The 124,892-nt window shown below is 38.2% G+C and overlaps 3 protein-coding genes across 3 annotated transcripts; all 3 read left to right on the forward strand.

Annotated features, from left to right (window-relative positions):
* The first annotated feature begins 3,387 nt into the window (after positions 1 to 3,387).
* On the forward strand, positions 3,388 to 65,322 carry LOC139458043 (mucin-2-like). Its single transcript, XM_071239360.1, has 6 exons — positions 3,388 to 3,453; positions 45,812 to 45,981; positions 46,575 to 46,695; positions 47,431 to 47,588; positions 51,998 to 59,506; positions 65,193 to 65,322. Exons 1-6 carry the CDS (start codon positions 3,388 to 3,390, stop codon positions 65,320 to 65,322), a joined length of 8,154 nt encoding a protein of 2,717 aa, XP_071095461.1.
* A 15,478-nt stretch (positions 65,323 to 80,800) lies between these two features.
* On the forward strand, positions 80,801 to 82,281 carry LOC139458051 (glycine-rich protein 3-like). Its single transcript, XM_071239367.1, has 2 exons — positions 80,801 to 81,119; positions 82,271 to 82,281. The coding sequence occupies exons 1-2, from the start codon at positions 80,801 to 80,803 to the stop codon at positions 82,279 to 82,281; spliced, it is 330 nt and encodes a 109-aa protein (XP_071095468.1).
* Positions 82,282 to 96,623: 14,342 nt separating this feature from the next.
* Positions 96,624 to 97,415, forward strand: LOC139458060 (keratin, type I cytoskeletal 9-like). The gene has a single exon (XM_071239374.1). It carries the CDS (start codon positions 96,624 to 96,626, stop codon positions 97,413 to 97,415), a length of 792 nt encoding a protein of 263 aa, XP_071095475.1.
* The last annotated feature ends 27,477 nt before the right edge of the window (positions 97,416 to 124,892 follow it).

The following is a 124,892-nucleotide window of genomic DNA, read 5'->3' on the forward strand; positions in this document are numbered from 1 at the left end:
TTTCAGTAATCGAATACTTAAATGCATTTATTAATAAGTTAACATGTAATATATTTGAATGGCGTTTTCCTTTTACCGTAAAATGACCGAGAAAGGTTGTATAAAGTTTTTAGCGACAACAATATCTTGGCGGGGAACCCCAAACACATTGTACCATGTGGTCAATCGAACCAGAATTCGAACATTCGGCGCTAAGAGCGAACACAACATTACCATGCCCCACCGCCTCGTTTTACTGTTGAGCATTTTCAGACCTTTATTCGCCTATTAAATGTATTCGTGTATCAGATATGATTTCCCTTGAACAACGCAGCATATGGAACATTGGATGACAAAGAAAGGGCAATTAGACTTCGTTCTTATTTTGTCGTGATCCACTACATGTTTGATTATTTAATATATTATTTGATAAATTACTGTAATTTACCCAGTATTGTATTAATCAGAAATATCAGTTTACCCATTTTTCATTTGTGTATTAATTACAGTCAACTTTAAACTTGGCTGCCTGCTAACAGTTGGCTATTTGTGTGTTGGCTTCATCGTCTCTTTTTCTGACATGTTAATAATTTGTTTTGTGTGGTTATGGTAGGGCTCATGGGATCTTATTTAACACATTCATTAGCTTAACATAAGACGCGAGCCCCGAATAGATAATTAGGGACTTGTTTTAATAGTCTGTTTGCGCTTATCGTTTATTAGACCAAACAAATGTTTGAGCTGTTGGATAGTCAATAGATGCTGAGCTATAAAACATATACATTTTTGAGTTTGTATGAACATACCTGAAGGATCTAATTTGTGCGAACATATTTATTTACATGAACTTGATAGTTACTCTATATTCGAATCAAAGGAAGATAAAAGGCGCCGAGTTTACATGTCCTATTGTTTGCATATTCTAATAAAGAAGTATTCGTAAAAATACTAAAGAATATAAAGCGTTTCAATGAGCGCGATGAATGTTTATTTAGTTTCCAATCTCAAATACTGAAACGCGCCTGTCAGTGTTACATCATACATGCGCATGCCATTACCACAACGCCCTCACGGGGACGCTTTCCCCGACACTGGTACCGAGGGCGTTGCCAAGGTGACAAGCGCCTTATAGTTGTTGTTTCTTATCACGCTTTGAGCTGCGACATCTTGGTGAGGAATCATTGCATGGTCATTTCTTGAAAAAAGTCAGTTGATAATTTCAAGGATGTCATTATGCATAACGATAGATTTGAGGCATTATAACAGACGTTTGAAGATTTAATTCCCATGCAGGAGAACTAAACATTTAAATTTGACAAATTTGAGTTCGTTCGGAAAGAAAAGTCAAAGTCATTACTTTTTAAAATGAGCATTTCACAATTTACACAATTTACCAATGAAGGTCAGTCTTGAGGACGATTTTCATGTCCACCTTATTATTCGCCATGAATATAATAGTCATTTAACTATTGGGTTTGACATCTCTTTGTACATTATTCTAGTTATGTCACGGCGTAATGTGGGAGAAAGCCCAAACTATTGCAGGCTGTAGACGTTTACCACTTCGGTCAAACCCACGAGTACGGGTATGGTGCCAACAACCTTGAAACATAACCTTGGAGAACCGGGATTCGAACCAACGATTATAGGTTTATGGCGTGCCCAGGGGACGCAACTCTACACAGCGAATTACGAGCCTTAGACGACTGGGACACCCCTTTGCCCCAATGTTGGACAAAAGACCTTGCTGTTTACTGACATACCTGTTTGACGTAAAAGCCTAAAATTAGAAATATTTCTGGATACGTATTCTGATTTTGATGCTGACGATGTCCTACAATTCAGGTATTCCCATTACAGTGATGCATTCTCAGTTCTACTGGACAGCCCCAAACCAAAACGTTGCTGGTTTTTTGTGGTCATCACGCAACTCGGGCGGTCGAGTATCGAGAGTTCCTAAATGACATTTTTTAAAAGTCTGTCCCCAACATGAATCGCTGCAGCCGTGAATCATAGACTACAAGTTAAAACGTCCAAGATATGTAAAAATATATTTCATTAATTTCAATTTCATCTACAGCTCGTGTATTGCTAGGGCAAAAGTGAACGCTAATGTTAATTAAACTGTAACCTAGCATTGTAATGTTGTTGCTTGATGTCATAGCACTGTGTGATGTCATCAATGTAATGTCGCTGCACGCTGAAATGCATAAAATCCGTAAATGCGCGCGTTTTTAATCCATTCTCTCAAAGATTAGTATATTAACATGATTAGTATACTTGTATGATTTCTTTAAAGTTGAATGGTGTATTCATATGTGATATAATGTGGCTAGACAACTATCATTTATGCTTTTATGCAAAACTGTTTAATACTCATACACGTCTTTGCCCATTGCGTGCATTTGTCAGGCCGTTTAAAACTCATACGCGTCACTGTCCATTGCATGCGTTGGTCAGGCCCTTTAAAACTCATACACGTCACTGTCCATTGCATGTATGGGACAAGCTATATTGCCCATTACACGCATTGGGCAGTTGCACAGATTGGGTGTAAGATATACACGCTGGTATTTCTATTTATAATCGTGTACTGATTATCATTTTATTGAACTTCTATTTCATCCAAACCATGACTCCTAAGTATGATTATGTTATTCTTAAATCACGACCAATGTTAAAAATGTATAATAAACGACCACACGACCACATACGATGTTAGTATCTACACCTCGAGGTCCGTGTTGTTCTGTGACGTATTGGAAACCATATCTACTTTAAATGAGACGTATTTGTATAACTGTTTTACTGAGAAAATTATGGTTTAGAACAAATTTACAAAGCGCCAATTTCACGCGTTGAGATCTCCAGCTTGGAAATAGACAAATTGATATCAAACATAAAAAAAATGATAGAGACTAGAGATGGTGGTAGGCTTTCTGAGAATGACGTACCATCCAGCTGCAACAGAGTGGGGACAAGAACTGGAGAAGAATATCCACATTGCAAAAACTGAACGAAGTGGTTTGTGCATGTCGTGCCTTAGCCGCATCAGACAGTGCATTACTTCTCCAAACATCCCTTTAAAAATAGTGCATATCACGAAATTTTATTCCAACAAAAGTCCTACTTGTATTTCTATTTACGTCAGCCTGTATCCTACTTGTCAATAACATAACTCAGACACGTGTCTCTTACTCTAAACCAGAAGATTGATCTAACACACCAACTACCCAACTTGACAAAAAGTCAGAACCTTTGATGAACGGTTGCGGTGAGTCCTAATCCACGGCAGTGTGTGGCCAGATGTGTTTCCTCACATGGTACCAGTTCCTGTTGCTGTGGAGCATGCCTGTCAGTCTCTCGCCCCCATATCAGGCACCGTAATGCTTTGATGAAGGTGCGAGAATGACGGCTTCTCTCGCCATGTTGAGTTCAAGGGGCATGACGGATAAGTGTGCCATCGGGACAATGGTACAGGTTTAACAGCAACAATTTGATGAACGTTACCATAACGTGTTATATGATTCTATCATAAGAAGGGTTTTTAAAAAGGATAAAGCCCACTAAATAAGATGTAAACTTTTTGTTAAAAGATGTGAAACAAACATGCCTGTATTATTTTTATTGTAAACGTAATATAGATTGTATACGAATGCATTGTATGGGTTCTTCGATTTTATACGTTAAACTGTGGAACTAACACGAAGTCCTTTATCAATAACGAGAAAACTAATCTTCATATGCGTTGTCATGTTAAGTGAATAGCATTTGAATTTTACTATGACTATGGTAGCGACGAGCGATGCTGTACGTGATGTCTGCTGATGATTCAGCTTATCATCACAGTAGAAATTCAGCAGCTAACCGCAGCGTTAAATTGTATGAAACTAACTACATTGTTCAACTTTGATTCGAAGCGCATTATTATATCGTTATGCAGATAACCCTTGTAAATAACAAGTCTCAACATCCCAGAAGAATACATACTAATACAGGGGCTATTCTTGGGACCGGTGTGGGTGACAAGAATGACCAATACACAAAGTACAAATTGCAGGTCTTCTCCAATATACTGATGGACCCACCACTTAATGTCCCGGGATGGGTTGGTGTAGGGGCTGGGGTTGAGAGCAGCATTGGTCAATGCATCAACACACTCAACACGTTTTTTCTCATTCCAACTTTAGAAACATGCTATGTACAACGTATAAATTCAACACGTGCATACATTCCCCCATCCACCTTTAAACAAATATTACACAAAAAATATTAACAGCGTATAAATGCTCCACCCTCCTTTTAAACATTCATTATGTACAACGTATTAATTCCACACGTGCAACGGTATCTCAACAACCTCACATAAAACCTATATAAACTTATTTGGGAATTAAGATGAACATGAGAATTTATGTATTTCTTCTGAGAAAGGAAGAGCCAGACAATGTTTTCCCCCAAAACAAACGGAACATCCAGTATGTTTAGCGAACAATTACTTTTTGTGTGTTAAACATGAGGACAAAATAGTTCTTCCATTTTATTCTGAGACTTTATTAAAAACATTTTAAGTCCCAGACTCGACAATATACCCAGATATACACATGCCACTATATAGTTGGCTTGCTATGAGAGTTGACCTACTGAGACAACAGCATGAACACAGTTATATTCTTCGTACTTACATTTCCGGCCGCCACTGGGTTGTGTAGCACACTAATTAAGTCTGTCCAGATCAAACAGACATAAAGGAACTGTAACTAGTTTATATTCGTATATCCTTGGCAGGGTACTTTATGCTGAATCCAAATCAGTTAATTATGACATTGTCCTTTGCACCTGTCCCAAAATTATTTTTTTTCACTTCATGGGTCCAGAATGATTTTAATCAGGATGTATCTTATCAAACCTAGAATGCGGGATAAAACGGTTGCCATATCAACAGCATGATTAACTTCTGTACGTGATGGAAGTTCATCGAGAGAAGATCAATAGTTACACACGGTACGATAAAGTTGTCTTGCATTTAAAAACAGCGTGATAGATATATAAAGCAACATTCTTCCGAAGCCGAAGACTATTCCTATAATAATAAGTGTCAATAGATACGCACACGTTGGCTTTTCTTGGAGAAACGAAGGCGAAGACACGCCCTAGTCTGGAACATACGTTCTGGTAGATATGGGTATACGACCACGGCATTACGTGCAAGTACAGTTGGAGCTGCAGGGCACCATTCTGTTGTAATCCCCAGGTGGTTCGATGTAAACACTGCCTTAGTATCTGCACATACCACCTTCCAGCTCGTTCTCCGTCCCACACTCGCGTGTCGCCGACCGCGCGATGCTGATATACCTAGAGATTAGTTCCTGATCCTCTCAAGTGCCTCAAGGGACATTACGTTACATTACAAAAGCAAGATGGCAATGGCTTGGTGTTTTGCCGTGCTCTTAAGATTCGTCAGATGCCGTTGCCTTGTTGGGATGGGTAGGCCTGAGGGCATTGTAGTAACATTGGAGACAGGGAAGGAGAGGGGGTGATGGAGGAGGGACAAAGGGATAAAGGATGTTTTACTTGCACTCGATGCAGAAATAGGGAATGTGACTCTGCGGAATGTTTTTTGGAAGAAAGAAGTACTGGCGTTTTACTACGATTTAAGCCATGAGGAGCTTTTCTTTTGACTTTTGAACTTCCGGTCCTAGGAACTAATTTTGTCATCTCTGAGTACGTTGACACATTGCGACTCCGGTAAATGTTATAAAAATTCCAGTACATAGGTGTGTTAACGTGAGAGGGAACCAAATTGAACCTTTATGTAAGATGACTAAAATAAGTTATGTCATAATCAGGTTATTATTGACCGAGAATGTATCGGAGTTTTGTTAATAAAAAACCCGATTCCACTACAATTGCATTGAACCATTTGACAAATAATGTTAAATTTGACATTGATACGAAATATAATGATTGATTGGGACAACCCGCTGGTATACAAATTGTGACTTACGCTATAAAATTAACGATTGGTTCAGAATCGACTCAAAACGTCACGTTACTTTGAGAATTTCAAAATATTATTGTTATTAATGATAACAGTGTTTTGGTTTGTAAACATGCAAGAGATGTCGATGTAAAACGACTAGCACCATCTGTAAATATACATACCATTTCTTCAAGAACGATATACACTGTGCGCACTAACCTTTACCTAATATAACATAACTTGGACGTTGTTGATGAAATAATTGTTTCCTTCTATCTAAAATCCGGTTTGCTTTCCAGAAAGGGATGCCACATGGTACTCTCATACATTGCGTTTTCAATCACACGCATGAGTGTTTCTGCTCTACACGGAGACATACTAGGACAGGAGGGGACTAGGACCCGATATAAGCTTGGAGATTCGTGAACATTACAAGGAAAACAATAAGAAATCATTACTGTTATTAAAGACAATAAAAAACAGGGTATTTAATTTTTATCTGTATTCTCTTTTCTTTTCGCTTGTTTCACTTTTGGATATGCCTATCCTCTCCAATTATATGTACTTGACCTGTCCTTCCCTATATTTATCACCTGGCGGAGGTAACAAAGGAATACCTATCGAATTAGACTGATAAAAACAACGTGTTCGTATAGTGAGGGGATGTGGATATCTTCCAAGACTTGATCTGCTACATGTGACACCCGACTTGGCGGGATTCAGTGTAATATGCTTGTAATAGTGCTGCAACACTGTATAATTATACGTAAGTAAAGTGCAGGTTGGTTGATCCCTGGGTAATCGTCTAGGGATTATCCAGCATCATGCATGTACGACCTCGTGGTTCACTAGCCTCTGTTGTCCAGATTCATGACATGCCGACTCCAGGCTCCTTGTCTGGGAAGGTGGCGAACCCAGACCAGAAGGGTCGTGGATGGGGGAGGGGGGAGAGAGCGAGCGTCAGGGGAAGAGGAACAGCGAATAACACAACCGAACAGTGCAGTAGAGGAAGGAAAAAACGATCAAAAGGGCATGCATAAAATACATGCACCGAGGTCCCCCTTTGTTATCTTTTTATCGAGCTGATCTAATAGATGATCTCTGAACTGGTTTGGTCATTCCAGTAGGTACCGTGTTCTTTTGAAATGCTGAGTGTTTCGGACTATAGTTGACATTCTTGGATACATGAACTGCATTTTAAACATGTAATACATTATTGACATCCAGCTATCAAGGAGGGGGCGTTGTTGTTGAACAGAAAGAGGAAAAACAGTTGGATGGGTCATTTAAGTGTGATATGGTCACAGACAAACATGTCCAGTTACGCTCCTACGGGGATAACACTTTAAATTTTGGGGATATTTTAAAGAGGCCAGTCTCTACCTTTTAAAATTAATCTATACCATTTCAATTCACAATATATGGTTACTTCTGATCTTATACACTAAAGGAAAGAGAATAATTAAAAACAAAACTCAATAAATAAAACGTCATTAATAGTTACATTATTTTTAGTATGGTTTTAAGATCTCATATGCAGCAGTGAAAATAATTAATTTTAAGGTGATCCAAACAGACAAGTTCTGTAGGGTGTGTGGCTGTGGGGATGAGAAAGGCAAAAAACATCCCCGACAGCTCGACAGCCACAGTACCCGAATGACTAGCTGCAGGAGCTTTGTATAAAATGACCAGTGTGTGTACAAACGGTCAAGTGGGAAACTATCGCTTCTTTCAAATGAGACACAAACAAAGCTTTGACGCCTATGAGGAAACAAACATACGTTTTTCTGTGACTGGTCGGGATCGAAGCATTTCGTTAGATGGCGTCCGAGCTCGCAGACAAGGAAAAAACCGCCAAATGTCAACATCAGAACGTCATTACGATGTCGTCGGAAGCAGCACGTAGGTTTCCGTGTAAGGGCAATTGCTACTTCCTTTGTTCGCAGTTAATGCGTCACAAAGATTGGAATCTGTGTACAAGGAGCCGGAGGAGTGGGGTAGCAATTCCCCTCTCATTATCGTTACGCCGGTATTCTTTGAAGCTTCGAGTACACCACGCAGAGTACATAACCTGGTTCCTTCAATATTTCATACATGTAATAAACGTAAAACAGTAAGTACCGGTTTGGGCAAAATAGTCCACTATACTGAGAAGACCTACATGTTGATCTGAAACATCTGACACATGATATGGTCTTTTTTTTTACAGATTTATATAGTTATTAGTGAATGGCTATAGTTGTCCATTCAGATTGATGTGTGTTTACAAGTTTGCCTTTCCTCTTCCAAAAAATATTTTAATGATTCATTGAATGATTGAGTGAGTCGGGTTTAACGCTTTTAATGATTCAATGACTAAAAAGGAATAGTGTCTAATAAAGAAACTCGAATGTATAACAACCTTTGATAGGTTTGACGCATACAGTATAGTAAAATATAATGATTAATAACAAGGAATGCAATCTGGTGACTGGCCACATCTTACCAAGGCCCGTATTCTGATGGGGTCGGGAGTCTGGCTGCACTATGTCAAGACCGTACACGTGTATCTAACAAGGTTGATAACAGAAGCTGACTGACATTCAGGCGGACACTCCTTTGCCTTATACTGCAGCACATTCTCGGTCTGTTGGAAGGGACTCGTGTTATTAAGCTTTTAGGGATCGCTGCAGTGGACGGTCCTGTAAATTCACAACAACACATAATCACAACTCGAAATAACGTTTTTCTCATTGTATCATATGGCTATTTGTCAACGATACAGTTGCAACCAAATACGGCGATCTATAAACAAGTGTACGTATAGGAGTAAACTCGCAAACTATACCTGGTTCAAATGCGGCTATTGTTGGCATTATAAAATTCTGAATCGACAAAACCTGATACGGAAATGGATCGAGTTGGCGCTACTGTGTTAGATTAAACATATTGTTGTTTGCTATGTAGCAATGTCTACTGGTCCGGCATTGTGTTCATATCTATCTTCACGTGGAAGGAAATGGCGACTTTTCATCCTTACTTCTGAGTGCAGTGTAGAAAAGTGCTGGTGTCCGGAACAGGCCAAAACACCATAGAACATCCAGGCTCTGTCGACATCAGCAGTTTCCCTTCTGTGTTCAATACGTGGTGCAGGATTTCCAGAAGCCGCCTATTGGACGTATACATTTAGCTGTTCTACATCACAGTTTAATGTCATTGTTTGCGTTTCATCTGTTGCAAATAAGAACACAAACATTTCTGCGAATTTGCAGTTTTAGACCATTATTGTTGAACCTGCCTGTGAAGCATATTACATGTAAATAACTGATTGGACTTGGATAAACGTTTATGAAGGGGAAATTGACTACTGTTTGTTTGCATAAAAAATAACATTCTTTCCCCCCGACGTCAGGTTTTAAAAGTTCCTGCTTGAGGTGCATTTAAAGTCACATGATCATTGTCTTTGCTGAGCAAACGAATATTTCTTACCGGTTCTGTTTAATGATGAACACCTAATTGAATGATGACTATTGCCTACATGCGGTGGAAGGCCGACGCATTACGTGAGTCGAATTCTATTAATTCCAGATAAAACACACATTGTAGGGGAAACTATTGTGTGGCCTTCGGCCGTTGTGGAGACTTTATTGGTCGGGCTTGTTTTGTTCTGTAATAGAAAGTATCACATGAAGAAATAAGTTACAAGAACATCATATCTTTAGGGTCTAAAAGTTTGCACGGAAGGATTTAAACGTGATAAAGAAATAACGTACTAACCATAAAGGGTAGATACCTACTTATCTGCAATATGATATAAGAAATTGATTGATATATATATATATATATATATATATTCAGTAATTACCAGGGATAAACAAGTTTACTTCATTTGTTAAGCATGATGTAATTACTCAGACTTTTAATTGCATATTTTATTCAGCACTATCGACAAGAGAAAAACATCCAAAGACTTGTATATAACCCAAATACTGGAATATAATCCAAATACTTATATATAACCCTAACACTTGTATATTATCCAAACACTTGTGTATAATCCAAATATTTGTATATGATCCAAACACAAGTATATAATCAAAATACTTCTCTATGATCCAAACACTTGTATATTATCCAAACACTTGTATGTAACCCAACACACTAGAAAGATTGCGCTATTTCTGATCGTATTTTGATCAGCTTTTTCTCTGTTGCTTTTATAACTTTCAGAAACGCAAGTACGAACACGCCTGACATGTTCTCGTTATGCATTCCTGTAAGTGTGTGGCATATCATATTATATTATATGATTCTGTACCGTTTGTGGGAATATAATCACTGTTCACATAATTCATATTCACCTTCAGATTCAGATATTAAATTCCAATTCTGTGACATCTTTGCCTTTCGCAAGGACTAACTACTGAAACCAGTAGGGCTGTACTTAATCAAAGTGCTAAATCCATGCAAAACATTAAACGGCAGTAGAGACTATTGCAATCAACGTGTGTTGAAGCCATGTGATAATAAGTACCTAATAAACAACGTCAACGACATTGTCTCGATTTTACAAACAGATTCATTTGGCTATAAAAAGCAAAATTGAGAGCAAAAATATATGGATGGATCACTGAAGCCATGCAAGTACTAAACTCCCGTGAAACGTCAACACCACAGGATAATCAGTCTCCATTTGACAGATACATTTGGGCATAAATAACAAAATAGCGTGCAAACATACATGTATATGAATGGATCACTGAAGCCATGCAAGGTCTTAAACAGCAGTAGTTACTGATGTGATCAACATTTGTTGTAGCCAAGTGAGTACAGGGTATTTTAAGCCTGGGGCAAGACGGCGGCACTGGAAGCTGCGGACATATCAACGGATGCTAAATGTAGAGCACACGCACAGGCAGTGGGAGATCACGTAATGGCCGACAGATTATACATGAACTATTCGGAAACAATCCGCTACGCGCTTCAACACTTCCCTGTTGTAATCAATCCCCTATAAGGAAGTGCAAGGAGATGAAAAACGCTTGTGTAAATTGCACATTAGAGTCGTTATGCATATATTTAGATTAACCCGCCTGCCTTTCAAACATCAGTATGTCATTTTGATTATAAATATCCGCGTAGTTCACACTATGTATTGAGCTATATAATTAAAAAGCACATTTTGTCAATGACCAGTTATTTGTGGGACTTTGGGCACTACTGATCTAATTTAATCAGGAAGGAGGGGGTCGATAATTGTGTCTGACACACCTGAAACAGGTGAACAGGAATTAATTCGCAATCATTAATGTTCATGTACCTGGGCAGGTTCTGATTCTTGGGTTTAATCGTGTCATGTTTAAGGCTGTGGGTTTGATGTTTATCATGCAGTAGACTGTTGTTGATCACATCGGTTCGGTTTTCACAAAATATAGATTTGCTCAAGGGATTTCCGGACAATATAGCATGACATGTTATAAGATTACACAGTTGTCTCCAATTGTTATTGGGAGGAGATGAAGACACGACTACGATGGATCGCATAAGGAAGCGCTACAGGGACAAAACCGCCATCCGTGTTACCACAGTCTAGTAAAACATTACCCCGTAACAGGCAGCATGAAGCAGTCCAATACATGTACATGTTCCAAAATATATTTCATTAGAACAAATGGAGCTGATAGTGTTATCACTGTTCATAGAAAGTATCATTTTTATTGATAAAAAAATTTGATGAAGGTAACACAAGATAAAATACTGTATCATGTGCCTCAGAATATAACAATTGTTAGATTGACTGTTTTCCATTGTTATGTTTTATATTTGTATTATTTCAAAATTGCAAATTGTAATTTATTCTTTGTTACCTAAGATAACCGATTTACCATGTTCCAGTTAATTCTGCACCATTAGCTAATGTTCCTGAGACAGTTACAGATGCTATATCTTCAATTTTAAAATGTTTTATAAATTTGTTATGTAAGTGCAACATTGCATTGTCGAGAGACTGGAACCGAACATGCATTTCCATTACAAATAGCTCTAAACGGATCATGAAATCAAGATATGTTACAATACATTTCACTGGCAGGAATAAATCACTGCAGTAGATCAAGTAGGATTTAAGCCTTGTTAGATGTGTGAAAAAAAGGTATGGCATGTCAGTTGGATAGTATCAATCTAGACAAATAAAATTAAACGAATGACTCCGTGTTGACCCGCTTCTGTTGTTCTGTTGATACAGGTTAGCTTCTGCTTTGTGCTCTAGGCTTTTCGCATATTGAATGAAACTGCAAAATCTAACACCTGTCAGAGAATCACTTGGACGGAATTTTCGATTTTAAGTTACTTGACAAGTTAGCAGTGAACTTGCACTTGACCTATTCAAGAACTCCCGTGAACGACTGGTGTCAAGTGGCTGACATTCCCCGCATGGGGAATTGCATCTTGGTATTATGTACCCAATTCCTCGTCATTGTGATAACTATGTTGGATACAGCGACACACTGAAGATTCAGACCATCATGTTATACAACACATGCAGCATATGACGCCGTCACGGGGACACTATACACACAAGGGTATTGATACGAAATACCCTGAATATGCCCATGTTGTCGCGTTAGAATGATATATTACAGTTCCCCAGGGCAGTCATAACGTATGGGCACAGAACGTCACTGTACTGCTGTGTTATATACGTTAGATATAGTTTCTGTTCAGAACATCGTTAGCAGTAAACGCAACGTTACTTTCACAGCGAAACCAATGCCGTAACAACACAGTAAAACCGATAACCCGAACACAGTGAAGTCTATAACCCGAACACAGTGAAGCCTATAACCCGAACACAGTGAAGCCTATAACCCGAACGGTAACGGCATCGCTGTCACGACGCATGCTAATGGTATATATGTAGAATCTCTGTCAAGACGTATGCTGACAGTATATATGTAAAATCCCTGTCAAGAAGTATGTCATTGGTATATACGTAGAATCTCTGTCAAGACGTATAGCATTGGTACAGATGTAGAATCTCTGTCAGGAAGCATGGCCATGGTATATATGTAGAATCTCTGTGAAGAAGTATGCAAATGGTATAGATGTAGAATCTCTGTCAGGAAGCATGGCCATGGTATAGATGTAGAATCTCTGTCAGGAAGCATGGCCATGGTATAGATGTAGAATCTCTGTCAGGAAGCATGGCCATGGTATATATGTAGAATCTCTGTGAAGAAGCATGGCCATGGTATAGATGTAGAATCTCTGTTAAGATGCATACCAATGGTATCTATAGTAGAATCTCTGTGAAGAAGTATGCCAATGGTATCTATGTAGAATCTCTGTGAAAAGCATGCCAATGGTATCTAGTAGAATCTCTGTGAAGAAGTATGCCAATAGTATCTATGTAGAATCTCTGTGAAGAAGTGTGCCAGTAGTATCTATGTAGAATCTCTGTGAAAAGCATGCCAATGGTATCTAGTAGAATCTCTGTGAAGAAGTATGCCAATAGTATCTATGTAGAATCTCTGTGAAAAGCATGCCAATGGTATATAGTAGAATCTCTGTGAAGAAGTATGCCAATAGTATCTATGTAGAATCTTTGTGAAGAAGCATGCAAATGGTATCTATGTAGAATCTTTGTGAAGATGCAAATGGTATCTATGTAGAATCTCTGTGAAGAAGCATGCCAATGATATCTATTTAGAATCTCTGTGAAGAAGCATGCCAGTGGTATCAATGTGGAATCGTAGATTCCCGTTTGTAACATGTATCCATACAGTTAGTAAATCACACATATGTTTACATAATAAACGATGTATGTCGAACTAATACACACTTTTGCTAAAGGATCTGCATGTATGATACAACACTGAAACTACCACACTTCAGTTGTTGTAGCTTTCGGGCGTCTTGTAGCTCAAGGCCGCCTCCGTGGTCTTGCTGGAGCGTCTAGCCGAAGAGAGGAAGGTCGGCGGTTCGATCCCCGGCAGCGTCATACCAATAGACGCTAAAAGATGGTGGTTGTTGTTACGGAGCCTGGCGCTCGGCAAAAACGGGATGAGACAAGGACTGGTCCGTATGCTGCGTCTGAGTAGATTATCCATGTTAAACTGAGACATGGTATCTCATAAGGCTAGCACATTAAAATTGACATTAGTCCGGGATGGTACAGACAGACAGACATCCTCGTCGCTATATAAATGCAATTATCTTGAACGTGACGTTAAACCCCATTTCATCTTACCTCATGTCACGTAGCAGATATTCCTCTATATGTCCTTGTATGATCCCCTGTTCGAGTCAAAGTGAGAACATTATATGCATTCAGTTTCGAACAAGTTTGTTTTTTGGATCACATCGCCCTAATATATCTGTCTCTAGTGACTGGCTTTAAAAAATATAAGACTAAAATGAATAGAACTGGAGCGACGGAGAACGGATGTATTGATTCGGGAAGAAACTGACCAGAGCCTTGTTCCACAAAGCAATCGTAGCGCTACGACTGTCGTAAGTCAGTGTTAAAAAATGGTGGCTACGATCGTCTCTGCGCTAAGACCGTTCTGAGGAACGGGGCTCTTCTGATCAATGAAATGAAATAACACAAGAATCACTACATATTACACAAGAAGTGACAAATAACTCTCAAGAACTAACAATTTCGCTGCACTGCTATCGATGAGAATAACTCACATATTATCATTTGGGGAAGAATTTCACACATTTTCTAAAATATTATGAAATAGCAAACCACAGACCGCAACAGAGGAGACACGTGTGAAATTTGGAGGCTGTCTTCAATAAATATTTCTGGACGAACATTTCGATCAGTCAACACCTATTTATGGCTCCGAGTGGATGCGTATGAACTTGCACTTGAACATTCTAACGAATTGTTACGTCTATCCGATAGATCGTTGTGGCCTCTACTTAAGAGAAATACAATACAAGATAGTTGATACTGTACCGTGAGTCACATGGGTGAGGCATAAGACCACACATCATTGTCAGCAAACAGCATCAACTATTCGGTAACTGCTTGTAAAAAATAGGCCTGTGTCCATTTATATCGCCTGTCTATTTTTAGGAAAAAACAGCATTTATACCCTTGTACATGAAATATTTTCGCATCTTCTTGTATAAAAAGGAAATAATCATTTCAGGTTTGTTTGTATTTGTAAACTGTAGATACAGGTAGGTATACGCCAAGGTGATGCACGTGTACACGTCGTTTTAGAGGGTATCATATAAGTTGAAAGCTTTAAAAGTTTTCTCTGTACATGATTGTTTTATGCTAATAGGAATTCTTCATAATAGTTATACTTGAAACGTGCATTCCTCGTGAGGGCAATACACACACGACATGATATGGCTACGGATTCCAGTGTTCATTGCTCTGTGGCTGTGTACCACAGGTTGCAGGTATACTGCCGGGGAATTCACTTGTACGTTAAAGGGAAAATGAATACCATATGTATTTTACAGTCAATGTATATAATTAGGAAATATGTATATTGACAGAAACATTCAGTCAATATGTATACTGACCGATTCACTCGGGAAATGTACATACTGGCTACAATTTTCAATTGATTCATATTGCCTGGAACATGAGACCGGATTTCACACAGATTGACTGAAATGACTTAATTTATTCTCCTCATTTGGATCTGTATTTGAATTTGGATCTATTTTGATCTCATGTTGATCATGGTAACTTCTCTTAGTATACAGTTTACACAATGTGATGGAAGCAATCTGATGTCATCTTCCCCAAGCAAGGGTATATTGGAATTTTTATTAAATTATGTGGTTTCAGGAATACTCTTTGAAACATTTCTGCTCGGATTCGCAAAATGAAAACGAGGTAATTTGGCCTAGAATTTAACTTAAGCGTCAGCTCTATCGATTGTCTGATATTGTTCAGTAACAGTCAAACAGCCAATTCCCTCCCACTGATCAGACCCCTGAACAAGAAATAAATGAGACCATCTGTTTCCTATTTATATATAGGCATAACGGTTCAGAGTAACACATTACTCTCCACAAAACTGTATGAAAAGAGGGTTGACTTTGCCTTTATGTCGAACAATAGCCAGAAGCTCAAGCCATTCGGAGTACAATCGACCAAGCTCTTCATTCGAAGATTTCCAAGAGCGTCATACGACTTTTGCTCAAAAGTTGTTTAAACAGGGCCATACTATTGAAGGCCTCGGTAAAGCTTTTACACAGTTTTACGCTAGACATATGGGGGATATGATGCATCAGTGGCAAAAATGATGTGCTGTTCACTATTTTGAATATGTGTATGTATTTGCCTTAGGTTATTCAGATGAATAACTGACTTGCCATTGCATGTTTGTGACGGGTACCTCGGGTAGGCCAGATACGTTACGGATATGAATTAATATTTCTTATTACACATATTAAAAATTGGTGATTACTATATTTACATTCCTGCATAAATCACGAAGCACAATCCGTATAATTACAAAATTGCCATTTGATCAAAGTGTCGCTTTATTTAACCCACAATCGTCATGTTCGTGGCACCAAATTCATTGTGGCGCACATCGTGACAGGCACAAATACACGTGACAAACTACAAAGGCAGTAAGAAGGCGATGTCCGATGCAATTACCTATTTTGACTTTTACGTTTGTTCCCGTGTTTTTTTCAGGTGAATAATTGATTTGCCTTGTGCATGTGTTTGGGACGGGTCATCCGGTGAGCAGGATACGCTCACCTTTTCGCGAACACCTGGTATCATAACTATTTGATGAAACATATCGACTCTGCTTTTAGAGTATGGAACGAGTTTTGTTGCTTACATTTACACATGATATGGCCATGGATTCGAATTATTCAAATTCAAATGTTTATTGTATGATAGACCATAGGCCAAAATACATAAAGTGTATACAATACAGTACAGGGTAATTTTACAAGCAGAATCCCATGTTTTATTTCTGTCCATTTCTGGTCTTGAAGGCGTATTTGAAATATAGCATAACATATATTAAATGAGGATTGACTGTGTATGGTTTTCGGTTCACTGAGGCATAAATCGAAAAACTGATGTGCAAACTGTATGAATCCGGGTAGCAAAAGTTTGCACATCAACTCATATCTCGATGAACCGAAAAAATACACAGACAATGCTTATAATAAAATTCGACAACGAAAACATGTTTTATCTACACTAGTTCATAAAAAAACAGTTGTATGTATGAAAGAAGACAAAACTGACGAGATTGATAAACATTCCGGGTGTAGGGATACATACTGTAGCGTGACATGAATCAGGGGATTGTTTAATTTATGCATATAACTTGACACGCCTACAAAGTCAGTAGCCAATCAACGGAGAGTAGAACTGCAAAAATCAGACTGTAACGAACCGGAACAAATATGTTCAAGAGAAGACATGAAAGTTGTTGAACCGAGACGAACGGGAACAAACAGGCGAGCGAGCCTGCTTGTTTGCCATTTCATTATTCCTCGGCCTTCAGTCTCAAAGAGTTGTTTGGACAATGTATATACATGAATTTCGCTTAATGTCATGTACATGAATATACACGTGAGCAGAAAGGGAATTCCCCCGACTGTATTATTGGGATTCCCCGACATTCGCAGTAATAAAAGTAGTCAGCCTCGGTGGGCATGGCTTAATTTTTTACATACATTGGGAAATGAATGCAATCACACGTGACCAATTCAGCTATTCAGAATGCAGGAATTTCAATGAACACAACGAAAATTTAATTTTATCTTGATAATTTGAGGTTACCATGAGGGTGAATAAATTATTGGACTGACGGTCGCATTACATACTTATTTGATATTGCTTTCGAATATATCTTAAGGATGGACATATAAAAGTGAAATGATACAGATCTTCGATATTGTTTAGATTACAATATGTGCATAATCTTTCAGATTTTGGAAGTTTGTGGTGTCTCCCGGTATCAACATTTAGCCTTGTACATCCAACTCGAGCACGACCAAAATCGGTATCAAATGTACACAATGTCGAAACTATTAAATATTTCTCTGCTTCTGGGCTTCTCTTATAACGTGTATAATATTCATATCTAGTACTAGATGATAATATATTGGTCCTTTCTTGGAAGTACGTACATAAGTTAAGAAATCTAACTATCCATCAAACATATTGGTAAACCCAAGTATACCCAAGACTTGAACTAAACAGAGTAAGACTAACATTACTTACCCAGTTCTGTCTACCTACTGAAACAAGATTAATTAACATTTCGTATGCCTTACACGGAAGTCTATTGGATGGCATATGAAGTAATTTTAGCCAGTATTTATGAACAATGGGTACCGTCCACATGCTCTAAAGCCATTACACTGGGAGTGTTAATTCCTGTACCAAGACACTATTTACATGCTAAATTTTGGATCCTTTCTACTACCTCTAATCTTTGATGTCCCCATATTTCGTATCCATAAAGAAGGGTTTAATTTTTTAATCAAATATTTTGAAAAATGTTCCGAGCGTAATTTTTCATTATGTCCAAACCAATTCTAAAGCATTTGTTATTTCGTTTTGGATCTATTTGTACATTCGGGTAATTACAGGATCAACTCTTACTAATCTGTTTATAGGGAAGTAAATATACACACTAGTACTTTATTAATAGTGTCAGATTACATCTATAATTACTATCTAAATGATGTTTTGTGGAGGAATACTTCAAAACACTTCAAAGAAGAAGTGACACTTCTTTGTACTATATATTGTCCAAAGTAAATATTTACTTTTCAATGCAATTGTGTGAATGGCGCTTGCTCCTGGTAGAGCGGGAAATGCTTAATATCCTTTTCGCAAACACACGATGTCGCGGATTTTAACTCATCCATTCGTATAATACGTATAATCTGTTTCAGAAGATACTCGAGCCTGAATATTCTCTTGTGTTGGCGTTATATAATGATATACGTTTGATGGCTTACACACAGTATAACGAGGGATTCGAGTCAGTACTTCTTGTTGGCCGTGAATTTCATCGCCTTTAGATACGCGTATTCAGCAAGGTTATTCAAACTACAAATATATTTCATATAAAAATATATCACATTTCTATTGGAAGCTTAAATAATAATATTTCTCTTTAAAGGATTCTTGAAACATCAAGATTGTTTCTCGTGTAACGTGCACATTCTTTGTGAATGTAATACCAATAATATGTTGAGTACACGTGGCATAGACACGGATTCGAACACATCAGAGGCCTTGACGTTTGAAACACACCATTGACACCACATTCATCAGATTCTCACAGTATGCAATTACATGTCAATCACAAGAGCAACACATCATAAATGACCATCGACAAAAGCAGCAAGAATGAAACCAAAGACATCTGCTTTGATGTTGCCTCTCACTGATGCGGTTCACCACATTACGTAAGTGTTAGCGTTTTCCATTAACAGTATTGTAACAGTGGAAGATGCCTCGTGTATGACAGTGCTAATCCTCAATAGACAACTGCATCTGACCTTGACGTACAGGCATCGGTGATAGAACGCATGATGAAAAAGAGTACAAGAATGCCATCATCTAAACACACAAAACCAAAACCAAACAGCTGATTTTTCACCTGATATCCTTTCTTTGATGTGATGACTCCTAGACGTCCAACTTTTACATGCAAGGTGCCAGAGTGTGTTTACCACTCCAATACCGTTTTGTTGGTCAGCTCTGCGAGCGCACTATAAACACTGCGTCACAAATGGTCATCGATGGGCATTTCGGACAGTGTTGGTTTTAACGTCAGACTTAGTTTTTACTCATTTTAGTTAGAGGAGATTCGCGCATTCTAAGACAAAAACTAACATTGAACGCGAGATATGGAGGCCCGAGAGGCTCATGACGTCAGTAGGGACACGGGATAGCGTATTCTCAAGGTCAACTCACACTCGGGCATTCAGGCCTGGGGGACAAGGGGCTCCAACTGGGTCACGGCCAAACAAAAACGTCCCCCCAGGAAAAAAATATTTTCATCATTGGTAATCCAGCCGAGTACTTGTCATTGCGTTGTATGACTGTATTCTCTGACACGCGTGCAAGATACTCTGTCATGGGACCTGTATATTGACATTATTTCAAACCCAAATGACATGTTGGAGGCTTTGGTATTTTAGATTTAAATTTGCATAACACGGTCTTTAGATCAGGCTTCATGGATACAAAAAAGATCAAACTCTTTCATCAAAATGTAGATTTTTGTATTAATCATTGAGAAGATAAAAAACAAGGACATTCACGAATTTACACCACTAACTAACTTCATTTTCATTATACTTGATACATTAAATTGCACCTGAACACTGAGGATTTCGTGCAGTTGATACATTCACCATTAATATGTGAAACATGCATTTCAATATTATTTCAATACTTAATCATCAACATTATATCATGATGGAAAAAATATATAAAATCCAGCACAATGCCTGATGGAAAGTATAATATATATCTATGTTCATATCAACCAGAAACTTTCATACACGGTGTGTTAAATTCTAAACTACTTACAACGTGTGGTACACCTGGCAGCCTTGCAAACTACGACGCGCAAACACATCTTTTTTGTAATGACTTATCCTTACCGAAATGTGAGTTTTCGACAAAGAGTCCCCTCTCGAATACTACTATTGCAAACGCAGTGAACCTGGGCGAGATTGTGGTTGTGATATTAAATTGCAAATAATGTGGATACTTTTGTTTCATGACAAAGCCCCTGACTGAAACTGAAACCGCTTCATATTAAATCAGGTATGCAATTGAACTGTGTTCAGGAAGGGTGTACCTGGTACACTGGCTTCTCGTTCGTCATTTTACACAGTTCTGTTTCACGCGTGTTGGACTTTTTGTCAGTAGTCCCCTTTGTAATCCCGCATTAACCTTTCACCAATGTCTAAGCATCATGATTCAGACTAAATCAGCTCACTTTCATGTACATTAGGGATATCGTATACTTTTCGAAAATTCATATTCATTACTACTGTCTCTCTGGCTATTAAGTTATTAAACATGTAATATCAGACATATTCCCTTTGTATATCAATTCAAATCAGACACCAACCGTTAAAATATATATACAATTTACCCCAGTATTCTTAGGAAAATATTAATTTGAACTTTTGTGTAAGGCATGTGAGAATTTAATTTTATTACAGAAATGAAAAAACACACAAACAAAACAAAACAAAACAAAACAAAACAAAACAAAACAGACTCATTAGTGTTTAATCATAACATATGAAGGTTAATATCGTCCGTCGGCAAATTGTGTTGTATGTCCGTTCGTGGGATCATCAAACGGAATATGATATTAATCGATGGTGACTCTTTGTGCCTTTGTCTTGCATCACGGTTAAATCCAAATTAGCGGTTAGATATCACGAAAAAAGAAAACAGTCAAGTGAAAATTCAAATAGGATTTTTGCATACGAATACATTGCTGCTAGAAGTATGGTAATCCGTGTTTGTTTTCGCAGTTGATTCATTTCAAGGAACTTGAGTAATGATATGTTACTGTTAAAACATTGCTCCCCTATTTGCATAATAGCATGCTATTTAAGCTTCAAATGCTTTTAAGTGTTATCAAATATGGAGTATCAATGTTAAATACAAGCTTGCATAGCATACACGTCTTTTCAACACCAGTTGCCAAAAGCTATGACATGCATGCAGGAAGATATCTATTTCGGACGTCCATGAGGTTGACAGTTAAAAACTCGAACACATCAATATACAGATTGTAAGGATGTGAAATGGAAATAAGAATGCATGTGATCGTGTTTTAATTGAATAATTCAATGCATTGGCGAGCAGTAAGGCCATGTGCCAAGGAGCATGTTGGCATGCCCGTCCATATGCAAACAGATAACCTTGAAGAGACAACCACGTGGTCTGTCTGTTCGATAACAGTCGTCATAAAAATAAACACTTGTCGCATGCTTCTCGCTGAATCTGACGATTTTCAAGCATTCCTTCTGAAACGTTTGTAAAGGTTACTTTCATGTATTTACTTAAAGTCCGTCGACATTGGAATACCTTTTACCAAGGATTCTGGTTTCAATATGTTTTGGTTTTTGTATCAAAAACATTTAGTATAAGAAGCATTGGTTTACAATAGAAGAAATACGCATCAATGTGGACGTTCATAGATATTTGCATGCTTTATGTTATATGCCGCTTATAATATACAATACATACTATACATGATATATCTTGGACTTACCTTGTAAGACAGACATACTCTATAACAAGTTCTCTCATAGAATGGTGAGAATCCTAGCAACACATCATAATGGTATTTCGTCTCTTTCTTCTAACGTTTTTTACCTTAATATTCTCTATTTGTTTCCAGTTAAATAATATTTTCTAGTGTTTTCTTAGGCAAGTTGCTGCCTTCAACGAACGAAAATAATCTAGCATATTCTCACAAAAAATTATGATACATTCCGGATCAACAAACCTATTTATCAAACACATACCCGACATGATTATGTAAGGTGAGGTTTGAATCCACGTACAACCCATGTTGTAAATAATGAATATGCTGCGTCCTGAGGCCAGTCCAGGGTCAAGGGTTGAATGCAGGCCCGATTGATTTCGAAAAATTATAAAGATCACACGAATTCAAACGTACTATGACAATTGGTAGACGTTATCGCAGAATCTCATAAATTATGGATATTATTTGTGTTTTCTCGAAATGTCGAAAGATGGAATTGAAATTTAGTGGATAGAAATCTATAAGAAGTTGAATCATGAAAGCGATATGAATGTGAAACTTATCTTGATTCTGTACACGATTGCTGACGTAGGTTTTGTTAATATGCTGAGAACATAATCTCGTCAATTAGAAATTAAAGTTGGACGTTACAACAATATGTAAGCAACAAAACCGTTTCCATATTAGCTTAAGGATAGCTGCCTTATAGCAGAGTCCATTTTACGATTCTGACTATGCCTCGCGTTGCTAAAAAAAAAGATACACGATGAATACCATTTTATGTTAGTTTGTCCAGAACACAGTGTCCATAGACAGCAGCATATTATAAAATATAACTGGGCATAACCAAGTATGTACAATTAAATCAACTTCTAACTGGACGCTTATTAAAGTGTCCATTCTCGTTTCACTCCTGACATCATATGTTTTAAAGCGACAACACCATTTCCATTAGAAATATCTACCAAAGCAGAGTGCATTGTGTGTTTCCGATTACAGCAAATGTTTAAGAATAACTATAAATTAGTGATGATACCAGGTGTTCGTGTAAAGAATGCATATATATACATGTCCATCATACGTACATGTATATTCAGATCTGAATCATACTGCCAAAATGTGTTACTGTGAACAACATTGTGTGATTCCAATTACAGCAAATGTTTAAGAATAACTATAAATTAGTGATGATACCAGGTGTTCGTGTAAAGAATGCATATATATACATGTCCATCATACGTACATGTATATTCAGATCTGAATCATACTGCCAAAATGTGTTACTGTGAACAACATTGTGTGATTCCAATTACAGCAAATGTTTAAGAATAACTATAAATTAGTGATGATACCAGGTATTCGTGAAAATAATGCATATATATACATGTCCATCATACGTACATGTATATTCAGATCTGAATCATACTGCCAAAATGTGTTACTGTGAACAACATTGTGTGATTCCGATTACAGCAAATGTTTAAGAATAACTATAAATTAGTGATGATACCAGGTGTTCGTGTAAAGAATGCATATATATATACATGTCCATCATACGTACATGTATATTCAAATCTGAACCATGCTGCCAAAATGTGTTACTGTGAACAACGTGCAAGTAACGACTGAAAATTGTGAACCTTTATTTTTATCTGTACGACAGTCAATCACATGTGATTCACAATGACTGGCAGGTTGTGTGTCCCATTGCAAACGGCGTATCAGTGCTTTCAACGCGGATATATTTGTATACGTCTTCTCAGATACCATAAACGTCCCTATGAAAGTTGAACGTGACTTAATGTGTGTATAATCTGTTGACTTTGATAAACATCCGTCTCTCTGTCGGTCAGGCAGGGTCGGACAGGATGACCACTGTTGTCAATACATAGGTCAACAAGAGATGGACGTTGTATTTGATCAGTCAGAATATTCAATAAGAACTGATGTCCTGGTGCTATACACTATGTAGGGGATGTAGGGTCATCGCGAAGACTATGTTAAGTACGTCACCCTCACTGGACATATTGATACAAGGATTATCCTGGCCATCATGTGTGATACGGGTATGATACGAATGACGTCAGTCGTACTGCCACACATATCCTACCCCTACCTGACAACACTAGAGGCATGTGCACCTGTTATCCTACCCCTACCTGACAACACTCGAGGCATGTGCACCAGCTGTTGTACACCTACCTGACAACACTAGAGGCATGTGACCTGCTGTTGTACACCTACCTGACAACACTAGAGGCATTTGACCTGCTGTTGTACACCTACCTGACAACACTAGAGGCATGTGCACTAGCTGTTGTACACCTACCTGACAACACTAGAGGCATGTGCACCTGCTGTTGTACACCTACCTGACAACACTAGAGGCATGTGCACCTGCTGTCGTTCCCCTACCTGACAACACCAAAGCGCATTTTATATTGGTACACATTAAATCCTATACGAAATGCCAAAAATAAAATAACATTATCTAAATGTAACCTTGCACATGTCTACATCTGTAATTCCGAGATTCGTGGATACCACTTGTCTGATGGTTGCCTGGTTAGATATGTATATCAATGATTTTAAGATTATGTGCTGATATATGTGGGGAACATGCCAACAATCGAAAGTAACCTCTACTGCAGAAATATATGTCCAAGTTTTAGGTTAGCTGTGAGTGATTTTTTAAATATTTCAAAATATAATATTTGATCAACTGTATTTTCAAAAATATATGATCAATGTTAACGTAACGTCTCAGTACCTATAGAATTCTACTTGAAAAATAACATGGTAGACACATAGATAGTTATTATGACATTGAACGTGATGATAGCATATTTTCAAGGTTAAGTTGCATAATGTTAAAATATATTTTCCTTCTGCTTCGAAATATCACGTCTATGAAATGGCCATGAAAGCGTTTGTAGACCAAGAGATACCACGACAATTGTTTTATGCACAATATTTCCTTAAAGACCACACTCGATTTTGAGGAATCCATCATCTAAGGATACATATACTGAGTCATTATTTCAATTATTACCTATTATATTGTCTAAATGAAAATGGTTGCATGTGAACATGTTACATAAACTACTTCAACTAATACGTAAGGGCCACCCAATAATTTGGTTTTACTATAGTAAATCTGTCGTGTCATGATAGATTAACAATTGTTATGTGAAAGAATGGGGTGTTCCTTAACTTCAAGTAGAATAGAAGTAACATTGATCATATATCTTTGAAAATACAGTTGATCAAATAGTATTTGACAACAATGAGTAGCCACAGATACCATATGAACATACATGATATAAGCCTTTTACATTTAATTAAGTTCTTGCAAATCCCTATTCGTAAAAGATGCATAAAAAAGAAATAAAATGTGAGCTCTAATTGTTTTCCGTATACCTGTATGAAACCATTAAATCCTGTAAATATACTTGCGTATTGGCGAGGTTAAAATTGTTAAAAACGTCTTACCATTAGTGATTTGTTTTTACAGCTTAGGGTAACAGAGGATGTAAAGAGAGGTAGCATTTACATGGATGTTTGCAGGCACTGGAGTCAGGTAGGCAACCATAATGAACACAGGCAAAAACTCCCCTGCTGGTGTTTGCCGCAAATTCCAGGAAGACAGTTTGCTCAGATTTGCAACAACTCAATACGTTTTCATAGCAACCAAAGGTGAAGTAGGGCTTGTATGCAGCCGTTTTGGAATTAAGGGGCTCTGACTTGTTGAACAAATTAATTGTTCACTGGTTCATTTGAGCACTGATTCATTGAGAGTTGAGCCATGTGATTGAGCACGCTGTGTCAACTTGGAAGCACCGTCGCTGTTGCCTTTGTTGGGTCACAGTTTGACGCAATTCTGAAAGATGTTGTTTTTATCATGAAAATTAAACACAAATCTTGACTGCATTCAATGCATTGTTTATATTTTCATATTCACGTCTGCCCCGATTCGGGATAAGCCGTGACTAATGAAATGAAGCCTAATCCTTCAGTGAAACGTCCGAGTGAGTCAGCGGATTCCTGAACAAGGAACAGGCCACTGGATCCAGGCTTGAAGCCCCCTGGAAGTGGACACATCAGAATACCAGGACCACCACTGAAACTTTGAAAGAAAAAAACTGGTTGAAACGTGAACACACAATGCCATTTAGAAAATGGTCATATGTAACAAATGTTATATTTGGGATAACCGTGGTTGGAGCGGTTTGAAAATAATATGCCAAAACATTGATTGCTTTACCTTACATGACAGAATTGGCCGTATAGGCGTGAGAATCTGAAACATTTTTTTTCTTCAGCAACCTGAATCGTACTTCTAACGGAAACAAATGCCTCTCTATATGCGTAGATGATTACGTTGAATAGCGTAAAACCGGCGAAGGATAATCAAAGTCTTTCAAGTTATGCCAAAGTCAAGTCACTTGGTAAAAAGTCATGTTACGTTCGTGTGTGACTCGCGTTTCCGTGAATGGAGAAGAGGGTAATGTATTTTAAGCAAGTTGTTAAACGCAAGTCAAATACAGCATATTTTTTAACACTTTTCATTGACTCTAAATTCGTATATGTTCAGACTTTTACTACCAGGTTGCAGGAGTAGGTTTACACACTGAACGTGGTTGTATTTATGAAGATAAAATTATGTCTTACCTAGTTTCATCGTCATGTCTTGGGTTGCTACACCACCATACACAAGGAGCATGCATCGTTGCATAGCCTGGCGATACACATGAATTCCCACGTGTCTCATTAGAAACTGTTGTCGTGGTGGCCTCTCCTCGCCTTCTGAGCCTCTGTGTAGGGCAGCAATAACCAAGCACACTATACAAAAGAACGCAGGGTAGCATCTCAAGTTTGTATAATATCTAACACAAATTGAGTACACAGCAGTCTTTACGTTCTTAGAATGTCCATTTGCAATAACATGTCGTTTTTACTTACTTACTTACTTGTGAAACAGTGAGTGTCTTCAACGTTAGGTTGACATCGCCATACCATAGGTCTTGGTCACACAGCGCTGCCTCACGTGTATTCCTGAACTGTGTAGGAGAGGTACTTGCAACATGCGGCGAAGTTGGCCCGTCGTTGAGGACTTGGCATTACAGAGACCCGTCGCTTCTAAAAAACACACACCTCTGTGACGTCATTACCATAGAGGCCATGGTCCCATCATGGTGACAGAATCTTGCAGATGGTCTTATCTTAACAATATCGGTCATTCGCATACTGTCATCCTTTTATGCAGTAGCACACACATGTGCTCAAGCAAGCTGTCATTGACCTCTGTTCATTAATGAATTATGCATTCTTCTGCAACCCTTTAATGGGTATTAGTACTGGAATATTTGAATCTGTATAGGTACCCTTCAGTGAGGAACGATCCATTCTGGTTTAATCAGAACCAGTCAGCTAGTGTGCAAGAATGCATGAATTATAGTGTCCTTTGGCGTGACAGATGCTTAACTACAACGCATGGTACAAGATATAAACACACAAGTAAACAACTTGTTATGACACTCAGCGTTTGATGGATTTTGTCATTAAGAAACCTTCAATGCAAGATTAACCACCAAGATCACACATTGTGCTTTCTTGATGATATAGACATTTCCAAGTAAATACGAAGTTGAGGTTTCTTAAAATATTACAGCTGTTTCATACAGGGACAACATTCTCTTCAAGAAATTAGAAAGCGCTACAACGTTATCATAGCACGAACATCGAGTTAGGAATATAAAATCAAACTGATAACCTTTTCGTGAGCAAGGTATTGCATGTATGTTCATATTTACTTTGTTGTTGGTACTCAGCAAAGTGAATTATTTTCCTATGCTTTACAGACTACAGGACGTTGCTCCTTTATCCCTGCCTAATTTTAGTGGCAAAACATTTCAAGACTGAAGCAAGGATAATCTCTCTCCAAGCAGTGAAGAAACAACCAGAATCTCAAACAGGCGAATCGTACTATTTAACTATCTTGTAATGCTTTGATACAACATTGCCATCGAGCAATGGAGATATGGCAGCTATGTGTTTCACCGTTTTAATATAGTGCAAATGATCAGGAGACTTGTGGATCTTTCCCCATGTTGTCAAGCAACTTATTAACGCATTAACAGGTGTTAAGGGGGCAGAAATCTACTCAGCTTTGGTGTTTACTGAAAGACTAGAGGAGGTCTGTCGACAAGTCTTCGTTGTCATGGATTATGCACATGAATTCACTGGAACCTGAAAGGATTTTAATATGTTTAGAAAGGCCAATGTCAAAGCGCAAAGGTTCCTTGGTCAAGCATGATGCATCACTGTCCTCAGAGGGTGAACGGTCGTTTAGAAGTATTTTTTGTCGCCGGTGGAACAATTTAGGATGAACAACAAAAACAAATCATTTAAGCAGGAATAACATTTACATGTCCAATTTGATTCCTTGCGTCAACCCAAATCGAAAACCACATCCATAAGAACAACAAATAACAAGCTCAAATGATTAAAGGATCAAAGATGGAAATCTAGACAACACCTGAGGGGAATTTAATCAAACAGTGTGGAGCAGGGGAATATGCATGTGTTCAATATGCCAATTTTAAAAATATTATTAACTATTCCATCATGTCATCATATTGATCTCATATGCTAGTATGTGTTATTGGGGTTGACTTTTCCACCTAAGGTGTGCTGCCAGCTTCGACAATATTTCATACATACGCCAATTTCTCTGAATGTTTATACATCACATTCATCAACATTTCAGAATGTAACTATTACGTTATAAAAGAACATCCCGCCTCTAAATATGTTAATGTTAGTGTAAGTCATTGAATTTATATTCAAATTATGTTAATTAAAAATAAATACCTTCTGCATGTTACTCAAAAAGATAACTGAAGATATGTAATGCTGCACTCCCTGTCCTACTAGGCTCTCTTACCAACATATAGATATGAGGAAACCTTCTTTTTCATTCGTAAGGGTATTTATATCAAGCTCTGATTTTGAACCTACAGTGCTAATTTCGCAAGCAAAGCGAAACCCCCCGCAACTTCAACCTGTCTGTTTGCACGCTTTCTCGCCTACAGCGGCTCGGGGGTGCATTCAAATCTAGTTTTTATCCCTGCTCAAACTATTTGACAACGGTTAGGAAATGTAGCCTGCTTGTGATGAAATGCTTCAGTGAGTACATCACGAAGTTCAAAGATTGTCTCCGAAGTAAGCATTTGTCTGCCTACATTCTCCCTCCGACTTCTATAGACTGGCAAAATATCTTACATTATTCGTATTGGAGTTGCGAATGAAACAGTATCGAGTGCGAAAATAATGATTAATCTAGTCCTCCAATGAGTTTGTATTTATATGCAGGACTGTCATTGACTGCAGGTTAATTATAGATACGTGTTTGCTAACAATGGAATAGTGGAAGACTTCACACCCATTGCGAGGTCCCAACACATGGCGGGGCGGTGCAGATGTATGATAGTTATATAGTGGGGATTCGGGCCGAGTACTGGATCCCCTCACATGGCAGGATTTTACAGTTCGGACCAGTTGCAGACAGGAAGGATCCGAATGGACATTACTTCATACATCTCGATCGTTCTGCCACATCATTCAAACCTATGTACAAATAGATCGAACCATACTCACTTCTATCAATGAAAACTGCCATCTTCATTCCAACAAAGAGAAAACCACGTCTATCAATAGGCATCTTCATTCTAAGAAACTGAATATTTGCCTTTATGGAAGGCTTGTTAACTGACTGAGCTGTATATACGATAAACATCATCTGCCACCTCTGTCTCAGTGTTCTTTGACTTCAGTCCAAAACGGATAGCAATATATTAAAATTAAAAGCTTTAACACCTAGATCACGTCTTTTTATGTGTGGAGTCTTGATAGTGGTATTCACATTATTAGAATTATCATAAAGATATTCATACAGTTATATCTGTCTCCATAATCAAAATCAGCAACAACAATATTACACAGTCTACACTCTTCAAACATTTTAATTACAAAGCAGACACCAGTGGATGGACGCCTATTACCTGCCCTATGTAAAGAATGTGTATTAGTTAATATTGAAGACAGCTGTTTGAATAGGAAATTAGGGATATCACGAAACTATTAAATAACAAATGTGCATTTAGAACTTACCATGATGAAAATCCTCCCTTTACAATTTAGAAAAGTAACTCAGCATATTAATCAAATAACTAATGTTTATAAGTTTCTTGTCATTATCCACATTTCACCCTGTATGGATTCAGGTTAACAAAATAAATGGTCCCACAATTCGCCGGCCTGTACAACAAAGGGTTTTACCTGCTTTGAAATCACCGAAAGACACCGCTGAGCCTTACATATTTAATATCCTTTATTAACCTTTCCGTCCTCAAATACAATGTCACCATTTCACGAATGTGTCGATACACCAAAACGCCATCATGATAAACAAATACCAACTATTTACCAGTTTTCATTCTAATGGTTCTAATCGATTAAAAAACGACACGGAGCCTGGTTTAAGAAACTATTATGATTCCATTCCGAATAACTAGACATAGCTGAGAGTTGTATATAGCACAAGAAACAGCCTCTGAAAATAACGTGTCCCTATTTCAAGTAATGGCATGCCAACCTATGATAATGCCAAGGGCAAGAATTCAGATTGTGAATATCAGTCTATATGCATTCCAGCCAACACGTGAAGGATGTAGGTGGCCTCGTGAAGGGAAGTACCACGCTGTGAATGTAGATATGCAATAACTAATCGATATTTTCACTTGCATAGGGTGTCATCACGGCTCATATTGTCCGAGCTTGGGTCACGTGTTGTCAGGACCTCGTTATCAGTAAACATAGAGGGGGCAGTAAATATGAGTAAAGGGATTAAACCTCAATGAAGTGTAATTTCCGCTGTAATTAGATGAAACGTCCAGCACGTTGGTCTGCACCTAAAAAATAATACGTTATTTGGATGTTGTTCTAGTGAATACATTTTGATGTATGTTGATGGACGTCCCAAATGTTTGTTTTTGTTTTTTCTTCATTTTTTTTCCATTTCGCTTTGTCCAGTAACCGATCTTTTCCAGACCACAAGATTCCGTTAATACAGTCTAAATACTTTTTCATGTCTCCAGAATGTATAAAACGGCTAAAAGTAATTATGAACATTAAATCATGTAAAAATATATTCTTAATTCATTTGCATTACAAAATGTTAAATTTATCGAGATATTCATACTTATATCTCTGTGGTATAAGAATAATTTATTGTCTATGATGTCACCATGTGTTCGCCAAACGTTTCCCCCTACCCCTAACAGCATTATATGTTGATTGTTAAAGTTATTCTATTTTCTAATAAAAAACAAATGCAACATATACCACATAACATATTGCGTTAAAATATATTTGTAGTAATGGTATATACAGCAATCGAATATTTCATAAAATAATTACCATAACCTATTTTATTATTCAGCTATATACAAGACAGCATAATTTAAAACAAAGAAACTATGCTTTGGAAATATATACTCAATGACAAGAAAATGAACAAGGAAAGACTTTCGTCGTTAATGTTTTTAATGTTTAGATATTCGTGCGTTTTCATGATACATTTACTGACTCTCCACTTTCTGTGGAAATATGAAAACACCATCAGTTAGCAATTTTCAAAATACAAAATTGAGAGTACTTATTCATGCATACGTAAATTAGAGGGGGGTAATCTAAAATCACATAAAATAAAAAAGGAAATAATTGAGAGGTGAGCGATAACGTGCAAAGAAATCTATTTCTTTGAAAAGAAACAGCAATGAAGCAAATATATCATCAACATGAACATTGTGCTAAAACAAATAATTCATTATTCATATTTGTGGTATACCGAGCCCAAACTAACACCTTACACGAGGTAGATTGACTTTGCATCACGTTTGAAGACGATAAATAATTACAAGAAAGATAAATAATTACAAGAAATGTAAATATATTCAGGCTAGTTTCTTTGAATGTGTTTCCTCCGGCCTGTCCCTGCCTCAGTACGACTACATTATGATCTCTTCAGATCAACAGGTACGCTGCTATCGAATCATGTGACGTCACAGATCTAAACGCCACTTACAGGTCCACACTCACGCATGCGCAGATGTCAGTGTATCAGAGGATGTAAACAGAACGAGCACATGGGCACCGGTAGAAGCATCATTGATTAGACTGATACAATATTAGCATATTTCACGTTGGTTGCAGACTCGACCGCGTGTGTGGGAAAGCTCCGCTGAGGGAGCATTAGAATCGAATGTCTCCACTGTGTTAAAACTGTCTATTAGACTTCGTCTCTATCAGAATTAGAAACATCATTGCAAAGAGAAGAGGCTCGCTCCGCCAAACATTACATAACAACTTGGAGATAAGGGGCTGGTGTCATTGGCAACTTGGACTTAGGAGAAGAAGGAGGTGTAGGCAGGTGGTGGATCTTGGTGACTCTCACATCCACATCACTTGGACTTAAGTTCAGAGAAACTTCTTCGTAGGAGACATTCACTTTCTGTACCTTCTGTAGAGAAGAGTTACAGAGGGTGAGGAAGATGTTGTTACGGACTTTCCTCCTTTCTGTGATAATTCTTGGATTTGTGGTAAGTATTCCATTGGACTTACCTTAATTTGGGAATATCACTCGCAGGTTCACGGATTTAATTATGCACTGGATTTTTATCGCTGGCCCTTCGGAGAGGTTATATGTTCACATGCTTTCACACTGCAGTAAGTACAACCTGCACCCACTTAAACTTGCAGCCTGGTTAACGCACTGTATCGCTGATTTGAAGGGATGGATTACTCGCAATATTCGAATATATTTCAGTATTAAATGTATGGTATTTCTTTTCAAACAAATGGTTTCATGTTAAAACTGTTCAAAACTCTACAAGCTTAGTATTTTTACACTATCACCGGATACTAAAGACAATCACCTTAGTCCGATCATTAGAGTCTTAACCAATTGCTTGTTTGCTTGTAGATGCTTTTAATACATGAAATGTGTAAACTTAACACCATACGTCCTGCAATAAACAAAGCACCGAAGTAAAATTATTTGAAGTGTTTTTGGTAAAACCAGTTTGCTCTGTGTCAAAACTTCACAAACTAAGACATTTTTCTCTTTCTTCACATTTGCGACATTATGAGAGGATATGTCCAACATTCCTTAACAAAATAATAAAACCAAACGAATAAGGTTATGTGGCGTTTGATCTCTGAGAACCTGCACATACAAAAGACGTGATTCATTCAAATCAACTGTAATAATATTAGTCTTTCTTCAACTTAAACACTGTATAAAAATTGAAGTGTACGTTTGATGACAGCAGAACAATGAATGCTTGATAGGCATTACTTTGATAGCAGAACAATGTATTCACCTCACAGTGTTAAAAGGCATTTTTTCAGTTATTGTTCGACCTTAGCGTTGATCCAATACGGACGTGTCCAACTTTTGCTTCTCTGCCAACGCACACATGCACAGCACAGCACAGCGACTAACTGCCAGGTCGTCTGGTTGTATCAGATCTGACCTAACATAGCTTGCAACTTTAACACTTACCAAACACTCCTTGCGACGCCGTTAAACTCTTTCTGGACCCGCGCACATTATGACCTTCGGAAGTGGCATCATCGATGTTCGGTGCAACTGTTGTCATTAATCTGCTAAGCGTACGTTGGTAGGGTACACTGATGTCAGATTTCCTAACGTAAATAAAATATAGAGTGGATAGTGTGACTGGAAAGCCGTTCGAAACAATAAAAAATAGTGTTGAACAGAAAAACGTTTCATATCATTAAGTATACCAAATATGATATATATGCTCAGGTACACTTAGTAGAGTGTGTATACTTGCTTTGCTGTTGTCTGACTTCCATTATAAATCGTGTTTTCAGGCATCTGCAAACACAATCCATGTCTCATTTCTGAACGTTTCAGCAGTTGGCATTGGTGTTATGTAAAGCAGGCTGCATTTCCGCTCCTTCCCAACACAAAGCACGTGTTTAATTTCAAAGCGTGACATGTATTTTATAAGTTATTTACCCGTTTCTTTCATTGTCAAGTGCAACTGATGAAGAACATCGTATATTCTTTGTTCCGATAATGAGCTGTTTACATAGCATTAGCGTTGGCTTTATAACGAGCATGTGACCTAACATATGATTACGTGTGTCAACGCTCAAGCCAAAAAAACAAAATCAGGGGGATTATTGTTGGAGTTTCTCAAGAGCCATGTGTAATCATCTATAAATAGATATACTGTACGTCTAGTTATGTGCATCATTATTAAAACTAGGGATTAAAACAACTATTATTAATGTGTGAGTATGATTTTACGCTGCTTTTAAAAAAAATCCATCAATATAACGGAGGAGAATGTCAGAAATAGGCTTTACATAGTGTTCCCATGTTGTGAATCGAACCCGGGTCTTCGGCGTGATTAGCGAACGCTTTAACCACTGGGCTAACCCATCGCCCTCTATCATTAGCGATTAACGCTGCATTATCGTATCAAAAGGCAAAGGTCGTTTACATGAATTTTATCATTGCAATCACAAATGTGAAATAAAGCCAATACATTATCAAGTATGCATTACCAGCAGTTGAGATAAGCAAAAATTTGATCAATTAACATGAAATCAAAGTCATAGAGAACTGTGTAATCGATAAACGTGAACTGAGAAGAACGGGCTGTGTTGAACATTACATCAGAATGTCGTTGATGTCAACAACTATGTCGCCATACAGTTTTCAGGCGGATAACCACACTAATTAGGTTTGCCCTTCGGGAGGGACTTCCTGTGTTAAAACTACACTTAACGTGTTAACTGCTTCTTTTTGCATATGCAATGGCGGATAAATTAATAGCCGGATAAAGATGTTTGCGTCTGTAAGGCAAAACCACCGACGGTGGATTAAGTGCATAACGCCATACAAGAAGATACGCAATTTTATATATACGTCAACGCCAGCCAGTAACCAGTTTCAATTGTCCACCGAAACAGATTCCATCGGGCGCAAAATAGCGCCGAAAATTATATAAATGGATAACTGAAAATCAGTGATGACACCAGGTGTTTGCGAGACACAAGACGGATGATCAAGATACATCAAGATGACAGGTTATTCATACGATTAGATGCATGCAACATGTTTGATGTTTTCTTATAATCTCGGTATGAATTAACAAGATTTCGTTTTGTATAATTTTGTTTGAACACATTTCTGGTCTCAGACCTATAACATTTTCTCTCTCAACATTACATTCAAAACGATAAATATACGTGTCATAGGAAGGTAAAACTAAAAGTGACTTGGCAGTTCATCTTTTAATCTTGTAATCTTGCATTTGATCACCATGTTTATGTAACGAAAATAGAGCAATGTATAAAAAATGAATGAAACCTAGCACAAAAAGTTTTAGTAATAATCTTCTTATACGATTTACGATACTAGGAATATATAGCTTGTACGCCATACAGTAAATCAGCGCAATACAAGCTTAGATTGTGAGTTGTGAACTGTCCATACCCTCATCAATTGATTGCATCACTTGAAAATTGATGCTGCTGCAAATGAAATACAAATCATGTTACAAAGAAATCAAATAGAATTAGAACGAATGTTAGAGTTTATATGATAAATAATGGTTGTGGAGGACAACAAGTGCATTAAAGTTGAGGCAGCAAAACATTTAAGAATTTTCCTGTTGACATTACACCTTAGGTGTTTAGTCAGGAATGCTGAACGTGTAATCCTGTTCAACTTATCCAATCAGAGATGGGGGCAACTGTTGGTTGTGACGCTCGTTAGGAACACTCACGAAGGGAGGGCTTCCTGCCTAGGGGAATTCCACGAAGTTTCACTTTAAAGTTAGAAATGCAATAGAAAGTGCAGTAAATTAACATCCTCACAGCTAGACAATGGCTTTTATTGTTCTGTGGCGAATTTCAGGATCGTACTCGGGAACTTATTTCCCTCTTTGATTATAAATCTCTATGGTGAAACATCAGATGCACTTATTGAATTGGATTTCAATGAACGAAAAACAAAAATGTTAATAAAGTTTTGTTTTAATGACACAACCAATGAAAAGGGCAATACCTCTCATTTGCTAATCCTATGAATTGATTGATAACAGTATATGCTATTATAATTGACATAAACACATATTGTAGTAATTAATTAGTTATAAGTTACTTATTATATCTTGAAAGATAAAACATTTAGGATTGCTAGGGAAATCAGTTATTTGAGGTGATTGATAAGTAGTAATATTTCAATTTTAATTAAGTCATCTACGGATTTATGATTTAAAAATTCTGGATCAACGATCCTTTGTGATATCTTCGTTATGAACTGGGTAGATATTGTGGGTTTGTGTGAACTCCTCGTGTTAAGTCTCTTTTGGGATTCTGACTGAATCGTCATCTCAGCCACTGTTTGTATTAAACAGACACAATTTCAGAAAAGGTGCGAACAATTTATCAAGAGCCCATTGAAGTTTGTGATAGAATATAAAAAGCCTCAGTTTATTTACAAATGAGATATCACGCAAGGGGGCGAAATATTAACGACACAAAAAATTCACATGGCACAGCCGTTTGTATTACCATAGGGAAATTGAATACACGCAACCGCATATTGTTTAAACATCTGTCATAACTGATAGAAATTTCAAGGTGAGGAATATTAGAAGTAGTCTTTTTTTGGACCAAGTGTTTCTTCTCAACATGGTTTGAATATCAGGTTATGTCAACCATGATGTTTACTCCTTTCAAGAACTAAATAATTGTATTGATAAACAACATTTGGTACTGACAACATGATACTTATAGGATGACTGCAACATACAACGTGAACATCCTGTCTCGTACCTATAAACATAAAACGTGTTTATTGATTCAGGATAACTTTCTTTTTTACCAACTAAACATCAACTTCGTAATTTAAAATAATTTTATGTCCTTAATATACATACTGCGATTTAAACCATCTGCTGATAATATTCTGTCAAATTCTAACCGTTATATCCACATGGATGGAGTAAGCAAGCTAAGATTCAATAAAATTCAATAAGATTCAGTATTTGCTGATATGACTGTCGACTGTGTGTCACACAGGGTCGCATATCTTGTCCGAGTGTCCAAGCACGGGAATGACATGGGGAGACCAGGTATGCCTTTGATTGTTTGCAGACAGGGGACAGTATAGTGCGGCATCCGCTACAGGTGAACAATCGATTGGCGTTTCATATGAACAGGTAACCCCAGATACCAAACTGACCCCAGAAACTTGAGCGGATTTCAGACGAGGAGGCCTAAAGCTTGTCAATTGTAGCCCCTCAGTGATGTGTAGCAAGCGTGATTGAGCCTCGTTAAGTGGCGGCCATTGTGTAGATACAGTATTGGCACAAGGATTTGAGTCGCGTTTCTTGATTATTCGGACCGAGTAGTCGTTTGTTGGCGAAAAGAAATAGTAAAATAACTTTAAACGACTAGAACCCTATCACGTCTTGTGGTTAGTTGAGTAGGAGGTACACACTGGTAGTTTTTAGGTTTTATATAAAACAAAGTTAGTGTTCCATAATTGTAACTAAGCGTGATGCTTCAGATTTGTGTAGTCGGGATCTGTAGGCTTTTATGCTAAAAAGTTTATTTAGCCAAACTAGAAATAATTTTTGTCTATCTTAGCTGATCATAAAGCTAACTTATATTTTTTATTTTCTAAAGTTGGCCTTTTCAGTACAATGATGGTTTGTACACTCCGTTTGCTTAATACAACAGTTTGATAAGGTCTTTGAATGATTTCGTGCGTAAGGCATCTAAAATACATAACAAATGCTTAGATACTAACTAACAATGAATGCATAAACCTCGCAACAAGACATTATACCTTAATATTAAGTTAGTTACATGTAGAGTTTGGTTCGGCTTTAAATATCTCAATGTTTCTTTTGCTGATTTGCGAAATTTTAAAAAGAGATTTAATTTTCAACCAGTATCAAGAACAAAGTGGACACGAGTTATGGATATTAACTTCTTTATTCACTATAAAGCAAGGCTGACAACGGTATGAGGACCTATACCGAAACGTCGCCTTTAAGTAGATAAAGACGTCGTTATCCAAACGTGTCTACTTTGTCATCCGTCAACTTCTTAGTAATGAATATCAAACAATTTAGTGTCAAGAAAGACAAAAAAAGAGACACATAATGAATTAGTTCCCGGGCGGAATAATTCTGATTATCTCTCATTACACCAACAACTTCACTCAATTAAATACACAAGGCACATTCCACGTGGCCAACTCTGGGGAGGTATCATCCAAGCGCCCAGTGCAGTCAACACAACCGATACAGATGATCGGATCTATGTTTGTCATGATAATTTAAACTAGCTCTGATCATATTTTGATCCGACGACAACAATTAACATTGGATACAGGAATGCTAGGCGTTCTGATATGAACTCTGTTATTTGTGGGCGTGTACCCAGCCTATTGTAGAAACTGGAACATGCTGCCTTCTTTACAATAACGCCCTCTTTAATACAATCAGACTCATGTATTTTAAAGACACCCATTATTTATTATTGTTTTTAGTGACAATTTGAATAGACATTCTTGTTTCCTAAAGCAACCAAACATGATCATCTAAACTGGGCAGGTCTTCAAATTGTATGACTGAAGGGTGAAACCGGTAGGGAGGACATGATCACCCTTTTCGCGAACACCTGGTGTCATCACTTTGCCTTTTATTTGCCCTTTAAATCTGTTTCGCCACAAAATCTAGTATGCTTTATCTCTTGCATTGACAATGATCTGTTTTGCTTTTACTTAAACTATTAAAACAAATCTACATAATGTCTATGCTTTCTCTTAATCGTCAAAGAAAGGTTTGGATTTGTGAAATGTGAAGAGGTACACATACAAATACTACTAATTAAAGTTTATGGCATATTTAAAATACTTGCATATTTTCATTGGTTATTAGCTGGTGATATTTCCACTGGGACACAGTTTCAGATGTTTCTGTTATTGCAATTAGGGTTTCATATTGAAAGAACAGGAAATTTAATCGTCGGTTGTTTATAGCAGACAGCACAGGTACCCAAAGCATTCCAATTGTCATTTACTCGATACTATGTGCTTAGCACGACTAAGCTTCCTGCGGTGGCAGAGCGTATTTACATAAGCCGCTTGAGAACACCTGACACTGCTGCACGTCCTTTCTATCCATGCTCATGAAATGCCATCTGAATCAACAACAACCATTATCACGTGGCAATTTTTGAAACCATCTGGAAGGAAGCTGTATATCAAACGCGAGATTGTTGACACAGAAAATCGCAGCTAGTGCAACGCTTTTTATAGATCGATGTCCAAATCTCTCACGTTTTGATGAAACATTAAATATGAATTATACAGCTTATAAGAATGCGGTAGGGGCCATTATCAACCTGAAAGTTTGACTTGTTTGTTTGAAAGACTTAGTAATAAATGCTTTAGTCGGTAGACTTATCCAGTTCAAACAAAAGTAATCCCTAATTTCATAAGAATGACCCGCCGGGACATGTTGGCGGTCTTTGATGTTCTTGAAGGTTGAAACAGACGCTAATGGTCTTGGAATCATATGTGCCTCTATGTCCTGCGCAACTGTGGTATTTTTAGACAGTGGCCAGAATGTCTGTCCAGTAGTCACCCTATCGTTGTCAGACGTTCACCAACATTTGACCAACAATGAAAGTATGTGGTCAAACTTACTCACCAAAGTATGACCCATGACAAAACGCTGTTGTTGGATTTACTCTCAAGCGTATGACCCACCACAAAACATTGATTCATTGCGAACAATTGTAGTCATCCTGCGTTAGCAGTGCTTTGTAGAATAACAGAGAATTTGAAGATAGATTGGAACTTTACAAAATGTCCCAGATACGAAGTACATGTGAATCACTAAACAATTTAATTCGGAATTCTGAAACTGTGAAACCATACAATAGAGACGTATTGTTCTCTATTCCTTAAAATGAATACCCATCGCGGGTAAATACTTACTTTGAAGATATCAAGTAGCGTTTACATGTATGTGTAAAACATTAACGTATGATGTTATATTTCGATCAATAATGGCGGTACATATATCCGTCAGGATTTGCTGATATAACATATGTTATAGAAAATGTAACATGTCCTTAAATGAGATGAATCGAGTGTAGATTTGTTTGATCCCGACCATATGTAATAGTACATTAGATTACAGTAAAACATACAGCACTAAAATGCAGAATACTCGGATATAACTAACCATGTTATCATTCGAAGTTATTTGATGGACATATGTGCCTAGTTAAGTCATTAAGACACGGTACTGCATCGTTGCTTACAACTGTTGCTTTTTGATTTACATATTGTAGAGAGTTGTCACCCTGAATGTGAAATATCTTTTATAAAACCGTGTTAAAATCTGAATTCAACAAATACTGACTCACTGACAGTTTATGCAGGTGATTCATTTCTATCTTGGCCTCGAAGTTAGGACAGTAAGCTCACACCTTAAGTTAAAGAAAGGTAGATTTAATATTTTAAAAACTTTCGAGAAAACGATGGCCATATAAACTTAATGTGTGCATCGTGGATTACACTTAATGCTCGCGGCAGACAACTGCTGTTCGCGTCAACATCACTGCACGCTGAAGGAATTTCATGTCAAACACCGACATATTGTGCGGGGCATAATAGTGTATTTATGACTGATATTCTTACTCTAAGTAAATATAAAATTGCAAAATACTGTCCATCCCATTTGGATGCTATTTACTGTCATTCAATTTAAGAAAGTCCAATAAATATTTGTTTATGTTACATCTGTGTTTAGAATGAAGATCACTTCTTGGTCTCCAAAAACCGTCCCCCCTCTTTGTCGGCTATTTCATATTTGCTTCCAAAATAGTATACATTTTCTAAAACCAAAAATGTCTCCATAGGCCACATGTGGTCCTGTGGATCACTGTCTTTAAACATAGGTCCCCGCAAAATATTCCAGTCACCTTTCAAAGTCAATAATCTCCTTGCTACCCCATAACAAAGTGCAGAAATCGATGATTTTTAACGCCAAGACAAATTTGTTTTATCCTCCTGCGTTGTTTATATAAAATTGATGACATCACATGTGTTTGAATATGACTTCGCAAGTGTTATAGCAACACGAAACGTGCTGGGCAAAGTTTATCTTCCCTCAACTCATCGAAATGGAAGAAAGCCCCACGGCGACCGGCTATCGAGCTATGATGCATACTGTCATTTGTCGGAATGCTTTTCTTCAAGGCTTATCGATTACATTGCTTCTTTACCTTCAAAGTAAGACATGGGGATAGGATTACAGCTTCTTTATGTTCAGATTTCCCCTTTAAGTTGACCTAGTACTTACAACTATTTCTTATTTACTTCTTATTTCGCTAGTTTGTCTTTGACTGTGTAACAAATTTTAAGAATCTTAGCATAACATTTTAGTATACAAACATCCTTCATACTTATCTATGAATTGAACTTCATCACTCCTGTCTTTATAAATGGTACACAGTAATAACGTACCAACCATAACAACGTTTGTCTATGTTGACAAGAATATAACCCAATCCGTAAAATGCAATGACAGGATCATTAAAGGTATTCGTAAACAAGTAAGAAAACGTACAACTTTATGAACAACAACTTCTGGTTTATTGTAAATAGTGACGTTTTGATGTAGATTCTTACACCGCTATTAAGCTGGAGTTACATAGAAACGTCGCTATTTGCAATAACCCAGAAGTTGTTATCCATAAAGTTATACGCTTTCTTACGTACTTCCAGCGTGATAACGGTATCCGAACTATATCGAAACGTCGCTACTTTACAATAAACCAGAAGTTGTTATTCATAAGGTTGTACGCTTTCTTACTACCTCGACAACCTCCAGGATGCCAATCATACAGTTATTCGTAAAGAACACAAGCCGATGGAAAAACTGATGTAACGTAACCTAGCATGCTATCGTATAAAACATCATAACAATAAGTACAAATAACAGAACGATGATAAATATCAATAATGCGTGCGTCTTCATCTTCACGTTCATTTACACTACTCCAACGTGATGACACGGATCCCAGTGGATCAACACTAAAACCTAGATACAGAGAGTTTAAGACAACGCCGCATTGACGCAATCAATGTCTCATTCCACCTGATCTCTCGTCATCAAACAGAACAGATTGGCGTCAAATCCTCGCAGTCGACTGCCGTCTAATTGTTTCTGAAAATCTCATTTTTGGATTTGATTCAGAAATTTCTGGCGAAAACGATTATATTCAATTGGCATGAAACATTGGCAGTCATTCTATTAAATATTCACATTATTTTACAATTTATTAACCGCGATATAAGTGATCTCGCTTGAATTCAGATGTTGTGCTCACAAAGCATGTCTTTACTTTGGTTTAAGGTTGTATAGTTTAGACGATGTGAAAGTGTAAAAGTTAAACAACACTTTACGAAGAGCAATTTATTATGATTTCGTTATACAATTTAGTCTATGCAGCATTATTATCCATACACTGATTAATGAAAAGAAATAATGAACATGATGACGAAATATTTGTCAAAATGAAGAAAGCATCACCTGTGCTACAGGTATTTTACAATTTACGAAACCATCACCTGTGCTACAGGTATTTTACAATTTACGAAAGCACCTGTGCTACAGTTATTTAACAAATAAAGAACGCATCACCTGAGCTACAGGTATTTAACAATTTATAGGCAATCGTGAAGAACTGAGTCATCTTCAAAGAAAACGACACATAAAACCATAGAGGTTTTTTTTTTCTTAAAGTAAAGGCCGATTTGCTTTTTAAATGAATCACTAACCTTTCTCTTGAATTCTGCGGAACGTATTATCGGGATTATAAACTTAGTCACGAGAATATTTAAATTCTAAGATGTGACAATCGTTATTTGAGACAAAGCACCTGACAATTCGCCTATACCCATTACAATTTGCTCATCAGGCAACAATGTCTCACACGCGAACAATCATAAAAAAGGGAAAAGGCACATCGTCGATTGTTTAATCTATATTTTAGTCATGCAACAAGTGTACATTAGTGGCATAAAAAGAAAAGAAAACCGACAACTCTTTTCCAAAGAATGTTAGCCGAATGGAAGTATTTGTTGATTAAGTTCATTGATTTATATTCTGACAACATGTGACTTCACATCTGTCCACAAATCACCGCTCATTTACCCTCTTAATTGATTTTTTACTGGTGCGAGTAAACATCTTGTGTGGCTGAGTCTTAATTTATTTGCAATTTGCCATTAACCTGTGTCGTAAGGTTTTTTTTTCTCCGGCAAAGGTGCTTCGACCAAGGGATTTGCGCATGCATGACAGGTGTATGACACACAGAACCAGTCAACGCGATTGCAAGCACTCTACAAAAAAGCCAAAAGTTTACCATGGACAAGTGAAATGCAAATCGTTTCAATACACTTCACTCGGGGTATCTTAACATAGAAGATGAAGGAATGCAGTACAAGTGGACGCAGGTTTCTATCAGACATGACCGCAACATGTATTTGCCACGAATTTCGTATATAATTAATGTTGATCAACATCAATGTCTAGTGTATAGTGACATACCTATAAGCAAGTGTTTCGTTCATTGGTTCGTCGGGGACAGCCTTAAATGGCAAGCAACAAACAGCTGGCAAGCCACGATATCACTATATCCGTGTAAAGCTGTTTAGATGTCATTTCTAAAAAAACCAAAACGTGTTGAACTTCACATTCACACAATGCCAATATCACAAGCTGAATAATGTCGTCATAGAGTTATTAAAAATATGAACGTTTGGCCGAAAAGAAAGTTAGGATTATGTACAAAGATTCTCAACCAGATACCATGCAAATGAACTGGCTTTAAGACAATTATAAACCATATATACATGCACATGGTTGTATGGCTAGTAAGTACCTTGCCTGTGCTCGCACTCTGCTCTGTTTGTTGTTTAACGCCGCACCCAGCCATATTCCAGCTCTATGACTGCGGTCTGTAAATAATCGAGTCTTGACCAGACAATCCAGTGATTGATATCATGAGCATCAATGCACGCAATTGGGATACGATGACATGCATCAGCCAAGTCAGCGAGCCTGACCACCCGATTCCGTTAGTCGCCTCTTTCGACAAGCATGGGTTGCTGATTACCTCTTCTACCCCGGATCTTCACGGGTCGCATTCTGCTCTGACATCTAATGTGACGCTGCATGTAAAGACAGAGGTTCTATTGATAATGCAATTTAGCACAGTAGTTACTGTTGAGTATACAGTATTGCCAATAATATGCTTTGATGAAAATATCTTTGTCACATGAAGCAAATTAAGTGATAGCATTCCCCTTGTTCTAAACATGTCTGTAGACAAATGAAAAACAGTGGATTAATGTGAAACATGACAAAAAGATGAGGACGATGTTGCAGTTTCCAGTCCTCTCTGAAAATGAGTGAGCCAGCGAGTGAGTGAGTGGTTATGATGCACTTTTAACAATATCCCAACGCTACCACTGCTATTTGCACTATACATAGGCTTCACACATTACATCGAAGATAGAAATCAGACCGTATCTTCGTAGTGGTTGCCTTAACAATTATTCTCCCCACAGTCCGTTCTTTAAATAAAAGGACAAAACCATTTCCATAATCGTCAGCTGTACGATTCCGACTATATCACAATATCTAACAGCGAAAAAACCCTTTCCGCAATCATTAGAAAAATCTTGGAAATGATCAAACCGTTGGTATAAGATGATTAGCCATCTCGTTGTCAATGTAAATATGTACAATAACAGCCACAAAAACATTTCCACGATCACAAGAAATCTGTACTGAAGTCCACTGTACGAGGTGAGGTGAAATTGGGTCTAACGTCGCGTCCAAGATTATTGCACGTGTGTGTGTGTGTGTGTGTGTGTGTGCGCGTGCGTGCGTGCGTGCGTGCGTGCGTGCGTGTGTGTGTGTGTGTGTGTGTGTGTGTGTGTGTGTGTGTGTGGCTGCTTGTACTAGTCCGGACAGATGCCGATTTATAGTGCTAGCTCACTGAGATACCATGCCGCAGTTTAACATGAATACCCCACTCAGACACAGTATACTGACTCCGAGGCGACCAGTCCTTGTTTTAGCCCCTTAATGCCGAGCGCCAGACAGGGTAACAACAAGTACCATCTTTTAACGTCTTTTGGTATGACGCGGGCGGTGATCGAACCCCGGACCTCCCGCTCTCCGGGCGGACGCTCTACCCTTAAACCACGGATCCTCTGTACGATTTCGACTGTATCATGAGCATGTGTTCATGAATCACTGTCAATTATTGATCATACCAGGTGTTCGCGAAAAGGTGGGCGTTTCCTGCCCCACCGTCACAAACACATGCTAAACGGTATCAAACACAAGATATAAATGATGTATTGATATATTCCTTTACTCTGCAGATACATCATACGGACGCCAGAGGAGTCCTTACAATCCGACTTTTGAGTTTCGAGAACCATAAAGGCCGTACCTACGATGGAAGTTGCTGCGATCAGACCGCCAAAAGCGGTAACACCTGCCCCGATCAGTGTGATTACGTCATGAGGCTCATCATCTCAGGGCTTGGAAGGTAAGGCTTGATCTAACAAGGACCTTGTTCTTCTTTGACATGAACAAACGACTCCAGAGCTTCCATTCTTTATTTAATGCCATGTTCGTGTAGATATGTGGTCTACTAGGATGAGAGCACATGTTGCCAACGTTTGCATTTGGTTATTACCACAGGCAATAGTAAATAAATATAAATCATATAATATTAGGTCTATCTGTAAATATACATGCCCAGGTTAAACTACAGCCACGTTTTGGCGGTTTCATCTGCGGTCGTTTCTTGCTGCTATTGTTTACTTTACTCGATGGTGAACATGGTCGTTTCATGAATTTATTGATACATTTGTGAAAACTATTTGCCATAATCATCATGCATAATCATTATATCACGCTTTATAATCAAGATTATGAATGCATGTTCAGACTACACTGCTATTGGTGATTTGACATCGATATATACTTTATCATCAGTATTATCGTTTTGTAGCATATCATAACGTTACAATGTTTGTTAGCTAAAGTAGGGATCATGACTAATAAAATCTCTCTGCTACTCATGTGGTACATGTTCGGCGTGTCTCTACGATACTAAAATGACCGAATTTGTTACAGGGCGAATGACCATGTATTCCTCTTCCACCGACCTCTGAAATATGATGCCAATGACATTTCGTTCCAAGATGAAGGGACCGACATGGTCCTCACTATTCTCTTCGATGAATGGCCTAACATGGTAAGATTTCATGAAATACATTGACCACCCATGTTAACGTTGGTATGCATGAACATTGGCATGAGACGTCTTGTCATATTTAAAAATTGAAGCACGTTCATATTTGTACAAAACTTCCATCAAGTAGTTCAGACTCACATAGAGTGTTACCCGCAAAGCTTCCTCAACTTCCATATCAAAGATTATATTTGCCTCTATGAACCTGTGGCAGATCCTTTAAAGTCTTGTCCTCTTTTATCGTGAGGCAAAAACATGTGTGCATGTCACGCATATGGTGAAACGCCTCCAACGGCTGTTTGAGACACCTCCATGATTACGGAATAGCAAAAACATTATGATGCCTATTGTTTGCCAGTGATTAGTGTGTCAATATTCACCTGAGATTAACAGCTGTGGTGATTTGATAAAACAAGCAGTCATTATTCAATGCACACGGAGCTACTGCCCCGGTCTTAAGCACGGCTCATTCCGCGAGTCAACAGATTTGTCCGCTATCTCAATGTACAAACGTGATGTTGGTTCGTCAGACGTCCTATCGACAGGTGGTCTGGCTACTGACCATCATTCTATTGATAAATGATTCACACTGCGTTATGATGCACCAAGTGCCATTTTCACACTATTTCGTGATGTAGAAAATATCTGATGAATGTTATATGAACAGAATGGTAAACTATTTACTTGAGAATATTGTCAAATCCTCGATATCCTATAACCAACGATGTTGTGTTGCAGGGTCATGTGAAGATGAACGTGTTCTTCTACGACTACGACGATTACGACCACACGACACTGTTAGTGGATTGGTTCGAAAATGAGCTGACCAGAACTGTCGAGAAAGGGCATTTTCAGAAGGCTGTCGCACAAGGCAACCGGCAGTCAGACAAAACATCGTAAGTAAACCTTCAACACCTTGACCTACTCAAGACCTCCATGAGGTATCATCAGTTTGATAGTTGATGTATTTTATCCAGTGAAACGTTATCTTTTGTATCTAGTGTACGTAATTTACATGATTAAAATCTTGTATAAAGCCACAATCAATGCTGCTTTATAACTTACCAACTCATTAAACCATGCCTACAGCCATTACACACACTGCATACCAGTACTAAACTGCAAATGATGACGTTTTAGGATGTATTAATTAACGGAGCTTCTGGGCTGAACATTTTTGTTCAACAAAATCAGTTTTTAAACTGTTTGTAAGTATCTTGCCTCAGTACTGAAGATAATCGCTGTGACAAAATATCCAGGTGACACAACCAAAGAATAAATAACATAACGTTCAGCGTACATTTGATTAATTAACACACCAGTACGTGGTGACACAGCGCGCGGGTCACAATTCAGATGAAGTTAAGGAATGTAAGTCGCGGAGAGTAGGTGGTTGGGTGGCCGTGCATGGCAACTTGACTCCTAAGAGTATCAAGGACTTTGGTCCTGCCCCACACTAAATCACACGTAGGCAAGTGACTTTGTTCGCAATATGCCTCTGTTCACCCAACAGTGAATGGGTATCGGTAGGATGAGATTGCAATGTGACTGTCAACCTTCCAGCACCTCACGGGCAGCTTGGGTTGTATACTCCCCAGGGAGCGGAGAATGAAAATCAAGTTCATACTGATCTATTGACCGGGGTCATAATAATGTAGTGCCCTGAGTGCTCACTTAGATGGCATTATTATAATTACTTTATAGGCATTATTGGTATCGTTGTCTCAAGACGAAGTTAAATTAAAACGAGAACGCAAGAGAAAAATCAGTCTCGATTATCTGGCGAAACAGATGACATTGCGCAGTAAAGGCAATATAGTAATAAAAATTATATCAATGGATCACTGAAAAGCGGTGATGACACAAGGTGTCCGTGAAAACGGTAACCATCCTGCTCTACCGGTAGCACCCGCCACCCACACAATTTGCTATAAAAACAATTTCAAGTAAAGTGTTAAAGTGTGTGTCTGCAGATTGAGAGAAGAATAATGTCGTTTCGTAAAAGAAAATAATACCAACTACTTTACAGCTTAATGAATACAATGCACAATGCAATGCAAACACTAAAACATCATGTCCACAAATCAATTAGCATATATTACAGAAAGAAACAATTGGTTCACAGTTAGATTATGCACGTGCTAAGAAAGTACACATAGTGTTAATTCCTAAAGTTTGTCGACTGGTACAATTTGTTGAAATAGAATGGGGATAGATTGTGAAACGTTTCTGTATTTGCACCGTTTACCTTGTGGAGAAGCATGATCAAACCGGAAACTTTAAGTGGCAACAAACATAATTACTAATGTGGTATCCGTGTTAACGATCTGATCCCGGTCCGCAATGCGATCTTTGCACTTCGCCTAGGGTAGGCCTACGTTAAAGTATGGGAGTTACATTCATCTTAGCAGTAAGTTCGTCTTGTGGAACAGGGCTCTGGTCTACGAACAATAGTACATGAAGACGTCTAATGCCATGGCTGTATTCAAATACATGACACGTTTTTGAGATACTAAAGAACCAGACGCATAACATACTAAAAAATGATTCATGACTGGACGTGGCTGCGTTGTGGTCCCCCAAATATGTTTAGCTTCTCCTTTTCGAAAAAGAATTCTGTCTCAAGCAAAAAGCACCATATCGACCTCTAATCTCAAATGGTCGGTCTTAACGATTGGATTGTATATGAATATTGATTAGAAGTGGAAATGTCTTTCGAGGCCCTCACGTGAGTACTCAAATGAAAGGTCAATGTCGGTGAACGCGCCCTTGCAGATTCTAATGCTTAATCTAATTAGGCCGATTACGTTTGTTAATCCTTCCTAAGAAACTAGGTAAATAAAGGGTTAGTCAACTGGGCTGCGAGAACTTTCGTTGATCCCGCGAGATTAGAGCTCAATCAGAACATATCGTAAAGTGGTAACGTGATCTCACTCTGGGCATCCTATCGACGACTTGAAGTTCGAATTTACATTGTACTGAACTTGGAGAATGTACTGAGGACTGTTTTTAGTTGTTTAACTGCCCAACGCGACATGTCACTAAGCCCAGCTGTCTGCGTGACGCGTTGAAGGCATCTTGTTGCTTTGTTCTCGAAACCTGACCCAGTATCAAGACTTTGTATGTTGTATTCAATGACGATCCTAAGTGTGTAATTGACATTGACAAGATCTCATTGTATAACACATTTTGATTTTACCTCATTGTTACAGTGCACACACACAGACACACACTCACATACATCCACATCCACATACGTTCAAATACATGGTGTTTGTAGACTACAACAGCCATCCACATATCCCAAGCCAAGTTAAACATGTGCTGCACATGACGTACGGACAATCTGAAGACAAAGACCATGTTCAAGCTGCTGCAGCATGATGACATACTCAAAATCATTTCTAACCAAATATTTCTTTTGGAAAGATGGATTCACTGCTGTTTTGAAATAAATGTTTTCTATCGAGGGGCTTTGGTGTAGCCAAGTGGTTAAAGCGTTCGCCCGTCACGCTGGACCCTGGTTCGATTCCCATTATGAGTACAATGTGTGAGGCGCATTTCTGGTGTCCCCCGCCGTGATATAGCTGGTATATGCTAACAGCGGCGTAAAACAATATTCACTCACCACTCACTCACTATATCTATCAATATCGATCTATATCTGTCTGTCTATCTATCTAACTAGATCTATGTATATATCTTTATATATGTACACACACACACACACACACACACACACACACACACACACACACACACACACACACACACACACACACACATATATATATATATATATGTATATATATATATATATATATATATATATATATGCTGCATGCTTTGTTGTGATGTAAAAAGAAGTGACTACCTACACGTGTACTAACACTGAGGCAGTTATGACATTTTCATATTGATAATCTGCTGTAGTCATCCTCGACTATCCTATCCAGTATATTATATCGCAATACTATTGAGATAAGTACCCTGGACCGGCATAGTGTCATTCGAATGATCGACTCATTCATATAATACACTAGATTATCAAGGACGTGCTCTAGTGATCGGTCTAAACTTGTGACAGATGTCGACACCAAATTATAGGTTGATGTTCTGTCAAATTGTGATACAGTTCATACGCTGAATAATTCACTATTTTTGTCAGTCAAATATTAATATGGCACTGTATTTCAATACAAACATACGGTATCACATTGTTAACGTTATGTCGGTGGTTTCATGCCTGGCATATTGTTTAGAATGAAATACTTCAGGTTTGTTCAATATATTTTCAAATATCGGTACCAGGATTAAAATGTATAACAAAATATAGTGAATTGATCGTTAACAAATGATAGTTTCGAATGAGAATATTATTATGTCTCAATAAGTGACTTTTGCCTACCATAGCAAGCATAAACTATGATTAAATTTTATTTTAATGCCTCTCAGATCTTCCCTACAGTTCCTTTCCTAATATGGTACACACTTTTTATGCTATAGATCACACATAATATATGTAACTACGTTAAGAGCCACTTTGTAAAGGATGTATATAATTATGTACGCTGATGGAACGTATTAAAGGAAATACAAAGAACCGATTTCATCTGTCTGACATGACATACACAAAGCGCCCCCAGTCCCATATTTTGCTTAGTTACATGTATCATATTTTTGGTAATCAGCAATAGACTTTCGTTCCTTGAATTCTCCCGAAAAAGTATTTGGACTATTACCATTACCCTAGCATGTTTCTATTCTTCATTCACACTAAACGTATATCAATATAGATGACACAGGAAAGGCGTATAACATTGGGTAATTATGATTTCTGCGCAGAAATTCATTAACTGATGGCTATCGTGGCTTCCATGAGAGAAGAGTATAGAAACACTATACTCCTTTTTTCAGTTTTATATAGGCTGATAGTAAAAGTAGGATGGAAGATAACAAGAAACAAATACATTCAAAACAGAATTTCACAATTACATAGCTTGCATATAAGTACATAAAATTGCCACTGTATCCAAATATGATAGTTATAAAATCACACAAATTATTATTTAATCAGTCTGAAAAATCAGTAGAATTCATTACATTATAACGATGTATTGTCACACAAGGCTACAATATGTCTTGTCAGAATTAGAAATAGATTTTGTAACTGATTTTTATTTCTTTGAGATAATAAAATGTAGATCACATATATTGTTTGTGACAATGTCATCAACAGCAAACATTACATTACTAAATGTTTATGTAAATACATGATCTAAACAGGATTTCGCCTCTATTTCAGGCTTGAATTCGAATGGTCCGTCCATTGCTTCACCTCTAACGACTGCCTCCAACCTCCCCCAGAATGGAAAAGTTGGCCTTGGGACAGAAAGGAACAGGAAACTAAATCTGGCCTCTACATTCCAAAGAGCACATCCGAGAAGACGCCGCATCCAACTACTACACTTGAGCTAACGAATGATGCCCATACTCTTCAGTGGAAGAATGGTGAATGGAAGAAATCACACAACACCGACGAAGGTACCGGAGCTGACAATCACGACTTCGATGCTCCCGCTATTGGATCAAGAGACGAGAAGTACAGAAATGTAAGACGGAAGGTGTATGGCACATCTGAAAAGACAACTTCCATGTACGAGGGCATCAGTGCAAAGGCTGTAACAAACATTGCTATTGCTCCTGTCGCCGCAGACGCCCATAGATCATGGCCAGCATCGCAAAATGTAAAGGGGCAGTCACAGCATAAAGGAAATGCACTAAAGACATCTATAAAGGCAGGAACAAAAGTGAACAGGCAGGGATTTCGGAATCCTTACACGAGGCCATCCAATAGCAGAGGTTTCATCAAAAAAGTTACCCCTGCCGTGGGTAAACACGGAAAAGACGCTATAAAGGTATCCAGTGTACGTAAAAGTAACACAAAAAATCAGCATACCACTGACGTTAATACCATCCGTCCCCATAACGTCAAAGGGAAGAAGAAGTCAGGCTTGGCAATCAAGCATGGTATTTCACCATTCAGCAAGCCAAATGAAAATGATTCTAGTGCCAGGAAACAGAACGTACGTTACATGACATCAACTACTGATGCGTCGATGGCACCAAATTATTACTCAACTGGCCGTTCTAGACAACCTATATCCTTGGGAAAGACGCCCGTTCCAAAGACACGTACATTTAAGGATGCCGTAACAAACCAGGCTGTTATATCATCTGATAAACCAGTTGATAGATCTACAATTGCACCATCATCAACAAGACGCAATCCTTATCACGCTTTCAAAACAGCCAGTAGGAAGTGGATACATCATTCATCAACAGAGACAAGCACCGATAGACTACCTCATACCTCCTCCAAGCCCCAAGGTGCTACGACCACGACTCCATCATATACAAGGAAAAACATTAAAGGCCACACAACAGGAACAATGTTGAAGAAACCAGTAACTACTGCATCTACAAAGGCATCTGACCAAGTGAAGAAAGCTAATACAGTCAAACAGAGTCCATGGAGAAAACCAACCAAAGCAACGAAGCAACCTCAAGATACATCAGCTGTAACTGAAAAGAAGCAATTCTTCCCAAAAGATAAGTGGCAAACCCAGTCTACAAAGAAGTCTTTGGCAAAGAAACATGAAATACTCACGCCTAGTACCCAGTCCTATTTCTGGCATGCGTCAACAACTGATAAGCACCGTAAAGAACACACAAGAAAAACTAAGACTGTTACATCATACAAAGACCAACACACTACTAGAACCTATGTTTGGCGTGGTTCGTCTCGTAAACCAAGACGCAAGGCTGCTCCAACTGTTCCCACTCAAAATGTAACACCATCTTTCAAAGATCAAACAACAAGGAAACGGTTCGGCGAGAGAAAGAGAAAATATTTCAGTGGTGTCCTAAAGAACAGATATGAACTTATGTATGAAGCTGAACATGAAAACAAGGCAGACAAAGCTAAACCAATGGTTCGTTTACCATTCAAAACGACAGAGAGGGGTGGCTCAAAATCAATCTATGTTCAACCAACCACAAAACCTAAACCAATAAAGACGGAAAGGAAGGCAATCCCCGCAGTTGTTGTTGGACATATATCAAAACAAAAGGTATCAACACAAAGGCCACAGTCTGAAAATCATTCCAAGGCAACAGCAATGTCTACTAAGATTAAACAGTCCATTCGCAAGAATGCGCCCAGAAGACCATTCAAGCCGTGGTCCAGTTCTGTAACAGAACAAACAGAACCTGTTTCTACTACAGCGAAGGCAATAACATCAAATATAGCAAGAAAAACACTCAAGGATAATATTCGTAAAACGAAAACATCTTCATTGCCTAATGTTCAAGCAGTCACTACACGAGCATTTCAATCATGGGCTGCCTCAAAGTCAACAAAACAAAGTATCCAGACACATCCACCTACAACCAAACGTATGAAATCTACCTCATCTGTGCGCCCCTCTGAAAAGGTCCCCTCTGTAAGCAGTCCCTTCAAGCCGACAACACAGACAGTTAAGGTTCAAATGACAACAAAGCCCAGTTTGACGAAACCAACTGTAGAAACGGTGTCTCATATGAAGAAGAAAAGTCCATACACACCACCAAAATCTGCCACAGGAAGCAATGGGAAGAACATGCACAGAACAGTCAGACCAACTGTGAAACCTCTCACAGCCACTGTCAATAGTCCCTTTGCACCTGTAAAACCATCAAAGGAGACAGACGTGCAAGAAGATATGCTGAAGGATCTCAAAAGCATGGTTCAAAATAATATGAAGAAAATGATAACTGATGATACCAATTTGAAAATCCGCCAACACACCAAGAAACCCAAATATACAACCCTAACAAGAAGCAATATTAAAATTGAAGAATCTCCATTCAAAACAACCAAAGTCGTTATTGGGAATGGTGAGACTTCTACACAAATGTATCCCTCAACAACAATGAAACAAAAATGGTGGGAATGGCAGACAACAATGGCTGTGGCACTAACAACCTCTAGATCAGCACCATGGACTCACTTTACACGATGGTGGCAGAGACCACAGACTGTTCCAACCCTGCCACCTCTGAAAGTCTTACCAGCTGGTGTGAATGAAGGACAGGTATTAGATGTTGTTGATGAGTACAAAAGAATGGAGATTAAGACACAGAAGACGAAACAGTCAAAGATCAGCCACTCCCTGATGAAGAAGGTACCCACTAGCTCAACCAAATCACAGAAGACTCCTAAATCAAAGGCAAAAGTCAATTCATTTGTGAAGCTGAGATCTACAACAATGTCTCACCCGACCCATGGCACTACCCGAACAACAAACAAGCCCCAAACAACACACAGGAGAAGGGTGAATCCAACTACAAAGAAACTTGTCAGTATAACAGAAACTCCTAAGAAAGCTGCCCCTGGAGTGACGGCATCAACACCGAAATATGTTCCCACAACCAGAAGGAACAGACATAAAGGCACTCGAATAGTGTCTACCAAAGTTACTAAAGTTTCTAAATCAGGAAAAACAACATCTGAGAAAATTGACAAAACTACTAAGATGAGTGGATTGAACCCCTTCACTAAGAAGACAAGCAAACAATTTACAACCAGTTTTCATACCACTGTAACACCTCAGCCAGACAGCACAAAGATCACAAGGTGGGGGATACGGAAGCCAGGGATGAGAAACAAAGCTCAATCCGCAGCTCCCTCAAAACGGATCACAGACAAGCACAACCAAATGACTGGACATCCAACTACTGGCTCTCCAAGATGGGGAAAACTGAAACCTGCAGCCAAGAAACCATCTCCTATTGAAAGCCCCTTCAAGAAAGAAACGCTATCGACCTTAAAAGTTCAGAATACACAGTATCCCCGAACAACAAGATGGGGGAAATGGAAACCAACCACAATCACTCCTAAAGGTACAGATAACAGACAAAGAAAGATATCTAGGACTAAAAGTAACATTAAGGAACCGTTGAATATCAAAACCTTCAACAATAGGCATACTACTACACTACCACATTTTGACACATCAAGAAATACAAGAAAATGGCGTTATATGACTGGAGAGAAAAATGTCCACAAAGGAAAGACAACTAACATATGGGAAGGATTGATGAGCACAAGAATAGTTACTAGCAGAAGAACAATCCCAATGGGACCAGCACCAACCCAGAAAACACCTTTCCAACTGAAGAATTTGAATAAATTGAAGAACTGGGAAAGAGATAACCAACCAAAGAAGACAGTTTCGCAACCAAAGAAAAATGATTCTGGACAAAAAATTAGACACAACCCGAGAGGTCAACATACTACAAGAAGAAATTATGCACCAACGCGCATGCCAGTTTTGCGCAGCACGTCAAGAAAAGTCACACGCTGGTGGCAGAGAAGAACATCATCAGCTTCTCAGACTGTGAGGACGACAGCAGCCAAGCCAAAATTCAGAAAAGTTACTCTTCCTCCTTCAGTGAATAGATCGACAAGGTGGTGGAAACGAATAAATCGAAAAGAAACGCCAAGAACAACACCTGCAACCTTTGTTGGTACATATACTAGGACATCAAGTGGAAGGAACACTGTATATACCCTCAGACCAACACGATGGTGGCGGAGAGTGAAGACCACAACTCCAACAGTTTCGTCTACAAATGGTGATATACCTGAATTACGTTTAACGCCCATACCAACAAATGCACCAACTAAGACCTGGCAGAGGAGGAAAGGAAATGACAAAACTACTGTTGAAACAAACTCGGGTAGAAAATCAGTATTTACCAAACCTGACTCAAAGAAGTTTGCAAGATACACTGGGCGTCCAACACGATTTTGGCAGAGACGAACCACCACTGCAAACACTGAATCTCCTACAACCAAACTGAGGAAGATGAAAACTGAAAGTGTTACTAAACCAGCAAATGCTATGTATTCAAAACATAGCACAAGGTCCTGGAGAAGAAGAACCACCACCCAATCAATGCCGACTTCCAGATCAAAAACAGTGATCACTTCATCTATCTTCACACCAAAGACAAGACCGTCGTGGGGAAGACATACCAGAAAACCAGTTGTGTTCCAAAAGACATCTCCATCCTCAACCAAGACACTGAATACCAAATCACCCTTGCAGGAATCTGAAGAAAAGAACAAGAACTCAAAATCAGATGTGAGGTCAACAATCTCAGCAATGAAGGGTATGGATGCAACATCTAAATATGATAGAACCACAAGAAGAACAACACCGACAAAATCATGGCAACGGAAGATGCAAACAACACAAACAGTGACGAAAACGAAACCACTGACAAAATCAGGGCAAGGAAGAACACTACGAAAATATCCATCCACAACAATGAAATCTGTGACACAATCCTGGCAACGGAGAACACAAAGAAAGCTTATAAAGACAACCACAAAACCGCAGACGAAATCATGGCAAAGGAGGACAAAGACGAATCATATGAGCACAACAACAAAACCACAGACGAAATCATGGCAACGGAGGACAAAGACGAATCATATGAGCCCAACAACAAAACCACAGACGAAATCATGGCAACGGAGGACAAAGACGAATCATATGACCACAACCACAAAACCGCAGACGAAATCATGGCAACGGAGGACAAAGACGAGTCATATGAGCACAACAACAAAACCACAGACGAAATCATGGCAAAGGAGGACAAAGACGAATCATATGAGCACAACAACAAAACCACAGACGAAATCATGGCAACGGAGGACAAAGACGAATCATATGAGCACAACAACAAAACCACAGACGAAATCATGGCAACGGAGGACAAAGACGAATCATATGAGCCCAACAACAAAACAACAGACGAAATCATGGCAACGGAGGAACTGGGCAACAACAGCAATAATACCACAGACAAAATCATGGCAACGGAAGAAACTCACAACCCCTGAAAGAGCACGAACACGGTCAGTGACTGTGAAGAAACCGAAACACCACACCACAACTCACCAATCTGCCACGAAATGGTGGGCAAGGAGAAGAACCACAAATTTTCCTGAGACAACTTCAAAAACAGATTCTCGAAATAGTGGCAAATCATCTGATGCATTTACCAAAACGAAACACATGTGGACAACCGTGCCACTGCCAGATGCAAAGAAGGGTAGAGGTGTTGTTACCACATCAAAAATTAACAAAACAACTGATAAAATGAAGGGATGGAACATATTTGAATTTCTTCCTGAAGTTCTCAGTAAGATGTACAGTGGTCAGTCAGTAGAAGAAATGAAAAAAGAGAAGAACAGTTTTTCTATTACTTCAGCTGCTGCAGGTGCAACCCCAAATCCAAACCAACTTCCGAAGTCTACACCAGCTGTCGTCACAACTCGACCTTTGATTGTAGGCAATCACGTCACCAAGAAAACTGCATTGAAACCCTGGGAGAGGAGCAAGATGTTGAAAACGTTGATGCCAACAACCATGACTCGACTACATGGTGGCCGATCTACCACCCAAGTGCATCAGCGGACGTCGTATAGAACAAGTACATTACCTACCAACAGAGGCAGGAATTCTAGTACCAGACAGCACATAACCTCTACAGTTAGACCTAAAGATGTTTCAAAGGTTAAGCAGACAGGTATCAACCATACAACTGTCAAAGGTGATAGATCTACAAGCAGAAAAGGTATCCAGACTGAGACTCGATTAAACAATAAGAAACTGACATCAACGACGAGAGGAAGTAATGTTCACTTCAAAACAACACAGAAAACTCCACATGTATCAAGTACCAGAAGTAAGGGAGGTATTAAAATAGGAACCACTACCAAAAGAGCCATGAAGCCTTTGTCAACTACACCACAACCAACAAGAAAAACAACAACAACAAGATCTTCAACCACTCAGGGAAAGGCAACATCAAATATTAAGCCACCATCAAAGAAGAAAACAACATTAAGCAGTATACTGAAGACGACAACAAAGCCAGTGAAGATAGATTTGACCCTACCGAACTGGATATCTTTCCCAACTAAAACAGAAACGACAACCAAGGGCATGAAAAGCAAAAAGAACAACAAGAACAACAAGAACAACAAGAGCAACAAGAGCAACAAGAGCAACAAGAGCAACAAGACTAAGAAGACGAAAAATATTCAGAAAAAGAAGACACAACCTAAAACAAAAGTAGCGCCGACCAAGAAGGTAGCTACAACAAAGAAGACACCTCAGAAGACACCGAAGGGTAAGCCTGTCATTGCAAAACCCAAAGACGTAAAGAAGAAGTTTGACTTGAAGGCACTTATGAAAAAGAAATTCGACGCAAAGAAGAAAACAGATGTAAAGAAAAAATCAAATGCAAAGACGGAAACAGATCCAAAGAAAAAAGATGGTAAAAAGATTGGCATAAGTGTTGATACAAAGAAACCTGTAGCAAAGAAAATTGACACCAAGAAGACGATAATTTCAAGGAAAATAGTGCCAAAGCCTACAGTGACACTATTAAATAAGACTTCTGACAAAGGTCCTAGAGTTATTGTTCCAAATGATGGATTGTTTGTGCCAGGACCAACAAAAATAGTAAAAATAGTGACATCTCAAAAAGATGAAAATGGGACAATAACAGAAGAAGAGGTATTTGTAGCAATACCATCAAATTCTGAAGCTCAGCAGATAGGGCTTCAAGTGAAAAGACTCAATATACAGACTGTGTTCAACCGGTACTGGCCGGCCATCTTAGGTCTGACGATAGGCACAGTGTTTCTTGTGGCAGCCGTTCTCACATCAGTGGCATGCAGAGCTCAAAGGTGGGTAGTATCAACTGGTTTCACATTGTACTAATAAGTTTGTCCATATTTATGCACAACGTACCAACATATAAAACTGATTGCGGATCAGTAATATAGACATAATTTGATTATCTAAGCCATACTCAGCAGAGATACGAAAATACGACCTACGATTAACACCAAATTAGAGTGCTATACTTCAATTGTTTGATAGGCATTACTTAGAAGTTGATGGCTGACAAAGTAGACAAAATGTATGGACAACAACTTCTTTAATACTGTTAAGGCGACGTTTCGGTATAGATCCTGATACCGTCTTGCTTGAAAACGGTATAAGGATCTATACCGAAACGTCGCCTTCACTGTATTAAAGAAGTTGTTATCCATAAATTGTGTCTACTTTGTTGTGCTATGCTTCCTTAATCAGGCTGTGCGACACGGGTGGCCCAGTCGTCTAAGGCGCCGCGATTCGATGTGCAGAAACCTATGATTGTGGGCTCGAATCCCGGTTCGCCCCAATTATGTTTCTAGGTTTGTCAGCACCATACCCGTGCTCTTGGGTTTCACCGAAGTGGTAAACGTCTAAGACCTGCATCACTTCGGGCTTTCCTCCCACATTAAGCTGATGTATAACTGGAATACTGTTAAAAGCGGCGTAAAACCCAACTCACTCACACACTCACTAATGAGGCTGAAAATTGGAATGATACTGTTGACATGAAACATCCTAGTAGCCTATGCTAGTATGTCATACGATGTAGTTCTTAAGATTAAAGGTATCCTGGTTGATATTTTAAACAGTAAAAATAGTGTAGTAATGATACACAGATAGTAATGATGATCTAGTACCAACACAATCTGCAGTCGTGAGGTTTGAAGTATCATTTTGTATATTGTTTAATTGATGGATAATACGTGATAATGTTCCTGATAAAGACCTGACGTCTTATTGATATTGGAAGTTTGAATGGTGAAATTGTTTTAAAAAGCGCAATTAACGAAAATGCTTTCGATAGGGTATGGATTCTCACACATATTTGTCAGTAACATTCTAACGTTAATATTTATTTAGTCATGTTTCATTTCAACATTTTATCACACACCCCTTGCAGCTGCTTTGTTGTGTGACACGATTCCATTGGCTTTAGGTTTTGATACATATGTTCCGTTCATACATGCCATTACTGTGTGCTTCTACATATTATTAACATGAAGCAGGCGTCCATCTGCGGAACTGCTTCATACATTGTGCTTCTGTTTCAGTTTACTCGACTACAAATGGCGATTTTTGATTGAAATGTTGGTGAAGGGTAATTCATGGTGACGTTTTATTACGCAATGTCATATCTTTATGCCATAATGTAATACAATGGCGCCCTAATTTACCTTGTACCAGGATCCTATAATCGTGGTTTCGGATCACATAGTCTCTCTGATCATGAAACATGGTGTGCAACAGCAAACAGTCGGTTCATGAGAAAAACAACTAATACCTGAATGACTTTAATCCCTGAATCATTTGACAAGCCATGATCTGAAACACTGTCCAGGGCGTTAAAGCCAACTCACTAACTCCCATTATTGCACTCCATATCCGCCCTGATTACGATCCTCGGTTTGTCAGTAACTCGTTAGTTTCGCAGCATGGGAAAATACAACACTCGTACCACTTCTGCATTTCCTCTCTGAATAATCTGACACGCCATGATATAACTGAAACAATGTTCAAACTAAGCTAAATCACCTACCCCATTATTGTATTCCATATCCTTTCTGATTATGATCCTACGTTGTCAGTAATATCGTGGGTTTCACCAAAGTGAGAGAAAGCAAGACCTGCCTCACTTTGGGATTTCCACCCTGAATAATCTGACATGCCGTTGTGTACTTGAAATACTGTTCAAAGTGGCTTTAAACCCATTTCCCGCTCACACGACAGGTAGATCGAATCACATCGAGTCTACAGTAGACATTACATTTATTATGGCTTGTACCAATGGCCACGACCACAACCACACCAACGTCTTCAACTACCGCTGAAAGTACGAAACGTCCCCTTTACTGACCTAGCTATCGCGAGATTAACTTTTACTATTACAATATGTGAACTCCTACCAAAAAAACGTAATGATTCGTCCCCCGTAGCCACACGCTTAAAAAAAACAGACACGGAAAGCAGATACTAGTAATCCATTTGGTTTGACCTAACGTGCAAAACTGCACATATACTTATAATAATATACATACAAGTATTCTTTTCCCAATGCTTTATGTATGGTTGAGTGCAGTATAGAGCATTTGCTTCCCGGATGACGAAAAACTCGGAGGGGATTTTTGTAGCAGGTTTATTTTTAGGCGTGGAAAAGCGTCTGTCCTGTTTTTCCCCCGATGTATCCTGAACAGCATGCTGGGTCAGGCGGTCTGTAATACTCGATCAAGAGGATTCTGTTTACAACCAATATTTCTTCTATACAAGAAACATTTTCGAGTAGCCACAAATAGCAATGGAGTTTAGTATGCCCAAGCGTCAGTGACGATATATCTCTATATATCATATTTTGAGAAAATGTGAAAAATTTAAATCATTCTGTCAATGACGTTTTCACACAAAACAACTTACTCATTTCAAATTTCTAAGATGGATCTTTGTGTTTTGAAATGGCGTTGTTATGGTTATGTATTTACTTGCATTATACACATATGGTCAGCCACATACACATATATTATTCAGTCTTCCTTTTTCTTCCTCACAGCACATTAATGTGCAAGGTTCGCAGAAAATAATTGTGTTACTGAGAAGAGGTTCAAGCCTGAAAGTAACACATCATTGATGATATAGCTCCCGTTGACGTGATATAACTGAAATATTTTTCACAGCAGCGATCTTATTGAAAGTATTTACCTTAGAATGTGTTGCTTTGTCAGGTATTACAGGTCTGTATTTTCTACACGCTCGGATACATCAAAATATAATGTATAACCGTGTTAGAGAATATTACTAAAATGAGAGGATAATTTGTTACTGAAAATTCCATGAGATGTCATGATTATATATCTATGCAAGTATCCGCATCATAGAAGATACGTTTCATTAAAAAGAAAATACAATTGTGTCATTATTGAATCATATCCAAAATATACGATGAACATCAGGAAGGGTGTGAACCGATTTTCCTTCTGATAGACTATACACGTAATTTCAAACCCGTGTCTTTGTAATATAAGTAGAAGACTCGCTAGGGATGCGATTAACGTTGTATACGTTTTTGTTGACGTCATCAATCTCTACTATCAAGCACCCCTTAACCACCGGAAATGTATTATACTCCATTATGTCTAACGCATACCATTTCAGTTGTAAAATTTTTCGTTGAGATATTTTAAGCTATCTCTTCAGTCTGGAGTCATTTGTCTCCAATATTCCTAAATATTCTTGACTTTGAATCTTAATAATGTGTCCCAGCCCTTGAAATTACCAAATGTTGTAACCAAACCCAGCCCTGCCCATTAATATTGAACGCTTGGTATCTTGTTTGTTTTTCATTTTGTTTTCATTGACATTTTATTGAAAAACAATATCAAAACTGTTTTCATTCCTCTGTGGTGCGATTGTTATGACGTATATAGGACGGTAGAAAAGGTATTGTTTTTTACTGAAAGGTAATTTATATTTGTGATGATACCATAGTATGCTTTAATTTACGTCAGCTAAAGCTAAATACATTGATTAATCGTTGCATTCTCCACATTTTGAGTTAGTGAGGCATTTAACGTTGTAAGACGTTGAGGAAAGTAATATTTTTACTTGGTAACTTCTGATCTGTGCACAAACCAGATCACAACGGCTTAAATATATATTATACCAGTGTAAGCAATAGATTTAGCCGAGTTCGTGTAATCAGGCCTGTGTGTCCTATGGCGTTAGTTCCTCGTATAACAAATGTTTAACACCATGTAAGGAGGAAAAAACCAGTTAATATAAATATAACTAAGTGCCTAAGTGTTGCTATTTATACCAAAGCCACGACAGCGCGGCGGTACAAGCATTGCCCCTTTCATACTCTTGACATTAAGGAACAGTGTGTCATTCATCTGGTAGAATATGTAATTGATCAAATAACCTCTGCCCTGCCTTGAACATTGCATCTTGGATGACTCAATTATTAAAAGAACAAAAGTGCGTGTGGAATTTTAGGAACGTGAGAAGTATAATGTGACCAATGAAACAGTTTAAACTGTTGTACACGGGGAAGGTTTACATGAGTTACACACTCTCTCCTTGTGCAGTAGTCTTTAACAGGATGAAATATTGTAGGCGGGAATGCTTCTCATAATTTAGATATGTTTAGCTGCATTTTAAAAAGAATGTTTACGCTCTCTCTAATCTGGTTAAGCCAATATAAACATGAGTATTGCACATTCAATGTCAATAACAGAGCATGACGAACCTGACATCGTTCAGATCAAAATGTTCGTTCTTCTTGTGCATGAGTTTCTATTAATAATTTTATATTTCGTAACATTTTCCATACTTTTTTTCAAACTGTTAATAACCGTAATGATTCTAAGTTATTGTGTACTTCATTATTACATATTTCTTTACACCAGAAAATCGTATCACTGTGTGTAAATGTTTATTCGAAATATATTGAACATTTTGTGCCCCTAAGAAGGTAAACTCGTGTTTTAAATGAAATTGAAGCCACCTCATTCACTTATAGTGTAAATGCATACGTATGATAGATAGTTTATACTATACATTAATAATTGAGGAATACTTGCAATGGTTAATGTTTGGCTGATTTGAATGAATGAATGTCAGGTAATGTAAGGCACATGCTCATTCTTAGGCTCGCTTGGTAGCTATATCGTATATGCTTGCTTGGAAATAGAAGTATGGTTATCATCGTATTGCTTCAATAATGATAACAATAAATGGTGTTTGACACCAGCAACTTTTCATCTTGGCCCATCAGCAATGTGTTTAGTCAGGCACAAATAAACATTCAAAAGGCAATTCTAGTTAAGTTTGGCGAATATTTTCAAAAATGTGTTAAATAATATGAAAAGAGATCAAACACTAAAGACTGCTATAACAGCATAAAACGAAACCAATCATTTCATACGCTCTCTTAATCACATGTAATGAAATATATGCGCGATTGTATGTGGCTTCTCGCACAAAGGGCACTATTGTGTGGATTAGAGAGATAGTTTTATTGAAATTGTCACTTTTATCGACTTAGTTCCAATATTGTATTTCAAAAGTGAGTTACGTGTTGCTAGTTTTAAATTCCGCAATGACGTTATATAACCATTTTAAGGATGAGTTTTCTTTTCCTGCAAATACTTGTTGTCATACCTTTGCATTGTGACTCTTTTCATGTGAAAGAGACAGGGCTGAGAATACATGCATTATTTAAATGTCCGTCTTTGTCTTAGAGTTAATACATCAGAACACAGAAAATAATCTTTGTTATTATGACCCTGTCACACTCTATCATACATATGATAAAAAGATTAATATTTGAAAGTATCATATAACATTACCTCAGTATAGCTTTTCAAAGAAAACAACCCAAGGCATAACCCAACCACCTCAAAAAGCTTAGTCTCAAGTAAAACGCAAATAACAAATAAATCATATCACGACAACGAAGACCAGAAGTAGGATGTCAGCTAATGTTTTCCCCTACTGTTTCAGATTATATATCCAGCGATCTCGGTACAACGACCAGCCCCAACATCTGACAGAGCCCCCGGACACCAGCGAATACTCGTCCTCCGCCGCGTCGCTCGTGTCGGACGCGACGCGGTCGTCAATACGCTTGTAGCACTGACACCACGTCATGTCAGCAAGTGTGTGTACATGTGTGTGTATGTGTGTGACAGGTGTATGTTACGCGTAAATGTACATATAAGAATGACAGAGTAAATGGAATTGTGAAATAAACTGTGAATACTGTAGCACTGTAGCCAAAGGCATCTCTACCCTTGCTCAACCTATCTGATATTGATGCTGTACATGCTGTACGATTATTGTGTAAATTATGACCATGGAAATAAGAATGAAATGCGAGCTTACATGTACATTAAGCGTGTGACTGGTTCAAGATAACATTGTACATCTTTTAAGGTATTATGTAATGAAATGAATAAATCTGCTTAGTCAGCGCTGTTGATCATAATTATTCTGAATTGGACGAATCCGGTGTATATTTCAACAGAAGAGATTACTGAGAGAGTTTTCAACCAGTAATGTATGTAAATGTATGTAGATATGTACATGCCAACCACAATAAGATGATATGCAGTTGCCGTATTCATCAATGACTAAATGTAAATACCATGTCCATCAAAGTGTAAATAAGGATGAAAATGTATTTTTGAAAATAAAGCTTTTCTTGTCATTACTCACTGTTTTGTGCTAGTTAAGTGACGAATGCATGTATTGGTACTATGCTACGATTTCTACTATATCAAAAGGGGCAATCGGGTAGTCTAGTGGTTAAAGCGTTCGCTCGTTACGCCGAAGACCCGGGTTCGATTCCCGATATGTGTACAATCTGTGAAGCCCATTTCTGGTGTCCCCCGCCGTGATATTGCTAAAGGCGGCGTAAAACGATACTCACTCACTCACTACTATATCAAAAAGCATGTGTCTATCAAAGCGTATCTTACCCTACCAGGGGTACCCGGCACAAACACATGCAAATACTAGTCAATTGTTCGATTACAAAAACACGGGGACAAATGGTACAAGATAAAACACGGAACTGCAGCGGACATGATTTTTTGTCACTGATGTGTCTAATTTGGAAATGTTCTCCACGTGTCTAGCATAAACTTTTTGAAAGTTTTACTGAGGTCTTGAATCTTGTAACCTTGATCACACAACTTTTGAGAAAGAGTCACATGACACTCTTAGAAAGTTCATGCTCCATTGTACCTCAAAAGGTGTGAAGGGGAATCCCATTGAGGCGAACTCCCTTAATTTGATGCATCGATTATGTCGATGGAAATTTAGAAGTCCAAGGGTTCCGTCGATATATGGTCATATATCGAATATACCCTTATCTTGAATTATTGAGCACTCAATATTTCAGGTGTTCCAAGAACTTAAGGTTAACGAGGTTGAGCTGTGGCTGCATACACAGTCCATCTTCTATACACAGATTCGTGAAGGCGTTTACATATACTGATGGCGCCTTTGATTTGTTACTTTCAATTTGATCCTGCTGATGACCCTGCTCTGAGGCTGTGTAATTGGGGCGTATTATTTCTGCGAGTCACTGTACACACGGGACGCTCTCCATGTCTACAAGGAAATTGATAGAACTTGTCCAAATATGTAGACTTGAAAAACGAAGCAATACAAACGAAGGACAACCTGAGACAGGATTTGTACAGCATTATCTGTGTTATACCAATATCACTGTCACAGTCTATCTGACTAGCAACAGCGACAAGCAGTATCCTGTGATTATTAATAATTCTAAACGTTAAATTCATTGTCGCTTTGATGCTATATGCGTTTCATTAAATTCAGCATTCTTCTTTTCCCAATGTAATTATTGTTTTGAAAGTTCTAAGCTTTTTATTTAAGTCAACAGCCTTTCTTCTTCCCTGCTGTAGTAGAATGATGTCATCTCGGGAGACATTGGATATGGCGAGATCTGTGACAAGGAATCCTGTGTACTAGTATTCATTATTTTGGCATGCAAATCAAATATCTTGTTGAGAAAGCAATGGTAGAAATCTTACGGATTATTCATATAAATAAGTACAAGTAATAGTATGTTTACCTATGTATATATATAACTAAACACTTTAATACACACACACACACACACACACACACACACACACACACACACACACACACACACACACACACACACACACACACATATATATATATATATATATATATATATATATATATATATGTATGGACTAACGTGATATCTGTGTTTGATTGAAGTATGTTTTCGAGACCTTTCATTTATCAAAATGGCGATATGTAGTGTTGTCTTTGAAGCGTACGTAAGCTACTAATAGAAATTGTTTTCTTAAAATACTTAATAAAAACTTACGATTGTACCTGTATAGTTTCTGCTATGTAAGAACGTCTCTCACCTGCGTGTTACGCCAATCTGGTACATGTACATCCTATTACAGAAACATTTCATGAAAATGTGAAGACTTACATTGTGAATACAAACATAAGATATATAATGAAGCATAATCAACTCTCCTTGATCTCTGTTCTTGATGTTACATCTTAGAGCACAATTATGATATTGACGGGACTGAACGTATTCGTGTATCTCAGGGAAGTTCTCAGCTTGTTTCTCAGCATTATCATACTGATGCTATCCAATGTCTTTGTTCATAGAATATTCAAAAGACTATGTCCAGTACCTTCTCAAATGTCGTCGTAATATCTAAATGTCGAAACGAGTTTCCTTAAGTTTCAAATCAATTATTGCAATCGTCATACGCAAAACACATAAAATTCGTTCATTTAGTTAAGGACTTCATCAATAATCTAACATGTTCTTGGAATGTAGAGTGTTTATTTATTGAAAATGCATGTGTTGCACTATAGATTTTATAAGTCTATGTAGATAACGTACGTGTTTTACATTAGCGATCTAGAACTTCGAATTCATTCTGTAAAGGAGCAACGCCACAATCATAAATCAATATTTAGATAAACACCTCCACTGTTCACTGTCTGAACTATGAAATGAAATTCCTTCACCTGTAAAAATCGTCGTTTGTATTTGTTGGTGGGTTCAAGCTGGTGTTCTGAGGTCAAATCGATGACCAACGCGAGGCACTGGTCAGCAATGTTTGTCGTGCGTCAGTGTGGCTGCTATCGACTAGTTACACATGAGCAGTGGTCATTGCCAACAACGTTAGGGCATTCTTCCACCCCATACCCACAGCAAGTAAACAATATCACTGCACAGAACGAGTGAGGGAATATTGTTTCAAAGTGATAAAAATGATGGCCCTTAACACTCTGAAGCTAAATAAAGTTCAAACGAGGACATTCTTTATTTCATTATGTGTGTGAGCTACCGCCACCTTTGAGATACAGAGCACACGGCATTCAACATTCATATTGACCCCTTGTTCGACATTCAACATCTTCAGATTTAATTCTCAAAAGCTAACGTGCTTCATATTTAATTATTGATGTGAGCTCTTTTTCGCAATTTTGACTTTTATCCGTTAGGAAAAGTTGCATTTGAACATTTGAATCACTTCATCGATAACACAGTTCAATGACGACTTTACCCATCTTCAAAGATTGTTTTTCACACTTTGACAACATGTATGCTGTTTGTAGGACCATGTTCACGATTAACAAACCAGTGTGAGACATTAAGTTATGGATCAGGAACCAAATACTGCTTCGAAAGAAAACTAAAACATTTGCATGTCTGTATTTTATTCCCTGTTATTCATAGAACATGGTATATGCTTGTGCTCGGTAACCGAGGAGTTGCTGAATCTAGGAGTCTAACCATGAAGGATGTATAGTACAAGGTTAACAGTTTGCATGCATCAAAAACAATACTATTCCATGCTTACATGATGCATTTAAACCAAATACACAACCATACAGCATATTTCTTCAGGCATCAAAGTGACGAGGTAGTATCTTTTGATGAACAGCCATCTAACTTAGAGGATGGTGCTCTTTCCTGGTGATCAGTGGAACTCAAGAGGGGAAAGGGAATCTTGAAGAGAATACATCCTCTATACCGTAATTGCAACTGGAGATATTATTAGTGATAGCCAAATATCTCATTTTTCTGTTTTTCAATGTTAAAAGATCCGCTCAAAATCTTAAATGAATGTTTGTAAATTTTCTGTCAGATAAGACTGAAAGATATTTCTCTTGTTCTGATAGACTGTATAATAGATATTAACGTGAATTAACGAGTGCTAGTTTTGAAAGAAACCCGCATTGATACAAGTTTCTTTAAATAGGTGTGGAAAAGGAAATAATTATCAACCGTTTGAGATATCCAAACAAATCCAACACCATGAGGAAAAAGTAATGAACGGATATTAGAGGCCCATGTGTGGCATCCACAGTTACCTGAATACACTAACATGTTATATGCCTTTTTAGGTAATCTGTCTTCGTGCATATAAGCTACTTTAAATCAGTATTTTATTGTTCTAATCTTAAGAAGAGAGTTTATATAAATCGGAATACCGACAAATCATGATACGTAGTTCGACATGTACATATAGTACACAATATGGTGGATTTATTTAGAAACAAGCGTACTATTTTCAGAACAGAATGTGTCGTTGATTCGAACAAAATACATTTAACGCGCTGCTTAAATTATGTTCTTGTGATTTTAAACCTGAGACTTCAATCATACTCAATTTCATGATCGAAAAAACTAAGACATAAATACATTTTATCACTTAGAATTTTGTTGGGATATAGACTAATCATAAAGTGATTGTAGCTCTGATATTACCATCCCCTGTTTTGTTCGTTACATAATGGTGGGACTAACTTATTCTTATGAAATTGAAACTAATCTAAATAACTCCATTTGCCATTACGGGTGTTGAGTAAGTTAGTTTTGTTTAACATCTATTCGAACAGTATTTCAGTTATATAAGGGCGTATCGGCTTGATGTTGGAGGAAAGCCTAAAGTGATGCAGGTACATATTTAGACGTTAACAACTTTGGAAAATGCACGAGCATGGAAATGATGCTGATACAAATGACGGGAATAGTTGTTAAGAAATATTTAAAACTAATACTTGAAATACGGATAGTTACATACATATTAGCTAAAAATGTATAATCTGTCACTGCTAAACATAACGATATTTCTTTTGTTTCTGAGTTGATATACTTCATCTTTATAACCTTTTTAAACATGTAAAACACTGAAGCTTACATTTTATTCAAAACAACAAGGAAGGATCAAGAATCGCTCACACACCAGGTACAGAGGCCGTACACAACCTTTTAGGACAGTCTTAACAAAAACAGAGTGGAGTACATGTGTTTAAGATAGATAAAGTTTTATATGACATGCGAACAGATGTCTTTAAACAATTAAATGCATAATATTATGCATAACAATAAAGGTATGGCATATATAACAGCTGTAACAGTAGACAGTATTATAATTACCTTAACTACTAGTTTCTGATAACTGTGAATTATTATTATTATTATTATTTTTTTCAAAATACAGATCAGATCGAAGTGTCCAAAACACATGATAAAGTCAGTGAGCGTGTTATCGTTCAATTATATTCTGATATACCTCAGACAATATACCAATTTTGTATTTGAGTAGTTTTCAACAACACAAGAAAATTCTGAACATGTATTAATCATTCCATAAATGCAAGGCAATACTGGATATTGGAGTCTGTTTGTTACCAAAATGTTTTACATTACATACTATGTCACTGGTACTTTATCGCTATAACACCACGGGCTATATCATCACGAACATATATGTATTTCAACATCTCAACAGACATCGTGAGTTGACAGGTCGTAAGGAGGGGTTTCACTTAAGCGTCGTAAAATTGACTTGTGACAGTTTGTTTTCTTGCATACATGCATCTTGGGTTTATCTTTGGAAACCCAACCTCTTACATTCAAACTTCTCTCAAAAGCAGTTTATTAGATTCATCTTTGCTTTCTAAGAACTACACAGTCGCTCAAAAGAACGTATACACATGAAAAGTTTATTAAAGAAATTATAAATGTTGTCAAAACGTAGCCGAAACACTGCAAACCTAATGTCCAATCCACACCCATTGACACCTGTGTCAAATAAATCACCGACGAATGACTATTTCTTTCATTTTTAGCCACCATCAAACATAGGAAAATGTACTTTAATGAAACGTGAATTTGTAACATGGTCCTGTACTGTTTTGTATGCACTTCATGTATTTGGGTCTACGGTCTTTCATACAATTAACATTTTATCTGAATTGGGAATTGAATTGATAGAAATGAGCAATTTTCCACGTACTCATTTACTCTCACGGCGTGGCAACTGAACATGGGAGGACGGCCCGAAGTGATGCAGGTCTTTGACGTTTACCACTTCGGTGAAACCCACGACCATTGGTATGGTGCTGACAAACCTAGAAACATAATCAGGGCGAACCGGGATACTGACCAACTTCAGAACTTCTGGGACGCCTATAGGATGCAAGTCTGCACGGCGAATAACGGCACCTTAAATAACTAGACCAACCGTGCCCCCTCCACGGAGTTATTTTCTATACAGTGTTGACGCAATAGGTAATTTGATAATGTCATTGATTGGAAAGCGGTACAGATTGTAGATGGACATTACTAGGCCAGTTATAGAAAGACCAATGTGAAATACCTTTGCAAAAAGCAACACGATATTACGTCACACGTTTTTACTGACGTTTCAAATCAATAACATGACGCCATCAGAACAAAAGGTTGACTTCAGTTTAACTGGTTACATTTCTTTGACAAATAAAACTCGACAATGGGTTATGTGGGAAGGTTATGTGCTCAATCACTTGGGGCTGAAATTCCGTGATTTATCGCTGCACATTGACATTCCCTATGTATATTATGATAAAGTTTCCTCGACTATGGTAGGACCAACTGCTGGACTTGCATTATGGACCAATCAAACCATGCAAATATTCGACTCTTCGCGAAACCCTTGAGCTCCTGGGTCGTTGATTAATGCATAACGTTTATGTTAGAACAGGTGGAAACGTTAGTCCTGTGAAGAACTGGATCTAATGGTCAGGCTCGCTAATTTGGTTTGATGCATGACATCGTATCGCAATTGCGTAGATCGATGCTCATGATCTCAACCACTTGATTATCTGGTCTAGATTCGATTATTTACAAACCGCCATAATTGTATAGTAAGTTATTTTCATCTATTGTAATTTTCAAAAGGAAACTGGATACATGGCTAGGTGTGATATAGGGCGTCATCGCGATAACGTTACGTTCGAGACGAAGAGTCGGGATGCAGGAGGCATAAAAGGTCATAACTGAGGTAATCATAAAGAAAAATATAAAAATGAACAATGAAGAAATATATGAATATTCTGAACATGACTTGATTATGAGGGTTCTCTCATCATTTCCCCAGCGTTTTTAATATACTAACGAATACTGGTTATAAGTAATTTTCATTCCAGGTTAGATCATGTAAATTCTAGGTTTGGACCATCCGTTAAAAACGGAAAATTAATTTGGCCTTGCCAAATGTATGTTAATGTGATAATTGAACTATAAAGAATTCATGTCCAGCTATTTATATTTTGCACATTACATTTGCACAGAATTGAACATAAATATTTATTACGTGTTGGCAATCATAAAGTCGTTGCGAGTACAAGATGATAAAAATACCAGTAAAATACATTCTTGAGCATTTAGTGACAAAATGACCAAACAGTGAAACCCTCTTTCCAAACGGTACGGTTCGCAGTGAATGTAGTAACATTTTTCTAGAAGGAGGAACACGGGAATCTGCTATCTGCACATCAATAATGTATAGACGACATACACTGAAGTTTAAAAGTCTACATAAAGCACTGGGTCGTTGATAAAATGCATCATTTAAACTCACTCTATCGACAGACGTTCATTGGTTCGTGTATTGCATTTATCCACGTGAGTCATATTAACCTGGGCTCCTTCTTGCCTCTTGTGCAACATAATCAATGGCAATAACAGTTCACACATCGTTCAGCTTCCATCAAACAATAACAATCTGCTTCTCAAGTGAATCACAAAATATCATAACAATCTGCATTCGACAAGTCAAGAAATAATTTGTATTAAAGATCAAGGCGACGTTAACTTTTCAAGGTGATATTTTTAAATGTGTCTCACCTGAATTAGAACAATTTACTTTTTTCATCTCTCAAATATGAGAAACATATTTCATATCTGCTTGAAACATTTTAGGACCTTTTGAGGTATTTAAGATTGGATTTTACAAGTCACACAAGGGATGACGACCCGCCACGTACCCAGCATCGCTACCATACCATGATTCTGAATCAAAAACAATTGTAACAATACATGTTTCTGATCGCAGTTGTAAATTCACATACGATGACATACGTTTCACCGTTAACCTTGACACTGAGACAACACGGAAGACGATCGGTTGACCAAATAAAGTGTGAAAGACCTGTCGGCAAGGCCATCCTTGATGTCTCCAGTCATCAGCTTAACACTTGGGGGGTAATCTGTGGACATCCCGAGGGGGAACGGTCAATATTCCCATGGATTCTCGGGGGACGAATTGCTTACATTTGGGTTAAAATTGTATCTTTTGACGCATTGGTAAACCAAGTTAAGAGCGATAAACTCTCCTCAAAACAACACTTAACATAAGGCAAAATGTCCGTGTGTATTTTTTTGGAACCCATGGCTACAATTTCCTGGTTTAAGGTCCACATGACATTAAGATGTAAACTTGACCTTCGGAGGGATTCCGTCTCCCACAAGAACGTGAATTTATCTAATTTTCAGAGAAATCTAAAAAAAACCGTACTGTCAGTTTAACGCACGTATGTGCAAAAGGGAAGAATGAATGCGATGTTGTGGGGATAGAATTGTGTTTTTCAGATGTTGGAACATCGCAATGTGAGTAAAAGAAACAATATGTAACAAATCCTTGGTTAAATCTAAAGTCGGGATTCCATAGCGATAGCAATAACAGAAAAGAAGTGAACCGTTGGTGTTTGAGAGAGGTTTTTCTTTTCACGTGAGGACGATCACACGTTTCAATGGGACGTAGATTATATATATTTTAGTAACTAAATTACATAAACTCTGTACTTCATTATTACTTCTGGAAATAATAGTAACAGCCGCAGACCCAGATTACATAAGTTCATATGGTAAGATATAAATTGCAAGTGATTCCATGGCATTTAGTGAGCCATTGAAGTATTTATGTTGTGCGTCTATGTTTCAATAAACCTGAAAATATTAGGCAACAACAATTTGCAGATAACTCTCAACGCTTGTGTCGCATTGTTGCGCTGAACTATGTTATATTACTGTATCGTTGTGTACAGTTGATCAGATAAGCACTCAATGCTTAAAGTTATTATTCATATTCAATGTTATTGTGCGTTCTTGGAGCTTTACACCTGAAATCCGATAAGTACACTTTACGTAAATCCGCGTAATACACATCGTTTTTAACGTTAAGAACCCAGAAACGCAAAATATATTGAAGTCATATTGATAATTAACTTCATCGGGTTTGCACCTAATTGACTTTACAATTTGACACCAGGTGTTGGCGAAAAGAGTACCGCTAGAAACCGCCACTCACGCAGTTGTCATAAGAAACGTTTGTGTAAATGGTGAGGGAACTCCATGTAAAGGTCATAGTGTGGGAGAGCATTGCGCATCATGTTGCCAAGCGACGTGTCAAATTTAGTAAATTTATCTGAATGTCCACTACAACATTTTTAGAATGACATAACCAGACCTTTCATGGTGAGCCCTTGATTAAAGAGATTGCTTGTTAACAAAATGGTTATTTCTTTGAAAAGCGAATGAAGTGTCCATGGTCCTAAAGTACCGAAACAATTGAGAAATGTAGATGTCACAAGTTTGAACAGATGGTAGGGGATAGCCTGTCTTACAGACCCTGATACAAATATATATACAAATACAGCCCATGCAAGTATAGTGTTTGGCGAGTCTAGATCAGGTCTGATAGTGAAGAGAGTCTCTGGGCTCCATTTTATTATATTTTTATCAAGATAATTGAACTAGTGTTTTTTTTCTGTACGATATGTTCATTTCAGAGACTAGATGCTGGTCTAGATAGGGGAAATCGGGAGTCGAAATCAGAGACACGGCCATTATTCTATATACATGATGAGAACAGTCGCAGCTGCACATTACCTTGGCTTGGTTCATAAGGTATCAATACTTCATTGTATCTTAATCAAATTAATGTAACACTGTTGCAATGGCTTTTGAATTCGCTAACACTGATTGTTTCTTGAAGTGGCATTGTCAAACCAAATTGTTTAAAATATTTAAAGGCTTAACAAAAATGTATGGCCGACCATTTTACATTGGCAAAATGAATAATAACAGTAAGAAGACGTCAAAGGATAAAGCTTTACACGTCTTAGTTTACGTTGGGGTCAGGTTAAACAAGAACAGGTGTGAGCCTTGTAGTGCTCGGCACAACATAATTTAGCTCGATGTACTTTAGTAAAGAACAATACCATCTGAGCCCAAATTTACCCCGCTGCGTGCACATACGGGTAATTATTAACATAAGCTAGGCGTCAATATTAGATGATTACCACTGTTTTACGCTAAACCATCGTTTATGATGTTAAAATAGCATAATGAAGGATAGTCCTTATCATGTTGACAATACATTCTGAAAACTTATCCTCTACATTAAAGTGGCTACAGTTAATACAATTTGATGTTTTAAAATTATTTAAGTGCAAAGGTTAAAACGTCAATTAGAAACAAGGATTTGTTTAAATCGGAACTTGGTGTTCTTGGATGATATCATTCTAACAGACGTTGCTCCATTTTGGCATACATGGTGGTATAATTGGTTGATAGTACACTCCTAAACCCTGTAGAGGTTTATAAAGTGCACATGCTTACCCATTGTTGACACTCCAGGAATAGCGGCGTTGACTTTGTGCTTGCCAACTCCATCCCCCATGTCTGCCTCGGTTCACGACGTTTACATCTACTGTTGCACCGTACTCAGATTAGGAGCCACCATCACCGACAAGTAATGTTGTGCGGCTTGTAGACATTTTCTGACCTACTGTACTAACACGTACACTTGTACAGATTTATATTATATATATTTCATTCACAAGGAAAATTATTTGGCACACGTTTTCACAAGTTTGGTTGCCCTCTCCCAAAATAGTTACATGATTAGTGTTATATAATCTCACAGTATATACAGAGAGAGGCAGCAGAAAACAGTTTAATATATATTTACATCTGTTAGTGAGGTCGGTATACTTATGGACAGAGTGAAGCAACTGAACAGTTTCGTTGTAGCTGAGATGATAGCTCCCATATAACAATGATAACATATCAGGACTAGCTTGCTTTTACAAATTTCAATTATGCTATTAAACATTATGTCTTGATAAAATGGACACGCTATTAGGCAGTGATTAACGTTTTCACAAGGGGAACTTCAGAGACAGGGCGGTCTATTAAATCAATTCTTAATAAGTTATAATTATCCTGAGAGCATGAGTAGTGTAAGTTTGTAATCAATATATTGTAATTCCTTAAAAAACAGATAAAATACGAAGGCGCACATTTAGTTTGTATTTTGATTTTGCTGTTAAAAGAGCTTAGAGTACTGGACTTTCTAATTGATGGGGGCAATTCATTCCATAATGTTATAGAATGAATACAATGACTGATTGAATAATTGTGTTCCACTGAGTAGTATTGATATATTTCGTACATTACATTTGTACTCAGACCGTGTGTCAATAGTATTTGGTAAATGTTCCCCTTTGGTAAGAAGGGGTGACACAGTTGTTAATTATATAAAACAAGCAAAGCTTGCGATACCTTCTTCTTTCTGCAAAGTTACTTGTACAGGCGTACAATCGAGTGCACACTGATCCATTGGCCAGGGTAATTATGCAGCGCTTTGAGCACTCATGAATCCTACATCCTGCAGGGCATGAATTTGGCGCATTATAAATATGCACGTTATTAAAATAGATTGTACTTTATTTACATATAATCTAATATTATATATGTCATTACAGGAATAGGTAACGCAGTATTCCTTCATGTGTTATTAACATGTGTGAATGTGGTTTTGCAACATTATTTCAGCTGTATGACGGTTAGCATTAGGTGTGCGATGTGAGTTTAGACCGCGAGTGACTCCTGTAATGGCTTGACATACTGCGCCCATGTGGGGTGTCGTTATGAATAGTTAACACAGAGGTAATACTAAATCGTGTTGAACATCACAATTTCTGCAATAAGCTTGTTCACAAAGACACTTTCATTACACGTGTCAATGTATCTGGTGTCTGGCACGGTTGAAGCGCCGTACGGACCAGACTTTACCATGGAAATATGGCAGAATGGACACCATTTATGTCAAAAGTATGTATTTGATACACACATATCAGAATTGCCCCTCACTTTTTTAAAAGTGTCATCCGTTAAACACTGGGAAGTAATCCACTGCACACAAGAATACCGTCCATCGACTGCCGGTTTGGGTCTTTTATTGACCATGACATGACCACGCACTTGACCATGCCCGGTCTGACAACATTCACCACTGAGTTCAACTCACATGGCTGCCAACTAGAGTACACGGTGCTGTTTAATGTTGTAGCGACCTATGTAGGCCTTGGACGCGAACATTTCTCTACAATGCCAATAGATAAATACGTCACTTTCTTGTTGATTTATGAACTCTTATATCCAGTTGGTACCACCTGCTTCAACATACATACAGTTTGGTGTATGAAGGAAATAGACAAGAGCATTAAAATGAAGGATTTGTCCTCGCGGAAACGTGTGGAAGTAGTGTGGTTTTACGCCACTTTTAGACTCGTTTCAGGCGGGGCAACAACAATACATTGCTTCGGAAAGAGTGTCCATGAGGGGAATCGAACACAGGCCTTCTGCGTAATTAATCGATTAATTAATTATTGTGTTCACTTTAACAACAAAACTACCCCAAAATCCTCGTGGCTTCATCCTTCTATTCTCCTGGAGACCAAGAACGGTGACCCCGAAACTTCACACAGCCATTTGATAATCCGAGTCGCAGTCGTCACATGCGCAGTGAAATGAGCGAATGAAGGTTACACCACAGCTATAGCAAGGCGGTCTGCAAAACAGATGGACAGTATAAACAACGATCCACCTGGTACACGATTCCATTACACAATTCAAAGACTGTCATCTTATCAAATATTGTAACTACCGCTTCCGATATTGGTCTGTTTTTGCAATAAGCTTACTGGTGATCTAATAAGTCCCGGAATCAACACTCGGAGACATGTCTGGGGTATTGGGAACACATTCTGGACAGATACAGAATGGGGTGATGAATAATGTCAACCCCATTAACATGGCCGCTTGTCTCGTTCATCGTCGCGGAATGAAATACTTCACCTAACAACTAACATTAATATGAAACCGCCTGGATGAAAAAAATCCTTTTCAAATTCATTTAAACCGTTGAGTGATAACACATTCTGAGAAATGATGCTACTTCTTTTAGAAAAAAATGCCATGATAGATGATGACACTCAGCACCAATGAAGCATGTCGGTGATGACCAATCCTTTTTTAGTGTAGTATTGCCGCCAGCGATCACGTACATCCTGCCGATGCTGTGCTGTGTCATGCAGCACGTGTTTGGTTGCACCCCGGGGTGGGGAGGGGGAGCAGGAAGTGGGGCGCCCCCGAGTGTAGTAATAGGTATAAATACGTCCAACCCACCCGGCTCTTCCTTCCCGCATCCTCACCCTGCGACATCCAACTTGTCGATATTACAGTAAGTATTGCATATGCTGTGTGGCTCGATAAATATCAATATGTGTTTTTGATGTCGTCGACTCCCATGATTTATACGCTACGCCAGTGAAGCAATCTGTGTCATTTACAATTTGCTAGATGCAACAAATACATTTTAATATTATTAGTTTATGTTATATGAACTGAGGATAAAAAGAAACTGATTTAATCATATGCTTGATTTTCCATTGAAAATATCTGAAGTTAGCGATATTATATCCAAAAGGTGACCCGTACTGGCGCTTAGTCAGAACTAAAAAATAGAATCGTTTTATTTAAAAAAATATAAGTTGATTTAAAACTTTTAAAAATCAAAAACAAAATTCGTATAATACACAACTGGTGATGGGTATATTAGATATTTTATCTTTCCAGATCAATAAACTTGCTTTTTTCGGCAATAATTTAGAACATTTCAAACGTGGTCATGCGGTTGCAAATTCCTGTCTTTCCCCTGTTTTCATTGAACCAGTTTATTGTTACACAAAATTACCCAGCCATAGATTACATTTTAACAACTGTTGCAGGAATGAGTGATGGTTAAATAGACAAAGTCATATCAACAACATTTCTTCCAAATTTTAATATTACATAAAGGACAAACTCAGTATACTTCTTTTGCCCCTCAGTTTATATCATATTCATGTGGTGTGTGATGTATGGGGTGTGTATGTGTGTGTGATGTATGGGGTGTGTATGTGTGTGTGATTTATGGGGTGTGTATGTGTGTGTGATGTATGCGGTGTGTGTGTGTGTGTGGTGTATATGTGTGTGTGTGATGTATGAGGTGTGTATGTGTGTGTGATTTATGGGGTGTGTATGTGTGTGTGATGTATGCGGTGTGTATGTGTGTGTGATTTATGGGATGTGTATGTGTGTGTGATGTATGCGGTGTGTGTGTGGTGTGTATATGTGTGTGTGATGTATGCGGTGTGTATATTTGTGTGTGATGTATGCGGTGTGTATATGTGTGTGTGTGTGTGTGGTGTGTATATGTGTGTGTGTGATGTATGGGGTGTGTATGTGTGTGTGATTTATGGGGTGTGTTTGTGTGTGTGATGTATGCGGTGTGTGTGTGGTGTGTATATGTGTGTGTGATGTATGCGGTGTGTATATGTGTGTGTGATGTATGGGGTGTGTATGTGTGTGTGATGTATGCGGTGTGTGAGTGTGGTGTGAGTGTATGTTTATGTGTATGTGTGTGTAGTGTATGCGGTGTGCGTGGTGAGTCTGTATGTTTATGTGTTTATTAGTGTGGTGTATGTGGCGTGTGTGTATGTTTATGTGTATGTGTGTGGTGTGTATTCTTGCATGCAATGCTTCAAGGCAATAATAAATTCTAAAAGGAGTAGCCGAAAAAAGAAATGTTTTCTTCAGAACATCCAGCATATCTTGCGAACAATTATTTATTTTGTAAAGCCTTTGGCAAAATTATCTTCTTTCAATTTCTCGGCCCCTTATCTTAAAGAGCAGGTGAATAGCATCGACAATGCTGTCTTGAGATAATTCGTACTTATTTCTAATGAAACAGTTGATGAAATAATGGATACTTAAGGTTAACCAATTGGATTCGTGAATATTTATCAATGGTATTCCGGAAAATTGCCAAAGATCATACTATCGACAAATATTTTTACTATAAATATTACATACAACAGCGTTTCAATTTGCCACAGATCCACAAAAAATGATGAAGGTTATCGCCCTTGTTTTCTGCCTGGCCGCCGCCGCCATTGCCGAACCGATAAACTACGGATTGTACGGTAAAGGCGTTGGCATCCCTTATTCCGGTCATTACGGATACGGCATGGGTGATCTGTACGGCATGGGTGGTCTGTACGGCATGGGTGGTCTCTACGGAGGTCTGTACGGCGGCAAATATGGCGGTCTGTACGGAGGCAAATACGGCGGTATGTACGGAGGTCTGTACGGAGGCAAATACGGCGGTATGTACGGAGGTCTGTACGGAGGTCTGTACGGAGGAGTGGGACTCGGTCTGGGAAAAGGTGCGTATTCATTTTTATGAATGCAATTTATCATGGAAGTAGCAGAATTTAGAATAAAGTGTCGAATCGCAATAAAAGGCGACTATGCTTGTCGTAAGAGGCGACTAACGTGATCGAGTAGTCAGGCTCGCTGACTTGGTTGATGCATGTCATCGATCCCAATTGTGTGGATCGATGCTCATGATGTCAATCACTGGATTGTCTTGTCCAGACTCGATTATTTACAGACTGCCGTCATACAGCTTGAATATTGCTGATGGCGGCGTTAAACAACAAACCAACCAACCAACCAACCGTCTATGTCAATACCTACACTGTTTATGTCAATACCTACACTGTCTATGTTAATACCATTACTGTCTATATGCAGACCTGCACAACCAATGTTAATACATTCACGACTAATGTGAAATTATACATATTTTTTTCTTGAAGTTGGACGGGCAGAGATGACATTTGAATCTCTTACACTGCTTGTACCAGAAAGTGGTCATTGTCTGTAAACCAGTAGACAAGCAGCCTAGCTTAGTGTATTCTGACTCAATATCTGCACTTTTAAGAGAGGAGTAGGCAGCGAGTTGGGTTTAACGCCTCTCTAAACAGTGTGTCAGTTTTTATCACGGTGTGTCATGTTAGTGTGTGAGGAAAGCTCAAAGGCAGATGCAGGCAGGTCGTGCAGCACTTTGGTAAAACACACAAGCGCGCCAGAAACCTATGATCGTGGGATCCAAGATTCGTCCCGATCATGCTTCTAGATTTGTCAGCACTACACCTGGGCTCAATAGTATCGACAAACGTCTTAGACTTGCATCACGTCGGGTTTTCTTTGGGTTTTCCTCACACATAAGAAACTGAAGTGCACTTCAAAGTTGCGTAAAACCAAACCATTCATTCACTATGTATATAGGTAAATGTGTTATATACATAATTACATCTGAGTTAGAAGGAAAACAAATGGGACTTGAATGAAACTAGTTCCTCTTTAAAAGGCAGTAGATTAAGTAGGTTACTTACGTCTGAGCTGATCGGTTTGATATATAGACGTCAGAAGAAGGATTATTTTAGGACTTAAGCAAAACATGTGTTCTTCAAAATAATATACTTTGACAATTTGAAGTGAACTTTAATATTGTGTCCCATATTTGTTACAGGTTACTACTGAGAGATACGTGACCTTCTTCTCTCGACCTTTGCCCATATTTGTATGTACAGCCATCTTTATATGTCCTGACAAATAAAAATGTATTGATTAGAACTCCATGTACGTTGTCAATGGTTTGCTTTCATACTGGACCATGTCTGTGGTCCAGTGGATAGAGCGTCTTCTCGGAGAGCGGAGGGTCGGTGGTTCGATTCCCGGCCGCGTCATACCAAACCACCATAACTCTACCTGGCGCTCGGCATTCAAGGGAGATAGGGACTGGTCGTCTCGGAGTATACTGTGTCTGAGTTTGGAATTCATGTTAAATTGCGGCATCGGAACTCAGAGAGCTGTACGGTATTAGTCAGGACGCACGCACGCACATACACTAATTTACGAGAAAACACGTGGCCACTATATCAGTACTGGTCGTGTTTTGAATGAACCTTCAGTATATGAATGACTTTGGTTTTAGACCTTTACAGAACATTTCAGTGTGTCAGCTTGATGTGGGAGGAAGGACCGAAGTGACACAGGACGTTTACCACCTTATTGACACCCACGAGCACGGTTTGGTGTTGACAAACCTAGAAAGATAATGGGGGCGAAGCGGGATTCGAACCCACAAACATAGGTTTCAAGCACGCCCAAAGGTCGCAGCTCTGCACAACGAATAGCAGTGCCTTAAACATTCAAATCATACTTTTTGGCTTTTGTAGGGTCAACTCATGCTGCGTCATGCATGCAACACATTTGACCACTAGTTGAAGTCTTTTTACACCGAGCTCAATTTAGCTGCCTTTGAATCATTGACTCTAGGTCAGACCAATAGGTGGTCGATAACACGAACACAGGGTATTATGACATTATCATGTAAATAAAGGTTGAGGTCACCACATAGGTGGCCACTGGAACCTATATTGTCACGGCGTTGGACCACGCTTTACCATGTGTGGAATCGAACCAAGATATCTATTGTGACGAGTCAACACTTCCCCGCCATGCTACCTCACTTATGCTTGATTGTCCCCTCGATACTGCAGGGATATTATACTCGGCTATTTTATTATATTATCATCTTCACAAAACATATGATGCATGATTTTTGCAATTGCACAAGAAGACACTGTGTAGAGTATGGTGGTAAATCATGACGCGAGCCTGTTCAACGTGATGTAAGGGGAGTAACTCTTGGTATCAAGAGATGCGCTAAAGGCGGTTGATGACACTCCTCTTCTAACAATTTGCTTCTTCGGAACGGAACTCAATCCAAATGTAATCAATCATATACACATACATTGATGCCTCGGAAACCGTTGTTTTCACAACCCGCGCATGTGTAGACTTACTGATTATCGTGAAGTATTTGCAGCAGAACATGCAAGCATGGGATGGGTAGGTAAGCATCAGCTACTGATTCGATGCAGATAATTATAGATTACATATAAATAAGATGACATAAAGTGGCAGTGAGACAAGCGAGCATGCTAGTAAATGTATTCTTAGTGTTTGAACATAATTATGTGTGAAGTAAATTGCCTGCAGTGCACGATCACGGGTTTTTTACTATGGCTACAACTGCCTTTCACTTTATGTCTACACGTGTAGCATATAGGTATGTATAGAACTCTACACTGTCTATGTCAATGCACACACTGTACATGTCAATACCTACACTGTCTATGTCAATACATACACTATGTCAATACATACACTGTCTATGTCAATACATACACTATGTCAATTCCTACACTATGTTAATACATATACTGTCGATATCAATACCTACACTATGTTAATACCTACAATGTCTATGTCAATACCTATACTATGTTAATACCTACAATGTCTATGTCAATACCTATACTGTCTATGCCAATACCTACACTATGTTAATACTTATACTGTCAATACCTACACTGTCGATAACAATACCTACACTATGTTAATACCTATACTGTCAATAACTACAGTCAATATCAATACATACACTATGTCAATACCTACACTGTCTATGTCAATACCTACACTGTCTATGTCAATACCTACACTGTCTATGTCAATACATACACTATGTCAATACATACACTGTCTATGTCAATACCTACACTGTCTATGTCAATACCTACACTATGTTAATAACTATACTGTCAATACCTACACTGTCTATATCAATACCTACACTATGTTAATACATACACTGTCAATAACTACACTGTCTATGTCAATACATACACTATGTTAATACTTATACTGTCAATAACTACACTGTCTATATCAATACCTACACTGTGTTAATACCTACACTGTCTATGTCAATACCTACAGTGTCTATGTCAATACTTACACTGTCTATGTCAATACCTACACTGTCTTTGTCAATACCTATACTGTCTATGTCAATACCTACACAATGTTAATACCTACACTGTCTATGTCAATACCTACACTGTCTTTGTCAATACCTATACTGTCTATATCAGTACCTACATTATGTTAATACATATACTGTCTTTGTCAATCTATACACTGTCTATATCAATACCTACACTGTGTTAATATATACACTGTCAATAACTACCCTGTCTATGTCAATACATACACTATGTTAATACTTATACTGTCAATAACTACACTGTCTATATCAATACCTACACTATGTTTATACCTACACTATGTCAATACCTACAGTGTCTATGTCAATACCTACACTGTCTGTGTCAATACCTACACTGTCTTTGTCAATACCTATACTGTCTATGTCAATACCTACACAATGTTAATACCTACACTGTCTATGTCAATACCTACACTGTCTTTGTCAATACCTTTACTGTCTATATCAATACCTACATTATGTTAATACATATACTGTCTTTGTCAATCTATACACTGTCTATGTCAATACCTACACTATCTTAAGACATATACTGTCAATGCATACACTATTAATATCAATACCTACATTATGTTAATACATATACTGTCTTTGTCAATACATACACTGTATATGTCAATACCTACACTGTCGATATCAATACCTACACTATGTTAATGCATACACTGTCTATGTCAATACCTACACTGTATATGTTAATACCTACGCTGTCTTTGTTAATACCTACACTGTCGATGTCAATACCTACACTATGTTAATGCATACACTGTCTATGTCAATATCTACACTGTATATGTTAATACCTACACTGTCTATGTTAATACACCCTCTGTTTATGTCAATACCTACACTGTCTATGTCGATCCAGGGTAGAATAGATCTTCAGCAACCCATGCTTGCCGTAAAAGGTGACTATGTTCATACATTCACGACTAATGTGAATACTCTTGTAGATCCCGGTACAGCTTGACCTAGCAGTCACTCCACTGGTGTAGGAAGTTTTGGTGGGAGGTGATTGGTTGCAGATGATTGTGCGTAAGCATGTATCGGGACGTGTCACTTCACATGTCATTTCACATGTCAGTTCCCGGGGCGATGGTTTCAGCAATGATCAGCTGCAGTGGCATGACCAAAACTGTCTTCAACTAATTGATGATTGATGGCTGATACATTTCTTGGTTAATTGCGAAATTATTTCATTACATGCAAAGTTAACATTTAAACTAAACATACAATTTAATCATATAAAAGCATTCGAACGAATATGAATAAAACGTAATAGGCATATGTAATAATTGTAAAGAAGGCGGATTAAATCCAGACACATTAGAAACTACGTGAATCAATTCCCAGTATGTTCATGTAATACTGTATTTATTACACCTTGGAATGCAATATTGTGAATATCACTATCCACTGACTGTGATATACTACTCCAAGTTTGACAGGGATATGACATATTTGATTACCCCTATTAAACGTTGAGTAGTATATGATAAAGACTCTTCGCATCTTCTAATTCTACTTTCATTGGGAGCTTTATCATACTAAAGAAATGATTTACAGGCCGCTTCATAAAGTAAAATTCATGCTCAAAAGACATCGACAAACTGCAAATAAATTCACAAGCAGGCCTGAATGCACAAGAAGTGAGTGCGTGAGTATGGTTTTACGCCGCTTTTAGCAATAGTCCAGCAATATCACGGCGGGGGACACCAGAAATGGGCTTCACACATTGTAGCGATGTTGGGAATCGAACCCGGGTCTTCGGCATGACGAGCTTACGCTTTAACCACTAGGCTAAGAAGACCAGCTCATGTTTGATATAGCAAAATACAAAATATAAATCTTAGTGGCATGGCAAACTCGTTAATTTTATTCCTCTTTAAAGACTCATGTCAGCTTGACGTTGGTTTTGCACCCCTTGTGGATGAATCAGCCAGTTTTTTAAAAGTGTTTTAAAGTTTCAGTTGTTGGCAACTAATAATAAAAATAATGAATAATACTATATGTACAAAATTCTATATACCATGTGTGCTTGGTATGTAGGTATATAGTTTGATAATTCTGTGAGAAATGAAAGTCGAAAAAAACCATCCACATGATATTGTGGTTGCAGTGTGGCAGTAATCTTTCGCTGGTGCACAGTGAGTTGGTATACACATACTTCAATCAAGCAGAAGAGAGAACTGAGCAAACAGAAGAGAGAAATGAGCAGGTTGAAGACAGAACTGAGCAGGTTGAAGACAGAAATGAGCAGGCAGAAGACAGAACTGTGCAAGCACAGTGTGTCATCTTTGTGTGTGAGCTCAAATGACTTGGAAAAGGTGTGTACTGACGCTTGTGCACAGAAATCATAGTAACTCGGAAGTTGTTGCTTGCTACTTAAAAAAATACTATATACGTCTATCTGTACATATAAGTGGTATGCATCTTGCATCCAAAGATTTGAGTATTCATATGATATTTGATTTTAATAAATCTGTAAAGAAGCGTGTTTTCTAAAAATGAGTGTCTGATGAATACAACACACTTGCACCTCTTCTCATTCAGGCTATGGTTACTACAAGGTGCTCTGCCTCCCCGATTCCAGAACATCCATGTGTACACAGAGAATCAACAACAACATAATAAACATAATCTTCAACAGTTTTTCACTTAGATGTTATTCGTATAATGTTCTTGTTTGTTTGGTGTTTCAATATTCCTGCTATATGACGGCGACCTGTAAATAATGGGGTATTCAGTGATTGAATGAGAATCGATTTACACAACTGAGATACGATGACATTTCATCAACAAAGTCACCGAGCCTGACCACCCGATCCATTTAGTTGTCTCTTACGATAACCATAAGTTGATGGGACCCTAGGTTCTTACTCAGAACCTCATCTCGTTTATTGTTATCATACGATGAGTGAGTGAGTTACAATTTTAAATGTTCCCATTATTCAGCCATAATGAGGCTATTATCATATGGTACGTAAATATCACTGCTGTCATCTTCAGCTCAAACATAAATAAGAAACAAGTTAAAACTTCTATTCCAATCACATTGTATTAGTAGTGAGTGAGTTGGCTTCAGAACAGTACTTCTGTCATATCACGGCGTGAGAGTGGGAGGAATAGCACAAAGGAGGGTGAAGACGTTTACAACTTTGGTGAGCCCATATAGGTGTGGATGATTGCTTCTCTTACAAACGGTATGGTGCTGACAAGGGGGATTATTGGGCCAATTTGGGATTCGAGCGATAGCAAAGACGTGTCTTGTATACTCCTGATCGACATAACAGTCAGATATATTGAGAGTAGCGTCCAAATGCCCATTATGCAATCTTGTATCAAATTCTGACAACGCATATATTTCTTATGTTTAAAGCAAACATGTCGGGTAATGCAACGGTTTCGTAAACCGTCGTGCAGATCCAGTTAGGTGTTACTCAAAATATCTCTCTGTCTCTGTCTGTCTGTCTGTCTGTCTTTTATATAGATGACAGAGAATAGCTATTTCCTCAGTCACTATAATTCGTGGAGTCCATCAAGTCATCCAAGTCCAGCCCTTTCTTCAAGCCCAATTCTCTGTATCCGCCATATTCGCTGCCATGTGTTCGCTGTACAGGAGATATCCTGTAGGCTTAGCAATTGCTCCAACAGAGGACAAGTGCAAAGATCTTCATTCTTGTATATTCTGTAATATACCAACTTTGCTGCTGAAAGTGACAGGACAGTGACTGTAACCGCGAGACTAAGCACTCTACAAATGACCCTAACGATTAACATTGTTTTATGCGAACAGGCACTCTGTGTTTATCGGCATAATTGTATTCGGATATTTTCAATTGGTCATTGAGAGATACATCCTCGGAAATTTTCGGGGGCTTTTAGTATTAGAATTAGAATAACCATATAACACCCGTGAATCTGAAAACGCATACTGCTTATCGAACAGTAAAAATAACAAGTATTATAATTTTGAGGTATTTGTTTAAAGAAATATGTAAGACCCACATGGCGTCACTCTTGATAACAAAGCGACAAAACCCTTTCCATATCCAATATATATCTCTAATGATACCAGGTTCGCGAAAAGGAGAGCATATCCTGCCCCACCGATGGCATCCGTCACAAACACATGTAAAGGCAAGTCAATTGTTCACCTCAAACATGGGAACATATTGTAAAAGTCAAAATAGGGAATTGCATCGGACATTTTTTTTGTCACTGATGCGTCAAATTTGGAAATGTCCTCCACATGTCTACCATAAAACATTTTGAAAGCTTTACTGAGGCCTTGATCAAACAACTTCTGAGGCAGGGTCGTATGGCGCTCTTTGAAATATTGGTGGAAAGAGCATGCTCGATTGTATCTCAAAAGTTGCGAAATAGAAAACACCAAAGGCTGGAGCTGCTGGAATATTGCTTGACATGAAGGGAAAGTTGACTATTGGAAAGTTGAAGTCATCCCTCTTGTCACACAGTCTTGTGGAGACTGTTTTGTCACTCTGAATCTTTACGCATAGATCTAAATATGAAACAGATGAGGCAGTCTCACTGGTCTCCTTTATTTCTAGTTCAATATCAAGAAAAAAGGAGGAAGTCATACGGTTTCATGACAACCGAACCACCTGGTTAACAGAATGCAGGGACACACCAACAGTTGCTGAAGATGAGATGCTCGCGTAAAAGTCGAGTACATCTTCCTTTCATATTGTATTTGCTTCTTAATCAATACAAGTAAATCATCATCTGTTAACAACAATATGTGTACAATCATCGTAACCCGTTTAAAATCAGTCAGTGTTAAAAAATCTACAGTCGATCCCGTACAGTAATTGTTAAATTGTTCCATATATACACGCTTGATTTAAGCTTCAAACGTTGGGCTTACAAGAGCTGTTTTACTTACCCGTGTGTGAGTGTACCATGGGTTAGAAGGAGCGGGTTGGTGGTAGTTTTATTTTAAGGAGTATTTATTCAAAGTGACTTCCTTGATTTTCTGACCAAGGTTAATCAGTTATATTTTTGTAACCGTCGTATTTCATCATAGGCCCCTGATTTAAATATTATTATTTTTAAGGGAGAAGATCAAATAAATAACACGTGAATAAAGATGGTAAAAACTCGGGTCCTTCCTGAGCAATTAAAACGTATGCAAGGTGTTTTGTATTTATATTTTACTTTAATCATCTACTTAAAAGGCCAACATACAGAATTTGACATCTGTGACGTCAACTAATAAGGAACCAGGACAAGGTTTTGATCTAAAACCTCGGAACAAGGTTTTGTGAAATTGTATTCTCTCCTCAGATTTGGTTGAAGACATCTCAATGCCTGCTCACAAATGCGAACGCATCAATTCGATTATTCCGTGGTTACTGACTTACTTACAGTACCATTTACATCATTATCACACATAAAGTTGGTAATGTCCATTCAATATATCGAATACGAAGACATTAACTTTGATTAAAACCGTTATATTGCCTAACATAAGCATGGATTAAAACTATAGTGTTGCCTAACGTGATCCATGAACGTGGACTAAAAGTATACTATTACCCTACATGGATTAAATTATCATATCATGCAACCAGGTGAATATATGAACTTTTCACGAACGCTTCCAGTGGAGCTGATTTCGTGAATGAGCTATTTACATGTTGAGCTATACAGCAGCAGCGTCAGTTGGAGATAAACATAGTATAACCAAACATGAGTGAGTATGGTTTTACGTCGCTTTTAGCAATATTCCAGCAATATCAAGGCGGGGGACACCAGAAATGGGCTCCACACATAGTAGCGATGTCGGGAATCGAACCCGGGTCTTCGGTGTGACGAGCGAACGCTTTAACCACTAGGCTACCCGATCGCCCCTAACCAAACATGAAGTTGGATCAAAATTATAGTATTGCCCAACATGAACATGGACTAAAACTATAGTTTTACTTATCATGAACGTGGAATAATACTATGGTTTTACTTATCATGAAGGGGGAATATAACTATAGTATTGCGGAACATGCATAAGAACGTGGACTAAAACTATAGTTTTACTTATCATGAACGTGGAATAATACTATGGTTTTACTTATCATGAACGAGGAATAAAACTATAGTATTGCCGAACATGCATAACAACGTGGACCAAAACTATAGTATTAAACATCACGAACGTGGAATAAAATAATAGTATTGCCGAACATGAACGTGGACTAAAACTATAGTTTAACACATGATGAACATAAACGTGGACTAAAACTATAGTTTAACACATGATGAACATAAACGTGGACTAAAACTATAATATTGCCCAACATGAACGTGGACTAAAACTATAGTTTTACACATGATAAACGTGGAATAAAACTACAATATTGCCCAACATGAACGTGGACTAAAACTATAGTATTACATATCATGAACGTGGAATAAAACAATAGTATTGCCGAACATGAACGTGGACTAAAACTATAGTTTTACACATGATGAACGTGGAATAAAACTATAATATTGCCTAACATGAACGTGGACTAAAACTATAGTTTTACTTATCATGAACGTGGAATTAAACAATAGTACTGTCAAACATGAACGTGAACTAAAACAATAGTATTCCACATCATGAACGTGTAATAAAACAATAGTATTGCCCAACATGAACATGGATTAAACTATAATATCAGTGCAGAGGATTTCGAAGTTTAGCTATTTTCATGGAGCATGATCACTTGGCAGTTTATTGTTCAATTCTGGGAAGCCACTTTCGTGTACCGGGTCTATACACACACTCGCGCACTGAGATATATACACAGGATAAGATTTGATGAACAAAGAAGCAATAGGATACATTGAACACATCACTCATCCGATTGAGAATCCAATGGAAACAAGAGGAAGCCCGTGAGGTGGTGAGAGTGACCAGCTGGAGGGGATTACCCGAGAACAAAAGAACTGTTTTCATTTGGGAGAATACGCTGGGCAGATTGAAGCCAAGATTTCTGTGGTTCCTTCTTTCCTCTCCCAGAATGGTTAATGTTGGCACTGGTGTGTGCGATTTAGATTTAATGCCAGGATGGGTCATAGGAATATATACGATTAAGTGTTCAAAGGTAGCCGCTCCAATAGATGTGATGTCCAAATATCTATGACATTTACTTAATCAGTCAGTTTAAGAAACGTTCATTACACAAGCACTGTCACGCATATATAGTTGTCAAAAATGTCCATATAAGATATAAATGACCAGTAATCAAAAGAAACCTAGAACAAATCAAGGAATGAAAATGCTTGGTCTAATAATAAATATAATATTATTCACCCATCCAGTTGATGGCTATTTTGCTATTATCAGTTGTGCACCTGTTTTCTCAATCAATGCTTGACTGCAAATTCTTTTGTGTCGGAATAGATTTAAGTTCAATCAGCCATTGCAATCACACACAGGACAAATAAACACAATGGTCATTATGTATATCACTTCAAAGAAACACATTCCCGGTAATTTAGGCTTTGTTTTAATGTTGTAAAAACAATTACCCGCCTTGCGCGTCGTTTGAAGTCCAGATAGAGCTGTGATTACAGACTACATACCGAAATGACTGACTTCCCGCCGAGATGAAAATGATGTACCACGAATCAGTTTCAATTAAGCAGTGTTTTCACAACCAGGAGACGGGTATATATTCCAGGTGTGAACTCAGTTCAGTCATTCATTCAGCTTGTTCTGATCACACATCTGCCAAGCCTGTTAGCATCGCTCACCTTTCCTCAGAAAAAATGGATTCCATCAACATTGCATTGATACCCGCTGCCACTCCCGCTCGGAAGGTGATCAACTGGTTGGAGGATAATGTAGCCTCTATCCAAGATTGCCATTGTTGCCGGAAGAGGAAGATTGCTGCTACTCTCAACACCACCTCCACTGTCCGTTCAAAGGATCTACAGGATCGCCTGGAGCTGCTAAATAACAGGCGTCGGCCACTGAAGAAGAGGGATGAAGAGCTTGTGGAGAAGAACCGGCAACTCCGACAACGAGCCCAGGCGGTCATCAACACCCCCATGTCACCCATAATGAGCAACTCGAACACAATCATCCGATCCAGGATCCTACAAGATCGCCTGGGTCGCATCCAGGAGAAGATGATCTTGATGAAGAAGAGAGATGAGGACATCCAAGAGAGGAACCGCCAACTCAAAGAGAAGCTCCAGGATGTCCTCGACTTCTCCATGTCGTCATTTGCTGGTAACGTCTGCCACGAGGAATCTCCCGCAAAACGACCTCGCCTCGACACAACATTTCAGAGAAACAGTATTGCTAGGCAGCGAGTACACCGAGTTCCCCGAGGCCAGATCTCCAGATTTCCATCTCAGACCTCAAAAACATTTACTACTGTGACGTCTGCTCACGAACTGAAAACGTACTTGAAGAACGGTCTCCAGTACAGTCTATGCTAGAAGCTGATTACGTGGTTACCATCGCTTGTAATCCAGGGCATGTTTGAGGACGAATTTACCATTCTTGTGATTGGGGGTTGAGTATTGTTGATTGAGCCTTTGTTTACATCGTGTGTGTGTGTGTGTCGTATGACATTTGTTGTAATAAATGAAAAAGCAATATGATTTCAATTCCTGTCTTTTAGTTATTTGATAGACAAAACTGGTAGCTCCGATCCCTCAAGCAGTGCGGCATCTTCTACGGCAATATCTTCACCCATGACTGGCGTTGTTAAGTATAGCAGTATAGCGGGTTACAACCGAAACAATACTAAACACAAGCCTTTCGGGCTGTAAACGGATATTATACGCTATCACGCAGGTATACGCAATGTATTACTTAACATTTTCGTGAGACAAAGTTGTTTTTTGTGATGTCAGCAAAGCTTTGATAGAGTATGGCACAAAGGCATTATTCATAAACTCAATGCTTACGGTATCCAAGGTGATCTTTTGAAATGGTTTGAAAGCTACTTAGAAAATAGAGTCCAAAAAGTAGTCATTAATGGTTATACCTCAGAATCAAAATTTTTACAAGCTGGGGTCCCCCAAGGGTCAGTCCTTGGAACACTGCTTTTAATCGTTTATATAAACGACATTGTCGAAGGCATCGAGAGCAATATACGCCTGTTCGCAGACGATACATCTATATATGTCATCATTCATGATCAAATCGCTGCAGCAAATTGTATCAACAATGATTTGGCAAAAATCTCAAACTGGGCCCGAAAATGGCAAGTTGGTTTCAATCCCGATAAGACCATAACATTCAGTCGCAAAGCCGATTCTGGTTTTAGACCAAATTTATACATGGAGAGTACAGTTATTGAAGAAGTACAAAGTCATAAACATTTAGGAATTACACTTCAATCTGATTGTTCATGGAAAATTCATATTAACGAAATTATTAGAAAAATCAGTCCAATGATCAACTGCCTAAGGAGCTTTAAATACAGATTAAAAAGAAATACGCTTGAAACTATGTACACATCTTTTATCCTACCAAACTTCGACTACTGCTGTCATATTTGGGACAACTGTACAAACGATCAATCATTGTTACTCGAGAATTTACATTTGGACGCATTGAGAACTATTTTTGGGGCGGTTCGGGGTACCAGTCATGTTAAAATTTATAACGCAACAAACTTTCAGTCCTTAAAAGTCCAGTCTCTGATAATAGCAATTATAACCTTAGAAATAGATCTAACATACAAACAATCAAATATAGAACCCGACCTATGCTAAATCATTTCTTCTTCTTTTTCTATACCTGTCAAAAATACGATAATATCAGAAACACTACATGTATGTATTTCTACACACATGGGTATGATTTAAAAACGATATTACATGGCAGTAGTTTAGTTAGCAGTTCTACAAACATGACTATTCTTAAATCAGTTCACGATTTCATTGTCAAAAGCAAAAGATTCGAGTAGCTTAATTTTGTGCATGTAGTCATGGAAAACTGCTATATCTTATTTCACAGACACCGCTTGTATTGGCTTCATATATTTAATTTGTGCATTTAGTATGTTTATGTTTATATTTAGCACTGTCTTACATATAATCTTATATATAACCAGCTGTTGTAAAGTTTTTACCTGGAGAGGTATTTACATAAGCATGTTTTGCTTGTTTACCGATCCAAATTTCTTTTGAAATAAAAATATGTTTAAACCAGACCAACATTCACAGAGATGCACACCTAAATTTCACGCCAAACCGCATGCTTTTCACGTACACCCCACAAGCAGTTATCGCCCCTGTCCATAACAACACATTAAACCACATACCGCAAAATACACAGACGTGACTTTATGTCATCTACAAGTGCCATGCATGTTATTGTTTGACTTCACACGGAACTCCTACGTGTTGATAGAATGGTGATGAATTACATCTGAAGTCTATCCATCCCCCTGCAACGTTATGAAGATATTTTTAATTTCAGCATCAGAAGCTTTCTGTGTTGAGAAAGGAAATGCCGGACCGATGGACGGACTGGTGGACGGACTTATCCAAAGAATCCATTTCTAAAACCCCGCAAATCTCGGTTAAATACAGAGAAAGATGATATAGAAAGTAATGATATGTTTGGAAAAAATGATTAAAATTTTGTATTACTTGAGCAAAACATTCTTGTTGTGTAAAAATACATGTATCTGTGTTACTATAGGAGAACGATAGATAAAATAGGTTTCAAGCACGTTTTCGTGGACAGGAGGATCGAGCTTATCATTAACATTAAGTAATTGATTTAATCATAATATTTGACACATTTGTATCAGTTTGTGTTCCTAAGTATTTGACGGAGCTGTGACGAAGTACGTCACGCGCCCCGAGGCTGACATGGCATGTTGAGTGTGTCAGCAGCACGATGGTCATCGATGACGTATTCCGTGGGGCGGTGACCCCGGGGCTAAGGGAGGGACCGGGTCAGCTGGTCTCAGGGGGATTTATAAAGAGACCACACAGTTGTCACATCATCTTTGTACCTACCGACTATTCCTGAAGAATCTTCACACACTTGGTAAGTGTATTACCCCTTTTAACTATGCGTCCACACGTGTGTATGATTACATTTGATACGTGCTTAAGCAGGTTTCAAAATTCAAGAATCTTGAAACAAATTGTATTGGCGTACTGGCAACTAGACTTAATGTTATTGTATCATTACAGCAAGGATCTATATGTAGTTGACGTTTATCTCACTAAGTCAAACCTACGATAGGATCAGCACACTACCTCTTGTGTGTAACTACCCTTTGGGCAGTCTGTCAGTGATATCACGTCTTGTTTGTTAGTTGTTTTATTGTTGTTAAATGCCACACTCAGCAATATTCAAGTTATATGACAGCGGTCTGTAAATAATCGAGTCTGGACCAGACAATCCAGATATTGACATCTTGAACATCGATCCACGCAATTGGGATACGATGACATGCATCAACCAATTCAGCGAGTCTGACCACTCGATTCCGTTAGTCGCCTCTTACGACAAGCATAGTCGCCTCTTACGGCAAGCATGGGTTGCTGAAGACCTATTCTACCATGGCTCTTCACGGGTCGACCGTTTAATGGGATGCATTTTGAAGACATCTTCCCAGTGAAACTAACGGATACATACCTAGATTCATAATCTGGTAGTTATATAGAAGTATTTCAGCTATATGTGGGAGGAAAGCCGGTAATGCAGGTCTATGACGTTTACCACTTTTGGTGAAAGCGCGGGTACGGTGCTGACAAACCCAGAAACATCGTCGGGGCGAACCGGGATTCGAACATATGATCATATGTTCCTGGTGTGTGCAAGGGACGCAACTTTGCACAACAAGATCAGCGTATCCTGGCATGGCAATTGCTACGCCACTGTCCTCCATGCACCACAGCTTCTTGTAACTCGCATCCAACCTTTCTACTGCATCTGACAATTCATGCTTTCCTCTCCATTTCAGACCTCTACATAATGAAGACCATCACCATGGTTATCTGTCTGGCTGTCGCTGCTACAGCTGAACCTATCAACAATTACAACGCGATTGGTGGTCATGGATTAGCACTCCCTTACAATGCCGGTTATGGGGTTGGTGGTATTAACAGCGGGTTATACGGGGGCACATTTGGCGGCGGCAAATATACAGGAGGTTACAGAGGACATTTGCCAATGTTTGGACTTTTAGGTGTGTACACCGGAGGTCACAAGGGACTTCACACCGGTTACAATGGAGGTCTGTTAGCTGGCAAAGTCGGCGGTTATTACAGTGGCAAAACCAGCACATTGCATGGAGGCAATCTTGGCGGCCTCCATCCAGGAAATGTGGGTGGTTTCAACGCTGGACAGTTGAATGGAGGTCTCTACGCTGGAAATGTAGGTGGTTTAAACGCAGGAAAGATAAATGGAGGTCTCTACGCAGGAAATGTGGGTGGTTTAAACGCTGGACAGTTGAATGGAGGTCTCTACGCTGGAAATGTAGGTGGTTTGAACGCTGGAAAGATAAATGGAGGTCTCTACGCAGGAAATGTAGGTGGTTTAAACGCAGGCAATATTGGAGGAGGTCTCTACCCTGGAAATGTTGTCGGTTATAACGCAGGAAGCATAAATGGAGGTCTCTATGCAGGACATGCAGGCGGTATCAAAGCAGGCAGTATCGGAGGAGGCATCTACGCAGGCACTATGGGCGGTCTACAAGGTGGCAGCTTGGGAGGATTTCATGGAGGAGTTGGAGTCGGAAACGGTGTGTATTTTATTTTGAAATGAAAATTTACGCATTTGATATTTTTAGGGTAATAACTCTCTTTGTCCCTAGTATTTCACGTCCCGAGAAGATTCTGGGTTAGAATTGGTTTCCAGCAACCCATGCTTGTCGTAAAAGGCCACTAACGGGATCGGGTGGTTAGGCTCGCTGACTTGGATGATGCATGTCATCGTATCATAATTTCGTGGGTCGATGCTCATGATGTCAATCACTGGATTGTCAGGTCCAGGCTCGATATTTACAAACCGTTGTCATAAAGCTGGAATATTGCTGAGTACAGCGTTAAACAACAAACAAATAGTATCTCACACGAACTAGTGTATAATTGGGCTGTAGATGGGACCCATTGAACAATTTTAATCTTTACGAATAAACACATTCAAAATTTCCCAACATAATAACAAAACTAACATATTTGAAAATTAAGTAGTGAGATGCTTTTATTCCCCCCCAAAATGTACCGTATATCAGAATATAATTGTGTACCTTTTGTTCTTCCAGGTGTCGGTTTCTACTAGGACAATTACGAAAAAGCAGCCTTTGTTACATCCACGCTATTTATTTATATATTTATACAAAGAACTGTGTTATGGTGCGAAATAAATCTTTTTTTTATTTTCTATAATAATTGTTATGTTTAATTTTGATCTCTGTTTTTGCAATTGATGTTCTTGCGGATGCCTTGCCTCTACAAATCAAAATCGACAGAGTGAGTGAGTGAGCTGGGTATTTCTTACAAACCCGAGGGTGGAAAACCCATTTGAGATAACTGGTATCAAACATAGTGTGAGATCGAATTCCATCCCCGTGATTGGCTACTCCATGGTGATGACCTGAGGTCAGATGATGACGGACTACTTTCCTGAGTGTAAGTCATTCATAAGTTGCTCGTGCCTCAGTCGAATGTTCACCTACGTCTGTATTGAACCACATGACCGTGTAATTATTATCATTATTAATAATAATAAACAAACTCGCGCTCGTCTGCGAGTTTGTTTGTTATTATTATCAGTTACATTATCTGTTGTTTTGTCAACGTTATCGTTTTTAAGGGTGTAAACCCCCTGGATGCCACAGCGACATATATGTCCCTTCTCTTCAACCATCACTTCGAAGTCGAATAAAATTCAAAATACATTTCGCAAACTAATACACTTCACAGTTTTGAATTCCCCCTTCTGTTTATCATTTACTGTCATTTTAGGCAAAGCAAAATTACTGAAAGTGACTTCTGAAAATTAGGTACATCGTAAATCTCGCCGAATCACAATCCACGGCGTGTTTAGAAATCTAAATATCGGATATTTACTCGAATAATTAAAGTGGAAAAATAGCATATTAGTGATCACGAGTATCAAATCGCGAAAGGATAATTCTGCAACGTCGCTGATAAGCCCAGAATCGTTTAGAATGTTTTGGAAAATACGCATACACGAACGCCGAAGTGTACGTTCCGCCATATTGGATTGTGTTTACAAAATGCCGGTTATGAGACGCCTATTCGATCAGATATATTTCAAACTCAGCTGCTATACATGCATCCCTGAATTCCTCATACATTTTAGAAACAAATGACAAATGGTCTTTGTCTCCAATGCAAATTACCTGGATGAAATCATGCGAAATAAATTAGTATTTGAAACGAACACTGTGCTCGGAAAACAAAATTCAGATTTTACACTGTGCAGAATTTTAGAGCTACTTTCGTCTAATTATTGCATACATTGGCTAGATCACGCGTCTGAGAATATTCATGGGAGGAGTATCGTTGCACTAATTGTAGAATTACACTTATATACATTACAATGATGTGGTAAATTCAACAGCAACCGTAATAGTTTCCGTTCTGTGTGACTGACGCTAAATCACACACACCGACGACGGTAGTTATCTGCATTTCTGTCTAATTCTCTTTGTTACATTGGAAAACATGGTACACAAATAACAGTACGCAGATTGTCAGAATGTTTCTGATTACTTACGCGACACATTTATGTACATACGATCCCACAATCAACGAAAATCCTCCTCTGGAAATCCCGCTTACTGTTGTCAGTGAACACGCCATTTCGTAACAGTCGGTCACCGGTAGTGATGTCATACGGAAGTAAACATTGTTGTACATATTTGGTAATTTCTTTGAGGTGCAATCTTTTAACTCGGCATCCAGCGTGTCCTTTGTTTTTGTTTTGTTTGCATTATCATCACCGCCTTGATAATCCACCGATATGGCGGAAACCTTTTTTCATTATTTATGAATAGTAAGCAGTGCATAGGATGACGTCACTTATGACAGTGGGGTCATGTATGCGCTACTGCGACCATGAGAATAGACAAAATGCATCGCTTTCGCTCGTTAGATATATGGTATCTAACAGACACTCGTGTAGTAATCTCTATAACTTCACTTAGTACAGCTATATTTCAGTTATATCACAATTTAGCTCAATATGGGAAGAGAGTCATACAGGTTCCAGGCGTTTTCCAATTAGTTAAAATCCATGCCCACGAGTAAATAAATAACAACACTCAATGATAAAGATATGTCTGTTGTTTCGGATGCCAAACTTGTAAAAGACGGTGTTGTGATTGGACTGTAATAACAAAGAACTGACTATGGTAACACTAACAACCAGGCAGTCAAGATGTCAATTTGCGGTGGATGATATGACTAAGGCACAGTTGAGTTCATCACATGTATAACTTATTGCTGGGGTGAAGTAGTGGTTCACACGAAGGAGAAAGACCACCATTAAGTTGTTCACAACAGGCATATGCCACAATATAGTGGTTCACACGGGCAGAGAGACAACCATTCAGGAACAAATATACTTTGTAAAGAAAGTAGGGGATAGTGCGAATCATCAAGACATATCTCCTGATATGAAGCTCATAAATCACTTTCATTGTCAGACATTGGGGTATATTCAGGTAGCTGCACCTAAAAACAAAATATTCCCTTCATTTTGTGTGTATTATATATACCACTGTCAATGGTTCACAGGAGCAGAGATTCACAACCATTTAGTAGTGAACAACAATCACATACATATATACCACACTGGAGTGGTTCTACAGGAGCAGAGAAACGCCACCATTTAGTAGTATGTAGTGGTGTACACGACGAGGGCATCAGTAAATGTACATAGTACCTGATTATAGACATTTACTGTAACGTATATACCACTATGTAGTGGTTCACACGGACATAGAAACACCATCATCCAAGTAAGGATCACATCTAATGGATAGGGACTATGACAGTCACATCAAGCAGTTTTAACATATAAAGGTAGCATGCGACTTGGCTACGTATATATCTAAGGACCATAGATTGCATGGCGGGGTTCACTACAGGCAAACAGGGCATATCTTTATTGAATAGGTTACTTTCTAGATCATTACATGTTGAGAGATTGATTTTCTATCATTGTTTTACATACATAATCATCACAGAACAGTTATACATCTAACAAATTGTTAAAACGCCATGCACCTGCAGAAACATACTATGATATGTTTACTGCAAGCATGAAGCTGAGCTGTAATAGTTCCATTTGGGTTTTAAATGTCATGAAATACACGCTACATAAAGAATAATGATCTACATGACTTGCACATTTGTGTTAGATATTTTTTTCTTAATTTCATATATACTTGATAAACACGGAAGAATCTAACTTCCTGTTGGGTCAGTTATGGAAGGCGAAGTGATTTTGTGTCGGATTAATTAATCAACTATGAAAAAAACGACATGTTTATTCATAGTTGAGATGTGCGTACTCAGTAACGCTTGTGACGTAAAGCTATGATTTCAGCTTCATTTATATCCCTTTCATCAGGTGTCGCTTCCCAGGCACTCGCGTTTCCCGGGGCAACTATACCCAGCCACATGCGTATCGCGACATATTGGCTTTTAAAACCGCCCACAGCATACAGGCGATGTTATACCCAGGATTTACATATATCGTCACATTGAGCCATATTTGGAGAGGACGTTTAATGTAAATGAAGTAAAAAAGGACAGTATTTGTTTGATATATATATATGATAGATATTTCTAAATGTTAACAGATATATTTTATGGCAAAGATATATGAAAGGGTTGATTTCTCAAAAGGTACCACAATGTACCAGCCTTCAGCTGTCACACATTCTGGTGAGGTGAGGCGCATTTGGTTAAACGTCGAGGCCAAAATTATTGCACTTATACAGCAGAGTGCATTCACGCGCGCGTAATCCACAAATTACTTGATTTGTTCTGTCTTTGAAACTGACATCAACTGCTGTTGCGACCAGGCTGTCGCGCAAAAATGTTATATACTAGCGGAAAAAAGTAGCTGTGCTTCATATGAGTGATGTAAATGATATGTTATTGAAAATTACAACATAATATTTGGTTATTTCGCTGATCAATGTTTTATCACAACAAATTCATTGACAAAACCCATACCTTGTAACAGGAGACAGAGCCACACACCCTAAAGCAGGGAATATGTAACAACTGAATTGGCAATGTCAATATCGGGTGTGACAATTATTTGTGTTGATACATAGGAAACAGTGGCGGAGCATTGAAGACACCAGATGATTGAAAACAGCCTGTCCAAAGATTGGACCAACTGAGCTGGCGTTGTCGGCTGGTTCTGATCCTGTCGTAGGCGTGGGTCCCTCTCTTCCCAGACATGTTTTATGGTGAGAGGTCTGGAGAAACGACGGGCTATGGTAGTACAGCATTGTTATGCTGCCTCAAAAAGTCTGTCACAAAACGTGCAACATGTGGGCAAGAATAATCCTGCAGCAACGTGACGTTAATTCCCTGTACCCCATGCCATTACACTCCCACCCTAAACTGTCGACGTTGAGTAACGTAAGCGTTAAAACGACCTCCTGGACGCTTGTAGACCCTTGCAAGACCATCAGATGAATCCTGGACTCATCTGTAAACAGTACACTGTCTTGTCTTCTGAACCTCAGATTCTGGCTACAACAAGCTAGGCATGCCTGACCATGGCTAGGAAGGGAAATTAGTCGTGTCGCTGGCCATAGGGACTTGTTGCTATGATCCCTCAACCGGTTGCGTTCGGTTCTGCCACTCATTTTGTCTTCAACCCAGGAATTGTCCGAGCTCTTAATGTGGAAGCTTGGTATCGATTCCATAGATGCACCAACCGAATATGGCAACATTGATGAAGTGACGTCAGTCGTGGCAAGTCATGAATGTTGCTCTGCTGTAGACAACGTCTCCAAAGAGACAATATCGTGTTTCGATGAGCATTAATATGTTATTCGCTCTCCGCCATTCTTGTTTGAAGCATAACCACGGTGCGTAGGCGTTGATTTTTCAAGAGGCGTTATTCACGGTTAAATAAAATGTTTTTATGAGCACCTGATAATGAGCACCAACATGGACGTGCAATTTGTGAATCAAAACCTTAAAGTCGAGGAAATGTCTTCTATGTACACATAGATGCATTATTATATTTAAGTAATAAACGACGAGTGGGGGTTGTTTATCGTACAATAAAACACTGCAGGGAGAATAAACCATGAGGGGCGCAGCAGTGTTTTATTGTAAGATAAGCAACAACCACGAGTCGTTTATTTCTTATACGAGATATCAACATTATGTACTGAGGATGACGATAAATTGTACAAGCTTTAAAGTATTTACCCGTATTTAATGATGACTCCCTCAACATACCTCGGCAATGTCGGAGCAGTCCATTTGATGCACAGGTGGGTATTTCCCATATACTCACACTCCACACTTCGATTACATGTATCTTTTCTCACAATACCGATTGTCATATCTCTCCCGATTTGGGATGCGAACGTTCGGCCATCGCGTTTATCTGCGTTGCCCAGCTACATCTATGGGGAACAACTCAAGACACTGCCCTCTCAAAAATAACGTCGTCATATATACGACGTCATCAAGTTGCGAGCGCATGTGCAAATCTCAAGTGAAATGACGAAATTAAAAAACAATGTTTTATCGTGAAATAAACCACGCTACGTTCTTCATTGCTCTTTGTGATTTATCGCGTAGCTGTCTTATATTTCACAATAAATTTATTTTGATTGAACTTTATATGAAGCACAGTTACTTATTCCCGTTAGTATACATGCACGTTTCATGAACAACTTCCATCATTGTTGGTACAGATCTCTGAAGCTGTGGGTAAAAGCATTACTTGTCGCTTGATTATTTCTTGGACCGGGTTGCCTATTCTATGTTTCCAATAGACATGTTTGATAAAACTCAGTGGCCCTGGAATTTACATAAAACAAATAATTTGATATGCCAGCCGTTTGATCGGCATTTAAAAGAAATATATTTGGAGGATTATTCAAGTCTTTTATGTGATTTGTATATTTCCCAAGTATGTAAAAAAAGCATCATCAAATAACATGTGGAATTTGTGTTCAGTCCTCTAAGTATGAGAGGTGCCAAGCTTCACGCAGGGGTCCAGCAAATGTGCCACCAAAACCCCGTCTCGAAGATTACACAAGATCCTAAATAAATTTACAATCACTTTCTGTATATTCACAGAGAGTATTTGAGACATGTGGAATTAACACCACGTGGATTCTCAAAAACTCAAAGGATTTCCAAGTTCAGTTCCGTCAAAACAGTTTATGCTTTTTCAACTTTGAACACCACTATCCCTCACGACAAATGTAAGGATAAACTTCATTCCTTGATCCATGGAGGTTGTGTTTCTGAACGTGGTGACCACAGATATAGCTACAACTCTACCCTCAGAGGTTCAGGACAATTTGTCAAAAATGAAAGCAAATGTTATCTTAAGTTCACTGAGAAAACAATATGTGAAATGCTGCATTTGATTGAGAAAGAAAAAAATTAAGTTACATAAATAAATATAAAGTGCGAAATTTTGGTTTAAGACATTTAGGCAAGAAGTATGCATCCCCATGGCAACCAATTGTGCGCCTTTTTTGTTTCTATATGTATTTGAATCGGAATGTTTGCTCGGAATGACAGTCAAAACTAGGGAACTTAAGCTTCAGGTATATAGCGAGACCAGTGAAACCTTCTTATCTGTTTCAAATTAAGACCAATGCATAAATACAACGAGAATGTCCCCGTGCCTTGTTTAGGTGAACAATTGACTTGCCTTTGCATGTGTTTGTGACGGGTGACAACGGTGGGGCGGGATACGCTCACCTTTTCGCGAACACCGAATATCATCACTATTTGATAGTGATTCATAAAGACATGCTTATGGGATAGTTGGAATTGTACAATCGACTCTGCCTTTGGCAGAGATTTCTGATAAATATGGAAAGGGTTTTGTCGCTTTTATTCAAGTTTCCACTTGTCAACTTACCCTTTTGGTCCAGCAGTATTCCAGCAGCTCCGGGATATGTTTTAGGAGACTGATGATCCTCTCGCGTTTTCGTTTAATATGGTTTGATGTTTACTTTTAACAAGATTTGAGGTATAATCGACTATGCCCTTTGTTATGAAGATGTCGGTTAGCGCCAGAACTGAGGTTTGTATGCGTTTGAAGCGTCGTAAAATATTTTTATTGACCGACAGAGGCCACAGCAGTCAAGTTTCCTACCGTAACCTGTCAGGATGTATTCTTGCGTGGTGTAATCAAATAAATATCATTTTTAAATGTGATTTTCATTTTCATGGTCGTGCGTTTTTCACGATTCTGTATTTTTGAAATGACGTAAACACTGACGGACTACTTTGACTTTAGTGGGGAAACCCGAGGAATTCTCTAGCACGAATAAATACAGAAGCATTGTTTCTGATAATTTAGACCCTTTAAAATTTTGAACTCAACATATTTGTATACATTGGAAAAATGTCAGAGTGTTTGATCAGATATCAAAATCTACGACCCATCCTAATGAACAAAACAAAGCAGTGAACAGTCAACCACTTTCTACACGATCCGCGACATTTTACAGCAATCTACAGTTCAGTACTTATTCAACACATCGATATAATCACCTTTGAATGATCAGCCAAATGATCAAGTATGATCTACACTTAATCGCCACAGGTTCATTGACAACTTCAAGATCTGCGCCGATCGTTAATCGTGTCTTTCGTTTTGTCATCCTTCATTAAAAGCAGGATACGCCATTTGGACTCGCTGCTTAAGGTAAACGTATTACGACGCAATGCCAAAGTGTCTGACTTATTGAGGTAGTTCTCGTGAGAATGGTTAATATCTATTTATTGTAACTATACTACAAACTATGATACTGTAGGGCTATTTGATCACATGTCATCTCTCGTTTTGAGGAACTATATTTCCCCCTCGGTACAACTGTACTATAGTACCAAATGAAAGTGTGTCTATACCAGGTACAAAATAGGGATCTAAACATTACAAGAAATGGACTATAAGGACACGGAATGTTTAGTTATCGTCTAACTCATTGGCTAGTGTACATTATTATTCATCATCTTCTCAGTCAGAGGCAAAACACCAAAGTCAGATCATGTTTGACGACACGGGGGAAATTCGAATTGTCATCTGTAGGGCATGGAAGTATTATCAGCTTAAATGCCCAGATCTTAATGTCGAGACAATAGTAACTGTGGCAGCAGTATAGATACTAATTAATCAATTACTGACAATGGTACTACAGTCTCCATCCCATGTGCTGGTGTTAAAGCAAACCGAGAGACGTTTTAAGGTTACTGGGCACACACTCATGCCATTGGGTGGACACGAGTTGCTTCCCTTTCTATATCCTTCGACAACCAAGCACGAAGCGGTTCGGAATCAATCGAATGAAGTGTGGGATATAGATAGATTAGCATAGATATTACGTTGAGCTCACTTTCCTTTCCATGTTGTACACTAATCTACATATATCAATAATCCTTGATTCTTGGTCAAGTACGTGAGAACATCCCTTTTCACATCATCGTCTCAATTTCCTGCGACAGCCTATCCCGCATGATAAAACTATGCAATCCTGGAAGTGACATTGTCGCGTTGTTGCGCCATTAACGCCTGTTATTCCCAAATTTAAATGGAACGACACTGCAACAACGCGAGACATTTTGACCTTGAAAAATAGCGCGTTGTCACATTGTCGCCCTTTGGTAAAAGTGAAAAATATTAAAATCACGACAATGTGACAAAAGGTAAAAAAGCCGCCTTGTCAACTGTACCAAGTGACCCCTCAACACATTTAACCTTTAACATAACATTGTTTTGGTCCAATTGTACCACAACAAAATGTACAATGTCGAGCATGTAAATAAAGACGACGGGTCTTCGGCGTGACAAGCGAACGCTTAAACCAAAAGGCTACCCCACCGACCCCTAAACATAATACAAACAAACATGGCACATTTCGTTACGCGACCTTTTTTTATTATTGACTGTGAATAATTGGTATATATAAATAGTGGGATAATCTATGGTAGTTGACAAATAGCTAACGAACTGTGGAGATATGCACAACGAACAATCTTTTAAGTCTCTTTGAGATCGTCATAACCATTTCTTACGGAATACATAATTATTTTCTTTCATTATTTAAGTGAACAGTTATAGATCTATAGATACATGCTTGAAATGACGTGGTGACATAGAGTAAGAAAAAGCATGAGACTATCACATGGTGCTGGATTAATCACTATATTTATCTCAGATGTCCGGAAGTTGCCACCCAGGGCAAACCTCCCCCGAGCTGAACGTCCACACCTCACTTACGGCGGGCTGGGCACGCGCTGATCCGTTCTCCTCCCTCAACACCAAACAAAAGGCGAACGTGTGGCAGCACATCACATGCCCGTGTTGGGGTGGAGGGTGGACTGGCGAGGCATGTCGTGTATTTACGCCAGTCGTGGCAACGGGGTTCGTATGATAGGGGAAGTGATACTGGCATACATTGTGGAAGTTTGTGATCATCTAGTTCAATATTTTGATCCTGTATAAAGTCTGTTTTCGTGCGGAACATGACATTTTGCATTTTAGTTCAAACACTTCATACTTAGTTCAAACACTTACGATAATACTTTCCGGTGATTTCTCACCGAGAGTGTGTTGCACTCGATTATCTAGAAATGATCATATCCTTTGCAAAGCCATAAATGTTACTCGTGTCAAAAAGCATAATATCGGATAATCCGTGGCATAAAAGAAAAGCCTTTGTATAGAACCAAGTTTGACATCCCCGCTACAGAAATAACTGCAGATTTTTCCTCTCCACATCAGGTGAAAATCCTTGGAAAAACATTTTGAGACCATTCGTAACATTAAACATTCCAGGATATTTATTTCAAACACATTCTCTTGACTTGCTTCACCTGTGTGGATCTTGATTACACGAACACGTCTTATTGTAGTTTAAATGGAATTATCAGACTGATACCAGACTGAGCTCTTCGAGTCATTCATAGAAAACATATATTATAAAGGTCTTGAGCACATCAATATATACCATATGATCATCATTTGTGTAAATTCATCAAATATTCCTGTGATGTATGTCAATAGCTTTCGATAGTGAAGTAACGATTGTGGTTGTTTGAAATTACTTTTTATTATTGCAAAATGTGTACCTTACAAACTAAAAAACCTTGGCCGGACACGTGTTTCGACATTTTTATGGTATATCTCGACAATTGTATACACACAGACACAGACACAGACACACAGACACAGACACACAGACACAGACACACAGACACAGACACACACACACACACACACACACACACACACACACACACACACACTGACACAAACACACACACACACACACTGACACAAACACACACACACACATACAAACACAGACACACACACACACACACAGACACACACACACACACACACACACACACACACACACACACACACACACACACACACACACACACATAAATGTCTGTCTGATCAACTGTTTATTCACACACATACCTGCATCATTATCACCGCGTAACTGGTGGTAATTAGCTAGTAACATTTAACCATACTAAATTACAACTTTGATTTGTCATATCCGTCCTCCTGTCTCCATATCGGTCTGTCTCTTTATCTCCGTTTTCTCTTTATGCAGGATCATTAAAGAGAACACAGAAATATTGCTTTTTTCGAGACTGATTCAATTAACCGGATTGTAACGTAGTCCCGTATCTCAGTGACGTCACGGGCGCACTATCCCAAGTGTGACGTTGTGTCCATGATGAGAACTACTCCCACCGCCGCTGTGTGTTTGTGTTCGTATGTACATGTGTGTCAGAGATTTAGCTCACCAACTGTCAACAGGTAGGCAGATGCCATTCGTGTACATCACACTCTGTGTCAGTCAACAATCAGCCTTACCCTGCTAAACTATGAGTGCAACGTCAAATCGTGATAGACACATTTTAACTTCTCCGGGAAAGCGTTTCTTATGGACCAGTGCACATATAGGTGCAAACCGAAGAATGCCAATGTGATCTTTCAACAACTTTTGACGAAGCTGCAACCAATTATTAGTGGAGATTTTATTACCAGGTGTAATATCTGCAAAAGAAAATGGCATTGAAGAAAATGTTCCATACTGTCATTATCACATGGGCGCCTGCTGTATGGCTGAGTCAACTATTGATGGACATACAAATAATAAAGAAGAAATTGAATAGCTGTGTCAATATTTCAATTTGTATGTTTATGAATCAATTATCAATTTACTTTACCCTATACTATTTCTTAGAATTTCATATTCAGTTCAGTTAAATTTATGATTGTGAAACTTTCTATATTTAGTTACATTAATACAAAGTAAACATCAATTGACTTGTAAATATTCTGTCTTTCAATGTCCTTTCTATATTTATATTAATATATATGTGATAAAATAGAATTTGACCATTTTATCCTGAACTTGTGATAATTTAGAATATGTCTCATATATTCTGTTCGTGTGATAATAAAGAATATGTCAAATATACCCTGATTACAAGGTCATGGAGATCATGTCCATTATACCCTGATCATGAGATCATGGAGAATATGTCCATTATACCCCGATCATGAGATCATGAAGAATATGACCATTGTTTGATGATCATGAGATCATGTAGAATATGTCCATTATACTTTGATCATGAGATCACGAAGAATATCTTCAATATGCTCTGACCATGTAATACCATATGTCCACTATACGTTGACCAATACGGTGTGTCCAGTTGCCTCAGTACACCACTGCCAAGAGGTCCCGTACAGAAGGAATGAAGGGTGTGAATGCTGCCTGTGCGTTCTACACATGATAAGCAGATCCTGTACTCTGTGACCATTCAAGGTGTGACGAAAGCGTCAGTCATGAGCCAAGTTCACCTGGAGACTGACCCTGTATTAACCATGCCCAGTGACCACAGCGTCAACAACTCTACAGCACAATGTAAACAAAGGCACACCGATACTTCTGACAATTACACTGAAAACGTGTGCAATATCATGCTCAACAACGATTGTTCTCGGTGTTACTGCGTTCGATCTGTCTTTTCGTTAAAGTTATGTTTTCAACAGTATTGGGAAAATCATAAACGCATTTTGAATATGCTGTATGTAGGATTTTTTTGTTAGCGCGATGGATCGAGCGCTATACCTGTCACTAGATCAGGATACTATGTACAGTAACTAGTTTAATAAGGCAACTGTATATTGTACGTCATTTGAGATTTACATCGTCTAAGTTCAATACATAATGTGTACGTCATATAAAATTTACATTATATACCAGTATGTCATACATAGAATTTCACTGTGTACGTTATATACATATTGTACATTGTGGACGTCATATAATATTTACATTGTATACCAGTATGCCATATATAGAATTGCACTGTGTACGTCATTTACATATTGTACGTTGTCAACACCATGTTATTTCCCTAAATAAGATATGTTCGGAGCGATATAGCGTTTCGAAATAGGGTAGTGCTTTGGGAAAATGGTATGGTAAAAGAGGTCCGTTGTGTTGACAATAGGTGAATACTGTGCCTACAGAGATATTACATGATTATGTTTTTGCTGGATGATGAAGTGTGGTATGTGAAATAATATAGCCCTGGTCAATTCCACAAATTCCTGCACAAATATATAACTGAATATTTCTTATCCATTGGAAAAAAATTCACACAGTGACCCAAACATTTAGATCCTGAAAAATGCATACAAATGGTTATTTGTGAATGTGTCATTTTGACCTAGACAACATTCAGCGGCATTTAACAGATGGGTCATTCGTTACTCTCCCGGCAACCAAGCCTCTCGGTCTTCAAGCTGGCACTACTTTCATCCAGCATCTTGTTTAATGATGCACCAGATATGTCTTCTCCTGACACGTCAACCCATTGTGACGTCATAGCGCCCTTCTACGCTGCTAGGTTGCTACGTGACAGCATCCTCCCGGTAGTTGTGATGTTCATATTGTATCCGAGTGTACACAGAATCGAGGAATTCCTTTCCTCAACAGTTATTTTTATCCTGTTTGAATCACGCCAGATACCTACGAGTTGAGGCACCTGGTTGGTCAAAGCAAACACTGTTTTTGTGTCCAATCTTACCTGTGGCCCAGTGAGCGGTAGATCCCAGTTGTACATTGTTCAACATCGTAAAAATACTCAAGGGATGGGTCAGTCAGACATGTAGCAGAGTGATTAGAACAAGGAACAGGAGATGGTATCGTGTGTAAATTGAGATTACAACCACCAATGCCTTTACAATTAACACCATCTAGACAACATCATATTGTGACGTGTGCCTCTGATATGAATCAGTGGTCCTAGGTGTGTGTTTTTCTCACTGTTGACTCGCTTGTCATCCTGCTGGGTGCGACAGTACCCAGTCAGAGAAGATGTAAAGCTATTTCGCTATGTTCCGGGTGAACTTACAATTGCTATGTTGGACTGGTATTTCATTATTAATTATTTATTTGACGTTTTCTTTACAAGTATTCTAAAGATATCAATAAATAATGAATGTTATACAAATAAATAATAGTAGATAAAATAACAGTTCTTATAGATAACAAAAGTAATATTAACGAAGTGATTAACAAAGTGAAAACGGAGACATTAATATTTCGTATATGAGTTAATTACATTTGTTGACATGGCGTTGTTTTCAACAAGTAACAGGTAAAAAGTAATTTTCATGATCTCGGTGATATTAAAAATAATTATTTTATTTTATCCTCATGTCATATATATAGTGTATCATTACCTGCATGCTGTGCTATTTCAATAATTATTTATAATGATAATATAAGGAAAGCGACAAAACCCTTTCCATACCCAATAGAAATCTCTGCATAAAGTAGAGTCAATTGTACAATTCCGACATCACTATCAAATAGTAATGATACAAGGTATTTTCTCGAAAAGGTGAGCGTATCCTGCCCCACCGGGGGCACCCGTCACAAACACATACAAAACAGGAAATCCGTCCCATGTTATCGCTTTTAATGCCTATAATAAGAATTAATAATGTTTATTTATTTCTCATCATAAATATAATTAAAAAATGTGTACATGGCATAAAGCATGTCAACTTTACCTAACTCAGACTGTCATAACTCTGTTTGGAGTGGCCCATCTGTGTTATGTATTCTATCTTTCATTTCTACTGTAATTTGGATGAGACTTAAAAAAACCCGTCTGTCTGTAATTACATCTTACATGTTTGACATTGCGTAACATTGCCTTGTGTGTGAAGGAGACACTTAATATGAACCTGTGTTTGCCTTCTAGTTTGCAATGATCCCTGTTTCACACTTTCGTAAATACTTACAGACTATTTTAAACTGGTGTAGGTCGAGGAAGGAGTGTACTAGCGGCAGTTTTGTGTGACGGTCCGAGATACTGCATGTATGTGGCCACGCCTTAAATTCCGCCATGACTACAGACAAGTAGATGTGTGTCAACAGTGTGGACATGTGAAGTGTGCCCCAATCTAGCGCCTACATCACGTTACAGCAGCAGAAAGCTAAGGGTTGGATACCCAGTGACACCCCGCTGAATTTCGCTGTACATTCTCTTCGTTTTATCTTGTGACCACCGCAGGACTTATTCACAGTCATGAGACACACGTCACGGGAAATGCTCCCACTGCCGTACTTCGTGTTTGTTTCCCTTTCCTGGGATTGTTAAAATGGGACAGTGATATCAAGTTTGAGTCACTTGAATTTATCTAAAACCTGACATTACATTATTACATTACATTATAAATGTATAAAATATGTTTCGCCAACACCTGGTGTCATCACTGATTTTCAGTGATCCATTCACATGAGTTTGGTTATTATATTGCCTTTTACGCCCACTGGAATCTGTTTCGGCAGATAACCGAGACTGACTATTCTATAGCGTTGGCGTTATTTATTTACAGTTCATTACAGTACATGTTATGTGTTCAATAGTAATACAATTCAGACAACGATATAAATTAAATCGTAATAACATAAAAGTTAACATAAAAACTCCCATTACATCTTTTATTAATTATCAAACAAGACTAATGAATAACATATCGTTATATCTATGTTAATTTTGAAAGTAATTAACACATGCAAGATACCCATGCCCCCAGCTTGCTATTCAAACAAAACCTGAAGTACCATTTTCTGCAACAGTCTATATATGCAAGATATATGGACTGAATATCTCATGTCAAAACTCATCAAAAGTTGTCTGCAAATGTCTGTTGCCAATTTAGTACATTTTTGTAATAACTCTGATTGACTTTGTGGAAGACAGTAAGCGTCGAATTGTCGCCAATCGTTAATGACTTAGGGTGCTTAATGGTTCTGACGATGAAACATAACTAACTAGTTAGAAAAGTTCATTTGTGTCACCTTTTGGCAAGTTCTTGAAGTTTGTAGAGACTTTGTAAATTCTTGATAAGAACGGGATTTAATTTGGCATCTAATAATAGTTTACACATGAGCTCAACTTGAAAATAAACTGATCTCAAGTGTTGAATGGATTTACGGTAGTTGCGTGCTGTAGCTATTTCTGAAGGAAACATTCTAGTGGAAGTGACACCATTTCCAAATTGTTAATTTGCCTTTCCGGTTTTGGAGTGTATCAAACCTGGTTCTAAATCAGGTGTACGTGGAACGAGATCGCTTCATCTCAAAACAGGGAAACATGTTTTTTTGCACCACCAAACTTGAGCTATCACCGACTCGAGAAGCTATTGATAGGCTCAGTGGGTTCACACTTGTCCAACATACAATCCATAACAAGACAGAAATCAAGTACACGAATGTTTGGGTTTCAAGCTCGTAGATCCTAATCTCCAAATAACAACACCAAAAACCACCACCGGAAATCGTAGGATTTTCAGTTTTATGGCAGTCTTGGTGGAACAAAGTTTTGGAATGCCGGAAAACAGCAATTGTGACTGATCCTGATATTGGCAAAACAAAGTCAGCACTTGTTATAATACAGTTATGAGTCTTCATTTTTTCATTGTTGACCTTCAATTGTCGCACTTAAAATCACATGTTGTCACTGGTTATGTGAATCTGCTGAAGTGTTTTTCCTAATATTGAATTTCAACACTGACTGAACTTCCGAAGCGAACACAGTGCGAAGCCTGACGGTGTCATGCGAAATACCCGCGTGGCATCTGTACCTTCTACAGGAAACTAGCAGGCAGGTCCCAGGGATAAGGTGCTCTACAGGCACATGGCACAGTGGCGGCCAAAACAAACCCAAAATTTGTCATCACGTGCGATAGTAGAGTAATGTTATCGTTGAATTTCAATTTCAGATATTGGTCGTAAAAAACAATATTATCCTTCACTATAGTGGGTAAACAACCTGATCCTTCACTATGGTAGACTATGGTAGGTAAACAACCTGATCCTTCACTATGGTAGACTATGGTAGGTAAACAACGTGATCCTTCACTATGGTAGACTATGGTAGGTAAACAACGTGATCCTTCACTATGGTAGACTATGGTAGGTAAACAACGTGATCCTTCACTATGGTAGACTATGGTAGGTAAACAACGTGATCCTTCACTATGGTAGACTATGGTAGGTAAACAACAGGATCCTTCACTATGGTAGACTATGGTAGGTAAACAACAGGATCCTTCACTATGGTAGACTAAGGTAGGTAAACAACAGGATGCTTCACTATGGTAGACTATGGTAGGTAAACACCAGGATCCTTCACTATGGTACACTATGGTAGGTAAACAACGTGATCCTTCACTATGGCAGACTATGGTAGGTAAACAACGTGATCCTTTACTATGGTAGACTATGGTAGGTAAACAACAGGATCCTTCACTATGGTAGACTATGGTAGGTAAAAAACAGGATCCTTCACTATGGTAGACTATGGTAGGTAAAAAACAGGATCCTTCTCTATGGTAGACTATGGTAGGTAAAAAACAGGATCCTTCACTATGGTAGACTATGGTAGGTAAAAAACAGGATCCTTCACTATGGTAGACTATGGTAGGTAAACAACAGGATCCTTCACTATGGTAGACTATGGTAGGTAAACAACAGGATCCTTTACTATTGTAGATAAACCACATGTTTATGTACTGAATCAATACATTATGTTGGCGATGTCGCCGACAATTATGAAGACGGTGGTGGTTGTGAAGTAAATGTTCATTATGTACAGCTGTAGTGAATATAGTTTGAGGATATGAAACGTTTGTAGATTTATAAAAGCAGTATTCGTTGAATGTAATATGTACCAATTAAATAGTTAAACCTAACTTTCATGGCAACATTAAAATCATATCGGTCACTGACTTATTTTAAGATACACATTAACACCAGTGGGAAATATACATGCTTGTCTCTAAAGTTGAATGCTTACGGAATCATAATAAATAACGTAAACACCTACCTTTCACCACATACATGTTTTATAACGAAACATTTAAGTTGATTTTATCTTAACTATGTGAATAATCAAACAGAAAGCTTTGCAAGAAAAAATTAAAAAGGTCCAGAAATGTCCAGTGAAACTATCTGTGGCATCACGAACCTCCCTGTATCTAAAGAAGGAGATATCAACTTCTTAACAAAGGTGGGGCTCATCATGTATTACGGATTGATTAAGGCTCAAATACCTAAATGCAACCCCATACATGGGCCATATATTTGATAGAGATAAAGAAGGAATGACGGCTGTTGTCTACTATACCGCCGCCCCACATGTCACATCTAGCCCTGTAAATCTAAAATGTCTGTCAGGAGTTTGAAAGGAGTCAATGTTTATTTCAGGACAGTGAAATTGATTCGCCTGTAATGTACACGATGATTGTTCCCACGTGGATTCCTCGTGTGGTATTTACAACATTGTATTTATTTCAGGTGCACCGTTGTCTTCGGCTTGCTCTTTGAAGGCAATGTTAAAAATCAGCGGTGTTTGGGAGATTCATATTTAGTCTGCATATAGAAAAGACAGAGGAGATGGACATGTGTCATATGCATTGGCGTCAAATGCGATGAGCATAGACATGAAAAAAAAGATATGATTATCATTTGTTTTCAGCAACTGGCGAACAAGGTTGTCCAGTGCGGATCTTCATATTAAACATTCTTTAAACACCTTATAATATTTATGTTTAATTAATATCACGTTGAAGCATAGTTATAAAGTTATGTTTTAACGCCTGGTGTCTTTCTTTGTAAAATACACTTGAACTTGTTCTCGAAGCGTATGGGAAAATAGTTCACAATCTGAATTGATTCATGTCAAACACTTTCAATTCTATCGTTCAGCTTTATAACATTTATATATTTAAGATAAACAAACAAACATTCTCTGGAATCCTTATCATCTGTAAACGTATGTGACAATGGAAACCTTATATACCAATTGTAATCTCTTTCATATCGGTTACGTGATTAAAGCCATCTTTAAGACTGCAATATGTTCAATATTAGGACTCATAAAATAAATCTGGTTAAAATTGAAACTGGAAATATTTCAAGGATGTATCATTATCAGAAAATAAATAAATTCTTTTGTAACACTTTAAACTGAGAGGTTAACAAATATACATCTCAACACGTTTTCTTCTATTGACGTACCTTAAGTGAGAGACTGGAACACCATCTTAAAGACAATGATAAGAAATATCTGCTAAAGTCAGCGTCGATTATGTGATTCGATGATTTACTTGTGTATAATAAGCAAGGGCTTATGAATCACTATAAAATAGCAATGATACAAGGTGTATCCCGCCCTACAGGTGCCACCCGTCACAAACACATACAAAGGCAAGTCAACTGTTCAACTAGAAAAAACACGGTAACGAATGGTACAAGACAAAATAGGGAACTGCCCCCTTTTTGGCCACTTATGAGTCAAATTTTAAAATGTCCCTCACATGTCTACCATAATAGTTTTTGAAAGCATGAATGTTGTATCTCTAATAAAATAACTATTGAGCAAGAGTCGTTTGACGGTCTTTGTAAGAATAACGTGATCGATTGTATCTCAATAGTTGTGAAATATACGCAACGACGGCTGGAGCTGCTGTATTATTGCTCAACAGAATGGGAAATGACTGTTGGAAAGTCATCTCTCTTAGCTGACAGTCTTGTGGATAGTTTTTTGTCACTCTGAATCTGCTCTGAATATGAAACAAATAATGATCTCTTTGTTTTTATTTCAAGTGTAAACCAGAATTTAAAAATTATTGAATGACATTAGAACTAATCGGAATCGTATAATGAACTCTGCTTTTAGTTGAGATTTCTTAAGATCATGGAAATGCGTTTGTCGCTTATACATGTATTTGCGTGAATGTCCGCTCCAAATTTTCACACAGATGTTATCTATAAAGAAGCCCAGCATTTCACATATTGTGACAGGTCAACAACAAGTTCTGAACATTTGTAAAGATAGTGTTACCGGTTTCATTTGGGATGGTGTGGACCGCGATTCACATCGATTCTGTTTAGTTGCAGACAGGAGCCTATGCATTTTGATCATGGCGATGTAGTTGTTGGTTGTTGTTGGTTTGTTGTTTAACGCCACACTCAGCAATATTCCAACTATATGACGGCGGTCTGTAAATAATCGAGTTTGGACCAGACAATCCAGTAATTAATATCATGAGCATTGATCCACGCAATTGATGACATGCATCAAACCAAGTCAGCGAGCCTTACCACCCGATCCCGTTAGTCGCCTCTTACGACAAGCATAGTCGCCTTTTACGGCAAGTATGGGTTGCTGAAGACCTATTCTACCCGGGATCTTCACGGGTCTATGGCGATGTAGAAACACAACATGATATGATAAGGGAATTGTTGTGCTAATAGAAGAGTAAATTACTTTCAGGATCATGATTTCAAAATGTTTTATTTCTCATTGATTTACTCCACTCTTCACAAAATAACGTGACAGAAGGTGCATTGTGAACAAGAAGACCATTCTTATTGTGCTAAAAAGAGATGTTAAATTTAGGAAAAAAACATTATGTGGTTCATTTGTTGAACTCTTTAATGTAAGTCTCATTTTATGTGGAGTTAAGAATCAGTCCGTTTATTGTTAACTAGGGCGCGGTAGGGTAGCCTAATACCCAAATCGTTAATTCGTCACATCGAATATTTGGCTTCGATTTCCCGCATGGATACAATATGTGAAGCCAATAGTTGGTGTCCCTCATCACAACAGCGTAAAACTCAGTCAATTTTAAACAGTTCACAAACGAAACTGTATGACATATAGACATGCGAGAATTTATTAGGAGTTTTAGCTATAGCTAAAGCCACGGTCCTTGGCGAGGCAGCTGATGTAATGGTTAGTCTTCTTTGCATATCATTGCTATAATGTTCGATACTATTTTCGGTGGGAAGAATGATATACTCATTGTATAAGATTAATACATTTTTCCACAGACTTTTTTGAGAAAATTATTAATTTCTTCAGAAAGGCGTCGGAGAGCGGAGTGGTCGGTGGTTCGTTCACCTGGACGCGTCACACCACCGTCATACTTTTTGTTACTCTGCCTGCCGCTCGGGATTATGGGGATAAACCAAGCACTTGTCGGCTCAGAGTCAGCGCTATTATTTGGGTGAGGTATCCACGTTAAAATGCGGCATGATATCTCTGTGGGCTAGAACTATGTATTCCGGACTTATACAAACAATAAATGCACGCCGCCATGTGAGTGAAATAATCGTGAACGCGCTTTCACCTCACATCTTGACAAAAGTAAGCGATAGGAAATGCAACTGACATAATTGACGTGCCTGTGATTACGAAACTCAATGCCCAGAAAGGTTGATGATCACAACAAACGCTCAATAGGGTAGGTGCCTATTCTACATGCCAATCTTATTCTTCTCAAACTGCTGCAGATTATTAATGCTCTGGTTCCGTTCCGTCACTGTATAAGGTATTGACAAAGACTAAAAGACATTCGACGATTTCGTTGTCAAATGTAGCAAATGTTTCTAAATGGAACCCGTGATTATTTTAAAATGTGTGATACAATGTCATATGCATCTGAATTGTGAGTGGGGCCATCACGTCTGGCAAATACAACTTGGACTGCAGTAGTAATTGGGAGCAATTTGAGCGTTTGTGTCACGTGTGACAAAGATTTGAGTTCGCATATTGAATTGACGTTTAAATCAACATCTGGTGCCTTGCAACATTGCACATCCAGAAAATGTGGTAAAACTCGAGCCCTTCATTAAGACAAACAACACTCTAAAATGGATGAAATTCGTTCCTTAAAAAAACTTTCTGTGGACTGTCGGCATTATCAAATACAGCTCTACAATCTGTTTCAAATGCGCGTGAAGGCTTCCAATGCCAGAACAAACCATTCGCACCAGTTTTTGTCAAGTGGACATTCTTCTCCATCATACTTCAATTCCCCTTGATACCGTGTTTGCACGCAGATATATATAGCACTGCACATTGGCAAGTCTTTTTATTACCAAGAAACTTACATACTATAAGTAAGTTAGAAAACGGCACGTTGATAACCGTTGTTGATTTATACCGAGTGTATGACAAGTATTATATTCTAAAAAGCGTTATGTTATGACTTGATGAACTAAAATTGTTGTAACATACAGATGGTGGTTACATACCACAGCTAAATGCACTCGTATTGCACTCTGCAATGTGCACCGACTTCGTTGTGCAGTGGATAGAGCATCTGCCCGGAGAGCGGAAGGTCGGTGGTTCGATCGTTTTTACCAAAATACCTTAAAAGATGGTGATCTTCTTACCCTTCCTGGCCCTGGGAATGAAGGGAATAAATCAAAGACCTGTCGGCTCGTCGTCGATATACTGTGTCTGAGCTGGATATTCATGTTAAAACTGCAGGATGTTATATCAATGGGCTAGCACTATATAACCGACATTAATGTAGACTATATAAACGTCTTACAAATGAATACACGTCGCTATATGAGTGAAATTATCTTAAACGCGACGCTAAACCCTATTTTAGCTCACCTCACTTCGCAAGGTAACAATACATTGCAATCGTGTAATGATGAAGATCAGTGAAGGAGCAGGTGAGATACAGTCACACAGTAAGGTGTTTCTTGAACACTTTTACTGTAAATACAATAATCATTTTGAGAACCATCCGTTCCTTCCCGCCGAGTCTTTTAGCTGATTTCAGTAATTGGATGGCCAGCGTAGGAAAAACGTAAGTACCACTTTCGACGTCTCTACCCCAAACAACTTTTTCTTTTTTCACACGACCAACAATGTTTGTTTGATCACTCTGATCACAATCTTGTCATTTGTTTCTTTATTTCGACCACCGAGTGATTGGAAAAAACAGTAGTAGATCGGGCACAAGTCAAAAGTACTTAGTTTTTATTGTTTTATGAGTTATGAGTCTAAAAATACGAAGGGATCGCGTTTATTGCCGCGGCCGCTTTTCTAAAATACTTGACAAAAGACATTTTCAATCGAGATATTTGTTACTAAAAGACGAATGGTTTTACAAAGGGAGTATGCACATTTACACACAAGTCTGTATTGTACATTGTGGTGGGGCTTGTGAAGGCCAGGGCAAAAGAAGAGCACTGAGCATCTGAAGTTTAATGTACAATAAATAATGACAAGCTTACAAAACTATGCGACACTACCACCTACACTCCCTTGCCTCGACATGCAGGCAGCTATGCCAAACTTTGTACATAGCCCCTCCTATACGGAATGCCATCCCGTTAAGTCATAGTGATATGTATTTTTACCCACAGAAAAAACAAAGCATTATACAAATCTAGCCAGTGTGAGTATGGGATAGGATGTCATTTCTTCCAACCTCCCCTACCATAACCCAGCGCTGTTGCCCACATTGTAATGGCAGACATCTCTTTGTTTTGATGTTCTTCAAATTAGGCCGAGTGGTGGGTCAGACTAGAACGACTAAATAGCGGAATCTCAGATGAAAGGGATGACGACTGGCTTAAGGGACTAGATGTGCCTTTTCAAGGTCACTATCATCTACGCACATTCAAATGAAGGCTTCGCCGAATTTAAAACTTCGTTTGAGAGTGAATGAATTGACAGCTAAAAGTTACACACAGATAACATCAGTCGTGAAACTATAGTAGTCTCTTTGTCCATCTCACAGTTGACTTCGTGGTTTCAATTTCAATTCAAAGGATGACTAATACCATCATCATTCTGGGTATGTGACGCCTGACTGTGCAATACTACACCACTGAACAATCAGAAGCGGATGGAACATGAAAGTTCAGTTTACATAATATTAACAAACATTTGAACGAAAGCGGATTGTGGAAAACTTTGAAATTATTATCGCCTTTAACGTCAGGATTTTCAAACGTGCAACTGTTACGTGGTATCGGCACGTATATTGATAGAAACCGTTATCAAATGCCAGTAAAACAGTTTGCAGAATTTGAAAAAAGAAACATAATGAAAAAGTTACGATATCTAAAATAAATTAAATTAAAATAATAAACCGACAAAGAGCAACTTAAGACACCATTTATAAAAAGTGCAATGATATCTGGCTTACCATACCGAGGACAGGGATGACATCGATATATATCTTTTCAGTCCAGAAATGTTTTGATAACGTTTCTAAGTTGTTGTTTGTCCAATCCACCTTTAAAGCGTATGCTGTTTTTGCCTGCCGTTTCTTTCAAACCGCACACGAAATTCTGGTGTCTGAGGGTAAAATCATCATCATAAATTACAAACTGTTTTTTTTCTATCTTTTGCAAAATGTCAATTCATAACAAGACAGTAACCTGTCCAGTCTATGTAATTTTACAGGCAAAAAGCTTCTTTTGTCTTCATTGGAAATAATACATCGGGCCTTGTAAACCTACGACTAACCCCAACAGGTACATGTGCAGACTTGAATACCACAGCCCATGTCCACACATTGATGGAGGCGGTGTGGACAGACAGACGCTTTGGTCGTGGCCAGTTAAACCTACATAGTGTAATTGACAATTACGTTAACCTCATTACTGGATGTATTGATTAGACAGTTCTGGACATGTGTTAGTTCCGCGTCCATAAGAACCATTTAATATTTGTATTTCAATCGATAACGTAATCCTCGCTAATGAATTGTAAAGTTGATTAAATATTGTTTAAGATTTGATTTGTGTCATGTTTATGTTGCCATATGGAAGATTTACTTGTACCCAAAATACAAACTCCCACCTATTTGTGGTTGCTTGGGGTTGTGGGGCTCCGTTCGATGTGTTTCTTTTGGTAGAGGAACAAGTATGACCAATTGTACATCGAAAATATTTATAAAATTTACTCATATGAATTTACTTAGACTCAGCAGTGGTCAAGCTACATGACGGTTCCCTGTTAATAATCGATTCTAGACAGACTAGTGACTGATATTATGAGAAACAATCCATTGGGTGCGATCACATGCATTAAGTCACCTCTTGTCACAAGCATATGTTGTTGGGGGCAATTCTAACCCGGAATCCCCACATTGGTCCCATGATTATGACTTGTGTCATGGGCAAACAACAAAAGTATGGAAATTAGTTTGTTTTCAGAACTACGTAATATATTGACGACATAATGGTGCAAAGACGTCGCTGTAAAAGACGTCATAATTACATATAGCATGTATGTTTTGTGCTCAATCGGTCTGATATCAAAAGAATAAACATGCCTTCATTATGTCTACAGAGCACAGGGAAATATACTACTAAATGGGTCAGCAACAATCAATTATATTCATGGCAATATTGAAATCTTTATCAGAGATTAGTTATTGTGTCGCCATTTATGCATTTTTACTATCAAATCTTGTTCTTGTGAATAGCGTAATACTATATGTTACTGCTACTGATTTTTCTAACATGTGTAGATATATATTTGTATTGATCAGCCACGTTAAATGTATACCTTGTTATTCCAATAAAAATGTTCCAGCAGCTTATGAAATAACCAGAATAGTACATTGGACCTTTAGAAGAGGTTTCTAATGATTATGGCTTTTATTTGCAACATGTGAACAATAATGATAGGTTTTCCTACTCTTTTAATGATTTGATTTTATGACACAGAAGAAATACAAACCATGCTAATGTTAGTTTGAAACACATCAAATTTACCCAGAAATTGACGAGACCTTCAATTTCAAATCACTCACAAGTAATATTTGTTATTGTTGGTTTAATTGTAATTCATAATAATATTTGCGAAATATGATTCAGTTGTGAAAGCAGCGGCTTTCTGTGAGAACAAATGACACGTCACACATAACAAATCTTGATACAAACTTTTTTGAAATGTAAATTCCCTCAAAACGTATACAAACACGACATTGTATAAATTAACACATGAACCCTTGTATGTGTCATGCAATGTACCCAAAAAATAATTCACTCAAATATTGGAATGAAGTGTGAAAAGAAAAACAAGCAAGGTTCTCGACGGCCATCTCTGGAAATTTGACAGTTACAAATCCGGAAGAACTTGAAAAAGATGTCTCTCCACCTCCATCGAGATCCCCAGGTTTTGCATTACAAATATTTTCATCCGGTCGACAAAAGTCAATTAAAGTGTCTCTCAGTCGCGTGTTATATGTGCCTTAAGTCAACTTCAAATTGGAATGTGTCTACATTGATCTGTGAGTGTTGGACGGAATTTGCATAAAGGCAAAATTGTGCATCTCACGGGTCTTTTTTTATAGTGATGATACCAAGTGTTCGCGAACAGGTGCTCTGTCGCATTTATGATGAAATGCTTTGTCTACGGATGCAGAAAACAGGACGATTCGGTACCATAACAGCCATATTGAATACATATGTTAATGCGGTGTGGAGGAAGCACTACTCTGATTTATCTGCCAATATTAGTTGCAGAATAACCATGCTATAAATTAGAGATCAACCCTTCTACGGTAGACTGTAAGTAGAACGTCCACATTTTAAACTATTTCTGTATGTATCCGTGGACGTTGCTCTCTTACAAATATTAGCACGCGGCTAATGAAAAAAATCGCCGAAACGCAACCCGAATTGGTGAAATGAATGAAAGGTCCAGTGAAGTGGTGGAAGCTTTGTTTGTCGGGTCCAGGGCACACGAACGTGGTATATTTACCTGCCACGTAGCATGCTAATTGGGTCAGGTTGAAACAGGTAGCAGAGCAATTGAGGAAACCCGTGTTTTCACTCCTGTTAAGTAGACACGGTCTTATCTCAGTGTCTGGCTGGGTGTATCCAGAGCGTGCACTGGTTCATGTATAGAGTAGACTCGGGGAAGCGTGCACACGCATTTGATTAGGATGTATGGATACTTTCATAGTGATATAGGAGGGTGTAGCCAATGTTTCATGAGGATATGTTATGTATAGTGATAGCAATATGCAGAAGAAAGGGATTTTGATTAGATAATATTTATGAGCTTAACTGAAAAACGGATTGTCTGCTCTGAGAGAAATTAAAAAATATATTCATGATTCACGAGGAAGAAGTTGTTTTTAATTCTTCATTTGAAGTATTTGAATTTTCTATATAATACTCATTGATATCTTGAGAAATAAATAAATAAACTGTTTGTTCCTTGTAATGACTTCATATTAACATTTATTACGTCAGTAGATGATGTCATTTCATCTTTTGTTTCATTTTGTTTGTTTAAGTCTCTTTGATAAGGGATACTCTTAGAATCACTAACATGCAAATGTCAAAATATCTTCAATTCCATATTTGCAAAACTTAACGCTTCTAAGATAGTATATATGTATGGATTTATTAACTGCATATAGGGAGAAATACGTTTGAGTGGTATTTACATACTCTCTCCACAAGTAAGGGACTAATCACGAAACAAGATGTCAACATGTTGTTGGGCTTTGCACATTTGGGCTATAACACCTGCAAAAATCCGCCCTAATCTTTTAGGCCTTTTTGGGATCATTAAGCTCACATTCTGTTGATACTGACCAATACAAAATACCCTGTATGTTGTGATATCGGACGTCATT

The sequence above is a fragment of the Haliotis cracherodii genome, unplaced genomic scaffold, assembly GCF_022045235.1.
Source record: "Haliotis cracherodii isolate W230 unplaced genomic scaffold, xgHalCrac1.p SCAF_1, whole genome shotgun sequence".
In the NCBI taxonomy this organism is placed as follows: domain Eukaryota; kingdom Metazoa; phylum Mollusca; class Gastropoda; order Lepetellida; family Haliotidae; genus Haliotis; species Haliotis cracherodii.

Bases quoted from the DNA above. Each gene is read 5' to 3' on its own strand.
- LOC139458051 (XM_071239367.1), top strand. From the start codon at position 80,801: ATGATGAAGGTTATCGCCCTTGTTTTCTGCCTGGCCGCCGCCGCCATT.
- LOC139458043 (XM_071239360.1), top strand. From the start codon at position 3,388: ATGACGGCTTCTCTCGCCATGTTGAGTTCAAGGGGCATGACGGATAAG. The intron at 3,454-45,811 runs GTACAGGTTTAA...TTTACTCTGCAG, and splicing joins AGTGTGCCATCGGGACAATG to ATACATCATACGGACGCCAG. The intron at 45,982-46,574 runs GTAAGGCTTGAT...AATTTGTTACAG, and splicing joins ATCATCTCAGGGCTTGGAAG to GGCGAATGACCATGTATTCC.
- LOC139458060 (XM_071239374.1), top strand. From the start codon at position 96,624: ATGAAGACCATCACCATGGTTATCTGTCTGGCTGTCGCTGCTACAGCT.